This window comes from Lepisosteus oculatus, chromosome 10 (genome assembly GCF_040954835.1).
Source record: "Lepisosteus oculatus isolate fLepOcu1 chromosome 10, fLepOcu1.hap2, whole genome shotgun sequence".
Classification (NCBI taxonomy): Eukaryota; Metazoa; Chordata; class Actinopteri; order Semionotiformes; family Lepisosteidae; genus Lepisosteus; species Lepisosteus oculatus.
The window spans coordinates 6,790,854-6,899,685 of NC_090705.1; the positions used below are offsets into that span (position 1 = coordinate 6,790,854).

The window sequence follows — 108,832 nt, forward strand, 5'->3', positions numbered from 1 at the left end:
TAGCACCAACAGAACAAAGGAAAGGTTCCGAAGAATTTTCAGGAACCTTAATTTCACTTTTCAAGTTTTGAGCTAAACTTACAGTCATCTAGTGTTACTGTAACTTGGCAAGATTTCCCATACTTGTACTTACAACATAAACTTATTTTGTAATGAGATGTGTAAAAACCGATGTTTATAAAGCTAGAGATGTCTGTGATTTCAACAGCTCAGGGGTATTCATGATTTAGGTAAGAAAATTCTGGTTGGTGCAACAACCTTGTGCAGCTGGAAAGGATGAGTATTTGTAAAGCAGTGTGCATCAGAGGTGAGGGCTACACAATCACATCTCACAATACTTTGTAGTTTCCTTTGCGTCATGTCTTATGTTTCATATTTGAATGTTATTCATCTTGATTATCGTAATTATGTCCGTTCTTGTATCCTGTCCAGGATGTATCCTGCTGTGAAACCCTTGTTTGTCAGGATAGGCTCCAGCTCCCCTGTGACCCTGTATTGGATGAAGTGGTTTGAAAATGTTTCTCTGTCTGTTATGTTTATTTGCAATATTATTCATTAAACCTTGAAGGTTTCTGAAGCACCTGTTCGCTGGTCCAGTCACTGTGCTATGTGTGACAGTCACTGTTCGACTCTTTTAAAAAGAGAATGGAATTACAGAACAGCAGCTTTTTTATGTCTCAGCAACACAATCATTTATTGTTTTAGCACAATAAACCTCTTCTGGCAGCCGGACACTGTTGTCAGTATCTGGTAACAATGGAAACTAAGGGGACAATGGAAAATCAAAGAGATTGCACTGGAAACTGTGAGGCGGGGAGCCCTTCCTGTGTGAATAATTATTTTTTGGTCAGCCTTCCTCCTGAAAAATCTCCGTCTTGAATGTGTCATAAGCCACACTTAAATTACCAATTTACAAAGATTTCCTAGGTGAAAACTCATATGAGTGTTGATCTGTTTAGTAAATTGATTGATTCAATTTAATTCAAGAGTAGCCAACCATGGACTTTTGAAAGAAAAGGGCTTTTGGTATTTTCATTTGTTTAGCGTTTTAATTGAACATTCACCTGCTTGTGTGGCTAAAATGAAATTGTACCAAGTGTAAGGAGTTTCATTTTTTGAAGGTGAGTTATAAAACCACCTGGATTGTGGCTCTCCAGGGCCGTGGTTGTCTTATTGTGTGCTAGATCAGCTCGTTAAGATAAATCATGCTAGAAGACTAAAGTCTCATGTTTCCTCTTAATATTTCTCCATCCATTTCCTAACTGCCTCTACTGTACCTCTTCAGGGTGGCAGGTGAGCCAGTGCCTATCCCAACAAGCAATGGGCACAAGGCAGGATACACCCTGGATGTGATGCCAGCTCATTGCAGGGCACACATAGACACACACACTCTCAGTGAACTAAGGCCAGTTAGTTCACTGAAGTAAGGCCAGTTTTCCCAGATGCCAATTAACCTACCAGTATATATTTGGGATCTGTGAGGAAACCGAGGCACCTGGTGGAATCCACAGATACAGGGAGAGTATACAAACTCCAGACAGATAGCACCCCAGTTCTGGAGTAGAACCCAGGTCCCCACCACTGTGCCAGAGTGCTACACCTCAGTATTTCAATATACAAACTACGAAACACATCAAAACGCTACAAATATGACTCATTACAAAGTCCTTTGTCAATCACAAGACTACCAGAATCAGCAAAGAATCAAGAAAAAATTCAAAGAGATGAGAGCTTTTGTGTTTTTATTTCAATTAAACACTGCATTGCATTGTTTACATTCTGTTGTGCTACTGTTGTGTACTGTTGACATTGGAATGTTACAGATTTCAGTACGTAGTGGAGTTTGCAACAGAAGTTCAGGAGGGAGGTTAGATCCTAATCTCACCCACGTCTGCTCTCCTACAGTACATACAGTATCATGCATCTCTCGCATCCCTCACACCACCCCCTCTACACCCCTGCAGCAGCTCCCTAGCTCATTCCTCACAGCTGGGCTGTCCCATTCCCTCAGCTAAAAGAGTCACAGCAAATACTCTCTACATTTCTCATCTCTCTGTAACATTCATTAGGATCTAACCCAACTACTGAAATCTACTATATATAGTATCAGAATTCTTGAAATTTCTCCTGAAACATCAAACTAACAGTTGTATGAATATTTACATAAGACTGTGTTGATTTTGTCATAATCTTAATAACCAAACTCATCTGAGAGTCCAAATTGTTCTCCTAGGTATTCCAATGCACTGGCAAGAAACTATCAGTTATTTGTTTCCTGTATAAAAAGCACATCTTGTCTGTTGTTACAATATTTTTGTGTTTTTTTAATCACTAACCAAGTACCCTACCACAGTTAGTATAACAGTAACATTCATTCAGTCCATGCATTTAAACACAAAAGAACAAACTGCTTTGGCATTTCAGTCCGTATGATCAAAACAAATACAAAATGTTGTCTGTTGGGAGTCCTACAGTACAGTATTTGTGTTTAGAGGTGAACTCCCTTTACCATATAAAAACCCCCTTACCCCTAGATGTTATAAAATAATTCTTAACTGTTAAAGATCCAGAAACATGTTTGGCTGCGTCAGTAAGAAACTACTTACAACAGCTTCAAGTGACAGTAAACAAGCAGCCCTTTCCTGTTGGAAGGATTGAACTGTATGTCTTTCTTTGATACTGGTTTATATGCAGTACATCATGGATAAGTACTGCAAGATTCATGATCTGCTGCCCATGTGACAAGACAGGCCTGAAACAAACTGCAAAGACGTGTGTATGTTTTAGATTATTGTCTTTGCATTACATTAGGATAATCATTAAAAGAAACTATTTTGTTGATGGCTTGTGCAAGTTTAAAATGCACAAACGTTCAACACCACTGATGTTTTTCATTCCTTTATAATGTAATTTAATTGTACTGTATATTTTATGGTATCTACAGTATAAGATGATCTGTATTCATGTATTACATATTTTCTATAAATTAAAGTAGGAGTGCAGTAAAGCATTATGCATTTTTATCCATTACAACAAAAAAAATATGTTCTGAATATTTAAATATATATATATATTGAAAACATTTTTTTAATTCTAAATGTGTTTTATAGGCAAATATATACTTTGGCACAAAACCATTTTATTCTTGAAGAGAATACAGTACATTATATGATCTACATATCAAGTGCTACTGAATTAAGAATAATTGTTGGTTTAGTAGTAAAGGCTGTGTTCTGTTTATTTACAAAATAACATCAGGAAGTCAGTAAAATCACTATGAGGGTTAAAATTTCAATCTAGAAGTGAATTTCTGTGAATATGTGTTGTGGTCTTCAAAAAGAAAGAACAGCCTACAGTCATCTGCTGTAATGAGTATACTAGCTAATTGCTTTTTTGCAACTGTTTCTTTATAAAATACCCCACAAGCTTCTGTGGACGGAGCTGGTAGTTCACAAGGACTTCATGAGGGCTGGTCAGCTGGTCGCCTTCCAGCCGGTTCAGCAGCGTCACACACACGACTGCCCCTGGAATTACAGCAACACGAGTGAGACGGCAATCTCAAAGATTGAGCAACTCACAACTGTAGTAGTATTAATAACAACAACAATAATAATAATTCTGGGAGATATATGCATTTTTTAATTATTTCTTTAAATAGCTTATGTGAAATAACACAGGAAAGACCAGTGAGGGTTACAGTCCCAGTAATCCCATTGTAATCTCTTGAAATGGCCTGAATTAAAACCCGATTAGTCTGAAACTCCTATATTTTGGTTACCAGTCCTTGACAGAGGAGGGCATACCTCGGAGGCCACTCAGTTTACACATGGAGGCAAACACAGATGACTCCATCTCAATGTTCCTGACTCCTGCAGAATAGGCCTCATTCAGGTAATTCAGCTTGTCTTTCTCACTGTAGGAACAGAAGGCACCATCCAGGCGAGCTTGCCCTGTTTCAAGGAAAGACGGCACATCGAAATAAGCAAGACGAAAAGCTTATCAGTTACTACAGGTTCCAACCACTACAGAGCAAAGAAAAGAACAAGATAAGGTGAAGAAGAGACTTGATTTTTAAGACAGGTGTGACAGTTATGCAACCAGTTAAAGTGAAAGCCATTGTAACTGAATTTACTTAATACAGGACTCGTCTGAACTACTGAATTTGACATTTATTGCACACATTTTTAATTAAAAATGGATAAATAATTCTGGTGATTTTAAAAAAAAATTATTGGAACATTTAAAAAGCAATTTGCTGGTGTATAATGTTTACTAAGAATGTTTCTAAGACTGTGGCACTGCGGTGAAATAAGTAAAAGACAGTTTAAAATTAAATTAATAAATTGGTGCCCCAATGCATTCCTGCATGTGTGTTTTTCTAAGAGCAACTCATTGACCACTGTGCTAACTTTCTTGAGAAAATTATATGGTTGTCATACTGCACTGGGATATAAAAAAGAAAACAAACAAATTAAAGACATTAAGGGCATCATTCACAAAAGGTTCCTTTGCAATAAGGTGAACCTTTTCATTAGACTTATATCATAATAACCTTCTGTTTTGCAATGTAAAGTTATACAATAATAATTTATATTTGTGTACACCAGCTTTTAAGGGATTATTTCCTTAGGCACTTTCATGATATGCAAGAATATATCAAAAATATGCTTCCACATTTATACCTTCATAGAAATCCAGAGTGCACATTGTGTTCCCAATGACAGTATTGAATTCGTCTATCTCCTTACTGCATTGCAGCAGTTCTTGAGCAAGCTCTTCATCCAGGTCTGTAGGGCGGATCACTGTCTTGCCTAAAATGACTTGCTCAAACTGGGGCTGGAACTTGGCATCCACTGATTGCTTTGTGACAACCACTGTGCCTGGCTCGAGACCTCGTGAGAGGAAGAAGAACGAAAAGGATCATTACTTCAGGGTTTATCCGATGTGCTCCTTTTGTGTAATCATTTCAACAGTATCATTTCAACATGACGAAATCATCTGAGCAGCTTTCGCAAACATTACCTCTGTTGAACACAGATGGGGAACTGTATGACAGGACCTAATGTACCACTTGTTTTGTGGATGTTCATTTCTACACACAGTTAAAATAATTCATATATCTGGTTAGAAATATGATAATAATTAAAACAGTAATTCTGATTCCTATTCATTCTGTGCAGTTGGAAATAAAGAAAAAACAAGTGTGAACAGGTACCTATTCCACCTGAGGTCCCGATGCGCACTACGGTCACATTGGAGCATTTTGCATGATGCAGGAGCTTGATGAGCTCATGCAGCATTATAGCAATGGAGGGAATACCCATCCCATGCTGAAACAGAAACACAGTCACTCAGGTCAGTCAACATGCTAAATGCAAGTTTGCATTAAGAAAGATGCTGAAAAATAACACAAAAAGATATCACAGGTTTAAGCTACAGCATTCCTAATCATGGTTTCGTGTGGATTATACTTTAAAAATCACTTTATTAGATTCCACTAATGATCCATGACAGCAATTATTTTTATTGATAATGAAGGACTAATTAGAAATTTAGCATCACTTTTTAATAAAACTTTATGAAGCATCAAAAAAGGTTGAAGACTTACGCTGACAGACAGTACAGGCCCCACTTTGTACATACAGTAGCGATCCGTGCCTTCGCAGAAGTTGGGGTATTCAGCTTTGGGGTCTCCCAGCCCCAGCTCCCCAGCAATGTACTGTATGAAAGACTTCATTCGCCAGGGGCTGCCTCCAACGCACACAAACTAGAGACGAGTCAAGACACAATACAGGCGATCACACGCTGGAATGGTCAGCAATCCTTTCTGGGTTCTGCTTAAAGAAATCTCAGGTGTCTTACTTTGACGTCCCCAAACATTGCTGGCAGATCATGACTGGCAGTGCCCAGGTTAAAATGGTATAAAATATCCTCTTTAATTGTGCTCAAGTGCGGGTTCAGTACATATGATGGATGTCCACTGCAAAAGAAAACAGAATGAAGAACTGCATGTCACTCTAATTGTACTTAAAACTGTACTAGTTGTACAATTTAATAATCGCGGTATTATTTTTGCACTGGTTTTGTCCTGTTTGTACACTTTTCTCTGTGCATTTGCACAGTTCTTGACAATTTTACACTGGCACCATTGTCATTACTTTCTCAAATTACTTTGTCATTTTGTTACCTCATACAGTACATGGCTGAACAAAAGTGTAACTCAATTATTGAATTTTAGGTGGCCAGTTCCTATCTTATACTTTGGAATTGGCTTTTTTGAAATTCTTTTTAGACAGTCTGCAATATTAGAAATGCTATTCTGATTAATCCAATTCTTATAAAAGCATTACATGACATGTCATTAGCTGACAAGAAATCAATAGGTGCTTGTCAGAACTATAGATACTACTATTGTTGGAAAACAGCTGCATTTCTATGTTGGTATCCTAAGAGAAACTGTGTTTTGTATTTTCTTCCTTCTTCACTGGAGACACACCCCTAATCTGAAGGAGGCCTCACAGCCATTGTGTTTTACTCTCTATTTTTACTACTACACACACAGTACATTGAGCAGTCAAAACATCTCAAAATTACTGCAAGTCATTTGACTGATCTTCCTACCAATAACGTCAAGGCAAATGCTGTGATCGTATGACTTTTCCCGTTTCCTGTTTACAGTTAGAATTCCAGTCTGTTTCCCAGGATACAGGCCAAACCCACTTAGTTAGACAGCCAATCAGGGCACACCAGCCTCTGAAGAACAGTTGTTACAGAATCAGCCTCTCTTCTCTGCCTTGTGTAACTCCTCACTTTTATCCTCTGTGCTTTTGTCCTGCGTGCTTTTATCCTCTGCGCTTTTGTCCTTGTTAGGGGGCAGGTGCAGCATTCAACAAAGAGATCCTTGCTGTTAAGAAGTGAATCTCACAATAAGTCAACCTTGCTACTTTTGTTTTACAATAAAAATAAATCATCACTTCCACGTTGAGACAGTGGTGGTAGTGGCACACCACTGTGAACTGGATTCAATTACTTACGCTGGGCTTTCTTCATCTCTCCCTTCTGTACCAGGGGCCATCTTCTTGAAGTTGCCTACAGAGGTTTAAAAGGGAAACGTTTTGTGTATGGTTAGATTCTCTCACGCGTCGCAGCTTAATTGTAACAAAACAAATGTGCCTTAACTGAAAGTGGAACAGAGTACAAGACATAGAGCAGAAGCAATTTGTGATGCCATTTTATTTATGTAGACTTACAGATATTCTTTGGCACAAATCCAGATAGCTAATAGATAGACAATATCTTGGTCAGTGAAACACGGTCAGTTCCTTGTGAATTATCACTGCTAATATTACTGGAAAAGATATGGCAGGAAAATTACACTTTTCATGATACTATGAGGGCAAAATACATAGATATCAGACCAAGCCTTGACCACAGACCTACTGGCTCCCAGTGAGTGGACTTTAAATGTCCCTCACCAGCACTGAAGAACAGCCCCAAGGCACATCAGGCAGGGAGTAATGATTCACTGTGTGACTGAAGGAGTACTTTTCTGGAAGCCAAATTATGGCATTTAGCCAGGACACTTGGGTAACGGCCCCATTTTATCTCTTAAAACAGTTCACAATCCAAGTGAAGAGGCTCACTTTGAGTCTTTAGAAACTGCAGCTGTATTCTGACAGGGTTAACGATTGCACATGAAACATCCTTCAAACAGACCCGGTACAGTTTCAGATGTCACCTAGTCTTAACTCTGACTGTTAACATCAGCCAATCAATCGCCAATATCAACATTTTTTTCATTTCTGATGTTCACATATACCAGATAGTTGTTGATAGACAAATACTGCAGTGCCGATCGTACAGACTGCACTGTTTAATTTCTGAAGTCTGCACCTCTGGATTACATGTTAACATGGCTGTCACCCGTCGCACTGTACTCCAGAATATCCCAGATCACAAAAACAAGCAGGCCCTCACGGTGGTGCTCGGTGACCGTGAAGGCCGACCTCGCGAATGTTTTCTGGTTGCTGTCCAGATGCTGAAACACAGACGGACAGAGAGCACGGACAGGCTAGACGCACCCGAACGGACAGATATCTGATCATCGCTTCTGCTTGTAAACGAAACTAATTTGAAGGCATTGTAAAATGACAGTAGGTTTTAGTAGCCTCGCTAGCATTAATATATATATATATGTAACATGCAGTATTTAGCGATTTAAATTACTTATATTTGGTTGTAAAAGCAAAAAAAAAAATCTGAATGCAGCACCCACTATGCTGGTATCTGAAAGGGAGGCGGATATATCGTCTGTAATGGACTGCTACTGTACAAGATACCAGAATACTCGCTTAAACGTTTTTCCTGCCTCTGTAATTTGACCAGTACGATCGATGATTTTTGCCGTGTACTGCATTTCCTGGACTTTTACGATTCAGAAGAGGAAGTCCTCAAATTAGCAGTCTCCCTGAATAACGCTTGTACGACAGGTTTAGGGAGCTAACTACATCCTGAAATTCCTGTCCGAAGACACGCTGTGCAACAGCGAATGTCCATTCATTCTTCAAGGTGTCACAGTAAGGCGAATGCGAAAGGTGTCAAGAGACGTTGCATATTTAAACGTGTTGTTAGATATCAGATGTGTATTACAGTGTATTCAAAGTCTAAAATGATCGTACAGTTACAGCAGAGTCCGTGAAACTGAATGGGGCAGATTCAATGACATGAAACAAAATCCTTAACGGACAAAGAAAAAGAAAGCACAAAATAAGCGTTTGCTTTAAAAAGTGATTAAAAAAACTCAATCTTTTCCAGAAGAAGAATCTCACCTGTTATGAAGCGGAATGCGGACCCCTCTCGACCTTTCTGCTGCAGCGCCGAACTCGGGTCACCACTGGAATTAGTGGGATCAGTTCTCGTATTCCAGAACCTGCTGCGCCTGCCGCTCACGCCTGCTGTGCGTGACGTCACAGTCCCTACACCACATCGCCGCACTCCTGCAGGTCTGCGGAGGGAGGGGCCTCCGTGGGGGGAGGGGCCGCTGCGTGACGTCAGTCGGCCCCGCCCCGGGGAAATTTGCGCAGATCAGAGATCTTGGCTTGCTAGTCGCACTGACTTGGAATGTCAACCACTCCTGTGACGTAGATGTCAGGAGAGTACTGCCGAGTTTTTTTGACTGTACAGTCTTTTACAGTCTTTCGTTCGTATGTGCTGCACCTGTGTGCTTCACAGCGAGTCAGAAGTCAGTGATCCGCCTGAAACAGGATACGCCGCTCCCTGAAACGTGAGCGTGCAACCAGTTGTTAGTAGCTTTTCTTGAGTGAAAGAAATGCTACAAGAACGAAAGGATATAGGAGACGATTGATGATGACATGCCGAAAAACCCCAGAGACTCAACCAGCATTCGAATGACATAATGACATTTAAAAAGAAGAACATAAGTTCCCATAATACCAAATGAATATATAGTAATATGGAAACAGCTTTGAGGAACCTGACATGCGTCTACCTAATAGTGCAAGAAGTTTATCCATCAATTTTCTAACTGCTTTATCCCATACAGGATCTTGGGGAGCCAGAGCCTGTCCTGGCAAGACACGGTACACCTGGAGCCAGTTCCATCGCAGAACACCAGAACACACACGGTTCTCCCAGAAGCCAATTAACCTGCCAGTATGTCTTCAGACACAAACAGCATCACAGGAACGAGCACCGCCAGCCAGCAATGTTGACAACGGCGGCCCCTGCTGCCCGCAAGATGGTAGTGATTCCTTGAATTTACATAGCCGTCCTCAGCGCAAACAATTCCAAAACACCTTAAATATAGATGGAGACTTACATCCACCATGGGAGTAAATCCATACTTATCTTTTCTACTTCATTTGTGAAGTGCCACTGGATTTTTGATGATCTAGTCCTTGGAAACTCGGTTTGAATTTAAAGTAAATGGAGAAATTCCACCCTGCTACAGGGCAACGAGGCGCCGGCTTGGAAGGTCTCTTCTGTTCCCAAGGGAAGAGCTCCACCTACTGGTTCACCTTTGGGTCGGCCTCCTCATTAGCCTTGCCTGAAGGTTTTCCACCCAGTCCTGAGCGGGTCCGGCCATGTTTACTGTAGCTTCTACGTAGGCTCTGGGGTGGCTTTAAAATGAGAAGGACCAAACCGCCAGGAGGGCACACAGGCTGGAGTAACACTGCACTGGCTCAGACTGCGAAACTTGTATTTGTTTCAATAGGTTCCGTGTCCCCAGCTAAGTTACTGTACTGTATATCACCCTGTTTATTCCATCTTTATTATATCACTGTTTATTCCAACTTTCTTATGGTATCACTTCATTTTTTTTCAAGCTTCATTATATTGCTCTATGTATCGTACTACTGTACATGACATAGTATGAGAATGGGATGTGGTTACTTTATGTATGTTACTTTGGATAAAGATATAATAAATAATAAAAAAATAATAATTTATGGATAATACATACCTTGAGTATACCAGAGAGTGTGTCATCAATGCAAAGAAGAGCAGCTTTTGTAACATTATTCCTTATGAACTCTCAATATCCTCACTCCAGCCTGAACAACTCCTCTCATCAATACCCAGTTTTCTTCACACATTAATTGGTGCTTTATTGACGTGCATGATTTTACTCTGTGGTTGCACTTAGGACAATTTGTGCTGTTTCCAGTACAGTAAACATCTTGTTATTTATCCACCTTTTTCTTATCTCAGTACCATCACTACAATATAAGAGTTCAGGATCTGTTAAAGTTACATTAAAGAAAAACTAAAAGAGTCCTGAAGTTATACCACATCTCACATTTTTCTGCTTAGAATGATGAATGATGGCTGAAAAACAATATTTTCAGAATTTCCCCTTGACGTCCCCATACGCACACTCTGTAGAGAGCTGAATATTGCTGGATGCCTTCGCCTCCTTAAAACAGAAAGACTGCAGCTCATAATTTTGGTCAGATTTACTCTTCATGACATAACATTTGGATTTTTCTCATTGTGCTTCCAATGCATTTCGTATCCATTGGAAACATTGAAAAGTATCTCGAATCTAAATTGAGCTGAAATGGTTTCCTGTGCCTTCACTTCTTAATCCGTTGGCCACTGTATTCATAGCTTTACTCAGATTGTTCACTTTAGTCTGATAAAACTGATACCTTGTTTTTTCGTTTGGTTGGACTCTAAATCTGTTAATATTTTTTTACTGATACCAAGAGAAGTCTAGCAGGTTCCCTTTAATAGGTGTTAAACAGGGAAAAACCATCCATGTGATCAAACTGGTCTTGTGCTCTGGAGCTCTGTCAGCAGTCTGACTGAATGGCAGCAAACCGACTGAGCTGTGAATGATTCCTTATTTTTCAGGCTGTTTAGGAATCCCAGAGGTTTCCTGTTTTTATCTCTTCTGTAGTCCTAGTTTAATTGAATTACCTGGGTTTTTTTTTCCCCTAAATATTTGACAATTGAGAAAACACTAACAACAGGAAGAGGCATGTGGATCTTCAGGAATCTCTAGGCGTGTGAATTTTAAACGGAGAACTGGAGGCACAAAGACAGCCACGTTGTCAAAGCTAATTCTCTGTTTTGTGTCAAGAAAGGACTGGATGAGATGGTCATATGATTTTGGTACTAGCAATCAGACCAACCTATACAAACACACAGGAGTACCCAGTTCAGTGCCCATGATCTTTACAGGACCAGCATTTTCTTTGGGAAAAACACTGGTGATAGAAAAGGGTGATTGTCAAAGTGGTAACCATAATACACCATGCCCTACAGTATGGTTATATTCTAAAGGAAGAAAATCTACAATCCTACAGCTCTGCTTCAGGGTGTATCCCAACTGCTGCCCATTGCTTGCTCAGTTAGGCTCCAGCTTCCCTTGTCCCTGAATTGGATAAACTATTTAGAAAATGGATGGATTTGTTATAGCTGTATTGTGGTTATTATATCATTTCAGTACAGTATATCTGAAATACACTACAAACAAAGATCTTGTATTTAAACATATCACATACTTCAGAAGATTTCTTTTTTATATGACCAATAGTCGAGGTTTGTCAAAGAATCTGGAGAATATTTCGGCGTTGACGGTACTGATGAGACGTGGTTTGTTCTCGGAAAATATTCGAGAAGTAAGAAGGATCGATAGGACATAAACACCAGATGGCGCTATGAACAAACTAATTTCGTATGAGGAAAGTGTAGGTAGAAATGGATAAATAAAATATTTACATCGACTATTCGTGAAGAGTCTACAAAGCTTTTTTTAAGAAATGCAAGTAGTAGCAGGTACTAGTCATGTAACTTCATTTTCTCTCATGCAGAGTTTCTGAAAACAAATTCAGTCAGTTTTCTTGGTTTTAAAAGATTAGTGGGCTGGAGATAACTCTAGCATACAGTACTGTACAGTCAGGCTCATTAAAAGTTGATCATTTTATTAAGAGAGGGCGATGGAAATATATTTAAAGCCAAAACATGTATCAGAAACAGAATGTGAGACACTTGAAACATTACAGATGGAGGCAACAGGTGTTTTTCATAACACAAACATGACCTTCCACTACTTTGAACAAAGTACTGTATATCAGCTGCCAAGACATACTGTAAACCTGACCTGCATTAAATTTAAAAGAAATAAAAGCAAATAAACTGGTCTAAGACATGCTAGAATACTATTAATTCTTCTATAACTACATTTTCACAAACAATCATGTGTTCAGTGTGACATTTACCGTCAAAAAATTATACAGTGCTGCTAACACGAACAACTATTATCTGCTAGGCAGAAGCCTTTACCCAGGTTAACACTTAATATGTATTGTATATAACGCCATGCAAATATATTTACCCACTTCCAATTCTGACCAGTTTTATTGAATTATAAGAGAGATATTTTAGTGGTTAGTATCCTTTCCCCTAGGGGGTGCTCCACATTCCAACGTCCTAGCTTGATTGCTGTATTATGCCCAGTTGTTAAGAATCAGTGTTGATATACAAGGCTAGAGCTGCCGATGTTCAGGGCTCGGCGTTAGGACATGGATGTCCGGAAGCTTGCGGAGTCGTCTGGGGGCACAGGCCTTGGTATCACGCTCCCTGAGCCCGGGGATCTGGAGGACTGTTCCTGATTTCCCTGTGTCTGTCTGGTTGGATGGATCGCCCGGTTTAGGATTATGGGACTGCGCTCTGACTTACCCCCATGGATTCGCTTGTACCTGGATGCCTTGTTTTCACCGGTTCACCGGCGCACCTGTTGTCACTGAGCACTGCCTTCGCGAATAAACCCTTGTGTGTTTTCCCTGATGTCCTGCTGTTTGTCTCGGGTTACATCGCACCGCGTAGGGTCTAATCGGAAAGCCGAGGCCCATTCGTGACAGAATACACATTTTTCTAAAGTGAATATATTTGATTACTCCGGTACTTCTATATGTGGAAAAAGCTTCTGCAAAGAAAAATAAAAACAGCTTAAATATGTTTATTGTATAAGTTTTCACACCCTTTGCTATAGCAAACCTTAATTACTGTAGTTCTGATGCACAAAACTACTCTGCCAAGTTAAATAGTTGAGTGGCCTGTGTGTGCAAAATGGTGGTTCACCATAAATACGATGGTCTTTGTAAGGTCCCTTAGTTGGGTTGAGCATTTCTAACAATCTCAACAATGAAAACCATAATAGTGTTAAACAGTGTTTGTGTATTGTGTAAATACTTGTATCATTAAATATTTGTATATTTATTACTCCAAAACGTTTCTGGGCTAGGAACAAAATAGTGTTCCTATAAATGGCGGCACTACATAAAGCACCACGCTCAAGAGCTCACTGCAGCATCCCACCTGGGATTCAAACCCACAAACCTCTGATTCAAAGTCCAGAGTCCTGACCACTTATCACATGCAATTAGCACAGTCTTGTTTTCTCTTAAAAGACCAGAATAGGTGAGTGTTGATCCACTGGAAAATCACAGAGACATCTAGGGGAACCAGGTCATTTAATGAAGGCAAATCACAGTTCGCGATTAAATGAAAGTCAGTCAGTCACTCAGAAGGGGAAGGGTCAGAACAGGACGGCTCCAAGAGCCAGAAACATTGACATACAGTCCCAAGACCAAATATTTAATCTGTCTCAGTGTGGACAACTGGAACACGTCCAGGACGCTGGATTTCATCATACTGCCACCCCAAACTTACCAGGGGACTTTACTCTGGTTAATGATTGTATTAAACAAATTAAACTTCCCTAGAAAACAGCATCCTTCTTGGTTACTTTAGATTACCATACAGGACTGTTTCATAGGTCTGTGAAACACAGGAGCTGGAGACTCTGTTACACTTCCTAGACAGAAATAAAGAACTTAACTTAAACAATTAATTTAAATAATTTTCAACTAGTAATGTATAGGTCCCTTTAATCAAACCTTCATTCCAATATCAAAAGAATCTTTAATCATTTAGTCACTTAATGTTTTTATTTTTAAAATAAGCTTGACAATACTGTTATGCAAACAGTACTTTTTCAAAGCTAGTACATATATCTCAGAAAAAATATATATGACAGCATTCCATAAAAAATGAACAAACATCATATCTTGTTTTCAACTTTATTCTAACAATCGCCTCGCATCCCAGAGTGGAATAGACAACAGTTTTACATTTAAGATAATTTTATTTCATAAATAGTAACAATGAACAAGAAACAGCCATAAATACCCATTTACACATTGTAAAATTCCTCTTTATTACAAAGTACAGAATATATAAATGCACTTGAGACAATTATAGAGTTTTCAGTTTAGAGTTTGTTGGATTCTGGAAGTTGTTGCTATTGGTATATGTTAATTAATTCGGTATAATAAAAAATGATGTGTAAATGGCCATAAAGAGTTTTTATAGATTCCCATTTCAAATCAAGTTTTTTATTTGACAGGACAATATGAAAGTAACCCTACCTGGTCTTTATTTCCTTTTTTGCATTAAACTTCTCAGAGCATAGCAACACCCTCAACTGTTTTCACATAGTAAAGCTAAATGATACATGTTTCTTTTATTTGAACACACTAGTGTCATAGTGTCCCTTTAACGTATTGTAGGCAGCAAAATGTACAAGGCAGATTAATATATTACAAGCCAAGTGAGTGCTGGGTATTTACACATAGATTTGTAAGATTATATAGTATTGCTAATTCCAGAATACACATGTAGCCTCTGCAACAGCAAGAAAGCATAAAACAGGTTCCTGTTTTAATCTACAGTAGCTTCTAAGGAATAGTTCAGTACAGCAGGGTGTAGCTGTACTGGAATGAAGGTAAAAGCACTTGTACCTTATTATTTTCCTTTATTAAAACTCTATGGTTACCTAATCCGAGTAAATTACAAAAAGAAGGAAAAATACTTTGCAATAAGAAAAAGTACAAAGCAGATTCATCTATTGACAACCTGCTAACAGTATAAGGCTGTTATGCCTGAGGACAAAAAAAAAACACTTCAGTTTTGCATTTCTACTGTTGCAATTCACTATTTATGAACATACAGTAGAGCTGTTTGCATCCGCAAATGAAAGCAGTGTCATAAATCCTACTGTATGTATATAAGAGCCCTTGTCAATTTACTGTAAATGCCTAATCCTAATAACTGAAAGCTTGGAAATGAAGAGCATAATAAAACACACCCTCTCATCAGTAGCCCCAGTGCTAAATCCAGTAGAAGCCCCAGAACAAAAGTGATCACTCAGGACCTGATTGTCAGCTTTCATGCAATACCATTTGTAACTTACAGAATGGTAGACACAGTACCAGAATGTATCAGAATAATTCTTCATAAATCCAAACCACGTAAACACATAACCTGTATACTAAATTAGCCATGTGCAATACATATGCAATTATGTAAAACTCCTTTTTCCCCCATCTACATCAATAACATAATTTTGTCAAAATGTGATGGTTTGAGAGGTTGAACTTCAGCAAAAGTCCATCATAATGCATTGTTTTCAGCGTGGACAACTGGGTATGGAGATCATTAGAACACATACTAAAAATCCTCTGTGTGTGTTAAATGGGATTCTTAATGCTATTCTCTAAGGTAGTCTACTTAAAGTGCTTTAAAATATACTAGTGTTACCAAGTTCCATTGACAGGTTTCTTCACTTTTTCATATGTACAGTATAACATCCTGTCAGTGCTTCTGATCTTTATAAGGAGCTTTTAACTTTAACAGGGGTGAGAAAAGGAGACTCTGTTCTATTTGTCCGGTATCATTTATATTTTAATTTACAATAAAAACATTTAAAGCACCAGGATGGATCTTGAACCTAAGCTTACTTAAACTTAAGTTATAAACTTAAAAAATGATCAACTTCCAATAGAACTTTTGGTTCTATCAGTGCTTAGAGTTCAATGTGAACTTGATTCTCTTAATAAAAGAGCCCAAGAGAGTGTGATGGCTTGTGAGACTTGAACCTAGATTAAATCAGTGTGCAAACCACAATCCCAGTACTTGGTGGGGAATTTCCTTTACAAAAAAACAAAAAGAAACAAAAAGCATCTTGCAAAAAAGCCATAATACTGTGGATCAAAATTTAGATTTAACCCAAGCCTTAAACTGAATGGAGAACCGTAAGGATTCTGGAAAGGTTTAGTAAAATGAATATAAAGATAGAATTGCAAGTTGTGCTTTTGTACTTACACAGATCACAACAGCAGCTATTCAACCTATTTAATTTCTAGAGACCCTGGAAGAGGTGAACCATATTGTACATGCATGTACATCAAAGACATGCCTCACCAAAATGCCTATTTTTTAGTGCCGTAATCCTGGAGAGCGAACAACAGCTTCTTCACCAGCCAGACGACGGACTCGGATGCAGGTTTTACTGCCAGGCTTATGGAGGAGTGAGACACAATGCCGATCCCATTGCTGGCTCCACAGCTCCCAGGCCTGGCAGTGCACACACTGCGAGCTCCTGCAAACAGCCCTGGAGCTGACCTGCACATGTCAGGACATGGGACGGGCTCTCCTTTTCAGTCCTCAGCTCTCGCTTCCAGTTTACAGGGGACAGGTGACGATGTCATCTCTCGGGTTGATGAAGCTAGTGTAAGCCAAAGTGGGTAACGCTTTCCCCCAATTTCAGATTGGAACACTTGTGAAAACTATAAAGCAGCAGATAATACAGTAATTATGTCATGTTAAGGTATTTGCAAGATTTAGTATTAAAGCAGATGTTTTTTCCAGAAAGAAAACAAGGGGTTATAAAAACAAGTGTGGATAAAACTTTTTGTTTTCCAGTGTATAACATTTGGCACAATTTGTTTAAGGTTTGTGATGTTTTTCTTCCCAAAACTGCAAAGATAATATCTGAACAATGTAGAAAACACCTCCTGTGACGACTTACGGACATTAACATGCTATTATGTGAGTCTCGTCTATGCGTGACTTCTTTTAACATGCATAGTCCTCCCCTTTGCTCTTTTCACATTTGTGTTTTATTCAGCACTGGACAGGATTCTAAAGCGGGAACAGCTATCAGTAACATCAGGATCTGGGGCACTGATGAGAGCAGACAGAATGAACATAAAGCACAAGAGAGAAAAAAGTCTAGAACGCAAATATCAAAATACCTCTAATACACTGGATGGGAAAATCACAGTACAAGATGAACAAAAAAAGATGCTAATTGGTGAAACGGCATGGTCTGTTATCGTGGGCTTTATTTGAGATTGCATTTATAATAAGGCAAGAGCTACTGTACGTATTCAAATGATACTCTATATGATTCTTCAGGTCTTTAGCAGTACATTGTAAAACGCATGTAAAGATTGTTTTCAGATGCTTTCACTCTTTTCTGTTGGGATTATCACCCAATAAACAACCACTTCAGGGATCCTCCCCATGCATCTGCACCCTGACCTTCACAAGGATTCAGAAAGATTTTTCAGCATACTGTCTTCATTGTCACGTTCGAAAATACCATTCCATCTCCAAGCTATCAAAAGTCATAAAGTGTGCAAAGGCAATACTTCAGCAGTAGACAGCATCTGACGTCCTTTGTATTCTTACAGCACACCATTCACTCAAGAGATGGAACAGATGGCTGCATGATAGTATGATGTACATTTTCCAAAGCAGTTATCTTGAAAATGCACTTTTTCTCCTCCGTCACCAAATTATGTCCTTCTTTAAAGTAGAAAAGGGTAAACAATTCCCTCTCAACATACCCTTGGAGCTTACATACAAAATGCCTTACATGCAAGGCATTCTTGTCAGAAATATTTGAAAATTATTGAACCAACATTATCTAATGGAATAATTTAACTGAGCAGTGTGAGAAGACACCGTGTGCATTGAACACCATCAAATAACATACCAAAAACTTGTAAAGTTTATTTCTACTGTGGCCAACCAAATTTGAGTCTTTGGTCTATTCAGCATCCACCAACACCCTCAACCCAAAGACGTGTTTTTTAGCTGGTACATAAAAAAATATCTATTCTGCTTTGAATAATTTTGAGTTTTATTTGTAGCTTTGAGAAAATAAAAATGTACCTCATAAGCACTGAAAACTTTGACACTCTGGCCGCTTTCCCCTTCCCCCGACAACAGGGAGACAATATCTGTGAAATATCACAGTTTGCATTCGAGCAGCAACATTGCTTGTGTAAGAGCATTCGGCAACAATTTTTCAGGCTGTGTAATATAATATACAAGCCGGGTATAAGATAAGTTGAACTGCCTGTGATTACAGCAAGCCAAACCCTTCATTTGCAGTCTTGGAAATCTCAGCAATTTTATCTTGGCATCAGTTTCAAAATCACGTGGTAAAACCCCAAGGTTTCGGCATGGGTTCAAACCACATTGATTCCTCCTGTTGCTGAAGTCCTTTTGCTGCAGTATGAGGAGCTGCTGAGGTTCGCTGGATTGCCGTTCATGTAGGATGTTTTCAACTCCATCTGACAGGCTGCAATAGCTGCATTCAGTTCTACTTGTGCTCGGTGGACGACATAAAACATCAAGCCTATGCTTATCATTATCTGTTTGCAGAGGAAAGAAAATAAAACAGTTTTATACTGACTGTACAAAGTCCTAGGAATGAAAGAACAGGCTGTATTTCAGATAATGGTTTCATATTAAATAAATATGACAGAATAGGTCAAAGAACATATTATGTGGCGATCATAAACACCTCCCACTAGCACAAAACTAACATTCACTTACATTTGGGTGGATCTTTATTTCCCTGTTCTTGTACTGCTCACACTAAATACATTCACAAAACACTACGCAAACTTATGCAGCATCTGTTTAAGGACTCCAAGGGCTGCATCCTTTTGATGTTGAGTAAGAAGGGAATACTGGTCATGACACCTAGAGAGTGTAACACAAAATTCTTAGAGACAGGGAATTCCATTACTTCTATCTAAAATAGCCTAAGCTTAAGTCTTAATAAACAACATAAGGGCTGCAAGCATCCAAGTATGAAGTCTAAGACTCCTCACTCTGATTTTACTTCTGATCAGACAATCTTGTCTTAAAATCACGTCAGTAATGCCACCTCGTTCAATATTGTGCTGAGACTGATAACTGTGAACCCATTCCTAATACACAGGACAGCATTCAGCATTAACAAGTGCACTGCTTTTCAATAAACCCAGTCCAAATTTGCAATGAATATTGTTTATTTAGCCCTCCACCGACAGCAGAACCAATATTTTGTCAATTAACTCATTTTACAAATGCCCTTTCATTCAACAGAAACAACTCTAGTAATAAGACGAGTTAAAAAAATCGTTCAAGCTGTACTGTATTCTCGAAACTACTCCCGATTATGTTAAAAATATGTTTTAAAGCAAAACACTAGAAGACTAGTGGTTTCCTTCTTGCAAATGAGCTTAGTGAAGGAAAACAGCAGTGAAGAGACAGGAATAAAACTCCCACCAGCTAACAGAAAGTTTGCCAGTAGATCAGACACGATTCAGTGCAATCACCAAGGATGGTGAGAAAAAATACTGTTGTATTCTTCCAAAATTTATACAATAAGATTCTTGGACTATGCTCTATGACATATCAAATGAAGAATAACAGATAATATACATGCAGTAATAATAAATAATAATACTCTAATACTGCATGAATCAATAAGAAAAAAAATGTCCTTCCATTTGTTTATGTCTGTATTTTGGAGAAGCAAACAACATATTCATTGTCAAATTCACACACTGCAATATTTCTAGTTTTTGGAACAGTTCCACATTTCTCAATGGATAACATTTTATGGTTCCTCTTACCACTTTTAGTGTGTGTATTTGAAAGACACTTCAGAACTTTAGTGAACACAACCACAGCACAGTCAATAGCAGGAATGTATAGTAACTCAGCTTGTCCTGGGTGAATATTTAACAAATGATTTTATCTCAGGTTGTTACTGTTTGGTTGATGCCTTAATCAAAAGTGACTTGTGTTTATTAAAGTTAATGTATCAGCATTGTATTAATTTACACCCAATGATGTAATACTGTAGATAGCACAAAACCTCGATTATGGTTTATCGTATTCAACTGCTAGATTCCTGACCCTGAAACCATAAACTAAAGTCAGTGTTTTTTCACAGGTTAAGCTTTTGCAACCAGTGTTTTGCAAAACATGTTGGGAATGTTTCCACTTCATTCACATAAACTGGTTTCAGCAGAAACATGAACACTGGTTACACACGCCCAAATGGCATTTCACTCCCATAATGACATGTGTCTGAGAGACATGAGAAAAATGAAGACCAGACATACCTGCAGACTGAAAACCAAATACCCGCTGACGCTCTGCTCTGCAATGACATCTTCCATTGTCCGCAGTGTGGTCCCCAAGTAGGAGTTTAACAGCTGGGTGGGGAGCAGTCCAACTGAAGATGCCACAAGGTAGTTTGGCAAGGACACGTCTGTGATCTGTGTGACAGAGCAGCACGCACGTGTAAGGCATGTACTGTACAGTGACCCACAAGGCTTACAACTTCAATCCCAAATGAGATCTTTGGCAAAGCAGTTAATTAACACGTTACCACAAGCCTTTTATTAGGGAACAAAAAGGTAACGTATTTAGGAATTCGGACTGAGCTTCACTGACGTCTCGGCTGCTGTAGTTCTTTACTGTACAAACTGCCAGCATTGTATTGCACACAGAGGCCTGTTTGTAGCTCCCCAGTGTCTTCACTGCTGAACCGGGGACTTTGTCCTGAAGAAAAAACTAATTTTACTTTAGTTAGCTCCAATCACATTACACAGAAAGCCTCTCGTGTTTTTATTAGATACCGCTTTAATTCTGTTGAAGAGACCGTTCTCTTGTTTTCTTACATTTTAAAGCCCTTTTTTCCTCAGAAGCACAGTCTTCCCACCCAAGACTGGCAGTTTTGCTGCAGTGAGAGAACAAGCACCAAGCTTAGCAAGGAGAGCTTTGTTTCCTTTACTTTATTAAAGAAAACAAAGGCAACTAAAGAGTTCCTTCCTCCACAATGGACAAATGAATCCTATAATAGAGTTATAATTCTATTATTAAACAATATTCTCAAATTAAAATTAAAAGTTTCAATAAAAAAATTAATTCTGATGTAATTGTGCCATAAATTCAAAGGTTTTATCAGAAACAAACTCATTCTCTATTATTAACAGGTGAGAACTAAAGGCAGCTGTACTACAGATAATGCCCTTGTGTAGAAATGACCCTGGCCATTATTCTGAATTTTAAACACACCTGTTGCACATGACATGACAAATAACTGCTGTACGTGACATTTCAGGCAACATTATCAGGAACAGTCTTTTGTGGGAGTTACTCATAAACACCCATTCATGGTAATAACAAAGGGTGTCCAGACCTATACTCAAAGTGACCTATAGTCACTTCTTTAGCATTCTCCAGAAACAACTTCGCCCAACTCAACTGCGCTATTTCTCACATCTGTACACTTGCTGCAGTTCACAGTTCTGTCTACTGGGACATTTTTTCAGCTGCTTTTAAAACTGCCCTTGTGAAACCCTCACTCAATAAATCTCACTTTAATTTCTAAGTAACGCAAAGAACTATTTCACACCTTCCATTTACAGCTCATGTGCTTGAAAGAATAGTATTTAAAACGGTGGTGGCCAGTTTTATGGAGATAAAATCCAGTTGTGCAAGTTTACCTTACATCATCCTTGTGTAAAGACTTGGAAGATGTGAGCCCTGATCAATTTAATCAGTTCACTGGTTGAATTTAGTGAGAAATGCCAATGTGTAAGGAGTACTCAAATTGCATACGTAGTTTTTTTAGATTTAAGTTGTAATTTTCTTACCATCTTTCCATCTTCATCTTAAGATAATTTCAGAGGGTCTTTTAGGAACTTTTTCTGAGCTGGTTTGCATCAAATTTAACAAACTGAAACGTTTCAGGAATGGACAGATAGACATGTGGTGTTCCTGAAGGATCCACTGTGGACCCTTGATTATTTTCTCAACATTAAGTTCTCCCACTTGTCAAAACCATTCATAAATATGGCACAAACCCTCAACCCTGCGGATTTTATAGAAAATTCTATTTCTAGTTGTAAAGTGGATGCATATTTACAGTAAAGCATATTTTACAGTTACATTAAAATAAGACTGAATGTAAAAATATTCTCAGCACTGAAGAGAATGACATATTTAATAAGACACATGGCGAGACTACAGCTTGAACTGGTCCATCATACGCGCATGCACACACAGGAAAGATTTAGAGGCACCAAGCTCTTCTGCAAGCATGTTGGTGGAAGACGGAAATAAACCAGAGCATGTGGCATAAACCCACACAAACCAGGCAAAATATGCAAACTCCATAATTACATGATGGGGAAAGTGCTCACCGCCAGAACTGAACCCAGGGCAAAAAAGCTGCAAGGAAGCAAAATCAGCCACAAACCCACAATCCACCCACATTATAGCATTAACTTTAAAACTTGTTTACTTGTATTTAAAGCACTGAACAGTCTGGCAGCTGATTATTTAGCGGAAAAACTCATTTTAAAACAAACACTATGATCTGCTGATGCTTGCTAGTGCTGTGTAAATCACAGAAGGAAGAGAACATCTTCTTGTTACAACTTCCCAGAGGGTGAGAAATTTAGCCCCTTCCATCAGAGATTCACCTGCAATCGGAATTGTTATGTTTGTTGTAATTTTTTATGCTTTTGTAAATATTATGGACATATTTCTTTTTATTCTAATCGATATTATATACAATGCTTGTAGTATTTTGACATCAGAGCCAAGTGTGAAACCTTAATCGGTAATCAGTAATTAAACAGTGTGCCAAAGATCACTTTAATAAGACTCGGCAGACTGAGCTCCCCTGAGCTAGTGACATTAACAGACTTTGCCAAGACTACTCTGTTGTACAAAACAGATCCTCAAAGTTCATCATGCAAATCCAGTATTATATATTGTTCTAAAAGGAATATAATGCAAAGAAAACCCAGAAAGCAAAAAAAAACCCTGTTTGATTCATTCCACTACATGTTTATGACTGAGTCACCGTTAACTTGATAGCTTATTCAGAGGTTGAGAAAGCAAAAGCCAAAATTTACTAAAACATTTTTGTATGTAAAGTACACTGAAATAAAAAAAAAACATTCTCCGTTTACTGAAGTGTTGTGTTCAACATTTGTGATGCTGTACCCAAGACTGTTCTTCTGTCCTTCATCACAGATTATTTAAGGGGGAAAGAGCTTCATTTACATTCAGAGGCAGTTCAGGCAACTCCAGCTTTCAAAATGTACGTATGATGAAAACAAGTACAACTGAGCCTCCTCTTCCTTTGACAGACACTGATGAAACTCTAAAATATACATTTTTGAAGCTTTGAAGCAGGATTTTCTAATTAAATGTGTGTTAAAGGAAGTCAAAACTATTCTTAAACAATGATGAGTTGAGTTCAGTTTCTGTCAAGGTATAGTTCAAAAAGCTCTTCCCAAAACACACAGAGGAGTGCTGGTTAACTGTGGTTTTATGTGAGGTTTAGGGTACCAATGGAGAAAAAATAACTAGAAATACATTGGGCCTCTGAGGACAAAAACTATTTTGATTAGATTCATTAAGAATCTGTAATGCATATCCAAAACATCAGCTTCATTTAATTTGAAGATGAGAGATCATACAGTATTTATAGTTTAATATTTTAACTATTTTTAAAGCTAAAATATTTAAAGGTTGTAGCTTTAGGTGTAGTAAAGTACACTATGTATAAAAAATATAAGTAACATATGTAACTTATTTTCTGTAAATCAGTGCATTTTGTCATGTTGAAATGCCTTTTTGTTATTTAATAACTTCGAAAAACACAGTGGAACATTATTTTTTTAAAGACGAATGTCCACGTGGTTTACATTGTACGGAAAATGAGCTGTCACAATGGATTAGAATTTGAGAAAAAGGAGTGCCAATCAGATAATTCTGCAAAGCTAATTTTCTCTTGCTGGAAAAATGCTTATTCCAGCATTCATTGATTATTTGACTCTGAAATGCAAAACATCATCAGAACAAAGAATGAAAAATGATTGCATTATGTGGGAAAAAATACAGTTCTGATATTGGTTTGCAAATAAACTCGGTGCACGGGCAGAAGTTCATCCAATGTGTCAAATCCAATTTCTGTATTTTTCAAAATATTTACAAATACAGTAGTTGCTTGTAGGACTAAACAAAGGATAAGTGTTTTTTTAGATGTCCCCTTTAAAATGGGTCTAAATAATGCAATAAATGGTTCAGGATATTCTTGCAGCCAAAAAAAAATATTATCAAAAGAAATCAGACTAACGTTTATTTTAGTGCATGCCATGCCTTCAGATTTTTAAATCATCCTTTTGACTTTAGTGGTAAGGCTCTTTTACCTTCCATGATCAAGGACTAAACTACAAGGTTAATTACAGTTTAGGCTTAAAACCTCATGATAATTAGTGATAAGACATAAGAACATACATACTTATGCAAAGCCTTTAAAACATTTGGATTATAAATATTTTTTTCTAATGGATGCAATGAGTTAACTTCTCAACTCTTAAAACCTGTAAAGAATCCACACGCAATCAATTGCTCCTGTATCTTGATTTCACCCAGTTCAAAACCTGGAGATCACTGCTGCCAAGAACCAACTATGCTGTCTTTGCAGTACAAGGTTTTGAATTACTCCGTTAATGCAGTGATTTCTGCTGTAGCATACATCACCCAGAAAGCTGAGATGCCACTTATGTAAAGACAAATGTACTTTGTAAAATCAGATTAAAGTTAATGCCAAATAAAACCATAAAAGATGTATAGAAAATAAAAAAAAACTCACAGTCAACTCAAGTGAAACTGCAGGTATGAAAACTGAAGCCATAACCTGATATCGCATTGAAATGAAACATACAGCTCCTTAAAGAAAAATAAATCTCCCTTATCAGGCTGGTTGACATACAGTAGGATGCATTTTGTAACGAAGAGAACAATCTCTGAACAAACATGTCTAAAAAACCTAACACAAATTAGTTCCTCACAACACCGTAACATTTCCAGACGGAGCCAAACGGCCATTACTAACAATATACAGTAAAAAATGACTATATGGAAAGTACTGTTTTTAAGACTCGGATAATTACATTTCCCATGAGCCTTTTTCTACCACTAACAATCTGTCTTAATTATTTTCTGTACTTTATGGGTGCTATGTCTTAAATAAAGCTCGGTAAGAGCCTTTTCTCTATCCATTACTTTTTAGTTTATTCAAACAGCCGCTTTCCAGAGAGAAATCTCTGTGAAACAGAGATTTGATTACTTGCTGTCTCTGCATTTTCGCAAGGCACAATATTTTCAACATTGCAGTGTCGTGAATGTTCTGTTTAATTAATCTAAATTAATAATTTCTTCAATTTTTATCTGCCTAAATCAGTATTTCTAAATGAAGGAGAGCAGAAAGGTCCCTCCAATCCGCCAAACCATCAAGCCACACACATTAATAACCTGTAAGTTCTACAGCAGCATACAGGAGGTTCAGTGCAAACTGGACATCACCATCAGTACCCTCAATGACATCAACACAAGCCTGCAGATGCTCAGAAGTTGTTGGCTCCGAACGATTAATCCCACTGTTACTACCAATGGCGCACAACCTATTGAGCACCACCACATGGGGAGTTTGATCACACAGATGTGACCCTGACATAAAAGGGTAAAACCTGAATCATAGAGCACAACCTCCATTTGGAGTAGCACTTTTATCATTTGAGCCACTTAAGGTTTTAACAATAAATTAGTTTAGCTGAATAGGAGTATAAAATAAATTTACACTGACTGTAAAAATATGCCGGGACTATTGACTCAGACGCTTAATTCAGTTTGCACTTGCTATTTATATAGCACTGGTCACGTCACCTTTGGCTTCAGCTGGTGTGCTGTATCCTGCCCGACTTCTTTACCTCTCAAAGCAGTAAGAAGATAGAGGTCCCACTAATCCACTCAAAAAATACATGAAAATAAGTTTGCAGTAATACACATGATGTAATCCCACAGGAAATCATCCAAAACATTGGATGAAAATTGTTAGTAAACGAGTTCAGCTACTAAGGACAGCTTCTCACGTTCTGCCTATAATTTCATGGTGGATATGGAAACGAAATGGACTGTGGTGCCTGGATTTAGTTTTTTCAGCACCTTTCCTGCCAGTAATATACACCACTGCAGCACTGTGGAGATGAGGTTCTTGCACACAGAAAACCCAAGCCCAACAACAGCATTACTCGCAAAAACCTTTCCCTCCTCGAGCTAAACTGCTTTGGCGGTACAAATCATTTACCTGCCCAAAAGGCTACACCTCATTAACGCAAAAAGTACCCCTTAACTCCTCCTCCTCTGCTAGGACGTGTGCCAGCATACACGACAAAATAATGAGACCTGGAAGCAATGTAATGCAGAAGGGAAACATAAGACTCAAGGTATCCATGGCTACTGGACACATGGCACGAGTCATTGTGTAGACTACATTATTATCTCTTACCTTCTGCAGTTTAAAACCAATAGCCTTGTGTTATCACACATGTTTAGTATACTAATATAGAACATGCTGTAAAAGTCCAGTCAAGGCCAGTGCAATTCTGGTCAGATTTACCTCTATGAAGTCTTAACTCGATCGACCTCACCTTTTACTAATTTCATCCGTTATGCCAGACAAATATTGCATAAGGATACAGTCAGGAGCCTATTGGATTGGAAATAAGTATGTCATCTCTGCAATATAGCTTCCTGCAATAGACATCGATGGGAACACATTTATTCACTAATTTTCACTTCTTAGATCGAATGTTTGACAAAAAAAATCATAAAACCATAGACATTTTAACAGTGAAATCTTGTCTCATGGGGAACTTTGTCTTCCTTTTACTCTTTCATTTCATTGTAAACTTAACAGATAAAACCTATAGCCTCATAAGTAGGAATGACCTGTGTTTAATTAATCAGACAGTACTGGGGGCTGAGAAAGCTCTGCTCTCATAGAATCAACACACAAAAGGTACTACAGCCTAAATGCCTCACAGTAATGCTACTTCACAAATTTTAATTTAATTTATTTTATAAAAGGTCCTGTTCCGTGAGTTCTTTTATCCAGCATCCATTCAATTAACTCTGTAGTTCATGCAGAAGGACTTAAAAATAAGTTCTCAGGACTATGTTTATGCATGAGGAATACACAAGACATTTTGCAGATCTGGTTGGTTTTCAGATGTACTGTAACATTCTCATTCTGTATTTTTGTCCAGGCAGACTGACAGGGTTCTGCTTCATTATTAGCATGCATGTGCATTTATGTACATTATTTCAGCTGCTTGGCAAATCCTGTTTTTTTTTTGTTGATTTGCAAAAAAGAAAATGACATCCCCACTTGTCCCGTGCAGCCTGTTAAACTGGTTTGGTGCTTTTTCTCAGTAGTGCCAAATGTGATTAGCGTTAGCTATGAGTGCCAGACTGCTCTGTCTTATGTTCAGAGCATGTGGTGAAACAGAATGGAATCAAACCCACGTTTATCATGCTAGACATCAGATTACCATTATCCTTCTGATAATATAATTATTAATATTATCATTGCAGCAAAATCCTTAAGTATCATTGTGAATCACTGTAATGTGCAAATAATACAAAAAATAATCTGAATACAATTAAAACATATCCACAAAATGGCCAATAGCTCAAAGCATAATCTTTAAATAAACTTAAAAGGTTAGCTTAATTTACAGCTCAAGCAAATATGAAATATTTTAGAGCTATATTTAAGCAGAAATCCTCATATTTCAAGTGTACCCAATCCCCGGGTTATGTAAGAGTTCAGTTCCTCGAAACTTATGTCATTTGGAAGTGAACCCTGTTTAGCTGCTGCATGAACACATCTAGATAATGACCATCAAGCTACTGCACGGCCCTGCCTGTGAGGAAGAACAGGAGAGCAGGACTGCAGGCTCACCAAAGGGTTACTGTCCTTTAAAGTGGAACTGCAGTCCCAGTTTCTCAGACTGATGATTAAATCTGGTCAAAATAAATCAATTGACCATCTTGTGCAAAATCATGCACTTTGTGAAAGTATCGTACGGGTGACATATTGTCGCAGGCAGACGAGAAACCACTGGCCTCTCTGTGGGCAAAAGAGAGAGCCTGTGCGAACCGTAATGTGAAACAGCCCTTCATGCTCACTAGTCACTGTGAGCAAATAAGAAACATGGTCTCCTAACAACGATAATCCTTTTTTGTCTTTTTGAACTCAAACAATGCTACACTGTTTATCACTATCCTTTTCCAAGGGGTATTCAACTAGCCAAGAGATGGGTAATAAACACAGGCACTGATGCTGGGCCCATCGACAAGTTTCTCAACCAGATTCACTATGATGTACAATTAAATAAGCACAGGTTCTTCAGCAGACATTTCACCCCAGAAATGTTTGAACATGATCTGCAGGCTGAGTTATCAAGTAGTATTTGTTGGCAAAACCATCTCAAAGTGAATATGTTGAACTGAGTTAAACTGCATTCATTCAAATCAACTTCAGACGATAATTTCTAGCGGGACTTGCGGCACTTTCTTTTCGGAGTAATTTACCAGCAAGATAACCACCAATATAAATAACAGAGCACTAGAGCAAAGCAAGAAAATGTATATGAGTGTATTTTAGTTGGTTGGCAGGTTTCTCTTCTTCTGAAAAACTTAGATAAAGTATTTAAAAAACATGTCGCCTTGTACAGCATGTGTCGGTTTCATGAAAACACTAAAAAAATAAAATTAAATAAAACGTTTCTAATGTAATAGGGCCACATTCGCATCACTGTTGCCTCATTCTGAACCGCAGACAGTGACAGCGATGTGGCGCTACGTATACCTGAAATCTCATCTCTCCTGTGATGTAAATTGGAAGTTATACATATTACTGTGCTGCGGTAGCTTCAAGGGGGTTTGAAATGCACTCATCATTGCCGATTCATAGTAACCCCGAAATGTAAAAACAGCAATGCAGTTCCCCTTCAATGGTTGACAGGCTTGTGTCCAGATCACCGAGGGGAATAGAGGGCAAGAGAGAGAATGTGGCAGCAGCTCGTAGCCCAATCCAGTTCAACCTTTGTATCCTTATGGGGAAATCTGTTATATGGCGGAAGAGCTACACAGCAACACAACAAAAAACAAACATCAGCAACAAAGAAGACAGTACAACACTGCTAAGGGAGATAAGAGAGTTATTTTCCATTGTTTGAGAGTGAGATTGCAGAGGGGAATAAAAGCTTTCCTGTGTCTTTTACCAGTATACCCAGGAACACAGAGGCAACTCCCAGATGGGCGCAGTGTGGATTCACAGCGGAGGGGGTGAACCACACACTCCATAATGCTCTTGACCTTCTTTAGAACACTGTTTGTACAGGGCATTTACAGTAAGTCGGTTTGATCTGCCACAGTGATTGTGCTGTTTTGCTTTTTCCAAATTAACTGCAGTTGCCAAACCAACAAATAAGACAGCATGTTAAAACACTGTCAATAAATGATTCATGGAGAACTGTTAAAAAAGTTTTGGCTACCTTAAAGTAGCTGGGTTTCCCAAGGGGAAAATAAAAAGTTTCTGTTAAACTTTTCTAAATTGTGATTTCCTGGGTCCTTTAATAAGCTGACCAGGGCTGTGTCATCAGCAGATGCAATAAGATGCGTTTCTGTGTGTTCTTACAATGGTCAGTGTGCAATATGAAACGAACACTGGGGGGAAAGACACAGCCCTGTGGTGACCCAGTGGTGAATGTCAGATAACCATTTCCCCGATGAGACCTGTCTGGTAAGACGTCTAGGTCCCACCTTATCAAGTAACTGTTTAATCTGAAGTTCCTTGATAGGTTCTGTGCTGCCAACAGAGGTTGTATTATATTGTAAGCAAAGCAAAAAAAATAACCAATACGATTCTTACAAAAGTCTATGCTTCATCAAGATGCTGATACACTGCATTTAAAAATAGTATTTTAAAAGTATTGCATTGTCTACTCTTTTCTCTGAATGCAAACTGCAGGCTGTTGATAAGGTTCTGTGTGCTCTTGGTCTTAGAGGAAGAAACCTTACCCTGTTCACATAAGGGAAAGATACGAAATAACAATGAATGGAAAAAAATGTTTTTTAAACCCTATAATTACAATAATTCACCACCAGTATTGTATCCAAGAGAACAGTGTGAATAAGAATCCCAATGCGCACATACATATGGCAAATAAACTCCCCCCTCTCTCATACACTTAAACAAATGCATTTTAGCATTTGCCTACACTGTATACCATTTGTGCTTAATAATTAAAAATAAAACACAGGTTGACCAAAAATGGGAGATGCTGTTTAGGAGAAATCTCATTTAAAACGGTACCGATTTCTGAAAGCCTTCTTTCTTCCAAAAGGCTCAATATACTGAAACGTTCACATCAGGTTAGGTTTATCAGCTTTAATTCAGTGTTCCTGCTTGGGACTGCTTTATTGATTTGAATGGTCGTTCGCAATGGAGCAATTTTTGTTAACCGATGTAAAATATTTGTTTGACTACTTCAGGCAAGAGAGTCACGTGCAGATCCGTTACAGCAGTACGGCTGACCTCAAGAAATTATTGAAGTGGGGTTGGTGATGGCTTCCAACTTGTGTTATTACATCAAACTGTTCTTCTTATCATTAACAGACATGGCTGTTGAGCACAATCCATTTATTTTCCATTTTTGGAAAAATAATGGAACCCAAATGTAGCGATTTCTTGCACTTGCACAGCACCTTTTCTCCAGGGGGGGTGTTCTACGGGCTTCTGTGAAGTTGCCTCCCTCTGCAAACAGAGCAATCAGCGAAACCCACCAGGTCTGTCTGTGCTGGTGGCGTTTCGGAGATACAAGGTCACTCAGCCCCCCTCCTGCAAACAGCTCGGGTGAACTGAGCCTGTCTCATTCGTTTGGTGCTTTGTGACATTGAAAACAGCATTTGTGCTGCTTTCCTACCCAAGTAATAGCACCTTCTAGCCTTCACGGGTGATATCTCTCAGCCTGTGAAGTTGCCTCTCCGATACACGTTGCTTAAACAAGGAGAATTTCCAAAATACATCATTTTTATTGTGAAATGTATGCCTATTTTATTGGTTTGTTACAGTGCACAATAATGTCTGAGTTTATGACCATTCAGTGCTTTGGTTTCCCTCGAGGCAGTTTGTAGCCCATCTATATGGTTGGTTAAGGCCACACAGCTTGCTGGGCTGTGTCAGTCTGTCTGTGGGCTGGTATGCTTTTGTGGTACACATTCTAAACTGGCTGTGGTTAGGAAGGTGGTCTGTGGCTTAACAGTGAATGCACTAATAGAGGAGTAGTCCAGGACAGTGACAGCACTGTCCACCACACACCTGCCCAGACCTGAACTGTAAGTGAACCCTCCCAGAGAGTCCCCTCTTAACCATGCCATTTACACTAAGAACTCCTACCCATTTCTCTTCACCTCACTGTCGCGACTGCGTTTCAAAACAAAGCAACAAAACAACATTGGAGGAAAGATGTGGTACAGTCTGACTCTGCACATGTACTGTATGAGGGTTCCCCTGTGTGCTGTTGCAGTGCACCAGTGCTTGCACTGAGGTCACCACAGACATGCACATTTCCCTGGTACAGGAAGTGGCAGATCTCCCTATGGGGACTGTGGAAAATGTCTTTAACGTAATACGGGGGAATATAGACTACAGGGACTCCCTATTTGTTTTTTTGGTGCCGTTGAAACCAGCATTTGTTTGTTTTTGGATTGCATATTTTAAAGGATTAGTATTAGGAAATGAATGCAAATACTCAAATGAAAAGACCGTGCTTGCATCAAGGTGTTCTGTTGTGGTGTTTTGTGCGCCACTTACATGTGCATGTAGAAAAGTTCGGGTATTATAGAAAAAGTAAACTGCATTTTAAAACAAATCAGCAAAACAACGTTGGAAGTGAAACCTCACAAATGTCGACTATTTCAATGGTTCTGAATGAAAGAACAAGCATTCCATTGGTCAAAACGTTGTCTGAAATGTTGGAAAGGATGTCTTCCACATGTTCTTCTAATTAGCAATTGTTTTTATAATATATTTGGGTAAATTAGTCATTTGTCAAAAAATAGGTACTTGCATCATTTCAATTTCAATCATAGAATATCTGACCGCATTGCATAAATGTCACTTGTATTACAGTCCTCATCTCTCTCAGCTTGCAAATCACTGAATCCTGTAATGAAGTAAAATGATGAGGAATGAGGATACATTGCTGATCACAGAGCAGCTACATTTTGTTCTAGACATAATATCCATCTTGAAACAAGGTGGTGCCAACCACTCCTTTGAAGCAGACATCATATGAAACAGCCATGAAACACAAATACCTGTACATAATACCATACATATACATATTAGAAAACTTGAGATTTCAATACCTGAATAATTCTACTGAAACAAAAATGTTAATATATTACAAAACACTACTTGATTTTAAAATCATACACCACCCCCAGCTGAAAGATGATATAATGGTGCAGTCACAATAAGAAGTAATAACTTAATATGAGTAAACAAAACAGCCTAATATCTCAGGAACTGAAAAGGCACAAACGCTACTTTCAACAGCATAAACATAGCACAGAAATATGTTAGGAGTCACTGTTTGTGGTGTTGCAGGGGAAGCAACCTCACAGAGCTTTTCCAAAGTGCCTTTAAAAAACAGAGGACTCACTGTTCTTCACCACTGAAGTGCAGGGCACCACACAGAAAGGTGAAGGCATTTTTCACTACATCGCCAATTCCGTAAAGAGGAAAATCTCAGAGAGAGAAACCAAACAAGCTTAATCTAATCAAACTAGAATTATCTGATCTTTGATTAGAATGACCCAGTCAGGAGCTCAGCCAATGCATGAAATTTCCATACTACGTGCAAAAAATAGTATATCTGAATATAATCTAATCAAGCTAGAAATATCTTATGATCTTTGATAATGGGCTCAGCCAGAACATGAAGCATGCATACTTTGTGCAAAATTAATAAATTATAAAACAAACAAGTCATAGGGAATTAAAGTGTTTGCAGGAATTAATTTTGACTATCACTCTTCTATCAGAGAAAACACTGCAAACTAATTTAAACTAGTCTCCATAGGAAAAATATAATAATCAAGGATATAGCAGGTGTTAAAATACATCCAAGATCCTAACACAATCATGTTTGGGTTTAGCAAATATGAAAATGTTCTTGCAGGGTCATGTACTGTAATTCAAGTTCAAACAGCAAAAAGAAACATTCCTCTAGAGTTTAAGATATTGGAGGAAAATGAACTAATGGTCTCCACTCCACCAACATCTCTGGCATACAGTCTGCAATTAAGCTTCAAATAATTAACAGAAATTGTACCTCAGGGAGTGGAATGCACCTAAACAAGTCCCCCGCCCCCAGACATAGCTTATGAAGCAGGTATTGTGTATACACCCCAGTTAAGGGTCTCCTAACTAGTAACTGGTTTCTCAACAAAAGTGTCATCCATTAGCTCTTGAGGCCTTGTGTTTTTGGTGAGCAATGATTCTAGCCATCCCACCCAAGATGCATGGAAATAATTCAAAATAAATCAGTGTATCAAAAGTATGGTAGAGGGTTAAATCATTAAAAAAAGAAAACAATATTTAACGGTCTACTTTGTCATCATATTCTACATTGCTAACTTATTTCTTAAGCACACTGGGTGGGAAATTCACAAACTACTGTGGACAGTCAAAGCAGGAAAAGAAACACATAACAGACCAAGCAGAAAGCTTCATTAGCAAGCATTTGTCTTGCTCCTCTTGGGGGACCCTGTGTCAAGTTTCCTACCTATCAAACTACCAAACAATTTCTTTTGGCAAGTTGGGTTTCTCTACAAACACACGAGAAAGAGCAGACCCCCCAGTGCAATGAAGAAGCTTAACACTCACTGCCTGACACTAACACGACGCAACAGCTCAACAAGTACAATTGTTTCCCAAAAGGATCAGGATTCATGTCAATATATGAAACCTCTAGGAGCCTTCAAAGCCTTTAAAAAGTGGATAAGCCGCTACAGAAATCGGCGGGTTTAAACAAACCGCAGCGACAACAGTATTTCATAGCTACTTAACTCTGTGAGCCAGTTTGTGGAAAAGGGGTTTTAAAAATGTTAAGTACACGTAGTAACGGGATTCAGCTGAGGGAAGTTACGCAAATGACTCGTAGGTGATGCTGCATTAGTCACAGCTGCTGTGGTAGTGGGATGACTCCTCGTCGGCGTTGGTGTTCAAAGGTTGTCTTGGAAAAAGTACAACTTGCCAGAACCGTTAACCGTGTCGCTTCATCATACTGTGTTTACACGATCACCACAACTGCAGTAGTGCCGAGTTGAGCCCAGATATGAAGAATTTCCCCCCTCTTTTTAAGGTCCTCTTATCTGTCCTAAAGCCGTCTTTACTGCGTTACACATTAACACTGCCAATGAGATCAGGACCTAGTAAAGATGAATGTTATCACAGAACACGCGTTATCACATCACTTACTGAAAACACCGCATTTTGGAGTCCAAAGGGTATCGGCGTGAGTCTTGCTAAGGCAACGATTTTAAGTCCGCTCCCTCCTTCCACCACTCGGATGACCGCGCTCAGCTGGTCGTTGTTCTCGATCTTGGCCAAAACCCACTCGGTCAGGAGCTTCTTGCAGACCACATGGGCGACGAAAGTCCCTATCAAAACCCCGACTATCACCAGCCCCATGCCCAGGACGAAGCCGTACAGGTAGCCCGCGGCCACGTTGAGCAGGATGTAGCCCCAGCCGCAGGGGAAAGAGACCACGACCAGCCCGAGGATGAACAGCAGGGCTCCGACCAGGCTGTCCAAGCCCTCCAGCCAAACCAGCAAGTCCTTGAGGTACTGGCGCACCAGGGCCAGCGAGGAAAAGCACACAAGTGCCAGAATGAAGGCCAGCAGGGCGCTCTTGCAGCAGAAAGTCGTGAGGCAGCACGGGTTTCTGAACTCCCCGAAAAAACAGACCCCGGCTTCACCGCCGCCGTCGCCCTGCGAGTCCGGGTCGGGCTTCGCACCCGCGGCTCTCTCGTCGTAGCCGCTGCAGATCAAGATCTCCATCTTCTCGCAGTCCATCGCATCGGGGGCAGACCTCTGCAGCCAGCGGTTGACGACGAGCTGGCTTTTGCCGGCCGTGTGTTTCAGAGCTTTTACGAGGACCTGCAGAGCCGTCAGCGCCAGACTCCACATCTTGGACGACCGTCGCCTCGCCTGGATACGCTGAGGCAGCCCCGACTCCGGGGACCTGCTCAAATAAATGCTCCACCACAAACAGCCCGTCCGCTGCGTCTCTGGCAACCCCCTTTCTTTATGTTAACTTCATGCGGTCGTTGCTTTTACATGGGCATTATTGTGTATTACAGATCTTAAGACATACCCAAAAACTGTTAAAAAAAAAACCCAAATGTCCTAAGACCATAACTGGTGCACCACAAATCTTTATTAATTACATCGCGGAAGGCGATCATCAGCTACAGGCTAACCGATTATTAACACATTAATCCGCTCCTTTAGTTTCCTTTCCTGGACGATCTCCTTCTCGGGGAGACACGAATCGTGAATTATTCCAATCCAGGGGTGCGCGCTTCACATCTTCGTGCTGTTTCTCCGATGTGCAGACCTCCATAGTCTCCCTCTCTATCGCAATCCGACGCACCAAACAGATCGCCCCAGGACCATTGGGACGAACAGAGTACTGAAAGTGCAAGAAGATGGGCTTGAAAAGAAAAATCCTGAGGATGTGGCAAATCACAGAGCTCTTCCAAGTTTATGAGTAGGTCGCCCCTGCTCCTTGTCACACGTCACCTCTTTTTGACCCTCGTTCCCATTTACTTCATGTCACTTATTCACGTCAGAGTCGCCCTCGAGTTGCGGCAGTTGTCTCCTGCTTGTAAAAAAAAAAAATAAATTTAATGAGCACAAAAGTTGTGATGCTCTGCTCCCTGCCTACAGTACCACCAGTGTCAGCTATTCAGAGCTGATGTTTGTTTTCCCAGAATCCCAAGTACCCCTCCACGTGACCCCTATTTTGCCCGTTTTGTTTGAAAAAAAAAAGGACCCATCTCACGTGACAGCAGAGCGGAGGATCGCGAGTCCCGCCCGCGAGACTTCAGCCACTGAAGATGGCCGTGTTCTTGTCGACGGGAGATGTAGTTGCGTGGCGAAAAGACGTTAGCAGTCACCCTGAAAGTAAGGAAGGCATATTATCATAACCATGGGAATGCAAACGAAAATAATAATAATAGTATTTATAAATATGCAAGAGAAATATTTGTTCTTAGAGTGGTCAGACTTCAATAGAATGAATATTTATGTTGCATACTTTGTGTTTGAGAATGCAGTGTACAGTATAGGCTCTGTGAACTTTGCCCCTCTCCTTTATATGTTGCCGCGGTGAGCAAGGATGTACCCCCAGCCGCAGGGGAAGTATACTGTGACCACCCCGATGCTTAACATCAGTGCCCTGACCAGGCTGTCCAGGCTGTTTTACTCATACCCTGTCCTGTCAGTGATAGTCAATATTCACACCTGTGACTTTCAGTCACATATCCAGGTACCCAGTTCACAGAGCCCGAAGGATCAGAACAGCTTCAAACAAGCTACCCCTCTAAAACAGAACACTGCTGAGGAAAGCTGCAGTGACAGTGGTCTCTATAGACCCTAGGGAGGGCTGGAGGTGAGGCTCTCTGATATAATATAATGGCTTTCAGTTTAAACCTTCCCAGGGTTAGTTGAGTGTTTCGTGCTTTCCATGAAACTGTTGTCTGCGAGGCTTCCCCTTGTGTCAAACACAGGTCCTGTGCTGGTCCTAAATAACATCTGGAATCAGGAATCCCCTATGGCTTTTCACCTGGGTGTCTCCCAACAGTGCCCCAGGGGTTACTGAGAGATTACACCGCAATACTGGGTGAATAGTGGCAACACCACCTGAGGGAGTAATGACACTGTAACCTTGCTCTGTACGTGCCAGTGGACTCCTGCAGCTTCTGGGCAGGACATGCACACTTCGGGCTACATCAGCTGACCCTCTTCTTGGCCATATGTCATTGTCCAGATTCCTCCAAATCATCAAACTATAGATCTTTTTTCATTAGTTTATGGTCTTTTAAAAATGCTGTAAAAGAAAATACTTAATTTCAAAGACATTAGCTAAAAAGATCCAGGTAGAGCATGTTTGCCCACACTAGCTGAGAGATAATGTAATGACTGGCATACTGGTTGGCTGTAATTTAAGGAGTACCAGGCATGCCCGAAAACTGGAAGTAACTTCACATAACTTTATAACCTTTTTACCTTTAACTTCCTACACTGATCACTGAGAGAGCAGATGACTCTCGTTGAGCTCCATCAGCTAATTGCACATTCACAGATAAGACACCATCTGGAGCCTGAAAAAATATTACCGAACTATCGCAAAAGTGTATGAGACAATACAAATGTCAGATGATCATGTTTTTTTTAAACAGCAGAAGGTGAAACAAAAGTATTAAGTATTTTTATTATTGTGTTTGGGCTAGGTTCAGTGCTTTCCTCACTGAAGTTATGTAAAGATTTGTGTCATTTTTTCTCCTTTATTTTTTAACAAACCATCCACCCTTTTTCAAATCACTTTATCCCATAAGGGGTCACACAGGAGTCAGTGCTTATCTGTGCAAGCAATGAGAATAAGGTGGGATAACCCTAGGTGGGATGCCAGTCCATCACAGGGCAGATACAGACATGCACTCACACCAGGACCAGTTTTCCCAGAAGCCAACTAACGTACAGTACCTGTATGCCTACTTTTCCGACTCAATCTTCATGGTAGATTTTTTGAAGTTTCATTTTAATTACACCCAATTCAGGCAGGGTTGAAGCTGAAAGCTGTATCTCAGACAGAATACGTGTCCAGTTAGTTGAGGGGTTTTGGGACCTGCCTGTTTCCCTTCTCTCAGAGGCAGGGTTAACATGATTAACTGTGGCTTGGCACATACTCTTCTGGCAGCTAAATGTCTGTGAAGTTACAACCAATAAAGCCAATATGTTAGATATTTTCAGTTCAGGTGCTCGTAAAGCTGAGGGGTAAGACTGTACCTTTCCTTCTGTCAATTCTTTGTTTGTAACAGGCCCAGATCTTTTTTCTTCTGGATGACAGATGCTAAGAACACTCAAATGGAAAGGTCCCGTTTTTTCACTTCTGACAACAGCAGGTTGGAAACTAATAAGGTTGCACTGCTTGACAAAGCAATTGTTAAATTTAATCAGATATGCAGTATGTTAGCCCTGGTTAGCTGCAAATTTATTTTTTGTGTGTTTTTAAATGAACATTGTACTGTAAGTGCAGTCATTTTTTAAAACAATTTTTTAAACAATGTCATCTCAATATAGAGTTAGATTACGGTTCTAACCATTTTCACGATTCTTATTCTTATGCTACTGTATGTACAGTAAGTGCCATTTCATTATTAGTTTTATTCAACATTATTGAATGAATCTATATCCTGTCTAGGCTAGTACAATGTTAAGCATTTTTGATAATAAGAAAAGCAAGATCAACTATTCATAATATATATTATAATGCAAATCTCTACTTTGAGAATGACTTAACTTACATTCTTTGTGTTTTATTTGTGTGTTGTGATTAAGTGATCTTATTTTATTTGTTTATTGAAATTAAGTAAATCATGACATCTGCAAAATATTGTAATTATTAAGTCCTCTAATTATGAAGAAAATGTCTTACTTTTAAATAAATGTGCTTAACAGATGCCCTTATCTAGGGTGACTTATTATATACACAAATACAGATTGAAACCTGCAGGTGAGAACATTACTGTGTAAATACATATTTGAAAAAAACATAATGACTTTAAGTCTTAAAATGATTATTTATACGTGTTATCTTAAAAACATACACAAACCAATAGAGATAGATATTTTTACTTACAGACTGTATTGTGCCATTGCTATTATAATCTAACACTGACAGCTCTGATAAGCAGCACGGGTGGTGCAGACTGTACTGCCTGAGTGGAGAGTGATGATTCAGCACAACCTCTCTTTTATAAAGGATTTCATTAATACAGATGTCTGAGCCTACAGAGTTTTATCTCCAAATACAAACATGCCCATGAAATACCAGTGGATGCGTGTGAGCACCCCTTTTAAAAAGGAAGCCCTAGTCTGAATAAATTCAAGCTTTAGCTTGAGAAGCATATTTGCTTTTACCCTCTCTGCCCTTGTTTCATTGCTCTTTTCCCATTTTAACAAAATGCTGAAACAGCTTCATGGTTCATAAATGGAGCTGCTTATCTAAATATTTGCCTCAGTTTCCCATCCTTTTGTACCGTAGAAACGTATTCTGATCGTGCCGAGGGTCTCCCCTGCATTTCCTGCCTTCATGAAGTGATTAAGTTAAGCACTGTAATTTTCTGACACTTCTAAAATGTTTGACAAATAAAAACATGGCTCACTTAATATGGAAACCCTATTGGAAAGGAACATGTTGGAGTTAATACTGAGTATGAAACAGAAGAATCAATGCAGGGAGGCTGGAGAAGGCCTCACAGCTGAAACAATTTGTTTCTTTTTCAACCAGTATGCTAAAATACAGCAATACAGCTCCTGTTATTTAACTGACAAGGTTCCTCAAAATCCTCATCTATTAGTAAAATAAATACTGCAGGTCAGCTATTATACAATCTAGTTACATGATTTACATATTTGTGTAAACAACAACAACAACAACAACAACAACAACAATTGAATTCGCTACACTACATACAGTAATAGAGTCCAACACACTGAAGACTCTCCAGCATCTTATTGCACTATTTCTGAGCTTTTCAAAGCTCCAGTTAATTGACTTGAAACCAAATCTTTAATTACTTGAATCCATAATTCTTTATGCTTTTAAGACAGAAAATACAATATATTTAAATCCATGAAATGTGTTCTTCAGGAATGCAAAATTATGTGTGTTTTAAATCAATTGTTATAAACATTCCAAGTGCATGATTATGGAAATCCCAAACCCAGGCATGCCCATACAAGGATATTTGTCACAGAAATATAATGATACACGCTCCCATGAAAACTGCATATTGTGACATCTTTTTTACGTGACATCTGCAAGCATTCAGCTTTGCATTCTTTGCTTTTCTTTATGCAAACAGCTGGACCGAACACATTTGTTAGTCAAACAAAACAAAAACGTCCTGTGGATGTTTCCCATCTCTGCTTATACAGAGCACACTCTTCTAAAGGACTGCTTTTCTCAATATCACTGTAAGTCTCTAACCTGCTACTTCGTCAGGCAATGTCAATGTCCTGTTCTTTCCAGCACCAGTTGTTGCTATTACATCCCTCATATGTGAAAGACATATGTCAGTTTATTACATAAGAAATCCCATTTTGCTAAATTCTAGCAAAATGGAGTGGAGTGTCCAGCGTTTGACTATCTCAACACTGAGTGATGCTCTCCTATAACATCTACTTTCAAAGTCTTAGCTGCTAAATTATGTAGAATGCACTGCAGGAGAAATCTAATAACTAACGCCCCAGAGAACGTTTATAGCACAATGTCACGTAGGAAATCCAAGTACAGCACCCTGACGTAATAAAAACACCAGAAAGCTGCTCATTCCTGGTAACAGTCATCCAATCCAGTGTCTTTCCTAGAAGCCTAGAGCACAAGGCAGGACATCCTGTGTCGGACACCTATTTATCACAGGGCACAGGGACAGGCTAGAGACACAAATTAACCAAGCTAATGTTTCTCTGGGAGGTTGGAGGTAACAGGTTCCACAAATAATATTTAATGACCAAGCTTTATTTCGCTTGCACCAGCAGGTGAAATAGGAGCCCTGGCTTTAGGTTTGTCAAGGGTGCTCATTTTAATGAGCTGTGCCACTGTGCAAACACATTAATGTGCAAAAAAAAATTAAATTAGATTAATACACTTTATTAATAAATACAATTAATGAAGTGTGTCTAAATTTCTTATCTCTCAAGTGACACAAAATTCAGGAGTGCAGAGATTCCTTTATTAAAAATGGTTGATTTCCAAGTTTAGCTGTCAGTAGCTTCAGGAAGTGGCCATGGTTTTCAAATAAAACAACAAGCAGTAGGGGAAAGCTATAGACCTACTTCACTTTTGGAAGGCCCTTATGCAATTTTGCAAAAGTACTTACGCCCCACAGTAATTTGGCTATTTACATTTGACGTTCAATTTTATCCCAGCACAGTCATAGATGTCTTTCGATTTTCATAAAAACGCTGAACGCCCACTAGAGGGAACTGTTGTTCTGTTTGATTCCCTCTATATTTACAAGTAAAATCGGGAAACGGGAGCTCTAAAATGGATTATTTTAAATATACACGAGTTATGAATCCAAACAAATCTGAATACAGTTTAAAAATAACAAAGCTTGACAGTCCTTGCCTCCTAGATTGGGGCACCTGTCTGTGTGGAGTCTGTATGTTCTCTCCTTGTCTGTGTGGAGTTGGCATGTTCTCTTCTTGTCTGTGTGGAGTTGGCATGTGCTCTCCTTGTCTGTGTGGAGTTGGCATGTTCTCCCCTTGTCTGTGTGGAGTCTGCATGTTCTCTCCTTGTCTGTGTGCACTTTTATTTCATGCCATGCAGGCTGGCTAGGTTCAATAATGTCACTGAATTGTGGGGGGAGTGTCTGGTCCTCTTGTCCACATTGTAGTCCCACCCTCTGTCTGCCACAACCCTCATTAGGATGAAATGCCTATGGATTATGGGTATTCCGCAGAATAGTCAAAATTGCAAATATCTTAAAGACAAAGCCTTATTTTTATATATTATACTGTATAAAGAAAGATATGGCTATTAATACTGTATTGTACATGGGAGAAAGCATATTTATTCGTAGATTCGTGTTTGCCACAGAGTATTGAATTTAGTAGATCGTTATTATTTTTCAAAAGCTGCTCAATCGTGAGAAAAGGCTTTAATGGAGTTTTAAAAATAGTGTAATATTATACATATAGCTTTCAACATTTTTCCACTTTAAATGTTGAATGAAGTTTATACATGCAAGAAAAAAATGAATAACAACACCTACATTTGTTGAAAATCAAGCCCTTTATTTGCCATGCCAAGATGAAAATTCTTGTAAGAAGAATATTGCTTTGCCTAAATTACCTACAGTACATTAAGAGTAATACATACTCTAATAGAACTCTGCAACCTGTTGTTGGAATATATACACTTCATATACTGTATATTCAATATATTGTATGTAATATGTGTAATACTGTATATATATATATTACACTTCACCCAGTATAAAATATTACAAACTGTATGTGAATTTGAAGGACAATGTTAATCTTTCAGTGAACAAATAGGTCAAACAGAAGCATGAAGTACAATGAAATCATAGTAGCTATGTTCGTTCTTGACGATAAAAGTAACAAAACCTACATTATCGTACATTTCTGTGCATCCTTTTGAGTAGTATTTTATGAATACCACATTGAATCAACATATAACCGAAATATTTACATACAAAATGTGCCAGATCTTTAAAGATATTTCCTGACAAAGGTTTAAGGAAGCGCAAATGGCTTTTGCTTGCATCTCCTTTAAACACAAATGCATTATGTCTGCTTCAAAGCACACCTTGTTTTCCACTTCAAAGGAAGAATTTATCATAAATACACTTATTATTTTATGAATACTGTTGTATCGCCAAAGACTGAATCTCCTTGATCTTTACAATCTTATGCCGGCAAATTCACAATTATTACGGCCTGGTGTTTTTGATGCGAAGATGGTTTAGGAAATCTGGTCCTATAGTACAGTATGTCTGTTTTCCAAGTGAGGGCACCTGCGGCCACCACTGTCTCCTGTGATATCGTTACTGGACAAACAGAAAGAAACCTTCCACATTCACGTAAACACTTATTGTCCTTTTTGTCCGTCTGGCCAAAATGAAGACGCCCACCATAATGCCTCTCAAACGTCTATCAAACCACTCTCTTTTCTGATCGATTTAATGGGCAAAAATGTTCTCCTCTGTAAGAAATCCAAACACAAAAATCCACAGATGATAAAGTGGCAACACCAACTAAGTGTCCGTCGTGTCCTGTGATCTTGGATGATCCTTCTGTTTTCACTCAGGGCCCAAAAACCTAAACAAAGGACATCAGGCCATGTACTCTACACATCTCTACACCTTTGTTCTCCCGCTACATTACCTTTGCTTACTGCCCTGTCTTTCTCACAGCTGAAGAAGGCTCCACGGCCGAAACGTTGTTTTTTCTTTCTTCTTTTTTTTCAGCATGGAATAAACCTATTACTTGTTCCTTTACACCTCTGTACCTACTGTTGTTTGGGCACTAGCCTGTGTCACCTTTATAGATATTTTCCCTCTGTTTGTTCAGCGGTTACTATTGACCCAGACATTAAAGGCATGTTTGTCAGAGAATGAGTCACTCTGAGCCAGAGCTTTGGGTTGATTTTCCTACAGAGCCCATTGCTGTGAGTCCTGTTAAACTCTGTGCCTCCCAGAGCAAGGGCTTTGTCTTTCTGTAAGGACAGCTCTCACAGCCAGATGACCCTGAAGAGACATCCCACAGGGTTGCAATACAGCCGCGACCTCAATATCAAATAGCCGAAAGCAGAATACAATTAAATCATAAAATAGACCAAGAATCTGTCACCATCAGCCTTAAAATTACATTTATAAAGTCATTCAAATGTTCCAAGAGAAGATTATAAATTAAGATCCAAAACTTTCTTCAAGAGCCATTTTTTTCTAGTTAATTTTGTGCACTAACTGCGCAATCAAAAAGGACCTTTATTCCCGGGGGAAAAAAAGAAACCCTTACAATAGAATTATTAATATACAGTGTATTTAAAGCTAATTTGAAAGCTAAAGGCTTCATAATTGTTCTGGATGAAGAACTGAAAATGAAGAACTGCATTTTTCCTGTGAGGAGCAAAAGACATATTCTGCATTTGTGAATGAGCCTGTCACACACCACTATACTGTATCTGACTGCAACTGCACAAGGCAGGAAGGCGCGCTTCACAAATCGCTGCAGAAACACGAATCCAGACGCGCCCCGCTGCACAACAGCCGTCGGTTTGTTTGATGTGTAGTACACCCGTCGTTGAATTACATTGTGTTGACTTGTCAGTAGTTAAAGCGAAAATAAAAATCTCCCTCATCACCAATCAAAGGGGGCTTCGTTTCGAAAAGGCAGGTTTTATCTGCTGGAAGACATGGATTGCTCAGAAGAAGTGCAATCGTTCTCGGATGAAGCAAGCTCCCCAACTGGGCTGAAGAAAGGCATGTCAATTTTCCTCGATGTAAGTAAAAATGAAATCAACAATTACCATTTACAGTGTAATTGATTTTAACTGTCGAATTGATGCGAACGGATGTCATTGTGCAATGATGAGTCGAGGTGAATGGAAAGCAACAAGTAAGAACCAGAATAGTGGGTTTATGCAGTCCTGTTAAAAGCAGTTTACATAACGTGGTAATATCTCCTTTTTAATTGTGAAAAATCTTAGGGTCTTCAGTGCGGTATGAAAGTAAGTCTACGGCGACCGCTGAAATATTTCGCAACAAGTACCCGGTTTTATTATGTCGTTTGAACAGTAGAATCGTCGTCTAACATCAAACAACTACAGAAGGAAATCAATGGTATCCCTTAATAATAATAATAATAATAATAATAATAATAATAATAATAATAATAATAAGGTATTCAATGTAACACCCTCGTCAACCCATGTACATCAAAGTTTTTAAAATAAGATGGGCATTGTGTTTAACCTCCGTTTGAAGCACTTTGAATGTTTATTGGAATGAACTGATGCTAATCAAACTGGTCAGTATTCATTTCAAATATACTCTACGTGATGCCTACTCGATATCAACGCGAAAACCAAGGTTTCAGAAGGGACAGTACAGCTGTGGGATAGAAAATGTGTTTTTATTGGTACGTATTAAGTTACAGTAAGCTCAGTAAACGGGAATAGTTCGTGTCCATATTTACTTCTTAGGAGATTGCTGAAGTGTGATTAAAGATATATCACCGTATTAAGATGCGCAGGATATATGAAAAGCTTTGAGGAAAGACAAGTATACCACTTCTTATAAATAATGCTGATCATTTACCCCAATCGCTCACCACCTGTTACATGATTTGAAAACTAAGAGATGTTCTAGAAACCATTTGTTCTATTATAAAATATACACATATTAACATAATACAAAATATTAAAAAGTCATAGGACGAAGAAAAATGTTTCAGACTTGAAAAAGACAATCTTTCAAAAGAGTGCCACCCCAGTCAGCACCCATTTTGCGAAATTCAGCTACGCAAACCGCATCAAATTTAATGTTTTATTATAAACTAATCCAGATTCAAATAAAAAAAAATACCAATAGGGTGCTATTCATGTTTTATGTGAATCTGATTTGAAAATGATTGTTCGCTTAATTACAGATTGTTTGGTTTATTCATGGATTATATTGTAAATTGTTCCGTTTTATACTGCCTGTTTTATCGGTTCGGAATGCTTTTACATAAATTGGTGTTAAACTGATCCAATCTGGGGACGGTGGAGGAAAGCATTTCGACGATGAGAAAGCAAGACACTGGATCAGAGGTTACGGAAAAGACGGGAGCTACAGTGCATGAAAGAATCAAGAGAGACAGATGGGAAAGGGAGGGAAATGTATTCCGATGAGTTTGCCAGTTAAAACAGGAGTGATAGAAAGAGAAGAGTTTCTGGGCAGCAAAGAAGATCCACAGCGTGTACATTTACTTTGTCCTGACTTCACGAGCTGGTTAAAAACATTAACAGTGTCATTAAGAGGAGAGCAAACGGCCTTCTGCCTGGCAAATACGATTAGACCAAGACAATTGAAAGACAGAATATTAGACAGCAGCGTAAGGCCATCAAGCAAAACTATGTCTTTAAAACAAAATAGTCATCCAAAAAAAAAAAAAAGAAAGCAAAAACCACAAAGGAAAATAAGAACTGCACTCAGCCACTGTTTTCGAGATCTGGGTCCATTTAGCTTCCCTTTATCTGGACAGAATAACATTTAGGTTTATTTAATATTCATTGCAAGAGACTGCCCTGGTTTTATTCATTGTAACCAGATTCAGTGTGACGCATGTGTTGTTACTCTACACAGATGTTTTAAAATGAAATCGTGTCAGCGTATCTGAGGGTTTAAGAAGCGTTTGTTAAAAACTGCGTTCTGTAAGTCTGGTCTTTTGTGTGACTCAGACTACTCTGTGGGAAGCCTTTAGTGTTTCTTTAATTAAGATGCCAGAAGCAGTGTACAGGTCTGTAATTAATGGTGATTCATTTGGTTTTCTTACCTTTTGTTAGTACTACCAATTCTGTTTTACCTGCAGATGAACTGTACATGTTCCCATGGATGCAGATTGGGGCTGGTTTGGGGGCTGAAAATGCAGTAAATGAGTGACATGAATCCTTCTGTTGAATTCCTCTCTGTTTTTTTGTCACATAGATAGCTGACTGATTTACATATTCAAAGAAAGTTTCTCATATTTATTTGATCAATAATTTAGTTCACCAGCGTCTTTGAGTAGAACAACCAAAACTTATTTTTCGTTAACTTAACGAAAATGTTTACTAAAGGTTCTCTTCCTACTTTGTTGTTTCAGATCTTGAGGAGAGCAGATAAAAACGGTAAGGCTGGTTGTATTGTTTAGCGGAATGCTGTTATGCAGCATGCGACTGCATACACATGAACTCATCTATGGTGTTTAAGCGTCACGGGATTGTTTGTGGAATGATATTTCTGGTTTCTGAATGAAATGATTGTGTTTGTTGGCAAAGTGATAAGTGTTAGTGTGTTATCATGGAAACACGGGGCTGACCACATCCCTGCTCCCTGAGGAACACCAGTTGTCTCCTTAACCACTTCCATGACAGACAGAAAATGTGTTTTCTTCTTCACATATTAATGTGAAGGATATTAAGGAAAATTTTGGGAAGCCTTGTTTTTTAATGCAGATTCTCCCACATAGTTAAGTTTTTAATCTGTTTTTCATGCGTATCATGATAACAAAGTATCTTGTTGAGTTCAGATCATAGTTACAGTACATCTTAGCTCTCTTCTCTGTTCTGCAGTTGGTTTTTGATGTTGTTCCTGGCGGTTTTCAGACTTCACTGGTAATAAAGGCTTTCCCCCTGTCGACTGCGTACTCTCTGCCTGTTGCCTTTGCTATCATTCATCATGCTGTCGTTCTCCATCTAGCACCATCTAGTCACGTTTTCAGTTTTCAGGACTTTTCCTAGAGGAGGCTTCTCTTAGAAATTGTTTTTCCTTATTTATTCTGTATTAAAGTTCAAGGTACATGCCATGACAAAACTGGGACACTTATTTCCTCCATTACACGTTATTTAATAAAAGAAAGAGTCAGCCTTTATTGCCATGTTATTCCAGTTTAATTAACTTTACTATGTCTAACTATGCCATTCCTAATCTTGGGACCTTTCAGGAATCTTGTCTTTACTAATTGGAACTGTCCACCATATTGTGCGCTGTATTCTTCTCTGCTGATTTAAAATATATACTAGAATATATTTAGCTCATCATAAATATTATTTTAAATATTGGTATAAAAATGATGTGTAGAATGAGACAAACTGTGCATCACAGAAACCTTTCAATTTTAACTTTTTTTAGCACCAAATCTACCATACTACATTATTAAAGCTGAGATCAAAAACATAAAAGGGGCCATAATTCAGATTAAGTGGAGTTTCTGCTTTGTGAAAACACTTTTTTTTTACAAGGGTTTTCTTAACTTCAAAATGTAGCTTCAATATAGCTTTCTACTTACTTCATCCTGATGGCGATGCACATATAGATTACAGTGAACATAAATGGCCGGTGGAAAAGTAAATAAACTAGACCTGCAAGAGAGAAAAGAGTTCTTAGGAAATAAAATATTATGACAGTATTCATTGGCAAAGGCAAATTAAGTTTAAATTCAAATGCAATATGCAGTCCCATTGGATAAATGGGTATCTCTTATAGTTAAATGCCAGCCTCCTTTGACATTTCTTAGAGAGAAAATATTAGACTTTGATCAAATGAACCATTTGCAAAAATACTACTTATAAATATTAATGTGTAAATTGTATTGTTTGGATAATCCATAATTTGCATTGATAGGAAGTAAAGAGGATTACGCTAATTTTCTGATCAAATTCAATAACATGTTTCTTCTTTGCACTATCAACACTATTAGAACCACTGTGGTGCTTCCCTGATTGCAATGTGAGTTATTCACAAATTTCAGTGAAAGAGTGAGATGGGATGCAGAAAGTCTCAGAAGAACAAAGAACAAAGTGAGAGTGAACATAGTGGTGCCAAGATGGATGCTGGTGACATCTACATCTCAAGACTTAAGTGATGGAGTACTGCAGGGATCTGTACTAGGAGCACTGCTCTTTTCTATCAATGATCTAGATCCCAGAACAGTTTGTAAACTAGTCTGCAGATGGTACTGAATTAGTAGAAGCAGCAGAAAATGAATTTTAGGACTTGGCGAAAATGTGTAGCAGATGACATTTAACATAACCAAGAACAAGGTATTGAATGCAGGTAGTAAAGATGTGAAGTAGAAATACAAAACAGAAGAAGCTGAGCTATAAGGAGATACTTTTTTCTGTTAGTACATGGTTTACATTACATCTTCCAGACAACACAGGGAAGCAATTAAAAAGTCAAACAAATTGTTAATACATATTAAACCTGGGCAATAAAGAGAAGGAATGAGAGTTTAAAAAGACCACTTTCACCAACCAGCAAAAAGCAAACCACTATAATGCAGTGCAAAGATGGGTGTCCTGACTAACAGAAGCCAGGTATATCAGGGTGAGACCACAGATCAGGATGGGGAAACATGAGACAGGCACACATGTACAGTACACTCACATAACATGTCCACAAACTCCTGCCCTCCTCCACCGCCACCCAAGTCCCAGGAGTTATCAATGTCCCTGATAGTTCCTAACTATTCCTGACAAGTTCCGAATTTATCCCAGCATGCTCTCCTGGGGTTGTCATCACCAGCCCCATTGCTTGTCTGCTCGGTGCCCCATCACTGCCTGATGAAGGCGCTACGATATTTAAAAGCTTAAAATTTAAATCAAGAGGAAGTTGTGAATTAACATCAAATGTTAGCTGTGTCTCGTCTAATATTGTAGGTAATGTGATGTAATATGTAAGTGGAATACAACACCAAAGATGAATTCAACTGCAACTTGGGTTTAAGTCATCAGTAGTAAGCAGTGTGTTCTGACATCTAGATGCTGGATTTTCCAGGCTCATTGAAGGGGAGACCTCCACAATATGCAACAGTTATTCATTCTTTATGTTTTTGTTATCATGTGATGGTCCTATTCCTGAACAGTCATCATGTTTGCACCTTTGAAACTAGAGATTGTTAGACTCCTTGAGATTAATATAGCTGAGAATTTATGTTGGGCTGATTGTTTCATTTCTTTTACAGATACATTTATTCAGCTTAAATATAGCTCGTTCTCTTGATAACTAGTTTTCTGACAGAAACCTACAATGATTATTATTTCAAAGAACTGGTGTAATTAGTGGGTTGTAATAGGTGTTGATTGCAAAGTAGGGGGTGCATTCATTGTACCAACAGGGGGTGAAGAAGCAAACTGTTTTTTTAGTGGATGTGGTTTGCCATTTTTTAGTTCTTTGATATACAGTAGTGTGGTTTTGCTCTTTAATTTTAAAGTGCAAAAACAATACATTTAAATTCATGGAAATAAATGCATTGTAATTTGTGTTTATACTTTTTTAAACTGCATGAGAGTAAAGGACAAATTACTGACTTTATGTATGTTTTATCATGCATTGGTTCAGGAAATGGAATTGGGAGGTTGTGGGAGTTTCCAGAAAGGTACCCATCCTCGTTATTGAAACTGGTATCTTGACCTCTTTCAGGAAACAGCTGTACAAGGTCCTCAGATCAGTCAACTCCTACTAAACAAACGACCTAATCTGAGCCTTGGATATTGTTCTTAAATTTTAATTTAATGAAATATGGTACACTTTAAAATTTTATGGCATGTTAAATTAAATTAAATTTAATTACATTTAGCCACTCATGCTTCAATGATCTTTTCATTTTGTGATGAGTATTGAGATAATGATCACAAAATAAACCCTACAAAAACGAGTAGTTGAAATTTGTATTGGGGTCACTCTCAACAAAAGAATAACTATGTTCAGTTTAGGCAAGGATCATATCCAGCTATTTCTTGAAAGAAACCAGGATATTGGCTTCATCAACATGGCTGTTGTTATTAATTGCAAACTAATTAATTGTTTTAACTGAATGCTAAATCACACAGCACTTTGGGTAAATAAAGTCTTGATTTTAAATACCCTTTCACATACTGTAGTTTCCACTTGTGCCCTCAGCTTCAGGTTACACTGTGCATTATAAAGAAATTGCTACAGTATGTTGTGCATCATAATGAAGCATTCCAGAGATACAAACTCTACTTGGAACATACTATGTAGAGATTAAAGTTCCCTTAAATATATAAAAAACCCAATCCTTCCCCCACAATGGTCACTTCTATTCCCTTATATTATCGTCAATACCTGTTATATTCCAGTCCAAAGTGCCTGAAATGTCCTAGATCTGCAGAAAGGTGGAACTTGTTCACAATGTTTTGCTTCTTCCTTCCCTCTGAAAGAGAAAGAACTACTGTAACTCGAGCTCTATTCTAATATACCGACCTGGTCTTCTTGAACCAACCATAAACCTCTTAGGCCACCCCAAGCCAATATCTGGCCTGGCAAGAGCTACCTATTGCAATATAGTTGCAAAGGACACATCACAGAACCCATCTCCTGACCTGGTGCTCTTAAACTGGAAAGAGCTCCAGACATACTGTACTGTAGCAGAGACACTTAACCAGTGACCTTAGCAAGCTACCTATATGCTTGTTTGTTGATAGTACTGGTGAAATGCTTGGTTGTAAAATGGCTACTTCACTTTCCATATTGCTATAAGTTGTATAACCCCAACACACCTCCGTACTTCTTGGTGCTCCTAACTGTTTAGGGCTCTGCTTGTCTTTGAAGTGATTTTGAATGGGGAATCTTTTTGACACCACTGACAGTGCAGTCTTAAATCATACGGCACCCTTTTCCCCTGTGTCTCATAAATGAATATGCAATGTGTAGCAGGACAACAACTCTACAAATTATATAAAAGCGGACACAAATGATTAATTTAGCCAACGTTTACACAAATTATGAGGGGGGATTTCCAGGAGTTGTGCAGTAACTGCATGACAGAGACAGGAGAAAATCCAAAGACAGGTAGCAAAATTAGCTCTGGCTGTCTGTAAGAATTATTTCTATGTAATACGTGTGTGAAAGAAATTAGTTATTTTTAGTCTGTTTAGATAAATACATGTACCATCATGATCACAACACATATCATCATGTTCACAACAAAATAAGCACTGCCATTCAATTGCTTTATTATTTTTGCCTTTTGATGAGACAGCACAGTAACATAAAACCCATTACTAAGCCTAGGCTGTAAGTCCCTGCTGAATTGTCTATGCACTAATGATATTGTTTCACTGTGTCTTTTAAATTACAGTACAAACCTGTTATTTGTGTAAAGTAATAAAATGATATCACACCTGAAAACTAAAAATGAGACGTGCTTCATATGTAAGTGATGTAAATGAAAGCAAAGGCACTGAAACGCTGTTTTCTTTGCAGATGATGGCAAGCTTTCCTTTGATGAGTTCAGAGCCTACTTCTCTGATGGAGTGTTAACAGGAAATGAACTTCAGGAGCTGTTCCACACTATCGACACTCACAACACCGAGTAAGAACAGAAACAAAAGAAAACTCTTATTCCTATGAAAAAGATTGCTTTATGATTGCTTCCTGAACTGCGGGTACAGTTATTGAGCCTACTTTGTGCCATGCTGTGCATAACGAATTATACAAAAAGGAGTAAGTACAGGTTAATGCTGAAAAGTAAACAGAAGAAGCAGAATGTTTTGACTGCTGAGCCTTTTTTAGGTGTGTATAATGTATTAATTATAATAATCAGTATACTGCCATCCTGATGGGCGTTTATTCCCTCATCATCAGCCAATATAAGCATAATATCACTCTCACCTGTTCCTGTAAAAGTATGTGTTGAGTCAAGTTACAGACTCATTGGGCTAATGATGACACTTCCTGGTGCTCTCCTGATGAAGTGCATGCGGTATGATAAAAAGAAATCAGGAGATATTTATGGAGTTGACTAGGCAGCATGTGCTCTGTATAGACAATTTCAACTCATCTGCTGGGAAAACCCTAGACGACTACATTCAGCCAACAACATCTTCCTTCTTTCTTGGATTCCAGATAAGAAACAGAAGAGAGAGACAGAGATACAAATACAGTAGGTATTGAGTAGGAGCTGGCTAGCCCTCATGTGTGATAAGAATTAATGAGCCTTGATTGTCACTCTATTTCACCTGGCTGATACTGCCTTCATATACTGTATAGTGGCACTGAGATTATAAGGTTTTATTTAGCCACAGGCTAAGTTTTAATTGCTTTTATAAAGCAATTTAAAATAAATTGGAACCAGAGTAATACATTTCTGGATCTGGGTTTATTATGAAACTTGAGAATAAAAACATCTTGTTTAAAAAGCAGTGATCTAGACTCTGGACTGCTGTTCTCCAAAATAATGCACTTTCCTCAGAATGCAAAATGTCCTGCTTGTCTGAATAGCCTCAGATCTAAGTTGCTTTGGGTAAATGTGCCAGCAAAATAAGTTAAAAATAATGGTATATAACCTCAAGGCACTGTATCATAAAAGGAACACACACATCAAAAAAGTAAATTACACAGAAGTAAAAACTAGATAACAAAAGGGATTTGAAAGTGCTGGCTGTCTGGAAAGGTCTGGGAGATCAATGCAATGGTGCGGTATATGGAATGAAGCATTATCCAGTGGTGCAGTGGTTAGCTGGGCCTTGGATCCAGTTCCAGACCTGGGGTGCTATCTGCGTGGGTTTGTATGTTCTTCCTGTGTCCGCATGGGTTACCTCTGGGTGCTTGTTTCCTCCCACTGTCCAAAGACATACTGGTAGGTTAATTGGCAACTTAGAACACTGGACAGTTGGCCCTGGAGTGAGTGTTGATCTGCTCCCTGCCATGGACTGGCACCCTGCCTCATACCAGTTGCTTGCAGGCATGAGCTCCAGCTCCCCTGTGACCCTGTGATAGATGAAGAAGTTAGAAAATAAATGGATCTGCTTGTGTATTAGTCAGGGGTGATGTTTTGCAATTTTGTTTTGTTTGTGTCATTAAATCTTTAAATGAAAAATGATTATTATCAAACAAACCCTTATTTTAACAAGTCTGTTGAGAACAGATTCTCATTTGCAGTTGTTTCAGCATTAACAGTTTTAGTGGTGCTTCTTCAGTTGTGCTTTACGGATCCTTTCGTCATCAAAGGGAGAGAGTATTGTCATACTGAGGTATTTGTCCACTTCACACTTGCAAAACCACACCCATGAATTTCACTATAGCTTAGTTTTATTTTGTTACACTGAAAATCCTTTCTCAGCATACAGTATGTTACAATTCATATGACGTATATACAGTTATCTTTCTCCAAAACTGTTCCCTTCTGTCTTTTTTCCAGACTGATATTACATTCAAGTCATTTTGGTTTCCATAGCAGCAGATATTTTTCCCCAGTAGATACTGCAGGCCTTTGTAGTCTAGGTTTTGGTATACATTTATTATTATTGTGGCTGTGAATTCTAGTAACAGCTCTGGCAGTGTTAATATTTATTGTAGAGAAGGTCTGTGTTTGTAAGGTGTATTTTCTTGGAAATTCCTCTTTGATGGAGCAGAGACTTCTGAGCTGATGAAGCAATAGGAGATCTCTCACTTGGCATATGAGGGGGAAACTCTGTAGGGCTGATTTTGAGTCTGGGCTTTTTCATCAGACCACTGTGACCTGGATTCCCTGAGGGGCAGCTGGCACTGGTTGAGTTCCGCTGGAGGTACTGTATGTGGACTTGAGCTGGAAAAAATACCCTCAGCCTGCAGTTTACCAGTAGCCCCTTTGACAGCTAGACACCTGTGAAGCTGTGAGCTTAAAGTACGGGACTCTGGCCCTGAAAAGTTGTAGTAGTCTGGGTGAAGTGAGCACACATTTCACCCCTCTGTGTTATTACAAGGGCTGGAGCCCAGTAGTCTAACCCAACAGTAAAGTTGAGCTGAGGGGTGTGGGAGTCAGGAACAAGGCTTTCTTCAAGCAACAACTGGATGAGAAGCGGCTAACTTCAAAAACTTCTAGATGAGCTGAAAGATCTGCTCTTGTTTGTAACCTTTCTCATATTCTTCTGAGTCAGTTTAACAGTTGTCAAAGCCAGTTTGGTGGGGGACTTTAATAGTGAAAATAGTGGCCTTTCCCCAGTTGGAAAATAAAAATAAAGAAATTGTTTGAAAAATAAAAGTGTATCGTCAAGATCTGGCAGGAACGAACAGGTATCATTCGATTCCAAGTTTGAATTTCAGGAATATGCATGTTCTCACAACATCACCAAGCACTGCAGAAGACAGTACGTACCTGCTTATGGTTAAAAATACACATGAAGCATATACTGTTGTGAAATCAAAAGCCTGCATGTTTCATTTAATTAAATTACTCTCACTCTCACTGTACGTCTGAGCAAATGAGTGTAACATTATGAGCAAACATATAGTGCTGTGAAAAAGTAAGTACACCTCATGAAAAGGTGTGTGTGTTTTTGTGGACATTTTGTGAAGGTCCACTTACAGTTCAGTTTTAGCTTTTTGACAGATGGCCTCACATTCTCCTCAAGTACTCTCTGGTACAATGTGAAAGGCCCTAAGGCAGAAAAGCAGCCCTAAACCATAATGCCTCCACCACCATGCTTTACAGTTGGTATGAGGTTCTTTTGGTCAAAAGCAGTTTGGGGTTTTTGCCAAACATGACTTCTGGCACTGTGGCCAAACAGCTCTACCTTTGTCTCATCTGTTCAGAGCACATTGTTCCAATAGTCCTGATCTTCACCTAGGTGTTGTCTGGCAAACTTCAGTCGTGCATCTATATTCTTTTTTTAAGAGCAGAGGCTTCTTCCTTCCGGACCTTGCATGTAGGGCAAAGTTGTGCGGTCTCTTTTGGATTGTTGACTCACGCACTTTGACATTGACTGAGGCACCACTTGCCTGTAAATCCCTTGATGTTATCCTGGGGATCTTGGAGACTACCTGCAGCATTTTTCAGTCAGCTTTTGGGCTGAATTTGATGAGACAACCTGGCCTGGATAGATTGCCACTGGTTTGAAATTTTCTCCATTTGTAGATGATCTTTCGGACAGTGGAATGATTGACTACAAATTGCTTTGAAATGGCTTTAAAACCCTTCCCAGACTCATAGGCATCAACAATCTTTCTTCTGAGGGCCTTAGAGAGTTCTTTCGATCTTGGCATGATGAAGCCACACACCTCAATTGCTTAGACCAAACCAGACCACAGGTTTGTGATGTTTACATAAGGCAGTTCCCTCCAAGTTACTCTCTGATGATGTTCTAATGATGTTCAGGTGTTTAGGTGCACCTGATTCTAATTTTAGGCATTTGATGCAATGATAAAGGTAGGGGTGTACTAACTTTTTCCGCACAAGGAAATTGCATTTCTGTTGATTTAAATAGTACAAATGAGTCCAAAATGTGATTTTTCAATGTTATTTTTTAAAATTAGATAACCTTTATCTATCAGTATTGTTGAAATGACGATCAAATATCCTTTTGTCCAAAAATGTAAAAAAAGACAAACCTTTTCATGGGATATACTTACGTTTTCACACTACTGTATATTTACAGATGTAAAATGCAAAAATAATTTTCAGATGTGCTTTAAACATTAGACCACTCAATGTATGGTTTCTGTTACAGACAATAGTACACCTAGAAAATGTACAGTACAATAGAAAATAACAAGAAGAATTTGGTTTGCATGAGAGTTAAAATTTTAACAAAATAATGTAATTCAGATATATCTGATCTTTATTTTGCTTGTGTTAGGGAAAACCAGCTATATAAATCTTCTGTATTTAAATAAACTATTTTATACTTTGACCAATAGATTTTTGCTCGTTTCTTTTCGGTGCTGTATATCCAAACAAAGCTGCTGGAATCTTGCAGGGTGTAATGTCGCAGATTTGAGCTGCAAGCTTTTCTTTTTGCTTTGAGAAACTCTTCATTGTCTTTAGACAAATGGCTTCAGAAAGGCATGTGACACTGTGCCAAAAACATTATCTTAACAGAATACAAATACACTGAGATTTCTATCATGTACACTATAATATCATGTACTCAAATGGTTGTTAAAAGTGATTAATTAAATGTAATGTAAGGAGGATTAGAACTGAAGATCCATTTTGTAGCATTTATTACTACATAAATGTAGTCAAATTAACATGAAGATCAGAAAGGCACAGAGACAGAATATCACTTTTTAACTATCACCCATACCCCCCAAAAATAAATAAAAATAAAGAAGTCCTCCAAAGTGAAAAAAAAATAAGGTACTGTACTATGTATGGTTAAAAGGAGATTACAGATATAAATAGAAAAACTATTACATCAGCCTTGACCATCACTTCAGTCTGAATAGAGATGTAAAACAGGTCTGTATAATTAATAATTATTCCTCACATCTGTAAAGAGCTTTTTCAGGTGCCAAAGAGCATTACATAAGTATGCGGGTTTCAAAAGGCAAAGTCTGTGCATTGATGTGCGTGTTTGATTTCTATGAAGCAGATCAACTTGCCTTCATTACAGGGTTTTTTAGTTTTCTGCAAACATGGAGCGCTGGTTTACATTGCTGTGGTTTAATAAAGTGCACTGTTTTTCCCATTAAGTTCTTAAGGGCTCCATGTCTTGCAACAAAAGGTATTGGAAATGTTGCCAGAAAATAGGATAGGTGAGCAATTGCTCCAAGTTCATTTGAGCAATTTACTTCTGAGATGCATTTTGTTCATCAGTAGCTGTGTGCTTAGCATGGGGTAAAATTTAAAGGCACTTTCAGTAACAAGCCCTTCAGTAAAACTGTAGACCTGCCCCACACGACAGCATGCCATTGCTCAACAGCATGCAGTATCCTCTATGGTGTCTGTTTTTTAGTACAGTCTTGGCTCTGTGCACACAGATAGGGAAAACACACAGCAAAATTGCTTGTCAAAAACAAGGATAGACACTGAAATCGATGTCTTGAGTTTGTTAGAAGGCATCTCACAGGAGCATGAAAAAGAAGAGTGCAAGAAGATTAAGTTTGTTCTGGTAGATGATCAATAAATGGGAACGTGATGCTGATGTCACAACATAGTATGTAAACCTGTTGTTGCAGGTATTTTCATTAGAAATCTTTGCAGTAACCTGCGAGGAGAATAAGTCTGTATCTATTAAAGTTTTATACTTTCTAAGTGCTATTTATTGCTCCTCAGTTCTCTTTTCATGAAATTTTTAGGTTTTCCAATAATTCTTACAGTTGATATATTCTAAGAAATCATCAGGAAGGCAACAAATGCTATTGGATCCATTACTTATCTGTTGCATTTTTAATGTTCAGAGTGTATGTTTCATGATTTCTAATCTGAACATTGGCGATACACTTCTCATTTCCAGTATTATTTTCAAACAACATTCGGTACAAAAAAAATCTATTAATAATATAAGGGGCATATGTGAGCAGAAGAATCAAGAAATAATTTATGAATATGAAATTTCAAACCAGTCTTAGAGTTCTCAAAATTTACATTTTGATGTTGTGTGTAAAACATACTCATTGTTAAGTGACACTGACAAATAAACTGAGATTTGCTTATGGGACTTCAAAGCAAATGTCAAAACATGTCCTTGAGCCTGTCTAGGAACTACAGAACTCAACAGAATCAGTGTTCCTTAACAAAACAGTCTTCTGATTTATCCAGTGTTTAAATATTTAGATGGTGCGTGTATAAATAAAAAAGAATGAAATAAACAAGTTAAAATGAGTACTGGAAATTGTATATGTATTAATACTGCAGTGCCTGATCAAAGTAATAGATCAAGTTGAGTAATGGATCAGGCTGTTTTTTAGTTTGAGTTCTTCAAAGAGTTTTGATATGTGACATAAAAATGTCATGCTCTGAAAACATGAGGCAGGATTCAGATTGTAGACTGGAATCTTGACTTGTGAAAAACAATACAGTCATGTAGGTCATACTGGAATCTTTTTTCTCTAAAATAGTAAAAAGAAGTTGCATGTACTTTATATTTGGCCAGTATGTTTAGGTAATTTCCCCTACACAGTGTGTGTTTTTCTGGAAAATGACTGAATCATGTTAAATTATACAACACATCTTAAATAATATATATGATATTAATAAGTGTATAGCAAACCTTCAAGGATTTCTTCTACTAACTGACATTATTCTGGATGTAATAGCCTACAATAAACAGAGATCACTCCATTATGACCTGTTTCTTAATGCCCTATTTACAAAACTAATTAGGTGCAAAAGCATCATGTGTAAAAATTAGAAATAGTATTCAGATCATTCCGGGTAAGAGGGCTGATATTGATTTGCAGCACATAAAGGTGCCAACCAGTTGTGGTAGCATGGATAAAGAGAGATGAGGTAGTAAGAAAATGTTTTACCCATTGTTGAGAGAATGGTATATTTTTCTGGTTTTTTTTTGCATGTATTATTTGTATTATTTGTTCATCATTTGGCAGGGTCAATGTGAAATGAATTAGAGCTGCGATGCTGCCATATTGCAAGTAAAATTGTCATAAAATTTGCAATAAAGGCAACCTTCTGTGCTGAAAAATTGTGGCAGTTGTCAAGAAAGGTGCTAACCTGGCTTCCCGTCTCACCATCACACTGGCACTCTGTCATCATTGAACTATGTACATTACTTTGAAAAGTGTGAAAAGGAAGAATTCAGGATGGAACCTGTATTGTTCATTCGCTGATAACCCTAGTGGCAGAAGGATGCCCAGAAGACAGAGGTCTGGAAGAATAAGAAGAACAGATGAATATGATTCAATTTTGTTTCAATTTTGCCTTGTGCTTGGACAGGTCCAGAACATTTACACCTTTGTTTCAAAAGTGTAATCTTTTGCAGGACAGAGTAATTAAACGTCCTCACTTTATAGCTTGATTTTAAATGGGTTTGTAAGGATCTCCATGCTGTTCTACTGGTAAGATCTACAATGTCACCTTAGGAATGTAGCTACTTAAAGATCCCATGTTCATGGTGTTCCTTAATATCATATCTGTGGTTGTGTGTGTGTCGAAAAAGCTTTTTTTTAAATTAAGCTAACTTAGGAGTGTTTTGCAAAATCTGGATTTTTCAATGATATTATTTTGCACTGTACCTATCCTGGCATCACACCATAAATACCCAATTAGTCCATTAACTTGTTTTTTCCTTGCATTTTCTATTATAGAAATTATGAAATTATTTTATTACATGACGTACATTGCATGAAACAGAATTTAAAAAATTGAGCTCTCCAAAGAAAACTGTGTTACTGTTGTTCATGCATCTCTCTCCACTCCTGTTTGCCTGGTGTGCCAATATTTTAAAAGCAGAATTGGAAATTTGTTTGCATGCTTCCAAATAAAGATGTTGGCTCCCTGTCACAGTCGGCAGGGCGGGAAAGAAGATGATGTGTCAGGTGGTAATGACTGACAGATGTATCGTGCAAAATGAACTGTAAAACCCCTCCTGATGGGGTTGTTTCTGTTCACTTGCCACAAGAGCTCGAGTCTGTCTTAGTGATGTTTGTGCTTAATAAAGGATCGTAAGACTTTTTTGAACGGCTTAGGAATACCTTCAAGGCCTTTATTGCTGCTTCACATTTGTGATGAAGCAAAAGAGGCTGGAGTGAAGAAATTAGAGCACAGTGCAAACGGCACATCATCACTGCAGCAAATGGCTGTGTGAACCGGAGTATTCCACACAGGGAGGACAGAGAAATCAGTGACACCTGCAGAGAGATAACTTCTCTTACTATAGAACTGAGAGAGACCAGACAGAGACTGTCTGCAGCACAGACCAGTTAGACCGTTAATATAACTGGTGTGACAAAAGTAGACATTCTATAAAAAGGAGTAGAGAAGAATTGTAGTTTATAATAGGGAACTGGAGTTGATGGTTATGTCATCTCAGATTGTTGGAGAACACAATCCTGCAACCATACACAGGGCTAGAAAAAGTATACGGACTTGAGAGATAACTAAGTGAGGGTTAGGATCAAAGGGGAGAGTACGACAACAACAACTTAGATATGCGATTACCTGCACAGGTCCTTCCAGTCACACTAACCCAGAGAAGTACATTGTGTTTTTCACACTGTGATAACACATTGGGAAAAGCATTGCTATTTGGGCCACAAATGCAAGAAGAGTTAACCTCAGTAACTTCAGTATTTCCTGAATTCGGCAGCCAGAATCCTGAGCAGGTCACTTGCCTGAGATCACATTACTCCTGACCTGGAGTCCTTGCCCTGGCTTCGTGTCGACTTCAAAATCCTCATGCACAAGTATAAGGCTCTGCATGGCCTGGCACCTCACTACCTGTCTGATTTATTATCTTCCTACTGCCATCTCGCAACCTTCATTTGTCTGACTCTGGTCTCCTGTTTGTCCCCCAAGCTCATTTACATGCTAGGGGTGACAGGGCCTTCTCTTGCTCTGCCTCAAAGCTCTGGAATTCTGTCCCCAAGGATATCAGAGAGTCACCTTCTCTGAGAGCTTTCAAATCCAGACTCAAATCCTATGTCTTCAGAAAGGATTGATGCCAGTATCTGTACCTCTGGATCTTCCACTGCACTCAAAACCCTTGTTTTTATTGTTCTAACTCTTTTGTTTCCTATCGTTGTTTTTTTTATACTGTAAAATGCTTTGAAAAGTTACTTTTAAAGGTGGTATATAAAATTGATTATTATTATTATTGTTGTAGTTGTTGTTAATTTTATTGTTGTAGCAGTGTAAAAAATTTGCACATGGATTACACACAGCAAGTGAGGAGCTTATTACTGTATGTTGTTGATGTTATTCTTTTATCATGCAAATAGCCCAATCTTGTGTTATTAAAGGAGGATTGTAACAGCCATATAATATTTACTAAAAGGTATATAAAGGTATATAAAATATAAAATTTACTGGTCGGGCACATATCTGAAATGACATCACAGAATTGATTTATGTTGAAGCTAAACGGCAATATTCACAGGATTCTTTTTAAAATTCTCTCTGGTCAAATCCAAGCAGACAGGTCAGTGAGGTTTGTTAAATGAAAAGTGGCTGTGGTTACACATGCCTTGGAGTTATGCACATTGCTGTCCCTTTTTCACAAAGACTAAGGCAAACTGTTAATATTGGTCTCTTCTTCTGGGCACAGAAATGTAAGGGAAGGAGAATATTGATTCTGAGCAAATCCCCCCAAGCTTCCTGCATCTCTGTGTCTTAGACATAAACAACAGGTCTGAGCTGAGCTAAAATCACAGCCTGGAGGAATACGGCAGCATTCTGGCTTTGAAAGAGTGTGAACCATAAATCACACTGTCAGAGATGAGATTAAAGGCCAGTGTGGAGTTCTCTGACATTTCGGAGATTAGTCGTTTTTTTATCACCACCGATCCTAAGCGTAGCCATTGAAATATACAAAACCTAAAAATTAAAAGCATTTCTCAACAATTCTCCATCCAATCCCATAGCGAACTACTTGTTTGTAACGGGATGCCCAGACATTAAATACAAAGGGTGTAGGAATCTGTTTTGGATATGGTTTGTAAATGTGTAATAGTTCATGATTTGTTTACCAAACCACTATTATAGAATCTGATTTCCTTCAGAAATGCCTTTAATGCCTTTCTAAGAAACACAGTCACATTTTTAATTGTATTATTTGTGCTTAACATGTCTGTTTATTTTTTTAGCAACCTGGACACAGACGAACTTTGTGGTAAGTTCAGATTTTCTTCTTCTTTGCAGTAAAGGAAAGAAGCTGCTGCTGTTCTTTTTCAGGCAAATGAACATTGGCAGAGCATGTCAGTGATATTATATATCATGATATTATACATTATATATTACTATAATTTGGACACATTTGGCCACACATCTAATATAATTATGAACATTTCAGTCCCACATAAAGGACCACATATTGTTTATTTTTATCATGCTGCAGGTCTGTGTCTTTACACAAATATAGAACGTTTCTTACCCTGCTTAACTTGAAAACAGCTTATTAATACCTGCTTTTTAGTTTAGTTTTTGTTTACTAAGAATTTCTTAGGTGATAAATGTTTCAGTAATATTTGTTATTTATAAAATTAAGCTACAACTAAAATAATATAATCATTAATACTAATAGCAGCATATTTGGAGTCCTAATAAACCATTATTACTAATAATATAACTTTGAAATAAAATCCACCAAAGAAATGTTGTATTGAGATTTTTACATCCTTTTTCAGAATATTTCTCTCAGCACCTTGGAGAGTATGAAAATGTGCTTGGGGCTCTTGAAGATTTGAACATCTCGATTCTCAAAGCAATGGATAAAACCAAAAAAGTAAGATTACCAATGCCTTTATTGTACTACATTTTAAAAATTTAAAAAGTTGCAGTGCATTGCTTCTTTAAAGCCATCTAAAGTTGTAAACATTCATTTCACACATTCAGTCACACATGTGTTTGCTTTGATGACCTGGAGTTATTTAAAAATTTTTAATTTACTTAAGCTTGCTGTGGAGATCTAGTACTGTGGCTTGTATGTTCAGATAATGATAACAAATAAATCGTAAGATAAGTAAATCAAATCTAAAAAGGTGACAAAAATAAAGCTAGACGAAGTGATATGATCAAAGGTTTGTCACATGGCAGGTTTGTCATCAGATCTTGTGTAGCACTTGACGGAACAACATAGTTTCAAGACACAGAAAAACAAGAAAACTCCTTCTGGGGTAGATTTTGTGCACAGCTCTGATATTTTTGGCTGTTTGGAAAATACATTATAGATTAGTAAAACCTGGAGAAATGTCTGTGTTTACTTCAGAAATGCTCCTCTAAGAAACACGGTGTGTTTTTAACTTTACACATCCAAATACACATACAGTACATGTGTTATATTATTTGATTTGAATCAAAACTTACCACACAGAATGTCCACAAAGTACTATTGTCACGTTCGGAAACCCCTCCTCTTAAGGACGCTCCAGCCCTTCCTTGTTTTCTACTCATCCACCGCACCCGCTCCCTGTTCCAGCCCCCTTTTCAGTTCTCCTTAAAAGCCAGGCGCTCACTCTATTCCCGGGCTCTGCTCTGGTTTCTGTACCAGGCGAGTCCGGGACTTGGAAGTACCTGGTCCCGTTAAGGTTTTAGTTCCCGTTCCCGTGCCGGTCCCGACCCGGTTCCTGTTTTTAACCCCGTTTGTCTTGGATGGACCGCCCGGCTTTGGACTTTTGCCTCCTTTTGGATTCTCCCTTGGACTTATTCCTGGATTGTTTGCCTCAGCCACACCTCCCCCGAACACCAGCGCACCATGGACACGCCCCCTGTTTTCATTCCCGACTCCCGCATGCTTTTTCCCCGTGTTTTCCTCACTCTACCCCGGATCGTGTCGTCTGCATAGGGTCCTGAAAGAACGCTTTCGTTACAACTGTGGAGTTTTAAATTGTTGGGATCTAGTTCTATTGTTTGTAATTCAGTGGTGGTATGTTGGTATTTTCACCATTATATTTGATTGGGTTTTGAAATCAAAATTAGAAACTGATGGACGTTTGTTCAGCATTGACTATAAAATTTCAGTTGTTGGCATCCCACAATTTGCAAGCACTTTACAAGGTCGCAAAACAGACGTCTGCTGCTGGTTATGTAAAAATAAACATGGAAAATATATTGCATTGTTTCTGGATACAACCTCAGAACCATTCCTTCACATTTTCTGCGATTCAGTCTTTTTTAAACGAACATAAAAATTATTTTCAAAATCTTTTCATTGTCCTTACACGATGACTTACAATTTGCTGAACATCTGGTATTTATATCAGTGAGCTGCAGTTTTGAACACGATAAAATTACCTGAATCAAACCAAAGGCATCATGCAGTTTCATGCTGAGTTCCGAAAAAGAAAAAAGGTTCTTTGCAGTAGTTTATTCATACAGTAAGCAGAGAATTATCAGCATCGTTCCCACCAGCATTGCCTGTGTACATGTATTTTGCTGCAGGGGGTTAGTCTCTGAAGCTTCTTTAATTCCTTGCAATGCATAATGTCTATTTTTAGGCACCAATATTGTGGGGAATTCTGTTTCAAATCTGGGAGAATAATAATAATACCAGTTTTTTTTTCTAAACTTTCCATTGGAATAAAAAATGTTTTTACATTGCCTTTCTATACTGTAATTCACTGCCAGTCACATCAGGTCTCTTGCTGAAAGAGCAAGGCTGAACTTCAGGGAGAAGCAAGAGTGCTCAGAACAGATTAGGTTCAGTGGTGAAACTGGTACCATGCAACTGACCGTTTATGATCTTCATTATAGGGGTTTTGAGATTTTATTCTTCTAGAAGACTCAGCTAATACTCAGCTCTGCGAAATGCTAAGTAAGCAAGTGAAAAATAAGAGTGATTTATATGCTTTAATATTGGGTTGCATTAGGGACTACACCAAGGTTGCCAATCCTGTACAGGGGATGGGTGTGTCTCAAGGTATCTTTCCCAATTCAGCCCTCAACAACCTCAACCAGTGTGATTTTTACTTAACTGGAACAATTTCACCTCATCTCTCAGCTTTTCAGGTGCAGCTTTTGAAAGAGATTTGAAAGAGATCTACTGTACAGTAGACAGCTTACAGACAAATCGTCCCCCAAAATCAGGTCTGGACAACCCTGTCCTACTGTATGGTGTCGGTTGATGGTGAATGAACCATTAATGTTGCATTTTTCTCAGAGATGCATAGTGGCGAATATCTGTAAGATAAAATAGTTACAAATTTACAAAAAATCTTTAACAAAAAAATGAAAGATTATTTGTTTAGACAGTAAGAATTCAGGTTCTCAATAATGAAGTGCAAGGGTAGTATGGTGGTGCAGAGATTAGCATTACCGCCTCACAGTGTTGAAGCCTTGGGCCCAACAAATATTACAAACAATAAGAGGCCATTAGGTCCATTTAGCTGGTTTTGTTGGTAGTAGCTAATTGATCCAATTAGAAAGAAAATCCAGGAAACTGGCTTCAACAACATTGCTGAGTAGCTTGTTCCAGACACCCACAATGCTTTGTGGAGAAAAATGTTTTTTTGTTCTCAGAAACATTTTCAGAAAAGAAGAGCTCAGCTTTAAAACCACTTCCCCATAGAATACATTTGTGCCCTCTGATTCATGTTGTGCTGTTCATTCTGAAAAAAAAAATCACTATGCTGACTTGTGGACTCATTATTATTAAGTTGATATGCTTGTTCTGCACTCCTACAACACTTTGGGTAAAGAAGTGTCTTGTGTTGTTAATGCCTTTGAGGATTTTAGAAACACACATCAGGTCCCCTCGTAGTTTTCTCTGTTCATGAGCTAATACCATGTTGGTTGTAATTAAGTGTTAAAAGTACAGTATGATATCCATCCATTCATTCATTGGGATGCCAGTCTGTCACAGGGCAAACTCAGACACCAGTGCAAGTTTTCCCGGGAGCCAAGAACTGGTTCTTGCAATTCAGGATCACAGGGGAGCAGGACAAGGGACACTCTGGATGGTATATCTTTGGACTATGGGAGGAGACCTCTCAAAAACACGCCAGCTAAGCTAATTAGTATTTTGCATAGTTGTCCCAGCTTGTGCCCATGCCTGCTGGATTAGACTCCAGATCACTCTGATCCTCTTCAGGATCAAGTTGTCATGGATAAGGGATGGATTTATGGTTGAAGAAGAAGTTACTTCAGGTTGTATGACACTTCCATTGTGAGGAATAATAAAACCTCTTAGCTGACTGCCTCTGTACTGAAATTCAAAAATTTAGTTTGCAAAATGATTTTCATTGTTTTTCTTCTTTTGTTTTGAAGAGCCGAGGGAGTTATTACAATGATTAGTAATCGCAGTGTGAAGCAGGCAAATGACTTAAAGATAACATGAGAAGATCTCGCCATGCTCAGAACTATACTAAAAAGAGACAGCAATCAGTTTTGAAACATTGCTGTTATTTTCACTAGAGAGCAGATTTTATGAGTGTTTAGAACATGTACTGTAGCTCTTGGACTGACTCATTTTGACTGATTACTTAATGCAGTATGCATGTATAATTGTATAATTATTTTCTTTGAGTCTGTTTCACAACTAACATTTTGAGCAAGTTTTCTTTAATTTGTATAAGAATATTGTATATTGTTTTTAAAAAACAACAACTTATACTGTATTTATTTTTGTGTATGCAAAAAAGATGTTTTAAACATTAGGCATCCGTTTTTATAGTTATATCCTAAGTAAGAAGAAATCACACATGCTTGTATTGTATTGAAGAAATTCAAGAGACCTTTTATACATATTGTTAAATATTGTTAAATAAATATTATACTGAGATCGTTAAATATTATACTGAAGTGTAATTGTAAAGTTATAAACATTGTGGAAATTTTACTGGATTTGTTTTTTGTTGTAATTTAATAAGGCTGTTGTCTGCCGATGGGTACAGTATCTTTTGGAAAGATGCTGTGCATTCTCAATAAGTCTTTTAAGCCATAATTCTAAATGAATTGGATGAACCAATTTTTCATTGGAGATTTATTTTGTTTTGGTGCTTCCCAGCAGGATTTGGGAACTGGGCAGACTTAAACAAACAAGACAATGTATTGCCTTTACAGTATTTTTGCACATCAGTTGCTTTAGCAATGGTGAAACCCTATGGTAAGAACAAGGGGAGGAGATATGTTCATCTGCTCAGTATACTAAGACTGTAACAGTCTTTGCTTGATGAATTCTAGAAATTGTGGAGTCCCCACCTGGAACTGCAGGTTACCTCAGCTGTGGGAAAGAACCACAGATTTTCAGCTGATGTTATGGTGCGTTTTAACTTAATAATAGGGGGTATCTTGCTGTTCCAAGTAATTTTCCGTTCAGACCTTCTCTGAACCAACACTTTTCTATTGAACGTACTGACATTATTATGCACATAGGCTGCGTTGAGTGCTGCTGATTTAAAACATGCTGTTGGCTTTTCAGTGGCTGGTTAATTGTCAGATGAATTGTGTCTCATCCCATTCGTCTTAACTGCTAGTAATTGTTGCATCTACCATAATCTGAAATAATTGTATCTTCAGTATTATGACCAATGTACAGTATATATTAGTGAAGACCAAATGGAAAACATTACACATTGCTGTTTTGCTTTCATGTTTATAATGTGTATGTGTGTTGGAGATCAAAGTATGATGTGAAAAGCATCGAACATTCCCAACAATCAGTGTGTAAGTAATCAGAGTGGTGTTTTACTAGAGTAAAGGCAAAACTTACAAATGTTTGTGAGTAATAATGTTTAATAAGTGAGTGATTATGTTTGCTAACACCTATACAGCCTTTTCAAGCTCAATGTTTCCCATATACTTTTACCTGATGTTGTCTAAATCATTTGTTTTATTTGATGCTTCCACTGTCTTGGGTAATTCTCTTACTTAAGCATCATCTGCAAACGTCACTCTTTTGCTAAATACTGTATATAAGAATCTGATATAAATTAAGAACAGCAGTGGTCCTAGCACAGATCCATGTGGTACTCCAGTAATTAAATCACTCCAATTTATACATTCACACCTGACCTGTGCCCTCTGTTGTCTATCCATTAACTGTTTCTCAATCCTGTGACATGCCTCATCTTGAACGAGGATCACTTGCCAGTTTAAAAATAATATTTTATGAGGAACTTTACTGAAGTTCTTCTGAAAATTTAAATACATCATATAAATGCTGTTTGTATCCATCACTGCTGTTGCTTATTCAAAGAACCGTAACAACTGCATTAAATAAGAACTTTTATACCCTTTTTAACTCATGAAGGCTATTTCCCTGAATCCTTTGCTATGCAGATTATCCTCTGGTTTATTTGTAATTATTGTTTCCCTAACGTTTCCTGTGATAGAAGCTAGACTTAAGTGTCTATAATTACAGCCAGACCTTGATTAAGACAATGTATTTTTTCATTGTTTCATTAACACACAGTTACTGTTGTTCAGCCTTTATTTTTGTACACGGTGTGTTTTCTCTTTTACAAGGTGCAATGGGTTTGCCAAGATGTGACTTGAATCAGTTGCTCTTTTCCTGCCCCCACTCCTGCCTGGTGCTCCCACTGTATGATTGGGTATTGTCTCATAAACCTCATGTTACCTCTTGTTTTTGTCAACTCTACTGCCCTTAACAAGTGTTTACCATGAGCTCAAAGCGGAGGTTGAGATATCATTGCTGAAATAGTGATCTGTCACTTTTCAATCAGTAAAATGAAGGTTGGTTGTTGTGGTTGGTGGCTTCAGGTACAAGCTGAAGAAAGCCAAACATCGGTAAGGGTCTGCAGTGACTTAAAACATCTTTAATATTTTTTATAAAAGTCATATTGGATTAATTAGGGAGGTCACCATGTGGTGCAGAAACCTAAACTCTTATTTCATAAGACGCCTCAAATCTTTTTTTCTATTCAGACTCTATTTTTACCAGGACATTACCACTATGTGGGCTGAGGCCCCACTGTACTTGGTTCATTTAGTTACCCTTTAATGGAAGAATGCTGTATTAGCAATTTTACAGTCAACTGGTATTGTCCTGTTTTGAATGACATCTGAAAGAGTTTTATTAATGGTCTACTGTATACATAACATCTCTTGTTTTCTTATTTTAATGCTTTTAGCACGCTCAACTCTTCCGCCTCTACTTTGCTAATGTGCCATAATATAGAACTTTGTCTTTCTTTAACCTTAGACCTGTTGTTATATTCCTCCTAGGTGACCCCTGTGTAAATCAGCCACTTGTTTTCCTTCACCTCTGAAACTTTACTTTTTATTTACGTAATTCTTTACTATTCTTTTGCTACTGTGATACAGCAAAAACCACTTGTTTTACACTACAATGTGCTTTTCTTGGCCTTTTACCTGTGCTAGCAATTCATTTTATCCTGTTTCTTTGGCTGCATCCTATTCTTTTTTGTAATTTTCTTTCACTGGCAATTTTGTTAATTAATTTAACAAACTATAAGGCCACTTGACTTTGATTTACTTATAGCCGCCATCTGTTCTACACTGATTCTAAATTGTTCCATATCTGTCCAATCCAATTTCTTCTTCATTTTTTTATAGTCAGTTTTCCTGAAAACATAAACTTTTGTTCCACACTTTGACTGTACGGTTTTCAGTTATATTTTAAAGCACTTCATATTATGGCCACAGTTCCCTTGGTAGTTCTCTCACCTCTGTCTTGATTGTCTGAAAAGATTGGGCACAGGCATGACCTTCAGAAGCTACTTCAACGAACTGAGTAAGAAAGCAGTCATTAGACATGTCTAGCATTTCACTATTAGCTGCTGGCTTCCTTATTGTTTTGTTTCTGTTTTATAGTTGATATCTGAATTTCCTGGATCAAAGTATGCTTTGTAATACCATGTCTTTTGAATCTTTTTTATGAGTTTGATCCAGATCTGTTCTAATATATTGACAGCAGGTTATTTTCCTTTATGTGAATGTATGCTCTTTGACGTTTGTTGAGAAAAATGTACAGCAGGATCAATCGTAACAGTTTTGAGGGCTGTTCTATCTGTCTGCAGAAGGCACGGTCTTCTTCTCCAAGCCATAAAGACTAACACATTCCAGGGGTAAAGTGAGAGTGAAATGTTGAAATGGGTGTCCGTCTGGACACACAAAACAAATGGCTGAGTGGTTGTGTGGTTGTGAACCCCTGGTGTCTTGTCCAAAAGTACAAACCACAGAAGTCAGATACTGACCAGACCCATGGGGCTTCAAGAGGTAGAAACATGACAACACCAGGTATGAAATGACAGCAGCTGGTTTCAGCACCACCCTGAAAGTTAAAAAAGCTTGATTGTGTGCATATAGGAGTAAAGGGTAAGTTTCAGCACTTCAGGACTTCAGCTTTTGCATGTGAGGAAAGACAAATATGTAGATTTTTTTAACTGAAGCAAGTCATATACAGTAAGACACTTAAAATCTATTTGACAAACCAATAAAATAATGATCTCCAAGTGACTTGGGAGCATATGGTTTATGCAGTTTGTAAGATTTATGCAATTCCTTTTTAAGAAATACATCTTTATATTTTGTGATACACAAACTGCAGATATTTGGTTTGAGACAATGGTATGTACTGTTCTTGACTACTGCCATTTATGTACTTGGTCAGTTAATTTAATTATTAATAGGCCTTTTAAAAGTTTTGGTGTTTAGAAATATGTAACAGAAGCATTTATATATGATAACATATTAATAGAAAACAAAAATACTGTATAATGTCAATTGATTGGAAGCAGAGAATGGAAATTGGGGCCAGTATTTCTTAGATGTGAATAAATCATGACATTATCTGTGAAATTGGAAACAAAGACAAAGCTGTCTGCAATGCTTTCATGTTAAGGTACTTTTTCTTTTGGACTCAAAGATGAAACAGAATTTAGAAGCTGCTACCTCTGAGTCAAAACATTTGACTCTAAAGATGTGAATAAAAGATCTTGTTTCAGGTTGTGCCAGATGTGCTAATTGCTGTGCACAGCATTCATGAGTAAAAAAAAGTGCAAAGCATTGCCATGAGCAAAGGACCAAATTAGCTTATTTTTGTTTTGCCAAGAAATTCTCCAATGCAGGATGACTCACACCATTAAATAGAGCAGCTGAACCTGCTAGTATAACTGGGCTGATCGTGCTTTCTCTGGTACAGTATGCACTGCATGTCAGTGTGACCAAAATGATGTGTTCACAGCAATGCAAGCTCTAATTGAAAAGGCTGTGCTCCCACACTTTATGGTCGCATTTCAGGCGTACTGCATTTTCCTGAATTCTATTCCTATCTGTACTGTGCTTCTGTTATAAGCAATCGTTGTTGTATATGTTATGTTGCAAAAACATGACAACAGCATTGTGTTGTCTCAATTACAGATGTACAAACAAAGACTTTTTGTGAATACTGAATTTTAATTATTTCACTCATGTTATACTGTGTATGTGTAATGTATTTGTTTAATTACTGTCAAACTAACTGTAGTTCTGTTATTAATTTAAAATCTGCTTTTGCAAAAAGGGGTGTTAACCTTTTGAACAGCAGATGCCATTTTATACTGGATACTCATGAGTGGAATTGTAAAATACAATATGTTTATGTCTAGATTGTCTCCATTGGCCGACAAATAGTTTAAATTTAAACAAATTATAATATTCATATTTTAACCCAATGTATATTGACAAACTGAATATGTAAACATAAAACAGCAAACAGCTGATAAGCTATTTAGTTCACTAGTGTACTGTATACGTTATGTATTTTGTATCCAAGAAAGATATTTGGATGTCACCCAAAATACAGAAACGGATGTAAACAAAATAAAAATACAGAAAATACTGTATAAACTAAACCAGGCACACTACAAAAGAAAGATGGGTGTTAATCGACTAAGCGACTAGTTAGTAATATAAAGTTAATATATGGATCAGTTTAGGTCATGTCCTTTACTTTGACAAATTCCATATTACATTAATTAAAATACAGCTGGACAGAACGAGGTATTAACGAACGAGGTGGCCCTCAAAAACCTCTATAGAATTTTAAAAAATAACGTGGTACTTAGTTTGGTAAAGTACGGCATAAATGATTCTTGAAAAAAACATATTCGGTTATAGATCTGAATGCTGGAAATTCAGCTGTCAGAACAACAGCTTTTATTTAGAAAAACCTTCCAAATAAAGCAAGTATTCTAGAAATTAGTTTAACATAAAAGCAGGTATGATTTAGCAGACTATGGGTGGGGATAAATGGGTCGAAAGGGATTTCAGAACGCAGATGTGACCTGGATGTGAGAGTGAAAGCACACCAGGTTGAAGAGTCTAATTAAATAGTGTAACACTTGTTGGTTGTTATTCAGATATGCTTAAATATGAACATATCATTTGAAAATATTATTCACCGGGGTAGCAATCTTGCAGTGGTTTCTGTTTAGAAATGAAGGTCGGGCAATGTGACTAGAAGTAAAATTAAAATAATTTAAATGTCAGTGATGATAAGTTAATTTATTAATTTCTACAATAACTGAAAATAAGGGTAAAAAATGATAACAGGCTAAAGAAACAAAATAATCTCAGAACCTGAAATACAGTATATATTGGGGATTCTAATTCTAGAATTCTCCAGGGATGTGTTTCTCAACCCTCTGACTGGAAAACACCTGTGTCTTATGTTCTTGTTCCAAACTAAACTCCTACCCTATTAGTCTGACCTCTAGTTGATATTACTTTTGTTGAAGAAGTGATGAAATTGGATGGGGTTTATATTATCCCTGAAAGGATCTCTGGATTTCACACCTACCACATCATTCCAATGAGCAAATGAGTGGCATTTGGACTCGTTAGCACCCCTGCAAGCATCTTAGCATTTTTTACAACATGGAGACACAATATTGGGGTGGTATAATGAAAATCACAGAAGCTAATTTATGCATTTTTATGCTCCACTTCACATGTGTTGAAATTTAAAAATAGACGTCGAGCACTGAGAAACACAACAGGGCACAGAGTCTTGGGTTTTGCTGCGCTGATGATGCACTGTGCGCCACGCCAGTGCACATTGCAGCATGGACTACTGTGGATGCATAATGAGATCTGAGGGACATCAGATGTGTGTGAATTGAATGCTTCAATAATTCTTCTGGTGCAGATTACTCTAAAATAAGCATGAACGGAATGAAATATTGTGATTGTCATCTCAGAATGAAATGAAATTCACAAGAATTACATGAACAAATACAGTACAAGAATCTCCTGGTATAAGTGCTTATAATTAATCTTGTAATTATCTTGAACAAGACACCTTTTAATATACATGCAGCATCATCACTTTACTATTTAATTTATTGATGTTATGTATTTGTATTAAGAAAGAAACCCAACCTTGTGTTTTTTATTTACTGAAGCTGTGATGCTTTTATTGAGATCTAGGAATGAGTTAAATCTTTTCTGAGACAAAATCGTCTGTGACCCTGAAATGAGTCATATCATTATAAATAGGTAGAGCTATTTATGACTTTTACATAAGAGCCATGGATGTACCGTATATGTACGTGAGAGAGATGATGCAAAGCTGTGAGCTGCATAGTCTGAGTGGGCTGCCAGCGTCTTCATTTGACCTATAGTGGTCTTCAGGCAATTAGAACACAAACCTCATGCCACTTCCTTAAGAACAGACTTGCAGGAGCTGTCAGCTTAAAATGACACCAGGGAAAAACAGAGACTCCCTTTGAATCTCTTGCTGAAATGACTAGGGGGCTGCTTTGTCAGTTTGGTGAAACAAAAACAATGTGAATTTACAATGCATGTCATCATAAAAAAACATTCTGAGAATTAGTCTGGCAACAGGCAGCTTGGCAGCTGTTTTCTATAATGGCTGGGTCGTTGTGAGATTATAAAATGAGTGGCTACTGGTACCAGTGACCACATACTTGGCTGAGAAGCTACTATATAAACATACATTTAAATGTGTATATACAGTATATATCAGTCAAATTCTGTATTTGCTTGTTAAGCAAAAAAAGCTTTGTTGTCTGCAGAAACATGGTCAGTCAGATGATACTGCATTTCGGTAATGCATTCTAATTTCCATTTAAATGGCTTCATTGTGACAGTTATAATTGAGGGTCCATACTGTATCTTCAAATACGCAGGCTTGAATTAGGTATTGAGATATACAGTGCCTTGCGAAAGTATTCGGCCCCCTTGAACTTTTCAACCTTATGCCACATTTCAGGCTTCAAACATAAAGATATAAATTTTTTATTTTATGTGAAGAATCACCAACAAGTGGGACACAATTGTGAAGTGGAACGAAATCTATTGGATTTTTGAAACTTTTTTAACTAATAAAAAAATGAAAAGTGGGGCGTGCAAAATTATTCGGCCCCTTTACTTTCAGTGCAGCAAACTCACTCCAGAAGTTCAGCGAGGATCTCTGAATGATCCAATGTTGTCCTAAATGACTGATGGTGATAAATAGAATCCACCTGTGTGTAATCAAGTCTCTGTATAAATGCACCTGCTCTGTGATAGTCTCAAGGTTCTGTTGAAAGCGCAGAGAGCATCATGAAGACCAAGGAACACACCAGGCAGGTCCGTAATACTGTTGTGGAGAAGTTTAAAGCCGGATTTGGATACAAAAAGATTTCCCAAGCTTCAAACATCCCAAGGAGCACTGTGCAAGCGATCATCTTGAAATGGAAGGAGTATCAGACCACTGCAAATCTACCAAGACCTGGCCGTCCCTCTAAACTTTCAGCTCAGACAAGGAGAAGACTGATCAGAGATGCAGCCAAGAGGCCCATGATCACTCTGGATGAACTGCAGAGAACTACAGCTGAGGTGGGAGAGTCTGTCCATAGGACAACAATCAGTCTTACACTGCACAAATCTGGCCTTTATGGAAGAGTGGCAAGAAGAAAGCCATTTCTCAAAGATATCCATAAAAAGTCTCGTCTAAAGTTTGCCACAAGCCACCTGGGAGACACCCCAAACATGTGGAAGAAGGTGCTCTGGTCAGATGAAACCAAAATCGAACTTTTTGGCCACAATGCAAAACGATATGTTTGGCGTAAAAGCAACATAGCTCATCACCCTCAACACACCATCCCCACTGTCAAACATGGTGGTGGCAGCATCATGGTTTGGGCCTGCTTTTCTTCAGCAGGGACAGGGAAGATGGTTAAAATTGAGGGGAAGATGGATGCAGCCAAATACAGGACCATTCTGGATGAAAACCTGTTGGAGTCTGCAAAAGACCTGAAACTGGGACGGAGATTTATCTTCCAACAAGACAATGATCCCAAACATACAGCAAAATCTACAAAGGAATGGTTCACAAATAAACGTATCCAGGTGTTTGAATGGCCAAGTCAAAGTCCAGACCTGAATCCAATCGAGAATCTGTGGAAAGAGCTGAAAACTGCTGTTCACAAACGCTCTCCATCCAACCTCACTGAGCTCGAGCTGTTTTGCAAGGAAGAATGGGCAAGAATTTCAGTCTCTCGATGTGCAAAACTGATAGAGACATACCCCAAGCGACTTGCAGCTGTAAACGCAGCAAAAGGTGGCTCTACAAAGTATTAACGCAAGGGGGCCGAATAATTTTGCACGCCCCACTTTTCATTTTTTTATTAGTTAAAAAAGTTTCAAAAATCCAATAGATTTCGTTCCACTTCACAATTGTGTCCCACTTGTTGGTGATTCTTCACATAAAATAAAAAATTTATATCTTTATGTTTGAAGCCTGAAATGTGGCAAAAGGTTGAAAAGTTCAAGGGGGCCGAATACTTTCGCAAGGCACTGTATAGTCTTAAGAGTAACTTCATCCCCAACCCCATTCTACAGGAAAGGAATACAGATAAATCCACAACATTACTGATTTCACCCTTCTTCCTTCTACAAAGTGCTGCTCTGGGACCTTTTTATAGTGTTCCAAAGCCAAACTTAAAAAAAGAGTTTCAAAACAGAAAAACCAACTGGTCCAGTGGTGTCGATAAAGGGATGACACTGTGGCTGGCATTGCTGCCTTGCTTTTCTGGCGCCCTGGCCTTTATCTGCGTGGAGTTTGAATGCCTTGCCCATGTCTGCATGCGTTTCCTGCAGGTGCTACTGTTTGATCTCACGGTTCAAAGACATACAGTACTGGTAGGTTAATTGGCTTCTGGGAAAACTGGAGCTGGTGTGAGTTTAATCTATAGTATCTCCAAATGGGGCTGTACTTGTGTGGTCTAGAACTTTGTAATAGAATTTATTTTTGTATAAAAAATGTGTTGAGAGTTGAGATAACTTTTAAATAATTCTTTTGATACAGTATATTTCAAGGTGAAATGAGGCAATATTCATCTGTGCCCAAAGCTGTGTTACTCATTTCTTCAGTGGGATAAACCGTAACACTGAAGAATATGCATATATATGCATATACAGTACCTGACCTATATGCATATACAGTATCTGGCAGGCAATTTAAGTGAGACAAAAAAATGTTGGCTTGTTCCTACATGAAGAATTTTGTGAATCTCCCTACAAACTACCTGAATTCCCCATAGAATCATTATCTCTTTCTCCTCCTGTCAGACTTACTTAAGGAAAAAAGCAAAAAGGTTGATTGTGACTTTCTTTAAAGAGAAGTGTATTGTCCCAATGTCAGCTGGAAGAGCTCTGGCTCTGGCTTCATCTAGCAAGGATCAATAAAAGCTTTTAGTACCACACGAAGGGTTCACAAGACAATCCTTGACTGCATGTTGCTTTCCAGGCCCTAATGTCATTATTTAAAATTCTAACACTAGCTAGATAACCTGAGGAGAGAGGCTGGACACATGCAGTTCTAAACAACTCATTTCAAACAATATAATAGTGTAAACATGTTTATTTTGCAGAACATAACAAAGACACTTAGTTCATGGAATTAATTTTGTTAATAAACCAGGATAGTGATAAGTCTTCTGAAAGTAGTCTTAATTTCAGAACTGTTTTGTCTTTAACAGAGAAGACTACAAGTTAACCTGATCCAAATATAAAAAAAACTCAGTTTAAACTGTTAGAACCACATCTATGTAATGTACAGTACCAAAGAAAACCTCCTGTAAACACACACTATATACAGTATATGTGCAAAATATACAGTATAGTTATACATAATATTCAAAATATATCAAATTACAAACCATTGACAGCTGAGCCTAACCCTGTCAACCCCAGCTGGAGTGCATCTAAGATTGCACTTTATTTTATTTTTTCTAGTATTTGTTAATTGACCATCACTTAGAGAAAGGTTTAGGATGTGTTCTTTCTGTTAGGAATAAGTACCCTAGAAGTTATCATTATTTGTTAGAGTTAAGATGATGTCTCCCGTCTCTGTCAGTCCTATCCTGATTTCTGTTCTTGAACAGGATTAATAAACAATCATGCCAGTTGAAGTAAAAAAGATAAGACAATACTAGCAACCTTGAATTTCACATATGACTCCTAATAATGTAGGCAGCAGTAAGTGATATGGAGTCATTGAGGTAATCTTAAATTACATCTGAATGATTCATAATTCTAGTGACTGGAACGCTTGGCTCCATGAATTACTGTAGCTCTGGTCTCGCAGCCATCTCTAACCTCTTAATGAGAACTTGCAGAGAACTTCAAAATCTAATTACAGGCCCCAGTACTGTGCAGTGAAATACTGGAGCTATAATTGACACTGTCCGTATCAAGCACATTGTTCAGTCAGAGCTTCAGTGGAACAGTGTATTGTAGATATCACAGAAAAGAAAGTACTTTTACAAATTATTTTACAGAATATAACATTTTAGGGAGACATTAATGCGGTTTGATTTATTTTATAATGCACTCTACAAGATTACATTTACATTTATATTTTGTAAAAATATAGGCTTGCATTTTTGTTTTATGTACCTAACAATTACCATCTTTTCCATTTTTTTTATTTTAAATGGTATTCATAGATGCCATGGAAATGTTCTGTTTTACAATTCTGCCAGTTTAACACTAACAACTGAGGGCATATTTTCTTAGATTGGGGATCTTAGATTAAGACTTCTTTCTCATTTGCCTGGCTGTTCTCCTTAAAAAGTGAACAAGAGAAATGCTGTGCTGCACATCTATCAATCGGTGTCTCCTTCACCTAACAATGCCAAATTCAAACCAGGCAGGCAGTCATATGTGAAGGTAGCTTTTAAAATGCGTTTAAATGTTTACATTTTAAAATGTTCTCCGTGTGTCTGTGTGGATTGTCTTTGGATTTCCGTCCATCTCCCAAAGACATGCCTACAGTGTGTGTCTCTAAATTGCGCTAGTGTGTGAGCATGCTCTACTGTGGACCTTCCTCTACAACGTGTGTTAACATTCTGTGCCCTGTGCTACTGGAATAGGATTTGAGTTGCAGCAACCCTTACTAGGAACAAGTAATAGGTTTATTCCATGCTAAAGTGAGAAGAAAGAAAACAACGTTTCGGCCGTGGAGCCTTCTTCAGGTGTGAGGTACTTCTTCAGGTACTAGGAATAAGCAACTTTATAGTCCGGATGTACTGTAAAATAACAGCACCTGGTACTAGTTAAAATGACTTGTTCAGTGATTTATATTTCATGGGCCGCTGCCTCAAAGCGTTTGGGCTTTGGGTTAATTTCCTGTGGGGGGGTCCTCTATGGTGTCTCCTGCCTGCATCTCTATCTACGCTCTGGTTCCCCCACGACTGGTTGATTAAAGTTCTTAGAAAATGTATAGATGGATTAAATGGCTGAGCTTTTTATTAGGTATCAAGGCATTTCAGCTTTATATCTAAAAAGCGCTCCTCTTCATGCTAGACACTTGGCATACATACCTAGCATGGATTTTCTGTTGCCCACTACTGTTGCCTGCTGTCCTGATTTTGTAGTCAGTCTCTGACATTCTTCGATTCGTTTCCATTTTAGAAAATGATTCTGTTCAAAAGTGTTCAGAGGTCACCCTGGACTTAATTGGTGGAGCAGATTCTGACTTCTTCGCCTAATCCTCTCAGCAGTGGGGCTGCAGGCTCAGAACAGCTGCAGTCATCACGCAAGCGGATGTGCTTCAGTGGTTGATGAAGAGGATCTCTTCTCATACATAGAGTTCTTTGGGATCTTTTGGAATGAGAAGGGCTATCGAATGCCAAGCATTCTTCTTATTGATGGTGTTATTACTGTTTTTATTTTCTTCTAAAGACTGTTCTATTTTTAAAAATGAATTCGTTTAATTTTCAGTACTATTGCATTATTTACATAATGCTCAGTTAGATACTCCTGTAACCAAGTATTGTTTCTGTATGGAACAGGAACAATCTAACAGTGGTGTCTGTTATTTCATAGCTATGAGGCGGAAAATCCTTATATATGCATTGACATTTATTTAATGAACAAAATTATGCACTGCACCCCCCATAAGAAAAAAAATCACGATAGAAATTCGCCAGTGCTGTTCTCTCTTTCTCTAAATGTTTTTTTTTTTCTTGAAGGACTATCAAGAGTCTTCCCATCTGGAGCAATTTGTGACACGGTTCCTGCTGAAGGAGACGGCCAATCAGCTGCAGTCTCTCCAGAGCTCCTTAGAGTGCGCCATGGAGACCACAGCCGAGCAGACCCGACAGGAGAGGTAAGTGCCCCATTCTCACAGTCCTCTGCTGTGCCTGAACACTTCTTCACCCGTTAAGAAGGAACTCTATAAGACACTTACGAGAATAAAGGGAACAATGAAGTCAAGACTATTCTGTCCACACAACTGCCTACTGTTTTGTTCTTGTTATAAAGCAGCAGACATTGAATTCAGCCTTGGTACAGCTATCTACTCAGGTTTAGCTTTTTAGCCTGATTTTAAAACCCAGTTAAACCAGACGTCACAATGCGTCATGTTTCTCAAGCTGTTGTGTGCTGCGTTTAGGAACCTTTGAAGACCACCCTGAATGAGCTTCACTATTAAAGGCAATAGCTGGGTGAAATAGCAGACTTTGAAATATTGTTTTAGTGAGCTTATACCTTGTTTTCCTTTCAAAGAAAAAAAAAGAGTTGATACCTTTGAACTGCAGTACAGAGAGCAGAATTTTTAACTATCTTTTAACACGCTCCCTTTGTTTTAACATTTTGGTTGTTTGCAGTGCATCAGATTTGGAGGAATGAATTAATTAACTAGATGTAAATAAGGACCAGGTGCACGGCTATATGTAGCCTGCTTGCTTTGCCATCTGGGAGGTTGAAAGCATAATGAATAATCTCTGCAGCTATGAGAAAAAATGTGAAAAGATAAAGATTATGGCACAGTAAACAACTGAAAATTGTTTTGTTGTAATTATTCTCCATATGGAATTAGGGACATTATTCCTATATATTTTCATGCTGTTATTTGACATTAACGTAAAGAACCTGAGGTATGAATATCTAGATAAATGCAAGTTTTATTAGTTTGGTGGACAGAACGTCAGTCAGACTAGGGATTCAGACCTGATGTGATCTCCCTGATGGCCTTCCCTGTATTTACAAAATTGCTGTTTTCCATTCAGAGGTTAAAGATAATGCACAGGAGAAAGGGCTTCATCCAGCACAGAAAAAAAAAACACAAAGACAAATTAAGATTTAAAAAAGTGTGATGAAAAGGCCTCGTTTGCAGTGAACAATTTCCAGATTTTCACAATTTCACAGAGGAAATTTAGTCAAACATGAGTAATGACATAAATTATCTAAGGAACATTTCATAAATTCCATTCAAAGCACTTCTCAGTTTGGGTAAGATTAGGATTAACATAATCTGTGCAAATTCATAATCTGCATATTGATCGTCAACACAACACAGAAGGAAAACTCATTTTGTCTTCCTTCCCACAATTCCAGCAGCAGGAACGATTATTTCCTTGTTGTCACAGGGTCCTGGGCTGCTTAATAAAGACTGCTTAGTTAATTAAGGAAAAAATTAAATGAACACAAAGTGGCTGTTCCTGTTTTTGAAGGTGGCATTACTACAGTTACAGAGAGACAACTGCACATCTCTTTCAGTTATCTCCCCTTTCTTCCTTTCTCCATCTGCTACAGCTTCATGCCACACATGTTCCTTTTGTACTGTTTCACCAAAATGGTGCATTTATGCTACTTAAGCATTCATATTTTGCTTTTTGTTTGCTGCAGCAGTCTTAACAATTTTATAATACTAGTGATGGTTCTCTAATGATATTTTCTAACATCACATCTCTTTTCCAAGCTCTTAGGAATACATTAATTTTTGCAAAGCTTTTTATTCCCTATCTGTGAAGAGTATTAGGATTGGAAAATAAGCAATAGATTCCAGCTGCACATTTAGACAGTCTAAACTGCAGTAAAATGAGACTGGATTTGCTTAGACAGGCATTTTCAATTTTCCTATTGTTTACATTCTGACAAATGCAGTGAACTATAGCACTGGAAAAAAGATCATCAGTTTAACAATTTCTTTTAAATTGATTATGGGTGACAACTTAAGAACACTGACACATTTGAAATAAATATTTAAAATAAAAAACGCTTTTTTTTCAGTTTGAGTTCATTGATTACAATGATCACATTTTATTTTAATCTCTGTATCCAATCCCCAAACTGGAAGCCACTGAGTTTGATGTGATTTTGTGTGCAAATATGAATGCTGTCACAAATCATTACGTTCTTTTGTGGTCACTGTGTTTTTAGGCCTTATTGCATTATCGGTTTGGCATTTCAATAATAAAAGCTCCTGAAAAACAACTCAAAAATAACTCAACAAAACACCCGTAGGCTTCAGAATCTAGCTGTTGCATTGGACCAGTCAGACCTTCCTTCCTGTCTGTGCCCTGAGCTAAGAAATTGTCAACAAATTCTGAATAATTACAAGGTGCAGAGGTAATATTGGACTTGATGCTCCATTAGAATGGAACAAAAATATTGAATATGTTTTCAACTACAATACTGCTCATGTTTGAAAAAATAATTAATGTAAATATGCAATTCTTTTTTTTAAAACAAAGAATCCTCCTGATATTTGCAGCTACAACAGTATTTGCAGGTCTTTGTTTTCAACCAGTTGATTATTGTGTGCAAGTTTGATGTCTACTCTATCTGACATGTTTAAAATCACCAATATCTTGAACAAATTGATACACTACATCTATTTTCCATTCTGTCTGATATGATTAACCTCCGCCTCTCTCGCCGTCTCTTTGTCTCTCGCAGTATAAAAGAGGGGCTTAAAACATAGCAGGGTATTTGAGAGGCATATTGCCATTGCAAAACCTCATTTGAATCTGATTGAAGGATCCTTTCTGTAATCGCTTTTCAGAAGGACTTTTTCTTCTGTATCTTTGCTTCTTTGGACGATATTTTGCAATATAGTGTTGTCCCTTCCATGGAGTTGTCCGCTTTGATATCAGGGTGCCATGACCCTTAGCAGTGGAGTTTGATTTCTAATGGGGGAATGACAATATGAAAAAGGAAAAGCAACAAAATAAAACATAAACTACCGAAAACAGTGGGCAGAAGACAACAGACAACTGGGGGTTTCTTTTGAGGTTGTTTATTATAATATATTTACTGTCTCCTCCTTTAAATACTTTTGTCTCCTAATACAGGACTCTCCTCCTTTTTTACTTCTTAAATAGGATTTTCCTAATAAATAGTGCTGAATAAATCATTATAATGCTGGAATAAAAATGGATATTTTCATATAAATGTATGAAAGAAAAACACACTGGAATAATATCTTTCAGGATATTTGTATTTGTATCTTCATATGTACTGTATATACTTTATATAGTATATACACACCTGAAGAAGGCTCCACGGCCGAAACGTTGTGTTTTTTTTCTTCTCTTTTCAGTATGGAACAAACCTATTACTTGTTCCATGCTGCCGCAGCTACCCACCTGAACTACTTTATATAGTGTATATAATGTATTTATTATACATATTCACATTATTATAATTACAGAATTGAACATATATAGAATTTTAAAATCTTTTTTATTTAGGAAGGTGAGTTGCATAAGCCCAAAGTAGTCAGAGCTGCACGCTGGTGTTAACACCCATACTCTTTTGAGCAGTGCATGGAATCTTTAATGATCACATAGTCAAGATGTCAGTGTAATGTTCTGACTGCAGAATGGTACATCTATTATCACAATGTTCCTGGTCATCATAACGGGGCATTGGTATAGAAATTATGTTCCAGAAGGAAGAGCGCCACCTACTGGTCCACCAGTTTACAGCAGGACATTTCAGGGGTCAGGTTTTCCTTAGAGTCTCCCATGCCCTGACCAGGCTCAGCCGTGATTATCTTCTGAGATCTAACATGAAGAGGTTACAAGGTGGTAATGTGGCGAAGATGATGTTTTGACATCAATTTAGAATGCACGGGAGAGATGGTATTTTTGAGTACCGAACGTGTAGTTCACACCTCACTCTCGCTATTTTCTCCAAGTGAGTAATTTCACAAAGATTAATTGGAAGCATCATGAGAGACTTTTGCCTGCAGGAAACTCTGGGTTCCAATTAAAAGGGGCACCACGGGACTCTGCCAGAAACAGGAGGTTGGATTTTAATGGAGTATCATGAAAGGCAAAGAGATTCACTGAGGTACAGATTCTGTCACCTGCTTAGGAAAGGTTTTGTTCTTTCGGGTTGGAATCCAACCTCAGCAATTACTTTTTAAACTCAGACCTATTTTACTTTTTTATCCAGATACCAAGAATGGGATTAGAAAAAAATTCTGGAATTTTAAACCTTAAGACCATTTTAAATCTTAAGAGGTCCCAGATTTGCTTTCTATAGAGTAATTTAATCTAACCAAAGAATGTGTCTTGGAAACAGAATAGACAATACCACATACAACAGTACCTATGGCCACTTTGGACTTTATGCATTTTAAGGCAACATATGTATTTCACTATTGGTAACGGTTATTCCTGTATAGTTGCTCAAGAAGCCATCTAAATTTTAAGTATATAAAAACCATTTAATCCCACTTTAACATAGGTGTTGGAGTTTGTCTATATTTTGCCACATCTACTTTCATGATGATACACATTAATGATCTGTACCATATATTGTTACATATATAAATATTGATATTTAAATATAGTTTAAGATTTATATGACTAGACAGATTAAAATATGAACTTTATACAGTACCTATAAGCTTAACATCTCAATTCAACTGAAGGATTCACATATTTGCTTCCATCACAGCATCACCAGAATATTTGACAATATTATTATTGACACTTTTATTTTACTGCGTGAAAAAACATAGATCTGAAGAAATTGGGTAAATCATGTTCTATCACATTCTTCACAAAGGATCTGTCCAAAAACTGTTTACGAAAAAAATATCCAATGTATTGAAAGTCTCCATTAAAAAGGAGCACAACGGCTTGTACAGAAGGGTGCCATTGCTAAACACACGATCATGTGCTGTCCAATGGAATACAATTGATTTGCTCTGTTAAGGCAATAGCTGTGGTGAATACAGTTTTTCTTTTTCTTCTTGAATAGGCGTCAGAGTGAGAATTGCTGACAAGTACAATAAGTCACTGGGAGAAATGTGGGCCTCTCAATCCTGAGGGATATCTGTGTGCAAACTGGAGATAAAGGTGCCATCATAGAGATGAACTGTTATCTGTGTTTTATTTACAGACAAGGGCCAGAGAAGCCGGAGAAGCCTGAGGTGCTGTCAATTCAGTGGTCAGGAAAACGATCCAATCGAAGACTTCAAAGGAATAACAGCTTATCTCCAAACAACCCCCTTTTCAACATTGTCAATTCAGGTATTATTAGCTCTGCCATTCAATTCTAAAGGGCAGTCAACCAAATGTGGCATTTTGTTTTCTGCTCAGCAAAATACAGTAAGTGTGCAATAAAATACAGCCAGTGTTGTACATTAAAACACTCATATTCAGTGATAACCAAGGACAAAAAAGGGTTTATGTCCTATTGATGTTGTACATTGACACGAAAAAACTACTGTTGCCTTATCTTTCAGTTTCTGATTGATTTATAAATGGCATTAAATTAATGGACAGCAAACCATATGAAGAATGACCAGTACACTTTGAGAAAGGGAACAACTACCCTTGTGTGAATCAGAAATGTAAGTGCAGAAATCTGCAGATCTGAAATCAATGGAAACTAGATTTTCTTTCTGGTATTCTGGTGGGATTCAGCTTTCAGTTTCAAAACCCAAGTTACATTTTCTGACTGAGCTTTCTAGTCTCTAGATTTTCATTCCTTAACACATTTCTTTTATGGTGGGGTTACACTCTGCGATAATAAGTAACTGTTAACATAACAATTAATTAATGTAAACTATGCAAGGATGCAAACGGTGGGATTTGTGAGATTCCTCTAATGCAATTAAGGCCAGCAGCCATATCACCCTGCAACTCACAACTGGCAGCCCACTGAAGCTCAGCAGGTGTGAGCCTGGTCAGTACCTGGATGGGAGACCTCCTGGGAAAAACTAAGGTTGCTGCTGGAAGAGGTGTTAGTGGGGCCAGCATTGGGCGCTCACCCTGCGGTCCATGTGGGTCCTAATGCCCTAGTATAGTGATGAGGGCGCCGTCCTTCGGATGAGACATAAACCGAGGTCCTGACTCTCTGTGGTCATTAAAAATCCCAGGGCGTTTTTTCGAAAAGAGTAGGGGTGTAACCCCGGCGTCCTGGCCAAATTTCCCATTGGCCCTTACCAATCATGGCCTCCTAATAATCCCCCTCTATGAATTGTCTACATTACTCTGCTCTCCTCCCCACTGAAAGCTGATGTGTGTTAAGCGTTCTGGCGCACTATGGCTGCCGTCGCATCATCCAGGTGGATGCTGCACATTGGTGGTGGTGGAGGGGAGTCCCCATTACCTGTAAAGCACTTTGAGTGGAGTGTCCAGAAAAGTGCTATTTAAGTGTAAGAAATTATTATTAATGCAGTTATTCGTGATGTGCTGATTGAGATATTGTCTTTTTATTTTAACTTAGGCGCCTGTACTGTAAGCAGAAGCCACAAAGTGTTGTGGGTCAGGAACAAAAACATCACACGATATCAAACACATATTACCAGCCTTCCTGTAGTCTGTGCATGCCCTCTGATGTATCATTTCCCATAGGTCTGCAGGAAGAAGACAGCCAGTGGATGACCCAAATAAACAGACTGCAGAAGATTATTGACAGGTTAGAAAAGAAGGTAACAGGATCTCTTGTAATATCTGAACATGGATGTTAAATACCCATTGGTAGTTTGGAGTTTTGGAAAGTGGGGAGCTTCAAATGGTGCAACTGTAAGTGTAGTTGCTAATGAAAGGTGGCCATTCAGCCCATATAAACTGTTGGGTGGGTAGTAAGGGCTCTCTCAAATTCAAGGGACAAAGAAAGCCATTGGTCACCACTATGTTGTCAGTAAAACTGTTATTAAGACTGAGGTGTACACCCCACCCCATGGAATGATTACAATTCTAGAATAACTAAAGGGTCCAATGCTAAAAATAGTCAGCTAGTCCTCATGCATTTTTAAAGCAATTCAAGGGGTTAACCCACACTAAAGCTTCATAGAGATGTATCTAAATATAATAGATTCCAGAGGGGAGCTGTCTCAGTATGTGTTACCATTAAATTTAATTCCACGCTGCAAACGAGAAAGAAAGAACAATCACTGAATGGAGGCTTGGATTTTACACACTACTAACTACACTGGTGCTGAGAAGTGTCTTATTGTTCTGTTTTTGGTGATACAGTACCTCAAACAGTCTTTGGAAACCTCGCATCCATGATTGAGAAACACTACTGTAGGTAATTTAGAGATGTAATGATACTTGGTTTCTGAATGGCAGATTAGGTTCAGTTGGAAACCTGAAATGAGCTGTATTTGAATAAAACTTAATACTCTTTAGTTCATCACAGAACTGACGCATGTCCCTCACTTTTATTGTGAGAGTGCTGGTTTGGCTTCAGCTGAAGTGACTGTATTTGTGAGGTTTCTTTGCCCAAGCAAGTGAAAGTGTTTGTTTCTACAGGAACTAAAGCTTGAACCAGTGGAAGAAGAGGTTTCAGATGGAAGCACCAAATCTGTAAGTGATTCAATGTTATTTATAAAAGGAGCAAACTTTCAGAATACCATGACTGCCCTGTGTCAATGTAGCATCATCTTTCATTCTGAAATGTTCCTTTAGTATCTAAACTGGTGGTAAAGTTTTAGAAATCTAAGCGGTTTGTGAACCTAATGGCTTTCCATGTTGACAATGAAATTTCAGTTTAATAATCAATTTTAAACATGAACAAAGGTAAGAGCTGAGAAAAATATACTCCACATAACATATACTGTATAATAGTCAGGAGAATGTGCTCTTTAATAAGTTTGCTTAAAACAAAATGCATATCAGCATGATTTGTCAGTTCTAAAACCTTCATTTAAAAGTTTGTGCCAGAATACCTATTTTTATGGTGGGCCTCTGGGCCCGTTGTGAAAGTGCCCAGTACTACAAACATAGTCTAAAATGACATGTAAGATGTAAAACAGAACCTGAGAATAACAGCTAAACTATCTCTAGCAGTAGGTCTCATATATTAAAATGTGAAATGCTCACATTTATTTCACATCACTTTAATTTACTGCACCAAAATTAGAAAGCATTGCAACTTGGGTATTAGCCTTCCTGAAGTGCATCAGTATTAAGCTATGACTCAAAGTGTTACTGTAGCTTTATTGTGCATTGATGCGCTACAGAGGGGCAGTTGGACAGGACTTGTGTAAATGACCACTATCACTTGAAAAAAGAATATCTGCAAAGTAGAACATGCATGTTTAACATGGAAAACAAATAAAATAATGATCACAGAGCTGCTGGCCTCCTGTTACATACAAAATCTACTGCACAAAACTGGTTATGAGTCTCTAGCAAAGCACACTCAATTATCAGCTACTGCATATTCATGCAAAATGATATGACATTCCATCTTTATTTGCTATAAAAACCAGCAGATATCTGTAGAGCAATGGTATATCTACAGTATGTTTTCTATTCTCTTAGAACCCCCTTTCTAAACTGGATTTTTTTAGCTATAAAGAAGTGTAAAGAGCTTAAGTTGCTCAATGCGGTGTATTGAGATTAAAGATCTTTGTGTCAGGCCGAGGTCAGGACTCACTAATTAAGGTGTGACATTCCAGGCCTTGATTCTCCAAGCAGAAGCGCCTCTCTGATTGGCTTTCTTTGACTGGTGGCTCAGAAGTCACAATCAATATTGAACACTTTATTTTCTAAAAACTGAATCATTCATTTATTCTTCTGAGCTGGCTGTGAGATGCAGTAGTTTTATCAGACAGGCGTCACAAGAGTCCTTGTTGGCTTCTGCAAATCGTGCTTTGCCTGCGGAGGACAGCAGGATGCTGAATGGCAATGCCAATAAAAAGCAAGTTGTGTCCAGGGGTGTACCAGCATTGTTAAGACAATGGATGAAAAACTGAATTGGGAATTACTAAGCATTACACAAAAATCAAAGGCTTCTCGGTTTCTTTTTGTTTTTTCTTGTTTGAAAAGATAGAAAAAATCAAAGAGAAATTTCAGACATTTGTGTTCCAGTGCGAAACCTCATCTTGATTTTTCTCAGAACTTAACAGCAGGGCATCTATCTGTACCAAAGCACTGAAGCAGCAAGACTGGATAGAGAGGTGTAATAACCTTCTCTGAAACCATCTGCCCAGCAGCTGGAGTCCACCTTCTTTATGCTCTGTTGACTAATATCTTATGTCAGCCTACAGCCATCGTTGTTTTGCCACTACTGCATTATTGAAGAAAATGCTACAAAATACTACACGTTTGAAACTACCGCAAAATGCTGTGAGATGTTTTCCTGTTTTTTTTTAATTTGTGGTGGATGTTTTTATTTGCGCTGATGCGTTTCCAAGCGTTGCTGGGATCACACATTACTTCACTTCACAAGGTTATCTTCACTTGTGGCTGTGACTGGTGGCCTGACACCCTCCAAAAAAGTAGAGGAAGAATCCAGCACGTTGTTCGAATAAACCACAAAGTAAAGAAAGCTTGTGTCCATATGCATATGCTTTTTGTCCATTTTCAGGTCATGTTTGACATGAAAATGGCAGAAATCAAGAGACCTGTTACCAGAGATGCTCCTGAAGACCACTCTCAGGTTCTGTAGGGAGAGTTTATAGGATGTGGCAGCAGTGAAGAGCCTCTGGAGAGGTCGTTCTGGTCTGCAGGGAATGAGCCATCACTTTCTGTTCCCTTCTGGGGCTCCTTTCAAACTGGCTGGCACAAGTGAGATTAAAATATACTGCAGCAGCTGTGAAAGATACCTCAGTGAGAAATGTTTTGGATAAACACACTACTTAATGTGTAGACTGTATTCGTAACCCCCAACTAATTGATGATAATGCACCCTTAAAAGTGTACTTTGCCATTTTAAGATATTATTACTTTCTTTTTCTCTAGTTTTGTACGGCCTTGCATAGTACTTGTAGCTAGACAAAAAGGAGACTTTCTTATTGTCCTTCTCATGCTTTTAGATTAAGAAAATGGTTTTAGATAGATAGATACTTTATTGATCCCGTGAGATAAATTCCAGATTAATTTTATACTAATTGGAAAGTGTCCTCATCATGTGGAACAGATCTGCACAATGGTAATGCTCTTAATGGGGGTCACATTGTGACAAAAGATCATTAAGAGATTATTTAGGTACACAAGAAAAAAGGTTACAAAAGAGGAGAGAAGAGCTCCAAACGTTTATATGTCTCCCTTTTTTTGTTAAATTAAAAATTTAACAGACAATCTGTTAATAAAAAGGTGCCAAGTTTTGGTGCCGGATTCAGCACAGATGCAGAATAAATTAGCTTTATTTCCTGAGCACTTAACATACAGTTGTTCAGGGGTTATATTATATCACTCTACCATATTCACTTTTACACTGGTAATATTTGATTTATCAGAATTTGGTTGGACAAAGGAGTCAGCTTAAAAGATCTTTATAATATGATATTCACACATTATTACACTATACATTTCAAATTTGTTCTCCCCCACTTATCTGTTCAGTGATAATATACCAATACCCCTAGGAAGGTCTATTACTTATAAACATCCCTGTCAGCATAGTCACATTTCTACACATTAGGTTTGTTGATTACTTGATTCTTCAGCTACGTTTTGCTGTAGAGGCTTGCTGCGCATCCCCAATATTTAAGCTGAAAACTGGTCAGTTACTTAAATCCACTTCTGGATCTTCCCAGGGTCTGATTCATAATGAACATGTTGTTAGCCATTCAGTTAGCTTCAGTTTTGCAAAGGAAATAGCAAAACAGTGTCACACATGGAGATCCAGGTGGCCCCCACACTGTTGTGGAAATGTGGGTGTAATGAGACGGCCTCTCTGAACCGATCAGGCACAGACAAAGGCCACATCTGGCAATGGTACAGTAGTTTCCATCTCCACACTTTGAAAAGGAAAGAAAGCAAGATTATTGTGAAATTAACAAGTGTCAGAGAAGAGGAGAAACTGTATGCAAGTATGCAAATTCCCATCATGTAAGTGTAACTAAATCCAGTACATTTTGCTTTGATCTTTTGAGATTTATATGTTACTAACAACCACAGTTACTATATCATCTAGAATAAGAAATGTAAATTCTAGTTTTTGCCTGATTTTTTTTCCCAGTGTATTCTCTTTATTTAAATAAAAGCTACAATGCCTTCAAAGTGTTGTAGCAGAGTACCAGATAACACTGCATAGCTGCCGTTTAACCCGGTATTACTGCAGATGTTAAGAATAGACCATTATTGAAAGAATGGTGCTGTTCAGTTCTATTTTAAACAATGATAGTGATATAAATAATAATAATTATTAATAGAAATAACTCAAATTCTTTTATCTTGGCTACTGATAACCAAATGATTACAATGGGCTGAATGGTCTCTTCTCGTTTATAACACTTTCTTATATTCTTAGCACCTTTTTCGTAAGCTGATTTGCACTCAGCTAACAATGTAATAGTGTTATAGTTAAACATATGGATAGGTATTTGACTTATAAAGGCAAATATGACCTGTGATCAAAAGCTCTGCAGTGTTTAACACATTCAGGTAGAAAATGAGTGCGAGTGTACTAACCTTCCAGACAAAAAGAAGCTTCCCTTTCTAAAGAAAGGGAAGATCAGAATTAACAGAACAACTAAAGTGAAAATAATACTTCATGATTAAATATTGCAGCCATGGAACAGGGGTTAGTGTTCTGCTCAGTTCTGTAAATTGATAGATGTAGATTCACATCCCAGGTGGAAAACTGTTCTTTTTAATCTTGAACAAGGTACTTCAGCTAGATTGCTCCTGTAAATGCAAGATGCTCTCGACAAAAGCATCAGCCAGATAAATTAGTGATGATAATTAACAATGATGATGTTTAGCCCTTTTCAAATTTCACATTTCTATCTCTAATACCGAACCTATTACTGGGTAGACACATTAGTGCCTGGACTCTCCCATCCACTGTCTTAGAACATCTCTAACAAGCAGTACCAGAGGTACTATGGAAACCAATTCATGATTGAGGCAAATATGAAGCCTCTGTTGCTGACTTGCAAGCCTATTTTGAGTTCATATGAAGTTAAGCAAATGTGAGTACCAATGTGAGAGGGAAAATGATAAATAAAGCCATTATCTTTATTTGTAAAATTTCCTAAGCAATATGCAGTATAATACAGAACAGTTTCTCAATCTCAAATAGCAATCCAGTTTTTTTCCATTCTGCTCCCCGTCCCCGTATGTGATGGAACTATAATCTCAAATCCAGCCAACTGATGGGTGATCTGTCAATGCTGTATTTCCACACAAGCCAGAATCGTTTTGCAGTTCAAAGAACCTTCTTTTCCGCCGGCGAGCTGACGCTCACTCACCGACCTCTTCCGGAAGCGCTGGCGTGGAACAGATACTACATGTAGATGTTATTTGTTGAACAGGAGGTTATTGTGCTGCCGTTGGTAGGAAACCTTAACTGCCCCCGATCTGATTTCCGACACACAGCACATCCTGATCGTGCAGCGCCAGTTGTCAGTGCTGGAGGAAGAGCTTGAAGAGTTCCGCCTGGCCCTGAGACAGTACATCGAGTCCGCAACCTCGCAGACCGGCTGCCTGCAGTAAGTTGATACTCGCACGCTGTCTGATTCATTTCTTAATTCACCCCTGCAATTTCCAAAGACACCCCAAAAGTGGAATTCCTAAACTACAGTCAGGCAAAAATTGCTCTGTCACAAAGTTTGCTTTTATGGATTTTACACCGGATTTCTTGTCTTACTGAAACTGCTGTATTCATGTTTCTTTGTTTTAGAATTAAACCAGAAATTTGTTGTGAGGCATCATCATTTCACCTTAAACGGGTGCGATGTTGTAAATTCATTAGTCTAAAGTCATGGACAGAACATTTCTAAAGGCATAATCATAGTTACCAAGCCTTAGTCCACCTTTCACTTTTACACTGTAAGTCAGACATAACTGTGAGCACAAATTTAGAGTGGCGTGTAGCAATAACTGACCTTGTTCATGAATCAAAGGCTTGAAGCAGCCCCAAATCAAATTAAAAAAACAACTGTACCCATGTATTTCTATTTAGCTCTGTCTTCTCTATATTAGTTTAGATTATTGGAAATTACCACCTGGTAGCAGAGCTCTCAACAGTTGTACCTGGTGAAAAAAGATATTCTTTATTATATTAGAATTGTGTTTTATAGATGATTTTGTCATTTTGTTTTGCTTTTGTGTGTGTATTTTTTGAGCATGACAAAGTTACGGTTTAGATTGTAAGAAGCATACAGAACGTCATGAAATCTCAGATAAGTTGACCCTACATGGAATATCAAGAAATTCCTTCAAAAGACGACTCTTCTAAAGTGAATAAGATCCAAAAATATTAGAGATGTTTTTGTCAAGAGAAAATTAAAGGTTTAAATCATTAACTTCAGCTAAGATTCATTGAAGCTTGGTGTTGAATAAACTTTCCATTTTATTGTGGAGAACATTTTGATGCCTGTGTTGCCACCTTCTGTCTACCTATGACTACAGAAACAAACTGACATTTCTGGTGATAACTCATCTTTACGGACAGCAAATCTTTCATCTTGTTCCAAGAAACTGGAATTTATTTTTGTGTTATTAAATGTTAACTGAAAAACGTTTTTTTCTGAGGAAATTACTCGGAGGCATACATTAAACTCATTAACATTATGCTGCCTTTTTTAATAACAGATTGCTTTTATATTTGCAGCATTGCAGTACAAAAGCTTTCCAGTGAATCCCGTTTCATATTGTATGAGTTCTGGGAGCACAGCAATGTCTGGAAAAAGTAAGTGGGTTTGCTGGCTGGGGTTTATACTCAAGTGTATACTGAGTTTTCTGTATTCACTCATTAACTGGGATGCTCAGAGGCTCAATTTGTAAAAACAGGCCAGTTAGTCAGTGTATAATGTGAGATCTTGTTCAGAGAAAAAAAAATTCTCTTATCAATTTATATCTCACTCAGGGATTCCTCTCCTCATGTAGTTTTAATTACACCTCATTAAGTGTGTGCTATATAAGCAAATACAAGCAAATAAATACAGCACCATTCCTTCCTCATCTTCCTGCTGCCATTCCCTGACAATACACTGATGGCCAGTCTCTCAGTTCTATACAGTGTACTCTAAATGTCATCTTGTTGAACTCAGAAAGGAATTGCAACAATGACTTAATGGATACATAGATGCATTTGCATGTCTGCCTGAAGACCTTACTGTTCACCTTAGTGTGTGGGCATGTTAATTTAGCAATTAAGTTTGAATTGTTATTACAATCAAGCAGGTTGATGCCAAGAAAATAGAATTCATGCAAACACTGGTACCTGCTATTGGCATTGGCATTGCAACAATGACTTCCCAGCAGCCAATTAACCCATCTATATGGATTGTGGGAGGAAACCGAAGCACCCAGCAAAAACTCACATGATCATGGGGAGAACAAACTAGACGCAGAACTTTTCTCACTTTTTCTTGTGTTTACATTGCAGTCACCTTCAGACAAACTACAGCAAAACGTTCCAACGGAGTAATGTGGATTTCTTAGAGACTCCTGAGCTGATGACAACAATGCTTGTTCCAGGTGTGTCAAAAACTTAATGAAACATGAAACCCAAATAAAAGAACCGTGGATTATTCTTTTCTAGGGGATACAAAAGTAGCAGAAAACAGGATCGCCCACTAGGTCTTACCAATCAAACAATTAATACTATTAAAGGTTTATGATCCTGAAAATATTTTATATCAGAAAATATTATTTTACATTTAAATTCAAGAGTCCCTGAGCATGGATATTTTATAAAGTGCCTGTTTTGCTTTCTTTGACAGTAAAGAATACATTTCTCTGCCTTTGACTTGAGCATTGTTGTATTGTGCTGTAGTCGCTACAAAGATATTTTTTCCTCCAAGTCAGCAAAAGTGATCTGTGGATCTGTGAATTTTAAACCATTATTTCCATCTTTGAAGTCATCCACAATCCAGCATAGTTTAGAACTGTTTTTGCAGGAATACAGTCGGTCACATTAAGATACAGTATGACACTATTATTAGTTTCAGAATCAAAAGAAATAGGAGTCATAAAACAACATTCTTACTTAAAGGTTTCTGTAATGCTACTACTGCCTCCAATAACAATGACATACTCTTTCTCCTGAAAGTAAAAATGTGTACTATATTAACAGAAAAATCCTGAGTTTACATTCTAAAAAAACATCAGGCTTTTTTCTGTTTATAATTTTTAATGATTTTGAACAAAAATTAGGATTTACTTAATTGTGTGGATAAGAACTACATGAGAAGTCGACACAAGAATGAACTTAAAAAAAACTTCTGCAGATGCCTATATACTGTACCTTGTGAAGTTACTGTATTTCACTGTATTTCACTCTGAGATCACCTCAGAGTGATCTTTACTACAGCTCCCTGCCTTTCAAGTAACTTTTTTTTTTACAAAGAATGAAAAGTAACAAATAATCTCTCATCATCTCTAATAATGAACCAATTATTATTCACACTAGATCTAAAACAATTTTTATTTTTACACTATAGCACATAAACAGAAAATCGCACTGTGATTCAAACTCATTTTTGACTCGTTGTTTGCCTTCTCTAACCAGTATATACTGAATAGTCTTCCCTCTTTTCCAGCTTCATGGTGGGTTCTGAACAATAACTAAGAGCAAGCAAGTTCCAGTGTTAGGAGTCGTGCATTGAAGAATCATCAGTCTGCAGTGACATTGTAGTGGTAGTTTCTGTCATTAATAGCCAGACATTTGGAACTACACCTGTGCCAGTGTACTGTATACTGTAAATGAAATTATACCATCATCCCACTTTATGGTGTCAATTTGGAATGCACACTATTAGATGTTGTGTATTAAAATATAAGTAATGGGACTTCGGTGACCTTTCATGTACTACTCTTTGTCCTGAGTTAAATACCTGCACTTTACAATATTATGTTGAGTGTATTGTACGTATTTTGGAATAGTGTGAATACATCATACTGTATTTTCTCTGGGTGTTAACAAAAATGAATTTGAACATATTACTTGGTAAATATCTGTGAAAAGTTATGTAGACCAATTTATCCAACATTATATTCTATTTATCAGAAATTCATCCATAATAAATGTACTATTTGTTGACTTTAATTTTATTTGTATCATTATTAAAATACTTTAAAAAATGTCCGTTTCTATCAAGAAAGATCAGACTACGTATAGAATAAAACACTAAAAGAGTACAATCCATATTTTGAGATGGAAGTTAGATGCATATTTTAAAAACAATAATAAAAAGCCAGCGTGTGTCTTGATTCAGCAATCTTTCCTTTGACATTACTTCTGCTGTCTAACCAGCCCTGTTTAAATGGTTAAAACAAGGTTTCCCAACTCTGGATGTGCTGCCCCAATCTGAGCTCTTTATGTGCAGTTCCTCAGAGTGGAGGCCGCCTTTAACTCCTGCATTCCATAAGTAATTTAAGATCTCCAACTATTGAATAGAAAAGGCACATCTGCAAGGGATCCAATCAAGTGACTTGTTAGCTCACAGAAGATGAAGTAAAATTACCAGTTGTGGGCATCCTAAGGTCCAGGGCAGGGAACGCAGCTAAAACACAGTTTCGCATTGCTGGACACCAAAGAAGAACAGTTATTTTATTATAATAATAATAATTATTATAATTGCCTACACTTATATAGCACTTTTCTGGACACTCCACTCAAAGCGCTTTACAGGTAAATGGGGACTCCCCTCCACCACCAGTGTTACAGAGAAAGCTGGATTAGACTTCCATGTGAAAGATTAGTACTCCCAGGTTTACTATTGAACACAACATTGTGCATCTGTGTTCTTTTATTCCAGCAGCCCTATCTCACAGCAAATGATTTAAAGGTCCTATGGGTTCGTATGACAACGCTGGTCAAATTTAGGGAGCAGGTTGAATATCGGTCTCATTATGCTGTGTAATGACTCATTATCTTTTGTAAGTGATATCATTATGAGCTTAACTAATGAATGCATCTATGAACACAGTGGGGAGGCTCTCATCTGTTCTAGCAGATGATGATTACAGTACCTAAACAAGATACATATTTGATCCTTTTGAAAATTGGCTTTTCCACCCAATTAAAAATAAAAACAACAACAATTCAGTCATCAGAAGCTATCTTCTGTACATACAGTAAAGTCTGTAGAAAAACAGTCCATATGTTCCTCTGATGGCTGCTTAAAGTCATGCACACCTATGGGCATTAGCAAAAATGAACTACAAACAGGGTTTGTCCAAACTCTGTTCGGTGGTTTAAAATCTGAATTGTGGTATGTTAAGTCAATGGGAGTTCCCACCACAGTCACTTAATTAAAAAGTTTGTTACATTTATTTCAGCAAGTTGGATTATATTTTTTTTCAATACCACTTGCTCTCCACCCACACCTCCTGTTATCTCCAGTAAATACAGTGTGTCCAGATTACGCCTGGCTTTAAGTTCACCCAGGCGTAATCAATCAATAAAACTAGCATGAATAAGGTCATAAATGTAAAGTCATAACAGTAATTGGTTACTGATGCAATGGTAATAAATCTAAACCAGTAAATTAACTCCTTAAGCACATTAACACCAGGGATTTTAGAATTCTTGAAAATCATTTTGAATAACTGCATCTGAAAAATAAAAAATCTGTCGATACGAAACGGAGGAAAGAACGCTTTACTTCTTGTGTTTTGCAGCCACCTAGTGGAGATTTGATTCCCTTAAAAAGTGAATAAGCCCCACTTGTGATTTTGCCAATTCTGTTAACTGGATAAAAAAAAAAAAAATCAAAAAAGAAAAAAAAAAGACAAAGCAAGATAAGGTTTTCTTTGGAAGATGAAGGGTGTGTTGGAAGCTGGACTGATGCTAGGAAGAATTTTTTGATAAAAGCTTTAGGAATGATTTAAGAATTTTCATCTGCAGTCTATTAATTATAAAAACAATTCATATTCCATGATAGGGGTATACAGTATTTTGTTTCCAATGGCAACCAACACTAACACTTAAAAAAAGGATATGGATAACAAGGAAAGTCTTAAGTGCTTATTAAAATGAGGGTTTATAAATACAGTCGTCCTGGGCAGAGTGGAGTGTTCCAGTTCCACATAACTAAAAAATGAGGGTTATGTAGCAAGGATAGTGAAGGGTACTGTACCCTTCCACTGCAAGAATGCTTTAGTTCTACTGAATTTGAAGGCTGTATCACAAAGAATACTGCTAAACACAGCAAACAGTATGAATCCCATAGATTTATTGAGTACATTTCCCACAAATGCTTAAAGCTTAACAATACTTTTTACCTCAGAGTGATCTTTACTACAGCTCCCTGCCTTTCAAGTAACTTTTTTTTTACAAAGAATGAAAAGTAACAAATAATCTCTCATCATCTCTAATAATGAACCAATTATTATCTGCAAAAGCAAGAGATGACTACAAAGGAAAAATGGCTAAATCTCTAAAGCTAAGAAAGAATCAATGCATCTATGAAATTCAGCCATGAGCAAGGCTGACCGTACATCAGATTTCTCCAATCTTTTTCCACACCGGAATTTATCCTATTTATAAAAGTGCTTGCATCACCTAAGCAGCACATCGGACTGCCTGTTTTAAAAGAACTACTTGATATACTTATGTTTCTAAGTATTATTGTTTTTACATCACAAATACATTCTTGACAACAGTTGTTTGATCATCCATTTTTCTAGGTGAGAAATTAACAATTAAATGCAAACTTAATGATAAAATGAAACTTCCACTTGCTTAATTTTTTTCTTACATCTGGGCTTCTTTAAGAATCTTCTGCACTGGCTGTGCACCAGAAGACATCAAGCAGGAAAAAATGCTTTAAACATAAATGCTTAGTTTTCAAAACTAAAGAAATGTTCCATTTTCGAATATTCTGCATGCACGTTTAACAGAGTACATCTGGAAATTAAGGTGCTTGAATTGCTTCCTCTAATAAGGAAAAAAAAAACTTTACTGTTGATTTCTGCTATGTCTTGTACAAAATGCCAGAAGTTGTAACACTATAATTATTCAGCAAAATCCACACATTTGTTCTGTCATCCCTACAATACAATTCACTGTGCTAAAATATACAAGTTAATTTTCTCAATGTTAATGAACTGCTAATAACGAAGAATGAAATCTCAAGAGCACATTGTAATGACTAGTATTTTTGTTAAAAAAACATGTTGAAAAACTGACTGGCAACTGTTAGGCACACAACAGTGGTATTATGATATAGAATCATGGATATAAAAAGACTCAGTCATAAAATGTTGCATTTTGTTTTAAATTAACCTGCCAATGCCCCAGTATGATGGCCATGGCGTGTGATACAGGAGGAGACTGAGGTCCTGACTACTTGGTCATTAAAGATCCTGACACTTTTTGAAAGAGTAGGGGTTAACCCAGTTTGTCAAAAGGAACTGGGATTTTATGTACTAGTACACTTTCAGCACAAATCCTTGGAGCTGTGCTTTTTAGAACACTCTGCTTATCACATGGCGTGTAGGGTAGGCATCCTCACACATTTCAGGAAGACATTCTTCCAATAAATCCTTATACTGTACAGTACCACCTGTCAAGGCAGGGACATTTTTCCCCACTCTTGTTCAAGAAGCCACACATTAATACAGCACGCTCCAAAGAAGTACATACACATCTCCTATGTACAGAGGAAGCGGTAGGATTTGTCTGCTTCAAAAGAGGTTGACCAGCTCTTCAGCCTGGAATAAACGATGATGTCGAGAAAAACCTATCACTGCAGGCAAAATCCTGCAATGACAGAAGAGGAAAAAAAAGAGTGATGATATGGACTACAAGAGCATCCAAGCAGTTCTTGAGGGCTTCCCTTAAAGAGTTTTTTAGGCTACCTTGCCTGTATCACTATGAGCATATTCCCCTTCTTATAAAAGAACAGAAAAGCAGTTTGCAGTCACAAACATGTTCCAGAGCTAGAACAAAAATATATCAATTTGTAAACCAAAATGTCACAGCTACATAGTTCCTATGTACTGTATGTATATACCCAAACTACTTATTATAAAATCTGTACTTACACATCATTAATCATATAATCAGTGTACTGGGTAAAAGGCCTAGTCACGATACTCCCTCTGAAGAACAAGAATAAGGAATTAAAGAGTCACAATTCCAAACAATAACTACAGCATGGTCAAAAGCAAAATAGCTCAAGGAAAAATACAACCACTAAACATTTGCTACTAGAAATATTAGGTGAATCTGTAAAGTTTTCAAGCATTATGAAAGAATGAATATTAACTATGGGAATACACCCTACTGATGTATCATTAAGCTTACATATACAGGTGATGGCCACACAAAGATGTACATGATAAGAATAAACTACTAACAAGCGATTAACAAATAAGGATACATTTTTTAGCTCAAATGTATCCTGCTGAGCATGCCACAGAACTGAAGAAATGACTGAAAGAAGAAACTGAAATATTATGAAAGACAAAAGTCAAAGTAAACAGTGATGCTCAGTGTTGTCAGAAAGGGATTGGAAACCAGTAAAGAAGAGCAGGTTGCTGCTGTAAGACCTGCTGGAGGACCTGTATGCAGTCCTTTGTCCTGTAGAGCAGAATTTCCACAAGCAATGCTCTTGTACACTGACTGAGGACACTGCTGTACACGACGCAACCTGTCGAATGACACATTAAACCGAGGTCCTGACTACTTGGGTCACTGAAGACTTCCCATCACACCGTTTGAAAGAGTATGGGTGAAAACACTGGTGTCCTGGATAAATTCCATTTTTGGCTTGTACAATTTGAGCTCCCAAAAGATTTCTGTTAACTCAATTTGTGAAGCACTTATCTCACTTCTCCACCTGATCTGCTTTGTAGCAGGGATACTGGGTTGCAGAAGGGCTGATCTGTGTCACCCAGGAGGGTCTCCTCTTATATGTGTACAGCATTCGGGGATTCTTTAGGGTGAAAAGCCCTACGTACAGCATATGCATTTAATTATTATTCTTATATTATTATGCAATATCATTCAAGTTATCATAACTAGCCTTCACTTAAAATGCCTGGAGGACTCAGATGATGGCAATGTTAGTGCCTGTTTCCAGGGGATGATGTGGAAAAGTTAGGACCTCATCTTTTAACATCCTAACTAGCCACATCAAGCTATTTCATGGCAAACAGATGTCTATGAGGACACGGATATGAAGCAAGTCAGATTCTGTTTTATTTTCGTGGAAACTGCTCATTACTCTCTAGGTTCTGTTATTTCATTGAAACAGCAATACTACAATACATGGAAAACTTACCGACTCCTGCAAGACTATTGAAATATCCGGTAAATATTTTGGCTTCGTTTTAGCAATGGGCAAGTTGGCAAACCTCTTCAGAAACTCACTGCTGTAACATATTCTTTCTGAAATGATCATAGATCAAAACCATAGATGGTTTAGCAGGCACACATCATAGCTGCTGACTAAATGTATTTCCTGTACAGAAGTTCATACTTTGAAATTAAAAACAAAACATTCAAAATTCTGCTTTATCATCTCCCAAACCTTTAACAAGGACTGTACCTTCATTTTCTACCATCTCAGCGTTTTCCAGCCTCTGCAAATATTTTATTTCTTGTTGATTCCAATATATATGGCATTTCTCTGTTTGTGTACTGATGACTTCTTAGCTACTTTGGATTGTTTCAGTTCACATGTCTACTGCTTATAAGGCTGTCCTGTCAACTTTTTCACCACCCAGGAAAACAGACAAAGAGTTTCTGAAGACTGCGTGTAGCCGACTCTTCCTCTACAGGCTACAAGAACAACATCTTGTTCTACAATAACAATATGAACATGAATATTCTGTTTCAGCAAAATGAAGCACATTTCATGCAAAATTTGGGAAAATAGAAAGAGCCCAAACTTCATCACACGTGCTCAAATAGAAAACACTGACCTTTCTGAGGGGTAGCAGGGCTCGGGCTCTGAAGTAGGAGAACACTGCAGAGCTGCTCCACACTAGTTCCATTAACCTTACGGCCATCACAGAAAGCATTGTCGGGAAAAAAATAAATTAAATCGGGTAAAAATGATTGCTACAGATGGAAAAACAGGGCAAATCTAAATCCAAATGCTTTCTACTGTGGACGTTATAATGGAAAAAGTACATCCATCCACTTGCTAAACACTTGATCCAATTCATGTTCACAAGGGAGAAAGAGCCTAACCTGGCAAGCAATGGGCACTATGGGCAGTACACCCTGGACAGGACCGGTCCATCACAGACCACACACGCATACTCACACCAGGGCCAAGTTTTCCAGAAGCCAATTAACCTACCAGTACGTTTTTTGGACCGTTGGAGGAAACCAGAGCACCCAAAGGAGACCCAAGCAAACATGGGGAGAACATCATGCAGACAGCACCCCAGAACCAGAACCGACCTCGGTGCCCCATTGCTGCACCACTGCGCCGTCTCCACAACGTACAGAGAAAGAAAAAACTTCCCACGGAATGAGAAGTGATGCCATCGATCTTTAAACGTGACCAAGGAAATCTGAACAATAAAAACCTCAACATACCAAACTGGCCTCAATACGAGAGCAATCCTTAGAAAACTCTGTTCTCTTCCTTTCAGCTTCTAAAAGAAATAAATTCTAAATCAAGGACTTGTACACACAGTAACAGGGACAGGCAAAACAGACATTTACAAGGCTAGAAAAAACTATATTTCATACAAAAGCTTTATTATAATACAGGTAGCAAGACAACCTAAAACTAGAAGTTCCTTTAATTGGTCTTACCTCTATGCTCCTCAAACGTGCCCACCAAAAATAATGGGATGCCAAACTCAAAACGTATTTTTGCGGCAAGTTGAGCTCTGGGTTTTCTGTGAACTTCAGAACTCATTCCTCTGCCGCCATCGGCAGTTACAGTACATCATGAATAAAGATGGGGCAGTTCCCGAGGTGACTCGTCCTGCCCAGGCCAAGACATAACTTCCCCCAGGCTTCGCAGATGAGGTAGTGTTCTTTGTGAAGTGAGAGTAACCACAGGCACTCCAGTTTAACATTACTATTACTTTCATCAAAGTTTATTTTAGGCTCATCTGTCCAGACATTTTTGTTTCACAGCTCTTCTGACTCATTTGTACTTCTGAGCAAATTCTAATCTGATTTTTTGTTCTTGGTGATGAGGAGAGGTTTATACCTTGAGGTCTAGCTTTTTTAATTCTAATTTAGTTCCGAGCACTGCGGATTTTGATACCTTTGCCCCTGTGCTCTGGAGGTAATAATACTAACAGTTGTTTTCAGGTTCTTCTTAAAACTCTGGTCATTTTTCAGTCCTCAAATTTAGAAGTTTTTCTTGGCTGGTCAGGTCCTGGCTGACTGGCAAATTACTGTGGCTTCTTTTTTATATATTCTAAACTCTTGATTTTGATATGCTCAGTTTCAGTGATACAGTGACTTTATTTTTCCTTTCAACTGTAAAATTGCCTACTTTCCTTCAAAGGAAATGTCTTCAGTTTTCATTTCAAATTGACTTCACACTCCTGAATGCCTATTTCAACAAAAAACACCTGACTGACAACAGACACCTGTATGCCAACTCTCCCAAGTCATGTTTCACAGACTCCCCAATATTTTTGGAAGGCATCGCAAATCCCCAGAAATGTACCAAGTGTGACAGGTTGGCAGATGTTCACAGTGTTGAATAGGTGCAATAGGATTCATATTTGAATGAAAATAATTTTCATTGCTGAGTTTACCTATACAGTACTTCACAGTTGTGGAGGACTGAATTATTTACACTGGTATTTCAATTACTGCTGAAATACTCCTTCAGACAAATGTTTCAATCACTGGGTTAATCTGGCTTCCGATTGAGATAGTGCTAGTTTCTGGGGGAATCTATGTTTGGGGCTGTGTGCCCCCCAGTTATGTTCTAATACCCAGAACATAATTTCAGCTGTCTTTACCAGGATCAAGGCTCAAGCGCCTTAATGGTCTTGCTGGTTGAAGGGATTTACAAATCCTCCTCCTTATCCCAGAAACTTCCATTTTCCTGCAACACAAAATGAGTTGCCTTAATGCCATTTTATGCCACTGCTGTTATTCCCAAAATATATGATCACTTTTTTTTTTATTGTTCTGCGGACACTGATTAATGTTAAATGTACCTTTTATATTTCTACAAAAGACTGAGCCACTAATTCCAGTACACAGAATATTTTCATAACTTTAATGTCCAGCAACTTGACTTCAACTTAGTGCCATCCTCACATTTACCAACATACAAACAAATACAGTACTGTTTTTATTACTGTAATGCAGATATAATAGACACGATAGTACAGTAAATATTGGAATTCTGTCGCTGTCAATAATATATTTCGTCGTCGACAAAATAATGCAACAGAGAAGATGAAACGTCAATGATACTGTAGGTAACTCGGCATCTGTATAGCAGTGTTTTAGCACTGACTAGCCCCAGCAGTTGAATAGCCCCGTGGGACGACATGATTCAGCCACTGGCCTAGTTACCGAGTCTGTCCTGCTCCTTGGATAGGACACAAATCAACCATTAGGAAAATGTTTATGTTTTATTCATGTTAATTTTCTAAGTCACCCATTTCGCTACATCGGAAAAGAAATCTCTTTACCCCCCTTTTTAACACTAAAAAATACTATGTAAATGTAAAAATACAAACTTTAAATTTTTTGGTTGTCCTTGCTTACTTTTCTTGGTAATAAAATCAGTAACAGCCCTAACCTCACGACATCGGGTACTTCCATATGCTTCAGTTGTTGTCATACAGAGTTTCTATCGGCCGACAGCCATCTGATTTCATTTGTACCGGTCTGGAGCACAAAAGCCAGGGCGTTGCTTTCTTTTAATGGCATTTTATTTCATGTATGTAGTAAGTAGTACAAGTCTTTAAAATACAGATTTACCATCGACGAAACACGGAACACGACAATGACTTACCCACTGTTTTCAAACGACGTCTGACCGCCGGTGTCCACCACACACTTAACTCGCTGATTAAGCGAATTACATCAACTGATTTGTGTTTTGGGCGAGTAGAGGGGGGAGCCAGTGATTCCTAAACCGCAACGACAGAAGTTAAACGGGCTGACAGTCCCCCACACCCACCCATCCTTACGTGAGAGGATTAGTTTGGGTCACGAAAACAGTGCGCAATGGATGAGAAAAAAACAAAGATGGAAGAAGGAAACGGTTCGATAAGCTTACCTGGAGCTCGGCCGAACTCCAGTCTCATCTGCCCCAGCGCCCCGACAGGTCCCCCTGCCCGCGGTGACGCTGCGGCCCGGGACTGCGTCCTCGTCCCCTCTCTCTCCTGGGGACCAGTCCTGCCGCCGCAGCAGCCCTCTCTCGGCTCGGCGTCGCCGCTTCCCCCCGCAACAGGAATGACACTGGACCCGCCGCGGGGAGTCTCCCGATCGGCCCGAAGTGTCGGGGAAAACCGCAGCAGGACCAGCGAGTCGGATGGGCAGATGTCGCTCATATAATCATCATCATCATCACCATCACCATCATCCTCTTCCTATAAAGTCAAAGAGGGCTTACATGGAAATGAAAAAGTATGGTCCCTTGCTGTTCATCTGGTCATTGTGTACTGATTGCTTGTTTCGGAACACCTGTATAAAATCACACTGCCGATGTGCCAAACATGATCGGTACGGCCCCCTTACAGCAAAACGGACTGACTTGTTTCCGAGCTGCCGCCGTCCTATACCCCGTAATAAAATCCCCGTGCTCAGGCTCCGGCCATCCCTGTCCTCAGGTGCTTGGTAGGAATAAGGGAAGACGTAAACAAGCAAACCTGTTCGATTTCCGAAACCGATTTTACAGCTCCACTTCGAAAAGTCTGGCCGAGTTCAACATTTTATTTTTTTATACAGGTAGTACTAAAGTAACGTTGGAGAGGACATATCACGGAAAGACAAGTACACGCTTACAGATCCACAGTCCGAACTGTGTGTTTCACTTGTCCTTTCTGCTTTGCAAGGTAGAAGTATTTTGGGAATTACCCTTTGAGACACAGCTGACAATAACCTCCGCTTTACCGTTTGCTTGTGTTTCGTGAAAGACGGTGATAGGGATTTCATTAAATGCCCCAATACTGAAGTTGCTATGTAAAGTCCACCTTGGTTAAATATTTAAGGAGTGCTGAATTATCTGTAGTATCGTCTTCAACATTTACGCACTTCGAAATGTAATCGTGATGTCGAAATGATTTATTAATCATTTTATTGAACTACTTCATGTCGAACCCACAATCCTGCCAGTTTATATATCATGTAAACAGGGGGTAAACTCTGTATGCCTGTGGTGGGACAGTTCTGCATACATTCCAACAGAACATATTATTTGTGTTGGGTCTGAGAAAATGTTTAATGTTTATTTGTTTTTCATGATTGGAATTATAACCCATGTTTGGAATTGTTGGATATCTCTTTAAATTGTAAGAGTAGTTTATCAAGTAGACTGTGACAATACTGGTCCAAGTGAATGTAGACAACTAAGTCTGAGTTCCATTATGCACAAGGTTATGGAACGAATAATCCTGGAATGACATTTGATCTAGATCTCGATTCTGGAGGAAACTATTCAAGTTTGCAGATGATACAGCAAATACGGAAAGGACTGTAGAAGCTGCAAGTCAAATTTAACAAGATTTTAGCCAAATTCAAGATTGGGCATGTTAGTATATATATACCCTCTATAAGTGCAGAATTCACATTGAACAATGTGTTTTTTTAATTGTATAATATACTAGTAAGGCCTCATTTATAATTTCTACAATAAATAAGATGTTGCTGTGCTAGAAACAGCCCAGTGAACATTCATCCTCAGGTTCAGACTATTCTCAGGCTCCTTCACTCACAGGCTAAAAGAAACAAACCTTTTTTAGACCAGAGAGAAAATTGTGAGGGAACCTTGCTCAAGTTTTTATTTTTAAATCACACATTTTCAAAGGAGCTTACAAAGGTGACCCTGTGGACTTTTTCAGAATCAACAGGAAGACCCAAACCAGAGGACACAAGTGAAAGCTATGCGGACATGCATTTAAAACTCAGAACAGGAGGCAGTTCTGTACATAAAGGGTTGTGGGAGGGGGGAACAAGCTGCCCAGCCAGGTTATTGAGCTGACACCGTAGTTTCCACAAGCAGCTGCTAGAGATCCGTAAACCACTTAGCTCAAGCAAAAACAAAGTAATCAGATGTGCCAAATGGGACGCCTCTTGTTTGAATCCCTTCTTATCATTTAATAGGAACTTTAAGGTACTGTTGGCAACTTAAGGTACCATTAAGCAATTTGCCCGTAATGGTGAAGCTGTCGGAAAAGGTGAACAGAGCATCGTTGCTAGAACATATCTGACGTTTATCGAACCTGAAGCGTGGTCTAAAAGCCACCACATCTAACACCAAATTGACTTCATAAGCAATTCTGCGCGGCGCTTATTTCTAAACCCTTTCCTGAGGAGATCGTGACGTCAATTTTATTTTGTCTGCCCAGTCCGGGTTCTTCTGGGACAGGAGGAACTGCTCAGTTCAAATTAAAATACTTAAAGGGAGGACGCTTACCTCGTTGAATAAGGCTAAGGTATAAGCTAACTTGTAATCAACTGTTAAACGTCTAACCATTGTACAAGGATACTTGTAATTAGAAAAAAAACAACATGAATCATACCTAATCTTCTGAATTGGCTCAAGGAATTTTCCAAATACCTTGTAAAACAGATCTGCACTTCTGTAGTCTCTGGTCTACTGGTCTACTGTATATTTCATACAATATCTTTAATATACAGTACCGCAACAATATAAAAAAAGTTAATGAAATATTATCGTATTGATTTTTTTCGCCTGGAAACGGGAGGTAAAACTAATTTCCAACATCTTAAATGTCTCCTGCACTGGGAAGACTGCAGTGCGACTCCACAAGGCTACATTAGATACTAAACAACCACCAACCAGAAAGAGCGAGTTACTGTACTGTACTTGTATCACATTATATTAAAATGTCACTTTCAAAACGAAATATGAACATCGATATGATATTTCTAATAACATTTATTTGAACACTGCCAGCTAATTGCATCGGTCGAAACAGCAGACAGGCAAAGAACATGGAAATGAGAATGAATAACCAACACTACAGCAGATCAACCTTACAGAAACCATACAGTACTACAGAGATCACAATTCGTCCGTTTTTCTAGATTGTATTCCAAAGTTTAATTGCTACCATACTTATTGTATAGATTGCCACTAACATAAATCATGGACGAATTTAAAAATTATTGCTACTAGTAATGATTTAATCCTTTTACGTATTCGCCCGTAGTCGTTTAAAAACGCTGTAGTGTAGCTGTGAAGACAGAGAACGGTATACAACTTTGAAAATACACGAATCATTACTGCTATCTGGTGGCGAATGATGGAAAAGACATTTGGTCTCTAGCGATACATGCGCATTTTATCAAGGATTTTTATTTCAGAAGGACAGGTTGTGTTAATCCAGTAACATTGGTGTTTTATTGATCCAAGAATCTTGCCCAGCCTTGAAAGAAACTTGGATCAATACCCTACTAGTTTCCAAATGGACCGGATGGCCTCCGCTCGTCTCGTGTTCTTATGTCAGGAATCGATGATCCCATGATCCTCCAGGGAGGTGTCCAGCGCCCCAACTACCGCCCCACGCTGCTGCTCAGGGGAACCCAGCTCCGGCCCCCACGTTTCAATGCTATACCTGA

The 108,832-nt window shown here is 38.1% G+C and overlaps 4 protein-coding genes across 11 annotated transcripts; 1 reads left to right on the plus strand and 3 right to left on the minus strand.

Moving 5' to 3' along the window:
• Positions 1 to 1,725: 1,725 nt before the first annotated feature.
• upp1 (uridine phosphorylase 1) lies at positions 1,726 to 9,076 on the minus strand. Its single transcript, XM_015358231.2, has 8 exons — positions 8,829 to 9,076; positions 7,035 to 7,089; positions 5,863 to 5,980; positions 5,609 to 5,767; positions 5,216 to 5,330; positions 4,683 to 4,892; positions 3,804 to 3,950; positions 1,726 to 3,524 (listed from the first exon to the last, which is right to left on the minus strand). Exons 2-8 carry the CDS (start codon positions 7,073 to 7,075, stop codon positions 3,382 to 3,384), a joined length of 933 nt encoding a protein of 310 aa, XP_015213717.1. The 5' UTR covers positions 7,076 to 7,089; positions 8,829 to 9,076; the 3' UTR covers positions 1,726 to 3,381.
• A 5,519-nt stretch (positions 9,077 to 14,595) lies between these two features.
• Positions 14,596 to 36,605, minus strand: tmem64 (transmembrane protein 64). 2 transcript variants are annotated; one of them, XM_015358064.2, is made up of 4 exons: positions 36,410 to 36,605; positions 35,084 to 36,299; positions 20,784 to 20,939; positions 14,596 to 19,034 (listed from the first exon to the last, which is right to left on the minus strand). In XM_015358064.2, exons 2-4 carry the CDS (start codon positions 35,792 to 35,794, stop codon positions 18,849 to 18,851), a joined length of 1,053 nt encoding a protein of 350 aa, XP_015213550.2. In that variant the 5' UTR covers positions 35,795 to 36,299; positions 36,410 to 36,605; the 3' UTR covers positions 14,596 to 18,848. The 2 variants fall into 2 exon arrangements, with proteins under 2 accessions (XP_015213550.2, XP_015213551.2); XM_015358065.2 differs by lacking the exons at positions 14,596 to 19,034; positions 36,410 to 36,605 and adding an exon at positions 19,220 to 19,368 and having other exon boundaries at positions 35,084 to 35,932.
• Positions 36,606 to 36,616: 11 nt separating this feature from the next.
• Positions 36,617 to 96,342, plus strand: necab1 (N-terminal EF-hand calcium binding protein 1). 2 transcript variants are annotated; one of them, XM_069194798.1, is made up of 14 exons: positions 36,617 to 36,793; positions 47,273 to 47,297; positions 52,399 to 52,507; positions 53,041 to 53,077; positions 62,659 to 62,684; positions 63,199 to 63,296; positions 79,954 to 80,090; positions 85,121 to 85,251; positions 86,581 to 86,657; positions 87,484 to 87,537; positions 92,503 to 92,615; positions 93,740 to 93,817; positions 94,517 to 94,608; positions 95,673 to 96,342. In XM_069194798.1, exons 3-14 carry the CDS (start codon positions 52,462 to 52,464, stop codon positions 95,699 to 95,701), a joined length of 918 nt encoding a protein of 305 aa, XP_069050899.1. In that variant the 5' UTR covers positions 36,617 to 36,793; positions 47,273 to 47,297; positions 52,399 to 52,461; the 3' UTR covers positions 95,702 to 96,342. The 2 variants fall into 2 exon arrangements, with proteins under 2 accessions (XP_069050899.1, XP_006636063.2); XM_006636000.3 differs by lacking the exons at positions 36,617 to 36,793; positions 53,041 to 53,077 and adding an exon at positions 44,137 to 44,927.
• A 1,945-nt stretch (positions 96,343 to 98,287) lies between these two features.
• On the minus strand, positions 98,288 to 106,200 carry gra (granulito). Of its 6 annotated transcripts, XR_011190606.1 has the most exons (8): positions 105,306 to 106,200; positions 105,039 to 105,156; positions 104,029 to 104,114; positions 102,632 to 102,690; positions 102,007 to 102,082; positions 101,364 to 101,470; positions 100,123 to 100,179; positions 98,288 to 99,838 (listed from the first exon to the last, which is right to left on the minus strand). XR_011190606.1 is itself a non-coding variant. In XM_069194800.1 (7 exons), the coding sequence occupies exons 3-7, from the start codon at positions 104,108 to 104,110 to the stop codon at positions 99,785 to 99,787; spliced, it is 378 nt and encodes a 125-aa protein (XP_069050901.1). In that variant the 5' UTR covers positions 104,111 to 104,114; positions 105,039 to 105,156; positions 105,306 to 106,162; the 3' UTR covers positions 98,288 to 99,784. The 6 variants fall into 6 exon arrangements, 3 of the variants coding, with proteins under 3 accessions (XP_069050901.1, XP_069050902.1, XP_069050900.1); XR_011190607.1 differs by lacking the exon at positions 101,364 to 101,470; XM_069194800.1 differs by lacking the exon at positions 100,123 to 100,179 and having other exon boundaries at positions 105,306 to 106,162.
• Between the last annotated feature and the right edge of the window lie 2,632 nt (positions 106,201 to 108,832).

Coding starts and splice junctions, on each gene's coding strand:
- upp1 (XM_015358231.2), bottom strand. CDS start 7,075: ATGGCCCCTGGTACAGAAGGGAGAGATGAAGAAAGCCCAGC. Junction 5,981..7,034: donor AGAGATGAAGAAAGCCCAGC/GTAAGTAATTGA, acceptor TTTCTTTTGCAG/TGGACATCCATCATATGTAC. Junction 5,768..5,862: donor CAATGTTTGGGGACGTCAAA/GTAAGACACCTG, acceptor ACTCGTCTCTAG/TTTGTGTGCGTTGGAGGCAG.
- tmem64 (XM_015358064.2), bottom strand. CDS start 35,794: ATGTGGAGTCTGGCGCTGACGGCTCTGCAGGTCCTCGTAAAAGCTCTG. Junction 20,940..35,083: donor TCCAAAATGCGGTGTTTTCA/GTAAGTGATGTG, acceptor TCTGTCACACAG/ATCACAGACGTGTCCTTGCC. Junction 19,035..20,783: donor ATTTGGTTTTCAGTCTGCAG/GTATGTCTGGTC, acceptor CTCTGCAAACAG/ATAATGATAAGCATAGGCTT.
- necab1 (XM_006636000.3), top strand. CDS start 44,841: ATGGATTGCTCAGAAGAAGTGCAATCGTTCTCGGATGAAGCAAGCTCC. Junction 85,252..86,580: donor TTTCAACATTGTCAATTCAG/GTATTATTAGCT, acceptor CATTTCCCATAG/GTCTGCAGGAAGAAGACAGC. Junction 94,609..95,672: donor GACAACAATGCTTGTTCCAG/GTGTGTCAAAAA, acceptor CCTCTTTTCCAG/CTTCATGGTGGGTTCTGAAC.
- gra (XM_069194799.1), bottom strand. CDS start 102,959: ATGAGTTCTGAAGTTCACAGAAAACCCAGAGCTCAACTTGCCGCAAAA. Junction 102,691..102,853: donor CACGTTTGAGGAGCATAGAG/GTAAGACCAATT, acceptor TATTTCTTTTAG/AAGCTGAAAGGAAGAGAACA. Junction 99,839..101,363: donor CAATAGTCTTGCAGGAGTCG/GTAAGTTTTCCA, acceptor CTGTCATTGCAG/GATTTTGCCTGCAGTGATAG.